Raw genomic sequence first — 144,179 nt, 5'->3', positions numbered from 1 at the left:
TTCAGCTACAGCCTCAGCTACACCCATTGCTGACCCACTGCCCTCTGGAATGATGGCGCTCCATCCAATACTTTTGGAATGAGTTGGGGAGTTGAGGTAGGGTGGTGATCATCCAACACTCACTTATCTCACTAATGCTCTTGTCACTGAATGCAATCCGATTCTCACAGCAATGCTCCCAAATCTAGTAGAAAGCCTTCCCTGGACAGTAGAGACAGTCGCTCCAGCAAAAGCAAATACCCTTGATTTCTGAAAAAAACAAGAATGAGCAGGTGTCCCAATACTTTTGTCCATATAGTGAAATTTAAGCTGTTTACTTTGGCTTGTATTTATGTAAAGTACTTTGAATGGCCTTTGTGTACATGGTGACTATGTATTTGCAAGAACCAGGCAATTCGATACAGGAGTTACGATTCAATGTAGTGCAAAATGGTAAATGCGATACTGTAATCAAGGAGATATATTGATTTTTTTGTTGCAAATTCTAGAAAAACTGCCATACTGTAAAAAATCTGAAGTCACTGCACTGCCATCTAGTGGTCAGGGTTTAAACACAACACAATATGAACCACTGTCTGCCACCAATCTTACTGTGATTTTGAGAATCGATACAGTACTGCAACACATAATACTGCGATTCCTCGATACATCAATATTTTCTTACACCCCTAACAGGCTTCCGCCTGTAAATGCTATGTTATGTAACTAACTGCGTAATTAATGACGTAGTCACATCGCTATAACCACATTTTTCTCTAAAGCAGTTTCCAAATATTGCAGTTCATTGCTTCTAAAGGCAAAAAGCCCTTGTCTTTCACCATCATGGGTTGATACAGGTGTGTACATAAAGCAGTGTTCCTTCCATTCGTGTTCCTCAAGGCAGCTTTTTCCCAGAACAAAGTGCACCGTCTGAGAGTGTATTGGTGAGCGAGGCGCGCAACGTCGTTCCCCGTCCTATCGCTGTTTTTCCCTTTCTTTCCACTTATCTGAGGCAACAGTGAAGTGCTGATAAGCAACCTCCACAGCAGCTGCCAGCCTCACTCGATGCTCAGCAAGAGTGAGTGTGCATAAGGGTGGGTTCACTTAGAGCATGTTGTGGGTTCCCCTGCTTTTTGTGCAACGTCTAAAAGCAGGGAAAAGAAAACACTCTCTTTCGCTAACACACACATACACACACACACATACACACACAACCTGATATTTGGTATGTAGCTCCTGTTTGTTTTCCATCCCTAGGCAACACTGTTATTTCCTGATGAGGGTTCGCCTGATAGTCGCACTGACGCACTTCTCTCTCTCTCTCACTCACTTTCTCTCACTCTCTGGGTTCTACTCCCTCTCTTTCTGTCCCCTCTTTGCCTCTCCACCCCGTCGCTCGCTTGCTTGCTCGCTTCCTCACCCGTGCTTTCCCTCACACAGAAAGTTGAGCAAGAGATCCTGAATGAAAGCAGGAAAACATGAGCATCTTACTCCGTGGGTTAATAACCACCACTCTCTTTTTCCCTCCTCCCTCCACCTTCCCCGTTCTTCCGCTTCTGCTCTTTAAAGCTTCATTGAGAAGAGCATTTCAGACAGCCCACGAAATGGACACTTCTTTATTTTCCGGACCACTGTCTTTACTACAGCTCAACTGTAGCACCAGAAACCTGAAACACTCTTAAAAATAAAATTGTCAGGTTCTCGGGTCCGATACCATAGAAGAGCCACACTCGGTTCCTTCCAGTCCATGGTTCTTTAAAGGACTATGTTGGTGGAATATCAAATTCACAATAAATCACTTCCTCCAGGTGCAGTTGATCACTCAATCCTCCAACAGCTGATGTTTGCTGTCTGACATGTGCTTCTTTACTTTGTAATAGGAGATGCTAGGCTAATACTGCTAACAAAAACAAGACTCGGGCTGTCACCAATCTGGTCTCTGTAAATACACGCAAAAATCACGCGTTTATCACTTCAAAAAAAACGTTGTAATACAATTCCGCTTTTAAACTGGTCCTCAGTCCCCATAACTACGAATAGACAAAAGTATAGAGACACCTGCTGAAATCACAGATATTAAAAAAACAAGTTCAACATGGATTTGATTGCGTTCGGCGACAGGGGCGTTAGTGAAGTCAGGATGTTGACTGAGCATCAGCCTACCTCATCCCCAACTGCCCAACTCATCCCAAAAGTATTGGATAGAGCACCATCCATCATTCCAAAGAACACAGCTCCACTGCCCGGCATTGGGCACGGTGCCAATTCATTCATAGTTATCTGCTATATTAGCAATACTTCTTGAAAGGGACTAGGCAAGCTGTTTGTGCGTGTGTGCGTGTGCATTTGCACAGCTGTGTCGGCTGTGAGTACAACCTAAAGTAGCTGAATGTATTCATTAGAAGGAGTGTCCACAAACATTTGGACATGTAGTGTATGTGAAGAAGCCTCTCTTGTAAGCGACTTGTCTCTGTGAAGCAAATAATGTTCTGAGCAAGTTGGGGGACGTTTTTGGGGCTTGTACTTACTGTCTAAGTCCAGGGTTTGTTAGCAACATTAGCCTAGCATCTCTCATTCTAAACTGAAGAAGCATGCATTAGATATCAAACTCCGTGGCTGATCGTCTGCATGTGGGGTGAAGTAACAGATCGGGGCGTGTCTGAAGAAAGTAAAGGGCCTAAATCATGGGAAACCATCATTTCTTTAATAACAGACTTTAAAGTCGTATGCAATGTTTTTGTGTGTAAATTTCTGCATAATGATCTCCACCAGCCCATCATTTAGTCGTTATGTCAACGTTGTTTTTATCGTATATTGTATATGTCACAAAAATGGACACTTCTACAGTGCTATAAAACTTATTCAGCCTCCACCGTCCACTTTAAATAACCTGTTCCTGTTCCAGCCCGGATTGCTTTTTTTAATGAGGCCGATTAGACCAGATGCCATTTACATGTTATCAGTCTTAAGGGCACAGCAACAAAAGCAGGATGTTTAGATAGAGGCTAGACAGAGGGCTTGTATGAACTACTAAAAATGAACTACTACACAACTGTCATAAGTGGATCTCAAAGTAATAAAGAAGATACAAGACATCATAGGCCGTGGGCCCTTTAAAGAACCTCTGTGATCTAATGGTCCAGCTTTTATACCAGTTTGTGTTGCCTAGAACTGCAGAGCCAAACCTAGACTGAGTAGGGCATGTTTATTTTAAAGAGTGTACCTATGGTCTACAGAACTGTTAACTGGTGTAATAACTGTTCCTCTGGCTACCACTCTCTCTCTCTCTCTGTGTGTGTGTGTGTGTGTGTGTAAAAGCAACTGGGAAAAGGTGGCAATTACCTCATGTAATGAGTATAATAAGTCAAATGGTACTTCCCACACTCTTTGAATGAACAGTGTGCACTTTGCTGTTAATGGCTTGATATGATTATATCACACAAATGTGTGTGTGTGTGTGTGTGTGTGTGTGTGTGTGTGTGTGTGCTGGGTGAGCGGTTCTATAGCTAGCTAAGGACGCAAACCATGACCACTGACCACCACGAGACGTTTGCCTTACCTCCTTTCACCCAACAGCTGGCCTTGGATAACACATTCAAGGCCAAATACTGTCTCTCTCCCTCCCTCTCCCACTCCTTCTCTGTCTCTCTCTCTCTCCCAGCAGCACGCCCCTACCCCATGCTAGCCCTTTTTCTCCCTCTCACTGGGATACACCATATGGCTCTGTACTGCAGATACAGCACAATCTCCTTCTCCTTTCATAGGAGAAAAAAAAAAGGTAGCTGCTGGAAAGGTGACACAAAGACACTGGAATTGTCAGTCCCACGCAAAAAGGCGTGTGCGATGGACGGCCCCCTGGAACTCAAGCGACCTCTCGGTTACCTCTCCGCTTACACTACATTCAGTAACCTCATCCTTTAAGGCTGTCGGCGAGATGAAAGTTCACACACACTGTTGTTGTTTTCCGTTCTAGCTCTACTTTGAGGTGGATCCAAGTCCGCGCCGAGCCGGGTGACGGCTACCCTGCCACTTTCAGCGGGCTTAGATCTGAGCAGCAGTGTGCATTCCAGCTCGCCCTTTCTGCTTTTTCTTCTTTCTTCACCAGCGACTTCAAAGCGCTCTGACTAATTTGGCCATAGATCAGTTCAAAAAATGAAGAAGACGAGAAAAAAAAAGAAGAAGAAAAAAAGAAAAGAGCAGAAAGATCTGGTGCGGGAAACCCACCGTGGGTGTAGCTCACACAAATCGCACGGTGTTACTGAAATGGTCAAACTGGCCTCAGAGAAGAAGTGCCTTTTTTAAAATCACAACAACCATGTTACTAACATTAATAACAATAGGCATGTAATTGTCATGATATGAAAGGAACACTCAAAGGAACACTTTTTCAACCTAATTTCTATCTGCCCTTTCCATAATCTGATCATCTGTGTCCAATTACAATGAGCAATCATTTCCCTGTACTTACAAAAGAACAGAAAGCCCAATAGAAGCATCTGCCCATTGGCTTCTATGCTAGGAAGGCTTTGAGTTAATGAGGTTTTTGTTCTCTCCCCAAGTACAGAGAAACAAATCAAAATGATTGTCCGCTGTAATCGAGCGCATGCCACAGCAGCGGCAGACAGACATCGGGTTGAAATACACCAGAGTATTCCTTCAAGGTTGTGATTCATTTGGCAGCATAAGAAAGGCAGAGGTACTTTACAGGTGCAGCCATCAAACTGCTACAGCCCTATATAAGCACCCACAGCTCCCCAAAGCCCACTAAAGGGCAACTTGCAGCAATATAGAGCCCTTGCCTACAGCTTTCCTGCATTCAACACGCTTGGATTAATTTAATATACACCCCTCTCCTCCCTCCACCAAAACACACACACAAACACACACACACACACACATTCAATTCCAACATCACAGATAAAAAAAATTAATAAAAAAAAAAAACACCCCTGGATGTTGATTTAGAAAATAGCCTTTCAGCACCTGTCCACTGAGGTTAATGGTGACTAAACAACATAAGGATGGGGGCGGGGTCACGTCCTTTATGAATATGCATGAATACTAATTAAAAGCTAGGGAAGACATTGAGGCTTCACTCATGCTGCTCAGTGCAGAGGAAACAGCACAGAGAGAGGCATCTTCATTCTAGTGCATACTGGCTATCAGAAAATCAATCTGTTCCCAAATACACACAAACACACACACACACACACACACACACACACACACACATTGGACACTTTCCATCTTTCCACCCACATTCCAAGAGAGCTCTTTTATCCACACCAATGTGCACCAGTGTACCATGGTAAAACGACTGCTGTGAGTTTGGTAAACTACACAAATGTAAGACAAAGGGGTTTATTCGGTAAAGCTGGCTGCCTGCAAGCACTACACGCGGGCACGGGGGCTGCTCCACTATCCTTACTGCACTGTAAGCGAGGTGTGTTTAAGCAAAATCCTAACAAAGCGAAGGGGGCGTTCCCAGCATTATGACGCGCTGTAGTCCTCTTTAGTTAATTGGCTGAGATTATTGAGCGACGGGGTCCACGCGCACTAGTGTAGTCCTATAAACGGTCTGCTTCCACTAAATCTTCTAGAACTAATATCACATTTTTATACCCTATTATTACCACCAGTCTAATAAAGCAGTCGGACTCTTCTAGAGACTCATCTGTGGCACTTGCTTGCTCTTTGGAGGCTGAGGAGACTTCTCCCTCCACTTCCTTTAATCCCATTACGTATTCCAGTAGCTTAATCCCGCGCGTGTACATACACACACACACACACACACATACACTCACCCTCTGTCTGTCAGTACGATCACAGCCTCTATCTGCATCCCCCCTCCCCACCACCACCACCACCACCATCACCACACATTAAACTCCTGCACCGCTCCGCAGCGCCTGACCCCGCGCTGATTTCTGCAGAGCCGCGCTGCCTCTCTGCCTTCTCGCCTTTTGTCTGTAGCGCCGGAGCTCAGCCACTCTCGCTCCAGCCAGGAGAAGCACACGCTGCTGCTCAGCTCAGCGATTCCTCAGCCGTGGCAAAACAAAGAGGTTTTCCTCCCCAGCGCGTTCCGTGACAGAATGCTATTATGCATTATGACGTAGACAATTCTTTAACGCACTGTATTGGGACAGAATTCTGTAACGCGCGCTGCATTGTGTCGTCACGCTCTTTACCCTACCGTAATTCTTTAAGAGTCTCTACATCACCGAAGCGCCTTCACAAGACACGCGCCAAACGAGAATATGACGATATCATCAGCGCACGATGGACCTGAATTCGAACGTTCATCGCCAATAACGTGAGACGCGGAGCTCGTGCACTCCAACAGCGCGGGTTCACGTTTGTCGCTCCAGCCCTTCATCCAGCTCGCGAGAACGAGAGTGAGAGCGAGCCGCTTCTATGCCCTGCTCAAGTGTACAACTGACATCGTAGCAAGCTAATGCCGGCGGTTTCCTGACCAAGTTTTTTAAACACCGTCCCCGTGAGATCTCGAAGTTTAAATCCCCCCTCAGTGGGTCAGAGATAAAGTGAATCAACACAGGAGCGTGCTCAAGTTTTAATGAGTCGGTACCCATTAACCCCCTCCCCTACACACACGGGCTCTCATTCAAATGCACACAGCCGCAGACACATCCAAAACTGGCGAGAAATAGCAATAATCAAAAGCTCATCAACTCACTAATGGGTCCATGCGAGGTGAGTCTAGCCGCTGGGAGACCAGGAGCATCTTGGAGTGCTGGTACACGGCGGAGCCACGGTTAAATCCACTTTTGTTTCAGTGTGTGAACCGCCAGACTGATAAAAACGATATCAAATGAAATAAACGTAGATACAAAAAAAAAAAAAGAACCGTGGAATTAAGTTTTCAAGCAGTCCCTCGGTGGCTGGTGGTAGACCACGAAAACGACATCAAAATCAAAAGGATAAATCGATGCTAAAAAGCAACTAGCAGCTAATCTGACATTGCCGTGCAAGTGTATTCAGGCAAAGTTGGTCCGCTTGAGTCGCAGCTAGCGCCCAAAAACTCAGCTCACATCTGCGGCCACTTGCGAGAGCAGCTCTCACTGCCTTCCGGACTGGAGGGCGGAGTAAAGCCGGGGATAGGAGGAGGAGGAGGCGAAGGAGGAGGTGGAGGAGGAGGAGACGCCGTTTCCTTTCCCACCCGTTTTCTGCTACCGTGAGAAAAGCGCGAGTATCCCTTTAAGAGTTTTTCCACCTGTGTTGTAATACGTCCCTCCCACTGTGCGCTACGATTAGCTAGTGGCGTTCCGCTGCCTGCGTTGTGATTGGCTATTAGCTGACACTCAAAAGCAGTCTGCCAATGAGTGACAAGGAACTAGGAGCCAACCTCCTAGCGTAGGAGGACGAGGTTTGTCTTGGTGGGTTTCTCGACAAACGGCTGGAGGAAACTTTTAAAGGGACACACACGCAAGTTGTGTGCTAATGAGAGCAAACACAAAGACAGTATGGAGGAATAGTGGTTCATCTGTCCTTAGCATGTTGGATACTATTCCTTTGAAAGCATACTGTTTTTTTTTCAGGAAGGACAAAGCAATAATGCACCAATAAATTAATCATAGCATTATTGTTTTTAAGCATGAGGTTAAGATTTGCTTCAGACAAATAGTTAAAGGAACATTGGTAAAGATTCAAGAAACATGACCTCTAGTGGTTAGGAAGGTGAACACCACAATACTGGAATAATTCCACATTCCATTCCTGGCCATGAACACAACACACACCTCTACAATCTCTTTTTCAGAGAGAATTATGGCCAAATCATGCTTTCTACAACTCTACAAACTCTTGTTGGCGGTGTTAGGCCAGAGCATGCTCCCATGCATGAGGGGAGTGATGTGTGGAGTTGCCCACTATGACACTAAGCTTCTTGATAGTAAAATTCTTTAAACCTATGCTTTCCTGTGCTACTTACCTGTGCTACTTAGAAATCAGTTCCTAATGGTTTGCCACTATGAGAACAGTCTAGTGTATTCACTGGCTAATAGTTTTTATTGTAAATAGCTCCAATAAACTCATCAGTCACTACCTGAATTAGCAGGTAAGCATTGTTAGCTGCAGGGCAGCAGTATTGCATGTATTTCTCTGAATGAAATCTCTGAATTTACCCAGTGATTTATCTACTCCATTCGTTATGTAAAACATGTCACTCAAACAGTTCAGTGCACTACACAGATTTACAGTGTTTACATACCTGTCCAGGTGAAACAACGCTAACTCTGTGTCTAACAGCAGCTCTCATCTCCTTTGCAGGTAGGAATTCTCTCCATTTTGGAAAAGCACTTCCAATGCACTTCCATCTTCATCTCCTTTGTGTGTAATAACTCTCTCCATTTAAGAAAAGTACTTACAATGTTTAACATGTTTTTTTTGGCAGCATGGCATGTTTTATTTTTATTATTATTTGGCCACAGCGATGCGAGGGACTGGCTTCCTCCATGTTGTTTTAACCGAACAGACAGAGATGAAGGTGGAGTAGTTGGGAGCAGAAGAGTGTGTCATACACACCGCCAGAAGATCAGTGTAAAAAAGGAGAAGGATCCCGGGAGCTGTTTTTCAAACAGTCACCTAATACATGTGGCTCCACCGCTGGTCTCTAAAATGGAAGGTAATGGAACCATGGTGTCCTTTTATTTTTTACAGTCGTTGGGTGCATTAATTAAGAATCTAGAAACACAATCTCTAGTGGTTCAGCAGGTGAACACAACACTTGCCTTCGATTCCCACCCATGAACATAAAGCATGCCTGTGAAATCAAAGACGAGTATTGTCTAATCATGTTAGACACATACTATACAAATGCTTTTTGGTATTGTGGAAAAATGAAGTGTGAAAAAAAAATGAAGAGTGGGGATCACTGTGTTTGAGGGGCGTGATGGTGTTACCATGTCACCCTGATATGTGGTGCTGCCTACTATCAAATCAAGCTTCTTGATAATCAATTTGTAAATCCATAAACCACAACCAAAAGTTATTTATTCATGAGTTTATCAGTCACTACCAGTGTTAGCATTTAGCCCTGTTAGCTGCTGGTATTTCTCTGAAGAAGGTTCACCTAAAGCTTTACTGAACTCTCCAAGTGATACTCCATTCCTAATGTAAAATGTGTCACTCAAACATTTACATATTTACATATCTGCCCACGAACAATACTAATTCCATGTCCAACTTCATTCTGTTTTCCTATAATAATCTCTTCATTTTGGAAAAGCACCTCCAGTGCGAGCTTACCGGCTTTTGACACATTTGTGTGGCCAAATGTCCAGAGATTAGGAGAGGGGGGTGTTCAATAAGGATACTGAGGAACATCTCGTCTTCATCTTTGTTAGGAAATCAAGGCCAGGATCTTACTGAAGTGAATTTGACACTGGTTTTAATGAGGTCTACAGTTGAAATATATCATAATCTCTATTTTTTGTATATAGAATCTAGTTTACACTCGGTTTGAGCTTTCCTTATCACCACTCTTCTAATTCAGTGAGAGAAATTCTCTCCCTCCCTCTCCCTCACACACACACTTAGTTGGCAAAGGAGACGTGGATGAGAATGAGAGGAAGAGTGAAACCCCAGTGGATGAAGTGTGCTGCAGCTCTGGCACAAATACAAAAGGAAGAGTATGTGTGTGTGTGTGAAAGAGAGAGAGAGAGAGAGAGAGAGAGAGAGAGAAAGAGAGAGAAAGAGAGAGAGAGAGAGAGAGAGAGAGAGAGAGAGAGAGAGAGAAACTGAGAGAGAGCAAGAGAGAGAGAGAGAGAGAAAGAGCAATGATCCCCTTACTGCACCTGGAGTCAGAAGAGTTTAGGTTACAGAACACAATGCTCTGCACACACACACACACACACACATACACTCACACACACACAGTATGTATAGTGTTGCATGAATTTGTCGGCCGATGATTTTTTAAAAACCTTTTTTATAGTAATTCATTTTAATAGGGCTGTGCATGCTCTACATGAATACGTGTGTGTGCGTGTTTTTCACATGCAGATATTTATGCTGATTAGGCTAAATGGCCATATGGATGAACACATACACACACACACACACACACACCACAATCACCACAGTCTCACTGTGATAGCAATCTCAAGCATTCAGACACTCCCTGCAACTCCTCCACACGCATCAGGTTACAAATGTAAAACCATTTACAACTGAAGGCCCTTACAACTCTCTCGCGCTCTCTTGTGCACTCTCTCTCTCTCTCTCTCTCTCTCCTGACTGTACGGTTGTCTTAAAATTCACTACTAGAATGGTGCAAATAGTGAGAGGGAAAGTAAGACATAAACAAACAGGGACTAAATCAGAAAGAGAGGGAGTGAGAGAGAAAGAGAGAGAGAGAGAGAGAGAAGAACAAGAGGAGAGAGAGAGAGAGACGAGAGCGCGATTCTCCAGTGTTGTCACAGACAGATGTGGGAACTTACAGAGATGTCACTGTGGTGTGAGATTTGACAAGCAGAGAGAGAAGGAGAGAGAGTGCGAGAGGGGGAGAGAGAGAGAGCGCGAGAGAGTCTGCAGAGTAGAAACAGAGCACCTCTTGCGCCGACATAGTGTTTGTACAGTGATGTCACTCATACCAGAGGGGTTATAGCACTCAGGACAGTTATTTACTGCGGTTCTTACCTAATTGTTTTCTTCATCTTTTACTCACCATCAGCCTCTCCTGTCACTCCCTCTCAGCCTGGACTGTCTCCTGCAGTGTGTTATGCAGTGGTATAACTCACTGTGTTTATGGCCCGCGTGCTCATGCTCTATTAGTAGCAATAAGTGAGCCATAGGCAGAGCCAGTCAATATATATATATATATATATATATATATATATATATATATATTTTTTTTTTATTTTTATTTTTTTTATTTTTTATTTTTTTTTTCAGAAGGCGCTCTGTCTCAGCCAGTAGGGATTTAATGTGTACAAATATATGCATATACAACACACACACACACACACACACACACTTCAGAGCCATCATCCAGATGGCTGACAAAGTCAAATTGCTGGTTACATATTGCTTCATTCGATGCTCGATTCATTCAATTAAGCTGATGACTGTTGAGCAGGGCTTCGGAGGGGCTGAAATTACAGATTCACACACACACACACACACACGCCCCCCCCCCCCAACCACACACAGTGAGTCTAGTAAAACTATCATTGTAGGAAATTTCCATTGATTTGTTGTTATCTTGTCAAAATTGGACACTGTAAAACCCAACTGCACTACTTAATGAAATAATTGAGTTAACATACTTTAAAATACTACAGAAATCTGGGATCAGCTGATTAAGCCAAACAAACCCCAATAGGAATAGTCGAGATATACGCTCAGCTCATTTGTGTTAGATTGATGGTTTGGGATATTTTGAATTAATTTAATTGAGTTATGCTGACTAAGTGAACTGTGAGAATCTTTATGGTGTGTGTTATGTTTGGGCAGTGCAACCTTGATGAGTAAAACGTACACATGTCTATTGGCTCCTAGCACCACCTATTTGCATACTGTGTCTCCCCCTTCTTTGCTCATGATCAATATGTAGTCATTCCCCCCCGGCTACCTTTTCTTGGGTGTACATTCCTTTTTTAATAATGGTTACCTCTCTGGCCTCAATGTTGTAGGTCATGAGAGCAAGTTACCATTTTCTGAACTGCTGAGTGTGACTGTATGCTGGCACTAGTGTAGCACTCACTCAGTGCAGTGTTGCATTACCACAAGATTATACAGTCAGTGTTTTTGGTAGATTAATAATATTTATTTACAGAAACAAAAAAACTAAATGCAATGTAATTCATCTTCAGATGAGATCTGGGTTAAGTTAACTCACACAATGATTCAATTAAAGAATTAAGACTTTATGTTCTAATGCACATTAATTAGTATCTTAAGTCAACGATGCTTAAGTAACTAAGCATAACTTAATTTTTAAAGGTTTTGAAGTTAGGTTAACAGTGTAACCAAGAAATGCTGCAATATTCAGAAATATATACATAAGCTAATTTATAATGTTAGTAACAAAATAGCAGCATTATGTGAGAACTGGCATTTCTTGCTACTGGGCTAACCCTACAGTTGGGAAGTAAGATTTGGGCTTTGAGCCACCACTGTATGTCACACTTTTCACATGCTTTTCTGGACAAGCTGAGAGATTCAGAATCATTACTGGAAGTGAAAAAAGCACGTATACTGATGCAACATTTTACACAAATAAGCATAGCTGCGTCCCAAAACACACACTTATATACTTTACGCACTACATTATAAATGCACTTCTGATAGTAATGTGCTGATATTTACAGACTACACAGTATATAGATACCTGCCCAACGATGTGTGATGCTATTAGTGATAAACATACAATACATTCTTAAGCATGAATGTGATACCAAGGGTTCTTTAAGCAGTGCCATAGAAAAAATACTATTGGTTGCGTAAATCATAAGCCTCTTGTAAAAGATGTGTGAAATGTGAAGAACCTTTTGAATGTTTGAAGAATCTTCACTTGATGTAAAGGTTCTTCACACTTTCACACATCTTTTACAGACATGGTTCTTTCCCATGTCTTCTATGGCTTTGCTTAAAAATGCCAAGTGTGTGGTGTAACGGGGTGGTATATCCTCAGTGGTTAAGGTATAGCATATAATCTAAAACATAAAGTATCGAATAAACTAGTGAAACTATAGAAAGTCAAAAAGCAGAAACGCTGGGCTCTAGTGTGTGTATTAGCGCGCCCACTCAAATGCATCATCCTGACACTGTGTATGTGTTTTTGTGTGTGTATGTTTATGTGTGTCGGGGGGTAAATAATTAATGCCTTGGCCACAGTTTGGCCTTCCATTTCCCTCTGGTTATGGCAGAGAAATGGAGTGGCAAAATACCCCCACCCCCCCACAAAAAAGCAGCTCCTATAGCAACAAGAGCAGAGGAAAGAGAAAAAGAGAGAGAGACGGGACAAAGACACACAAACAGAGAGAGGGAGAAACAGAGGGAGAAACAGAGAGAAAGAGTGAGATAAGAAACAGAGGGAGACAGGAAAATAGAAGAGAGAGAGAAAGAGGGAGAGAGAGACAGAGAGAATGACATGAGGGAAAAAAATGCATCATGAGTTTCTTCCGAGTTAGTTTGGCAGGAGCTTTCTGGAACATTGTGTTAATGATTAATAAAGTCGGAGGAATTCCATGCCTGGCAGCCTCTCAGCACCACCCCCCACCCCCCACCCCCCAATCTCGTGCTAGACACACACACACACACACACACCAAATGCCTGACAAGACTCTTCCCCATCCTCCTCCCCTCCTCTTTCTCTCTCTCTCTCTCCCTCTCCCTCTCTCTCCGCTTTTCTCCCTTAGGCCAAGAGACAGCCAAAATCAGCATGGACAGTTGTCAAGGTAACCTCTATGCAATCTATTTGCCCACCTCTCCTCTCCTCCGCCTGACCAAGGTCAGCACTCTCTTTCTCTAGCTGCCGTTTTTGTTCGGCCAACAACGGGGCCAGAACGCCCCTCAAAAACCATCATTAGTACAGCGCCGAAAAGGACTGAAAAAAGAACAAGAATACAACTTTCCAAACCACCAGCCGAACACTGCATTCACACGGCTTCCACTCTGAGGCCTCCCAAAACAGGCTCCACACACACACACACACACACACACTAGAAGCCTGTCTTTTTAACCATGGAGAGATTAGTGAATATAAAGACCCCCTGCCAGGAGGCACCTCTCAAAGTGAAATAAATGCAGTGTGTGAAAAGAGAGCGAGCGCTAAATGGAACAAGAGGAGAAATGAATGGAGGAGGGGGGGGGGGGTTTGCAAACGAAGCGTACACTCTCTTTCCCTCATATCTCTTCCTTCATAAGCCACTTCATTATCCAGATTTATGATTATGTCCATGCAGTGTTTCATCTATTACTCCATCTCTGTGCCTCCACCCCCCACATTTAACACATTTTGTATGTACCAGCAGCTTTGGAGAAGTCCCGGGACTTCAAGCACTGCTTAATGTTAATGCACTCTAATGCAAGATTTCATTCCAAATACTTCTGAACCATGTCTATTGGTTCTTCCGGCATGCCACGTTCACCGAAGTACAAACTGGAGAAAATGCTTTTGACCTAATAGCAGTGTTATGGAGATTCATTAGTGTGATTCACTAGTCTAGTGTGTGATATATACATATACGCTATATGGACAAAAGTTTTTGGACACCTGCTCATTCATTGTGTCTTCTGGAATCAAGAGTATTAAAAACAAGAGTTTATCCTGCTTTTGTTGGAGTAACGGTATCTACCTCCGGGAAGGAGGCTTTCTACTGGATTTTGGAGCAATGCTGCGAGGATCCGATTGCATTCAGTAACAAGGGCATTAGTGAGGTCAGCTCATCCTTAAAGTATTGAATAGAGCTCCATCATTCCAGAGAACACAGTTTCACTGCTCCACAGCTCAATGCTGGGGAACTTTATACCCCTCTAGCTTACCTTAGGCATGATGCCAGTAGGTTCATGTTTATCTGCTCCAGAAAGTCCTATTCTATTGGCAATAGCCCAGACTAGCCCAGCTGTCTGTGTGTATGTGTGTGGGTCATAAATGTAAATATTAATAAGCATAAATGAATGTGAACATGTGTGATGTTTATTGCAGAGTGAGAAACACAGAAGACTTTACACAGGTTGCCACTGTTTCCATATGATGCAATGAGGAGCAAGGTGGGTGAACTTGGTAGAGTGTGTGTTTGGCTTAGGGTTTCATAAATTCATATACATACAATACATACAATTGTACACAGCAGGTTGTTGAAAGTAAAGTTTTTTGCATACTTCAGCACAATTGATATTTATTTGCTATATTTAACATTGAATGTAATGTATAAAATGTGCTATATGCTTTGCACATGCCACATATTCATACTTCATTTTTCAAATATGTAAAATAAAATAAAGCAAATAAACAACATTTGAAACAGTTAAAATGTGCAAATTGTAATAATACGTCATTTAAAAATTAACGGTTACAGTTAATACATAGTTTTCCAGTTTTAATACATAGAATTCCACAATGCCTTGAACATTAATGCATCCTTTAATATTCTGACAGATGTCTAAACAATGAAAATATTCGATTTTTAAGTATGAAGTGAACCTACTGGAAGAATTGTCTGGGGTCACTGATGGGTCAGGAAAACTGTTGTGCCCTGCTGGCAAAGCTGGCACTGCCACCCCGCTCTGCCCACTGCTGCTAATAAGTGAGTAATAGGGCAGCAGACAGACAGATAGAGAACAGGAAGTGAGGGGGGCGAGAAAGATAGACAGAGCGACTGGATTGAATTGTGAAGATTTGTTAGGAAATGGTTCATCATGAGTTCATCTCAGAGTTTCTTTTGATATGCTTTACTGAATGCAGGGTCTGGAAAACGTGTTTACGCACTAATGGTACCTGTACAATTACAGTACTTGACTTTCTCCAGTGCTGTGCTTTTACTGCAGTTCACAGTTTCTGTGTATTGCTGTGATCCAATTATTGGCCATTACTGTATTTTATTTATTCATAGTTAGCTGTACTGCTTTTTGACAGCACAGTATTGATCATACACAGCACTGCTGCATTGTACTACCAGTCCTTTTCATAGTAACATTACAAATATGCACAGTCTTATCAGAATAATATGACCATCTACCTAATAGTGGGAAGAACCGTCATTGCCTCGGATTACACTAGCGAGACATTGTGGCATAGACTGTATTTGTTGATGGAAGGTGTTCATTGTAGAGGTTAACTGGCCCATAGTGGTGGGTCGATTGCTCTGATGGGGCACCACTGTTGTGCCACTGGGAGGCACTCAATGTGCAAGAGGTCAATTCTCAGTACACCCTCATTACAGTGACTCTTCCTACGAAGTTGGTGGCTTTTGAGATGCTACCACACTTCGCTCACACACAGTCATATCAGAAGATTTTGACATCTCTTGTTTGGAATGTGGCAGGGTTTTCTGAATGTCTAAATAAGCGAACACACCAGCATAGTGTTGTAGCAGACAGCAAAACGATTGTCATGGGCAATACTTAGTACTTAGTACTTAGTACTTTCTACTTTTTTTAATTTATCCCCTACCCTATTTATTGTTTAGTGTAATTTTCCTTTAGTGTAAGACTGTGTTCTGTGTTTCTTTGTTACTTGTCATACGTGTTGCTCTCATCAAGACAAATTCCTTGTATGGGTAACATACTTGGTGAAATAAAGAGATTCTGATTCTGATTCTGATTCTGAAAATACGTGATTTACCTGATGCCCAAAAGGGTATGATAATAGGGTACAGGGCGAAGGGTGGTAGAATCTTGGAAACCACTAACTTTGTTGGATAATAACAGTGGTACCCCGCGGGCCGCTGATGCCAGAGGGGAACGGCGACTCCAGCAAGTGGTACAGAGCAATAGGCCCACCACTGTGGAGCAGCTGACATCTATAATGGACATCTAATACAGTCCATACCACAACGTCTCGCTAGTGCCATCTGAGCCAAGGGTGGTTAATTCCACTTTTAAGTAGGCGTTCATTACATTATGTTGTCTTCTCTAAAAACAATATCATGTTGATTCTCCACTGACGTGTAGTATAGGGGAATGGTGTCTCATTTTCATTCCCCCTGACCTCTTGTGATTCAAAATCCTGAATTATTACTCTACTACTTTACTGCCTTAGTCCACATGCTTCTTCCACTTCCATTGATGGTTCTGTATCCATATCTCATCTTGTCATCAAATGCTTGCTTATAGCTGTCCACAAGGGGGCGCTCTAAACAAGACTTGAATTTACATCAGTGACTAGGGGGAGCTAAAGAGCAAATTAAAAAAACTGCAAAGCTGTCAATAAGCAATGCCTGTTTTAGTATAACACTACAAGATGAACTCAGGAGTTCACTGATACACCGTCACAAATTACTGCAGGCCATGCATGAAGGCCATTTACTTTGGCCAAATAAATAAATACATAAATAAACTAAAAGCATTCTATATCGAAAGTCATTAAATTCCAAAAGCCAGGCTGTTGGCTTTCCACTGTCCGAGTGATGCACTGATGCGTTTCACACCTCCAACAGACAGAGAGACAGGAACATTGCTCAGAGAGATAGAGAGACAGAAAGAGAAGGGGCGGAGGGAGGGTGAAGGGAGGTGGGATGAACATCTATCTAAATATGTCTACGAACCTCACCTTGTTTGTGTTTTGCTCCACAATTCAGCCTGAGTCACCCAGCAAGGGTGTGTCCCAGAGTTACGTACCACAACAAGAACTTCGCACAAATACATTTCCTCACTGTCATAACAAAACCTCTCATTTCTCAAATGGTGACTTTACAGGAGAAGCAAAAACACAGCTCTTTACTGTACAGTACAAGTGATCTGGGAACATTCTTATTGGTTCATTTATCAAAAACTGCTCTATGAACAGCCTGTTTACACCTGGCATTTACACACGCTTTTGGTGATTGGATCACGTTCGGATTTCACTTGCCTGAAAAGCTTTCCGCCTGAAAGCCAGGTGTAAACACCCCCAAGAAGAATTGTGATCAGATTATGATCGGATTGCTCAAACCACATTCGGAGGTGGATTCAGAGATGGATCTCGTCAAGTGTATGTGATCGGATTTCATCAGACAAGTGAGAAAAATATTCTGATGAAAAAACATTAATAATTATGGTGGAGCTTGGCTTCTCTCTCGCTTGCACTGTAGGTGATTGTGTGTGCACACTCGCGCTCGCACTCACTTGTTCCCCGTCGCATTTTCTGATTGAGCCATTACGGGAATGCGAGAATCATCTATTGTGCCTTGTAGAAGAACCACCACTGTTCCTCTACACTGGTCTTATGAGCAGGGCCATTTGGATGAGAAAGCTTGATCTCGGGTCTCATCTGGTCACACTGGGGATGCAAGTGTAAACAGAATCCGGTCAAAGTAGATCCAGATACTATTCAGATACTTCATACAAAACGGCATGTTAATGCCAGGTGTAAACAGGCCCTATACGGACAAAGGTTTTGGTACACAACTCTGGATCAATTAATTCAGGTGTTTCATTCAATGTTATTGCCAAGATGTATAAAATCCATCACTGAGTGCTGAGGGGTATAGGGCAAACCTGCTATCAGAGCTGCAAAAGGGGACCAAATCCATATTAATGCCTATGGATATAGAATGGGATGTCTTAAAAAGCCCCTGTAGACTTAAAAGCCCCCTTAGACTTAGTATATGTGTCCCCATACTTTTGTCCATTTAGTGTAATTGTATATCTAGGCCTATGCTAGTCCTGTGGGGGTGCACTGTGTAGGCTATTCTCACTAACCAGACAAGAGGGAAGGAAGCAGTCACAGACTGGAGATATGAGGAGAGGGACAGTGAAGAGAGAAGGAATCATTGTGAATGTATGAAGGCAGCCAAAGAACAGAGCTCTCTCTCTCTTTTGCTCTCTCTCTCGCTCTCTCTCACCATCCTCGTGATATCAGCAGAAAAAAAATGCTAGCCGCTGTTGACACAGCCCTGACCTTCCCCTCATTCCGCTCCCCCAAGTGTGAAATTGAACGTCGGCCAGAAAGGAGAGAGAGGGAGAGAGAGAGAGAGAGAGAGGGAGAGAAAGAAAGAGAGAATGAGAGGGAGAGAGAGAGAAGGAGAGAGACCAAGGGAGAAAAGATAGAGAAAAATGAGCCATTCTCCACACAAAACTAACAGAGAAATCCAATATCACATATATCAAACGGCGTGGATTGTTGCCGTGCTATTCCATTTAAGGAGATGTGATTTGGAGCACACTGAGGACTGCAGGAGTGGTATTGATCTTCCCCCACTGTCCGCTCTCACTGGTGGCCTCCACCATCATTTCTCCAGGAGACATCGGTCAACACAGATAACCGTCAGAAGGGCTGTGTTATATTCGGTAGTGTCTGACCTCTGCCTCCTTCATCCTCTGCCTTGTACACCACAAACACTAAAGTACAAATGAGTGTTTCAGTAAAAAAAATCTAATTTACAAAGTCTCCCCCTTAACTCAGTCCATGCCTGGGGCCCAAACTGTGGCCTTCTTTGGTTTTGTCACTGGGGCTACGAGGCTAATGTAATTAACAAGTAATGGAGGCATATATGCTATCAATTAGCATTATGCCAACTCAGCATGCCTAAATTATCACACACTTCCTTCAAATTCTCACAGTCTCCCACATTCTGACACACTGTTATCTATAATATTGGGCAGAGATACACTGATCTGCCATAACATTAACAGCATCTCCTTGTGTCTACGCTCATTGTCCATTATATCAGATCCATGTATCATATAGGAGCACTGTGTGTTTCTCAGCAGACTTAATTAGCCTACTTTCATACCTGTTTCACAAAAGGTATGTTATGCAGTTAAAAACAGCAGAGTTTGTTGTACATTTGTTTAGCTAAGCAGTTTGCTTTTTGCTAATTAGCAATAGCGAACCATGACTATAAGAGCTGGGCCCTCAGTTCAGGGCATGCATGTAAAAACCCATTGGGAAAAACACCTTGTTTCTGCTTGTGCCCCTTTGGGCTTCACATTAGGCACTAGGCTAACAGCAATGAACAGTCTGCAATGTATAGAATAACACCTGGCATTAACATGTGCTTTTTGGGATCGGATCACATTCGGATTTCACTCGTCCGCCCTGAAAACCAGGCGTAAACACCCCCAAGATGCATTGGAATTGGATTACGATTGGATCACTCAACCCACATTCAGAGGTGGTTAGAGACAGATCTCGTCCAGTGTAAACTCAACACGTTTACTGTGATCGGATTCCATCAGGCAAGTGGAAAAAATAATATTCTGTCAAAAAAAATCCCATGAATACGAGTAATAATTACTGTGGAGCTTGGCTTCTCTATCCCTCTTGCTTTCACCATCTCCCTCGCGCTGTAGGTGGTTGTGTGTACACAATCGCGCTCACACTTGTTTGTTCCCTTGCGGTTTTAATAGTCCGTTGCATTTTCTAACTGAGCCGTTACGGGAATGCCACGCCTGTCCTTTTACACAAGAAAGTAAAATGAGTCCATTTTTGGTCAATCCAGAATAACCACAGTTTTTCTGAAGTTTGGAACAGACATATTAGCATATATTTTGGCCCGCATGTTGCCGTTTTGCAGCCAGTCCTGGTAGAGAGCTGCTGCTGTTTTTTCCCTCCTAACAACTGACCGAATAATAACCGGCTTTTTAGTTTTTAGTTATATAAAGGCCTGAGGTGATGTTTTTACTAGGTTTGGGCGGTATAACAGTAGCTAGCTCAGCAAGGGTCAGGTTAGCGAGGCCTACAGATCCAAAACCATGGAGAAAATCCTTGATTTCAGCTTTCTGTCTTTCCAACAGCAGCCGCTCGATCTGAGTCATTCTCGTGTAAATGTTCAGAAGGGTGCTTTCTGTCAGCCACACCTGAATTAGTTCTGTGGAAAGCACAGCTATTAGCTAACTGAGCCATTGCTAGCCAGCTTCTCTCTCCTGATTCAGAGCAGTTGAACATTTGCAGTTGGTGTAGCTGCAGAAGCCACAGAAGCCCCACTATATTAAAATACATATGTGTATTTGGTCATTTTGCTAAAGGCCTATAATGCCTTAAAGGTTTCCTTCTGGTACTTTTTGGGGGGTGGGAATGAGCTCTTTCACTTGTTAACCACATTATACTTGCAGCTGCAGTAAAAACCTAAAGAAGCAACCTCTAGACGCCGAGAACTGATTGACTGTGTTTAGGTTAAAGGGAAATTGTACACATTTTGTTCTTGGCCAAACTGTTCATTTAAAATAGATAGACACTCGGGACACAAAGCTTCTCAGAGGTTGGTATACAACCATGCATTAACCGGCCTCTAGAGCTGCTGGTTTGGTACTTTACAGCTATTATACAGTCTGTCATCATCACCTCCATCACACCGTGATGCAGCTTTGCCACCAAACACATCATTCACAGAAAAAGCCAGTAGTAAAGGCCACTGGTGATAACATGCCTGCCAGGCCTGATCTGTACACCCACTAGAACAAGGAAGCATGAAAACCATCACTGACCCATTGCCCTTTGACCATCACCTGATTCAGCTCCTTCCCTCTAATTTTGGGAGGATAGTGGCAAATCTGAGAACATAGCCTAGCTGATGGTCAGGTCATCTCTTACCGCACAGATATAAGGACAGTCTTAAGATGTTGGTGAATGAGACCCATTGCTCTTGTTACAGTGCTAAAAACAGTGGTATGCTGGGCCAGACTGGCCTAGGCTATGCTATGTAGCTCCTGTGATCCATCGCAGTGATGTAAACCAGCCAATCAGAACTCTTGATTGTTTTTTCATGAGCCCAAAAATTCTAGGGTTTTCAGTGGTGGCTGCTCACTTTGCTATACAGCTTTCCCCGCATACACTATATGGACAAAAGTATTGGGACACCCACTCATTTATTGTTTCTTCAAAATCAAGGGTATTAAAAAGAGTTTAACCAGCTTTTGTTGGAGTCTTAACTGTCTCAACTGTCCTGGGAAGGCTTTCTACTAGATTTTGGAACATTGCTATAAGGATTTGATTGCATTTAGCAACAAGAGTGTTACTGAGGTCAAGATTACCACCCCACCTCATCCTCACCCCAACTCACAGCTCATCTCAAAAATACTGGATGGGGCACCATCATTCCAGAGAGTGCAGTTCCACTGCTCCACTGCACAATGCTGGGGGGCTTTGTACCTCTCTAGCCCACACCTGGCATTAGGCATGGTGCCAATAGGTTCATGGTTATCTGCTCCAGAGAGTCCTATTCTGTTGGTAGTACTTCTCTACAGGAACTAGACAAGTTGTGTGTGTAAATTTGCACGTCTGTGTCAGCAACTGATTGACTGCGTTCATTAGAAGGGGTGTCTACAAACATTAGGACATATAGTGTACATTCACACACAGATTGTAACATAGTTTAGCACATCAGTCCCATTAAGGTGAACTGAGCTACCTGTGCAGACAACCACCAAGTCAGCATTCCTTCTCATGCCTTTGGTAAGGAACTTGGCCAAGGTTCTGCATTTCTTTGGAAAAAGTGATGGATGCCAGCACAGGAATGGTATGATGTTGGTATGTGTGCGTGTATGTTTGTGTGTGTGTGTTAAACGCGGAAAGACAGAAGAATGTAGCGGCTCTTGTGATGTAATGGAAGAGAGCCGTGCAGAGCGCTGCCTATGGCCGCCAGTCTCCTGCTGACTCCAGACATTTTTGGCATTCCTGCGAGAGCCGCTTCCATTGTGCTGCAGGGGACCCTCCATTCATTCAGCTCAGGAAAAGGGAAGGAAAGGAACGAGGGAACGGAGAGGGAAGGAGGGGGGAGAGAAGGTGTGTGTGTTGTGATAGAACATGCCAGCATCTCATAGAAGTATAGCCATACAAGATATTGCAAGTTTAGGAATGCTCTAATGAAGATGCACTAGATGGACAAAAGTATTGGGACACCTGGTCATTTATAGTGTTTTTTTTTTCTTTCTTCCCCTCCAAAATCAAGAGTAGTAAAAATCCTGATTTTGTTGGAGCAACTTTCTTTACTGTCCAGGGATGATTTTGCAGCATTGCTGTGAGGACTTGATTGCATTCTGAGACAAGAGTGTTACTGAGGTCAGGATGTTGGATGATCACCACCCCACCTCTTCCCCAACTCTCCCAAAAGTGATAGATGGAGCACCATCAGAGAACACAGTTCCACTGCTTCACAGCTCAATACTCATTGAGCCCTAGGGTCACCATGCCCAATGGTTGAGAAGCTGTAGAATTGTGTTCTCTAGAGTGATAACAATCCATCCAGTCCAGCTTTGGAATGAGTTGGAGTGGCATTTGTGATCCAAGGCTGATCATTCAACATCAGTCATTGGCCTCACAAATGCTGTAATACCTAATTCAATCAAGCAGTCCTCACAACAATGTTCCAACTAGTGTTTTATGAGGGTATAGGCTGCAAGAGGGGATAAAATCTCTATTAATACCACTTCCAAACAAACACTGATTGAGGAGTTGTCTACAAACATTTGCATGTATAGTGAAGTTGGAGGTTCCCTACTCTCTCTAATGATGCATTTGAATGGTCAATTCATAAAGTTTATACTCATAAAATGTGTCATGTCACAACAGTTTAGCATTCTGATAGTTATTAGCAACAGGCAAGCTTTTGGATCTGGCTTAGGAGGAGATACAAGTGCTGGGGAAAGAACAACTAAGCCGACAACACCCGCAGAGGGTAAAAACAACCGATGCAGGGGGTGTCAGGGAGACGTCCCTGTCACTGCTCCGCCACCAGGAGACGGATTAAAGGAGTGAAACGCCAGTGAATGGTGGTTCCTGGGCTTATGACCCTGCAGCTGGAGACCTACGTGGACACCGGAGGAGGTGCGACTGGCAGCAACGCCCAGCAGGCATTACATCTTCCTGTATAATTACTGTCACAAAAATGCAGGTATTTAATACAAATATGGATGTTTTTTGTTTTTTTTGAGTAAGTTAGAACCTTAATTTTACCACTGTTGAACCACTGGAAATGGCCAATAGGTCAATATATATATATATATGTGTGTGTGTCTGTGTGTGTGTGTGTGTGTGTGTATTTACATGTATGAAGCAAAATGGGCTCTAGAAAAACCTTAATGCAATTTCCAAAAAAAGATTTCCAGCATTGTCTGATTGGTGTAGTATAGTGGATAACAACACTGCTCTCCCTGTGTGCAGACTCTGGTTCAATTCTCTGGCCAGGTAAGCAACAATCCTACACCAATAAAAGTCCCTGGGCAAGACTTCCAATACTACATTCACCGATGTGTGTTACACGATTCAAATGTAGGCTAGTCTGTATAGGAGCATCAGCCAAATACAGTAAATGTAATTATCTTTCTGACTTATAAAGCATTCAAAAAACAAGAAAGCACTAAAGACACCCGCACTATGATGTGGTGGATTTTTTCCCCTCTTTTTATACCTCTGGCAATGTGTATACTTTCTGTTCTAGACTTCATTGCTTGTGCCTCTTCTTACTACTTGACATCAATAATACTAGTCACAAATAATAAGTATTTGTGACAGTCATTTCAGTACAGCTGTCTAGCCTACTGTTAGCCAAATGGGCAGTATACAAAACCATATATCTACAAAAAGAATAAGTTCATTTATTAGTAAATATATTCATATAATACAAAGAGCAGCTGCTGTGTTTAAATGAAACATAAATTAAATAGAAATGATAATGGATACAGCGGCAATGAATTGTATATCACAGATCACAAAGTCTTGCAAAGTTAGGGAATGCTGATCAGGTAACTTTCCTGCATTTTTCTTATGGCCACATACTGTTTTGCACTACATTTGCACTGCATCAGGTTTAGCTTGCTGTTTTTTCTTATAGTCTGATGCAGTGTTTGACTCATTTAATCACTTACCCTTTAATTGAAGTAGCAATAAAGCTGAAATCAGGGCTGGGTACTGTTTGGTTTATAACAGTTATATTTACAGTCGTTATAAATCCATTCTTTTCAATAGTCCACTTTTCTTTAATGAACATTTCTGTAATTCAACAAATAGAAAGATTTGCCAAGATGTCCATAAAGGCAACTGGGCAGGTTGTGTTTGTTCAGTACTAGTGCGCCTCATGGTGGTAATCTGTGCTCATTACTGATTTTATGACATGTTTTTATAATGATCCAGGAGTGTTGGATAGGATAACAGTCCCTCTGTGTATGCCAGCTCAGGTACTAGATTCCACAAAGGAAAAGGAATGGCACTTCCTGTTGTCACTTTCAGAAGAACAGATGTTCATCATGTTGAAAGGCTTTCTAAATATGAATAGACATTGATGCAATAGGTTTATGTTTGCTGGTGGGTTTGTATTACCATTTATGAACCATTTCATGAGCTGTATATATATATATATATAGAGAGAGAGAGAGAGCGAGAGTATTCTACTGTGATAATATACAGTGTACCAACTATGTATTGCACTTGGTTATTTACTGGTATGTGTATGTATATATGTATTTTTTGTTACTCTATTTTTGGAGGAAACAAGGAGGCATTTCACTGTGTGATATTTATTAGGTGGGATTAGTTTTACATGGGGAGGTGGAGTGATGTAATTATGCTACAGGATGTATGATTGTATGTAAAATGTATGATTGATTCGCACGGGAAAATAAATTGCATAAATGACTGAGATTGGACAGAAAATGGCTACCTAATTTATGTGCTTCTTCTATCCCACCTACAGTAATCATTAAATGTTCATTTTAAAATGAGCAGCCACATATCCATGCAGGTGGGCTTTAGGCATGACTTGTCAAAAGCTGCCTGCAGCGTTGTGCCTCTGAGGGTTCTTTGGCTCATCTTTTGGATTAGACTGAGGTTTACGGCTCATTTTACAGAAGATAAAAGGCACAGAGAAACTCTGTAATAACTACATTACCCCACCTCCCCATGTAAAACTAATCCCGTCCGTTTTACAATTATGTTTACTTCAAGAAACTCCTATTTACTTTACCTCATACAAGATAAGAACTTGATCAGTCAGGGGCTACAGTGACCTACAGTTCCCTGACTTTCAACTGTAGTCATGTGTATTTACTATTGTTTTACATGTATGAAAACTCCTGTTACTGGTTTTTAGATTATACAAAATGTAATACAAGACAAAGAAAACCTGAAGAAACACAAAATGCATTAGCAGAATTGCTTTAATTTAGCCACATTAAAGTGCTTTCAAGCATGAATGTCTCATTTGAGGTCCTGCCTGGCATCACAGCGGGATTCAAGTTAGGAGCTTAGGATACTCCAGGTCCTTCCTTGCTCTTGCAGGATATTCTGGTAGAGAGGTGAATATAATTTATAGGCAAAGCAACTCCACACCTGCTGGTCTGATGTTTTCATTGTGAAACACTATAATTTAGAGCGCTCCTGTGTTCTAAAAAGTTCCACCTTTGACTCATCAGTCCACATTTTAGGGTTATGGAGATGTTGCGGTTTGTTTTTGGCAAACGTGAGAGGTTAGCAGTGTTTAGCCATGGTGTTCACCTTGTAACTCACTTACTCACTCATGCATTACCATTATCGCCCAGTCTCTTTCTAATGGTAGAATAATGAATGCTGACCTTATCTCAGCCTTCTTAGATTTTTTTTCTTGAAAGATCCAGCACTGTTCTCCATTTGGAGACAATGGCTGTTTCACTGGAGTCACTGGACACCCTTTCCTTCGTTATATATATATATATATATATATATATATATATATATATGTTATGTTTTATATATGTATGTTATGTGTTATATATATATATATATATATATATGTTATATATATACACATCACTAACTTTCTTTCTCATTCCTTCTGAGATTTCTTTCCGTCACAATGCAGTGTCCTGCTTGGTGAGACTTTTCATCTACTTGACATTTCTAAAACGGTTTAAGTACAAAAGCACAGACAGTGAAGCTTGTAGTTTAATCAATTCCAGTAATCAACTAGATTTTGTTAATTGCCAACTTCCATAAAGTACTATGAATTCACCGGATGTGTCAGCAAGTTGTCTGCATTAAATGAATAGCTCTCCTTTTTTCAGAGTGTGGCCCTTTGTCTCCCCATCCATGTTAAATACACTGGCTGAGGGCAATGTCTGTGCGTGTTTGGACTGATCAATAACAGCAGCATGTGAGAATTCCCTAAACAGTGTGGGGGAAGTGGAAGTTTGGTTGGGGGTTTAGCTGGCCTTTATTCTTTCTGGGTTGTAATCCAAAGAACTTACTAAAGATGATAAAGAATGCAGCTATCCTTTTTCAAATATTAGTGTGGCCTCTTCAGGCTGTGTAGGCTAGTGGTTGTTGCTGCAATACATACAATTAACATACATGCTTAGTAGCAGGGCTTCATTAGTGTACTGATGTACTGATTCTTTTTTTTTTCTTTTAGATTTTTTTAATTAAAATCTGATTCATATTGATTACCTTTACACTACATGCTCACATGTTTGCAGACATCCCTTTGAATAAATGCATTTAGTTACATTAAGGTGCACCCATTGCTGAGACAGATGTGCAAACGCTCACACACAGCTTGTCTAGTTCCTGTAGAGAACTTTTGTCAATAGAATAGGACACTCTGGAGGAGATAAACACGAACCTATTGGCATTATTGGGATGGGTTGGGGATGAGGTGGGGTGGTGATTATTACACATCCTGACCTCACAACTCTAATAGAAAGCCTTCTAATATTTTTGATAACCTTGATTTTGGAAGAAACAATGAATAAGTGGATGTCCCAATACTTTTTTCTATATACTGTATTCTTATCATGGTTAAATGACACACATTTTAAATACGTTGACATCACAGAGCCAAGTGCCTGGTGAAGCACTGAATCAGTGTCAATTTGCTGTATACTGTATTTTTCTCAATGTTCCCTAGAAGGCTAATTTACCCCAGTAATGGCATTCATACCCCAATGTACTTAATAATTATGAAATTAAAGCAGCGATTTTAATTATTTGGGAATGAAAGAACCATAAAAATACATTATAGCTAAAAATGACAGCCACCCCATTCACATTTTCCTAAACCTCAGCTAAGAACCTCATTTGAGAATGTGCTTTATGAAGGCAGTGTGGAGGAATCAGTTTGTAGTCTCCAGGCCAGAGTGCCCCCTGTGTTCTCCTTGATCTAACACACCACCATTCCCTTCATAAGCATTCATCTGTTCTACAATTCATTATTCAACTGAATTATTTAATTCCCAACCCCACCCTACTAGGTTTAGTTTCAACTTGGCACTTGTGCTCCTTTCAATGTTTTTTCAAAAAGCTTTAAGCTTTTTTATTTTGGACTTTAGTTTTTGGGGCGGAAGGTTGATGTCCAGGAGATTAGGTTAGTTCAAAGTACTCCAGGCCATGTTCCATCTTCATTCTTCTGCTCTATAACAAGAATCTGTCCCATGCAGAGTCCAGCAGCCTGCAGTGTGCTTTCAGGCTCACTTAGAAGCACAAATATATTGTTTATGTATTTGCGCCACAATCTGGTCTGCTTTGCATCTGGAATGCTGAACAGACTGCGCATTTCCTTTTCAACAGAGCCCATCGTGTCTGCTTGGCTGAAGGACTTATTTATGGTATTGTCCATATTGCTGCATTCACATAAGTTTAGTTCAGTGAGGTAGACCTCCACCTTACAGTGCTTTACAAACATGCCACGTGTTACAACTTTTCGGGCAATTGGCTTCTGACCACCAGCCAGTCCATACCAGTTGATTAATTTCAACCAACCCTCAGTGGGCAGAAGGACATAGTCCAGCACATCAAGGAGATGCTCCTTGATGGAGACTGAATCTGTATCTTGTAGAAGGCCAGAGTTGTTCACTGGTCCAGGGTAAAACTCATAGTTTCCCATGTAGTACATATCCGAGTGGTCATACCCTACAAACAGCTTCCACTGTTTGAACCATTCACTGTCCACTAGGTACCAAGTATCACCTTTCACAAGGGGAGTTTGAAGCAGTTGCTGGATCTCTGCTTTTTGAGTGTCCAAATCTGGAGCAACTTAGAGAAAAAGACAAGTATGTTTAAACAGCTAAGCTTAACAGCTTAACATAATGTAGTTTGTATATTGATGAAAAATGAGCCCACCGCAGTTCTTATTTGTTCTTAAATGTAGTTAACCAATCAACGGGCATCTTGCCAATCCGGGAAATCGGTTTATCAATGGAAAAAACACTGTATAATATAGCATTAAATACTCACTCATCTCCTGGTACTTCTCCATTTCCTTGTTGACTAATTCTTGAAGCTGAATCAGAACCCTTCTCAGACTCTCTCTACTTTCATCAGCCTTAATATGGATGTTCAAAATGTTGGTGCGAGGAAGGGTGGATAAAGTGGTGGATGGATAGTTCTACATACAGTAATAAAGGAGAGAAGTGTTTGAGCACAGTGGGGTCTGTTTTTCCTCAGAATGAAAAAAAAGATGAGTGGGACACTCACTTGAATGAGGTAGAGACTGTCCTCAGTGTGTGAGAGCTTCTCCAGCTCATTCTCTCTCCTCTTTAGCTCAGCGATTTTCTGCTCCAGCAATTCAATGAACTCTTCAGCCTGCCGATCTGCTGCTTTCTGCTTCTCCTCCATCTCCTCAAGCAGCTCAGCCTGGCTTCTCTCAATGAAGCGTTTTAGAGCACTGAAGACTTCAATGCTGTCTGCTTTTTGTTTATCTGCATTTTTCTAACATGTTAAAAACAAATTAGGCATGCAAAATGTGCGTACATGTACAGTCTTTTGCAAATGACATGTTTTTGATCAGGTTAAAAAAAAGCATCAATTATAAAATATAAAAAGTATAATATATATATATATATATATATATATATATATATATATATATATATATATATATATATATATATTATACTTTTTATATTTTATAATTGATTATATATATACATATCCTTTTATAATTGATACTTTTTCACTTATTTATTCACTTATTCACTTATTTTTAACAGAAATTAACAGAGAACAGACCAACAGAGATGCTCCAAAATGACTTGGAATGAAATCTTTTTACATTGAAAGTTAAGCTGTTTTTTCCCCTTCTCCTGTGAAGTTGACAGTTTGGAGATGAAAGGTTTTTGTGTGACAAGATATATACAGCAGAACAGGGGCCTGATCATTATGTTGCTTGGCCAATAAAATCAGTTGATATTTCCCAGGTTTCAGGTTTCACAGAGTTTTCTGTAGCACTGAATTTGGTAAATATTCAGTAAGAAAACCTAGTAATGGTGTAAAAGCAGAAAAGTGTCCAATAAAAAGTATTTACAATTGTGATAATTGTTAGTAATGTCCGTCAATGATTTATGGGAAGCATTATTTCTTTATAACTTGTGATTACATTCATATTGACTTGAGAGCACAGCGGATAACTCTACCTGCCATTCAGGGCAAGTTCTTAAACATTTGCTTACTTCTGAAACATAACTAGACTTCCTGCATTCCTCAAAATGCTGTCACAAAAAGTTCTAAAGTTACACATTTTCACTTGGTATGTTTGAGGAATAAGGGATGTGTGTATACAATCATGTAGCTGCATTAGTTAATATCAAGCTTTTTTAATATCAGACCATCTGATTTTGTCAGTAACCACATCAGTAATGTTACTGCATGCATGTGCTTTATTACTCTTACCATCACTGCCATGACTATATTAACTTATACTACACCATGATTATTATATTATGATTATGAATATGTTGCACACCTGAGCAATACAACAGTATAGATGGTTTTGGTAACTTTTATCAATAATTTATAAAGAGTTCTGACCAGAGGAGGATGGGTCCCCCTTGTGAGTCTTGGTTCCTCCCAAGAGTTTTCCTTTGCCACTGTCTCTGTTGGCTTGCTCACTGGGGGTCTTAGATTTTTCATGTGTTTTTATGTGATTTATTTTTCTTTTTTTCTGTCTTTTACTAATGACTGATTATGTAAAGCTGCTATATGACAACAACAGCTGTAAAAAGGTGTTATACAAATACATTTGACTTTATCATTTCACCATAAACGATATTTAAACCTGACAAATGCAATTCTTGGGGTTTGGCATCTAATGTAATCCATTTAAAGTTTCAGCATGTAAAGCATTTTCAGCATGAATTTCTAGAATTTTGGGATTCTTAAAAACAGTGTAATTGACAGAATTTCCATGCCAGTTGGGCCCTAGGAAGCACATATGTGAAGTGTTCTGTTGCTTTAGCTAAGACTCACTTTTTTGAGCTCCACAGAATGCTTAATATCCTCAATCATCTTCAATCTGCCCTGGATCAACTCCTGAATGTGTGCTTGTGTTTCTTTCATCACAGCCTACAGGAATATATGAAAAGAAATCGAATGTTTCAAATCAGGATACAACAAAGGCCTTCAGCAAAATATAGTAAACTTCACCAATCAGTTGTTAAACAATGTTATTTAATTTTATAACAAAAGAAAAAAAACCCCACCTTCCTCTGTCCACTCTCCTCCTCTACTGGAACAGTGTTGTGACTCTTATGGTCTGTCTCAGTGCAGAACAGACACACACGTCTGATCATCTCTACAGAACAGCTCTATAGCTCTATCGTGCTTCTGACATATATAGTCGTCCAGGTTATTCACAGGATCGATCAATTTGTGTTTCCTGAGCTTAGCTGCAGTTTTATGATGCTCCAGATGTGTTTCACAGAATGACACTCCACACTCCAGGCAGGATTTTAAGGCTTCCTCTTTGGGATCAACGCAGACATCACATGGCACATACGCATGTTTGGTAGCAGGTGTCTTTGAAGGACTGTTGGACTTGGTCTGAAGTGACTCCTTGAACTGAAGAATCAGACCAGAGATGAACGTATTAACACACAGCTCTGGCCTTCTGGGGAATTCCTCCTTACAGAGTGGACACTGGCAGGCCCTGCTGCTGTCCCAGCACTTGCTGAGACAGGCCCTGCAGAAGTTGTGTCCACATGGAGTTGAGACTGGGTCAGTGAACACATCCAGACAGATAGAGCACTGCAACTGCTCTTCACATAGCTTCACAAACCCGCTGGATGAGGCCATGGCTGACAGAAGAGAAACACTGACTTCAGCAGACATACAGCACTGGGCAGTTTAACACAGAAACCACAGACTTCATTCAGTTCAGTGCTTATTTGATTACTGAATAACTACTTTACAGTATTTTAAGACAGGTCTGCAGAGCTTTAGCTAACAAGAACCTGGCATTTAGCATAGCATCGTCATATGAATTCTCCAACAGTACCATAATAACCTAAAAACAAAAACTTGAGGGAAGAACCAATACACCATACCGACTACAGTTGATGATGTTATCCTCTAACAGTGCAGAACAGGATAAGGACAGCTCGAGTTGGAGTTCTGTTGATCTCCACTGTTTACTTCCTGTAGTTCTGGATGCTTCACGGTTTTGCTTTCATTACTCCAAAAGGACACCGTCACATAGCTGTATAGACCCTCGCATATATACGCGTCCAAATATAAAGGTAAAAAGGTAAAGGTGCACATATTTGTCACTGTACACTGTACAGCTAAATGTGTCCTCCGCATTTAACCCATCTGGTAGTGAACACACACTCACATGTGTTAGGGGCAGTGAGTACACACACACCCAGAGCGGTGGGCAGCCAACTCCAGCGCCCGGGGAGCAGAGAGGGTAAAGGGCCTTGCTCAAGGGTCCCAACAGTGGCAGCTTGCCGAGCCCGGGAATCGAACCCACAACCCTGTTATCGATATCCTATCGATATTTCTTTTCATTTATATTAACTTTTGTTTAACTTCATTTACATTGTACAAATGTAATGGTGTGAAATAAGCAAGACTATGCTGTGTTTTATTGCTGTCAGCCTGTTCAGAGAGTGCAGTGGTTGTAAACGCGACCAGCAGGGGGCAACTTACACTCACACAAACAAGCTTGTTTTCTCGAGCTGTAGAAAATACAGGAAAATGATCAGTTGAAAATCCTGTAGGATTAGCTATATTCCTGCAGAAATATCCTTTATAAGACTCATACAGGTGTTACCTTAACATCTTTAGCAGGAATCATGTGGGGCTTTATTTGTGAGGGACCCCCGGTCCAACCTTTGACATCAGCGGTCTCATAACCTGCATTCAGTTTAATCCTCAATGGACTGAAGACCCTTGCTGCATGTTCAGCCATTAATAATATTCATTTCACTTAATATTTCTCACATTGTCTCCATACTTGGCTTAAGATGTTCACCCTGTTGTGGTAAAATATCAAAGTAATTCCAATAATAATTCCATTTTTTTCCCCACAGCATTTCTGTGAGGATGAGGATATTAATACATTCAGTGACAAGAGCGTTAGTAAGGTCAGGATGTTGAAGGATGACCACCTGACCTAATCTCCAATTCCTCAACTGGAGCACTATCCATCATTCCAGAGAATACAGTTCCCCTGCTCCACAGCTCAGTGCTGGGGGAGCTTTTTATACCCCTCTAGCTCATGCCTGGTATTAGACGTTCATGTTTATCTGCTCCAGAGAGTCCTATTCTATTGGCAATACGTCTCTACAAGGACTAGACAAGCTGTGTCTCTGTGTGTGTATGCATTTGCACCTCTGTACATCTGTTTCAACAATGGGTGCAACTTTAAGTTGCTGAATGCGTTCGTTAGAAGGGGTGTCCACAAACATTTGGACATGTATTTTGTGTGGAGGAGCACTTAAAGTATGCCATTGAAATCAGTACAGCAAGTCAATCAAATAAATTCATTGCATCATTTAAGATCAGTTCACGTTTTACTGTGTTGTGTCCGCCATCTAAGATTAATGGACTTAACTGTTCAAAAGGATGTACCTGCAGGGCAGAGTTAAGCAAATCAAGGTTCACATTCTTCTGCTTTTATTGCAAATTTAGCAAAACAGGCTTGTGAAATCACCACCGTTTACTTTTGCATCAATAAAATAATATCTAACTTTATTAGCTTCTGGTACACCCTGTCATGTGCTTGTCCATCCTGTAATCTTCATGTTTTAGTCAAACCTAAACTTCCATTCGAAACTGTGGAGGAACCTCTTAAGGTGCTTTGAGGAACCTTCAAAGAACACTTTTCTTCTTCTTAGGGTTCCTCCACGGTTTCAATTGGAGAACCTCCAAAGGTTCCTTAAGGTACAGGGTGTATACTGTGTCTGTCCATAACAGGGTGGACACAACTTGTGGTCACGTCAGAAAGTTGAAAATTGACTAGCTTGACAAAGAGATGTTGTGTGTAGCCTAAAGTCTTCTGAATATGCTGCACAGTCAAAATAATTAAAAACCTTAAGTCATTTTTTGGAAAGTTATGAGGGCCCAAAAGCACAGTATACTGATAATGACCCGGTCATTGGGTATTTTATTTAATTTTATTTTAAAGGCAGTTCATTTAGTTTAATTCTAAAGGTTGTCATTTCTGAAGTGGGGTTTGTTTATAGAACAACTCATGGACTGTTGAATGAGTTATGTAGTTGAAGAAACTCTGTCTTTCTTATAATACCACAGCTGAGCCTGAAAACTGTTACATGTCTAGGATCTGCAGGCTATAGTGTTGTGACAGTAAGTGCAAATGATCATGCTCCAGCTAAACAGTCCCAGCACATGATCCTATTTTCAAATGGACACTAACAGGGGTGGGGGCTGTTATAATATGTCTCCCTCTGCTGTCTGCTTATAGAACTGACATATTTCCATATTGCCGATGTTCTTGAAACTCTTGAAAAGTGGAAGGAGTACTCCTCATACCTCAACAGTGTAAGTCATTGTGAATTACCTTCAAATTGTGCTTGAAGGCACTTGTAGAAGAACTGTTTAATAAGTGAACCTGTCATGTGGGAGGAAATCTCTAAAAATCCATTTTTATGTCCCTTCTTAGATAGACACAAACCATGAATCTCCATATCAAGGTTCTCGTTATTGCTGTGACCAGTAATACTACTGTGTGTTTTCTTTTTTGCGTAACTGTTTCCTCCCAGGCCCGCCTCCCCCTTTGTTTGTTGCATTGTCTTACACCCACTTTTACCAATTCCTTCACCTACGCAGATCTTCTGGTGCATACAATATCTTATTTGTTAGGCTTGTGTGTCACTGTGGGGACAACTGCGAGCATTCCCATCACTGCCAGAGCACTTGCATGCCTGACCCACATGGTAATGTTCCAGTAAAGGGGAAACTCCAGTAACATGACTAATGTACCATGAGTACATGGTGCATTACCCTAAGCAAGCCAAAGCAGGGTAACTTAAGTCAAGTAATTTAAAGTACTTTTAAGTCTTAAGGCACACCTTAATGCTTTCCTGGATATGTTATCCAACCTTCTGTTTAGTAAAACTATCTTTTTTTAAATGTAAATGTAATTTTATTATCATTTTTATGATTGTTATTAATTATACTGATTTACATGGTCTCTGATTTAGTGGGAGGTCATTATTCAAATAAATACCAACAAAATCTGGAAGCAAACATCACACTGTCCTAAAAACCCTGAAGATAAAAGTATGTTTCAAAACACACCTTAAAATCCGCAAGGGACAACCTTAAGAGGCGTAAGGTAAAGGTTGTGCCATAGGCCATCACAGGCCCCACTGTAAACATCATTGAAAATCTGTGAATAAACCCCATAGGAGTAAGTCAATACAAGACGGCCAAATCATTTCACAGACCTAGAAAAAATTTGCAAAGACAAACAGGTGAAAAAATCCCCAAACAAGAATTGAAAGACTCTTGGCTGGCTGTAAAAATCATAGAACTAAAAAGTAAGCTTGCTTCAAACTTCAAAAGAATTATATCTTATATTTTATGCCTTTTTGAAATCAACTCATCTTTCAGCTTAGCTGTTCACGTATTTTGACGTGGAGTACCCAAACTTTTGCACGACATTGTAGCAATGTTTTTTTTTTTCCTCTCTCTCTTTTTTTGAACAGGTGCTGAGCAAATGTGCCCTGTTGCTTTAAGGAAATAACTGTCTGTGATTGAGGGGTCAGTGTGTGTGTGTGTGTGTGCACGGCTGCATGAGTCAGGCTGTGTGAGTGTGTGTGTACTGGCAGCCAGCAGGACAGCAGCAGCAGCGGCGGTACCAACTCTAGCTGTCCCAGGCATAGTCCGCTGCAGGGCTGCTTTATTATCTGGCTCTTCTTCATTCTCTTGCTCCTCCTCTTTCCATCCGCTGTTATCTGCAGAGGGACCCAGACTGGAGATTCATTCTAAAGGGCTAGTCTGTGTCTAGACGCCTTGGATGCTTGTTTTTCCGCTGGGTTTGGCTAGATTGCTGGACAAGGCTGGAGCTACTGTCTCCTCATGCTGCGTGTGTTTATCCTCTGTGCCCAGAATGTGCTGACGCATGATGAAGACATCTCAGATGCCTACTGCTGCGTCACATATGACGGTAAGGTTTGGGATTTAAGGGTGGGACACTGATGTGATAGGTAGAGGCTATAGGTAGACAACAGTTTTAGAAATAAAAGGGCATGAAAGGGTTCTTTGGAGCGATGCCAGTAAAGAACCACACACCTCATCCGAAAGAAGACTGTTTAAAGAATATATTTTGTCGAAGAGATTTGAAGAACCAGGTATACATCATGTAAAGGTTCTATACCAGTTAAGGATTCTCTCTGGACCTGTGTGTCTGGGCCAAGAACTGTCAAGGAACCTTTATTTTTAGGAGCGCAGGTGACCTAGCAACAGTGTTCTTTTCTGCTTGCCACCATTCATTCTGCCCTGCCTTCTGCCTCTGGCTTTCTGTTCTCCACACTTCAGCAGCTGAGGTTATTATTGGAAAAGCTCAGTCAGTTTCCCACTCCCTCTCTCACTCTCCTTCTGCCTCTGTGTGGAAGGCTGGGGTATGCAGGGGAGTCCTGTTACTCTGTGCTTCTACAAGCCTGTGTGTGAGTGTGTGCACGCTCTGTGTTTGTAAGCAGTGCTATGTCATCAGAGTTTTCGGGCCTGTCTGGGGCACCGTTGCTCTCCAAGGCCTTTACGCTTGTTGGTCTTTGCCCTGGTAGAGACTGCAGTGAGGATTTACCAATGCAATATGTGCTGGACCAGAGCCAATCTGATAATCTGCTGAGACCATAATGTTTCTCTTCACTCTGCCTCTGTCAGTCTGGTTCACTGGCTGGTTCAAATGAATGAAGACGTATATATGCATATATGAATGTGTTTGAGGGCAAAAAAACAAACCAAAAAACATATATATACACCTGTCCTGGCTACAGCACTTTAGCCCCACCCATCCATATTGAAATGATCATTTTCATGATATAGTGTTTCAGTTTGGACGGGACAGTCTGTGATAAGGAGATGTTTGAAACTGTATTTGTAAAAAATAAATTAGACGTTTTGGTTCTTGTAACCAACAGTGTTCTAAGTGCACCTCAGACCCCTTTAAGAATGACACTGTGCACATCTAATTAAACAAACATGCAACAAAAAAGCACTGAAAATAGTAATACATTTTATTTTATTCAGATGTGTACATGTTATTCCACATATACTTTATTCACAAGGACATTGTGTTCACAACTGAATCTGTTCAATTCAGTTCATCACTCTTTTTTAAGTGGGTTATTTAATGCAGGCAGTAAGAAAGGATTTCACAAAGTTTGCCGTTTTGTCATGGTTGTTGATACACACCAAAAATAGAATGTAAACACAAGAAAGAGATAACCAAGGATGTCTGAGTGATGTGATTGAGTTAGAGCTGTCTAATCAGCAGAAGCACACCTAATGTCATCTTTAACTTCTTTGGCTTCTTTAATCGATTCTCAGTCTACAAACAGCTGATTAGTAGTGTTAGCTGTGCTCTCTGTTGATTGTAGAGAAGCAGATAAGGTGTGATACTAAACTTACTGGTGAAGAGAGCACGTTCTTCCAGTGCAACCTATACAAAGTCCATGGCAATCACAGGCATTTAACACATGGAGACATCAGTGTAGGACACATGAGCGTCTGAGCAAAAAGTGAAGGTCCCACTAGCCTTTTGCACTGTCATCATGTCCTAATCATGTAAAGGCGTCATAGAAAGGAAAACTGTATTTTCCTTGGCATAGTTGAAAAATGAGATTTGGATGCATGAAAGTGACAGACCATAAACCTCACCCAAAAGAAAATCCAGCATCACCAGAACAGGCCATTTCCCAAACCACAAAATTGGTAAATAACAGTCTTGGCTCATTTTTTTTAAGCCCTAACATACACTTACCTACTAGTGCAGGCCCAGCTAGCCCTATTCAAGGCTGTGCCATGGAAAAGACAACAGCCACTTTGGGAGAATATAGTGTTTTTGATACTGGCAGACACAGTTTAACAGTCTCACAGTCTTTCCCCAAAAGACACACCACTCTGCTATATGTGACCACAGCTTTTCATCTGTGCCAGTGGCCACAGAAGGACAGAAAATTCCAAGCCTGGAAGATAAAGCAAGAGAAGCTAGCAGGTTGCAGGCTAAAAGCTAACCTTAGTCTTCACACGCTATGTTCATAAAAGCAAAGCCTTGGAAAGAGCCTCTTGGTTAAAAGCTAAACCCTAATTAGGCCATTACTTCATATCTCACCACACCGAGAGGGCCGAAACACTGTCTGGTAAGACTGTCTGGTAAAAGGTAAAAATGGGCTTTTATTTAGCCATTTTTTAGTTTTCCTCTTCATTTGAACCCTGTAGCTCTGAATGCTGTGTGATTACAGTAGAAATGCTCCAAAATGACTTTTTCTCCAAAATGCTCCAAAATGACTTCCACTGAAAGTTTAGAAGGTTTTTTCCTTTTCTTGTAAAGTTGCCATTCTGGAGATACATGTTTTTTATTGGACAGTGACAATATTCATATAGCTATTGTGTGAATTCAGTGTTTATCCTACATGCAGATGAGTGATAATCATCTTACTCTAACTGCCATTTACTTTGTGGGCTAAATGCTTATTATCCTTCATTTCGGTCTAGCTGGTCAAGGCTGGTACTGTAACGTGAGCAAATACATAATATATTAATGAGAATTCTCTGTCCTCTTCCATATGCACCCTCAAGCAATAAGAAATCTGATTGCATCTGCTAATGAAAACAGTCCCTGTTCTAAAAGAGTGCTGCTCTTCCCAAGATCTATGTACACAGTGACAGAATACACAGTAACCCCTTTTGTATATTTCCTACTGCAGTTTGCAGTATACAGAGAACACTATTGTTAATGTGCTTCTAATATTTATCCCAAGGGAATCATGGCTGCCTTCTTATTGACTTATAATACACTAAGAATCAATAGATGAAGATTGAGAAAGTGCTGATTCATGCCATTAGTTTGAGAAGAGTTAACCATAAGAAGAGCAGGGGGTTGTCAGGATACTCCAATGAAGCAGATAGAGAAAAAAAAATCTATTAGTGTCTATTAGTCAAAAATCTATTAGTCTTATATCTATTAATCTATTAATCCATTAGTGCAAAAATCCACTTAACAAATGTTTAATAATGAATTGACCCATACCATTACATCATATTGTATATGCATACACTGTATGTCCAAATGTTTGTGGGCACCTATTCTAATGAATGCATTGAGCTATTAAGTTGCACCCATTTCTGGCACAGATGTGTAAATCATGCACACAGCTTGTGCCAGATGGCCTAGAGGGGTATAAAGCTTCCCATCATTGAGCTGTGGAATGGTGGTGCTTCATCCAATACTTTTGGGATTTTGAGAGTTGGGAATGAGGTGGAGTAGTGGATCATCCAACACCCTCACTAACCCTCCTGTTGCAGAATGCAATACAGTCCTCTTGGCAATGCTCTAAAGGCCTTCCCTATACAGTAGAGACATTATTTCAACAAAAGCAGGATCTACTCCTTTTTTAGTAGCCTTGATTTAGGAAAAAAAAAGAATAAGCAGGTGTCCCAATACTTTTCCATATTGTGAATCACTGGTTTTCAGATTCACGCATCCACTCAACTGTACAGTAGCCACACTGTTTGGATCTTCTCAAACACTGTAGTATCTGCTCAGAAGATTGTCAACACCTGCTCATACAATGCTCCTGTTAAAAGCAATGCACTTCAGAAGGGATCTTTTCTTTCTTTGCTGCAGTTTTAGCTTCGACTCTTCTTTGTGGGCATTCCAGATTTCAAACATTGCTGTAAGAATTTGATTGCTTTCAGCAACAAGAACATTGGTGAGGTCAGGTACATTATGATTAGTTCTGAATCACCGACATTTCCTCAGGTCATCCCAGAAGTACTGTCTGGAGCTCCATCACTTCAGAGAACTCAGTCCCAGTTTCAGCTTTTTAACACCTCTTAAGCTGACGCTTGGCACTGAGTGTTGTGACCTGAACTTTTATTTGGCTGCTTCAAAGCGTCCCATTGGCTCTTATGAGGCTGCTGTATTGGTTGGGCTTTTTCATTAGAAACAAACAAGCTGTGTATGCACAGCAGAATACTTGTATCAGCAAACAGTATCTGAATTCAGTAATTATGATGGATAAATCTGGATACTTGTGGACATGTAGTGTATAACTGGAATCTTGATATCATGTGACTTCTGAAGCAATGATTCAGTGATTTTCAGATCTCTGTCTTAAGTTGTCCATGGGTTCGGTTCCTATGTGAAGTGCTGTTCAAGCCTGGCGTGGCAATTACTAGATTAAATTTCATGTGTAGCTTAATTTAAGATAAATGTCCCTGTTAAGTAAAATATGAATAATTATAAATCAATGAATGGGACATGTCTCATTAACTCATTATAAAAAGCCCAGATATTTCCTTTGTGTCAAAATCTATAAATCTATAAAACTATTTATGTGTGCACTGAAATGATGAATGTCTAAATGAGATATTGGTAAAGGAATAGTTCACTGAAAAAGCTATTATTTGTGCTTTTTCCTATTAATCCAAACATTGATGAACAGCCAAGGCATTTTGGATGTCTGTTTTTTTATTTATTATTTTTGCTCTGATGCAACAAAGCTGAAGTATCTTGAAGGTAATTGTTCCATCGACTCTTCTTAAGATTTATTCTTAAAACTTATATTTTGACATTCACTACTTAATTGGGATTTTAGTTCAATTTAAGAAGCCAAACATTATCTGTCATTATAAGATCAGAGCCCTGAACCATTCAGCAATTTGGAAAACGTCATGGATCTGATGTAGACTTTCTGTAATGACTTTTGAATGAAAATTCTTTAGAAAATTCTTTGGTAAATTTGGCCCAAATACTTTAAATTAGTCTCACAGCTGATAGAAATCACAGTTTAAACCTAAAAAGGAAGCAAACCTTAGACACATACCATGTGTAAGACATGTGTACCCCCACTGTCAATATACCAGTCTTATCTAGACAGTGCTTTTGTTTTATAGCAGCAGGTGGTGCTCCATATCTGAATTGAGCCATTCTGCTCCAAAGAGCCAGGCAGAAGAACAACCTAAAAAGTGTCCCAGCTTACTATATTATCATTTTAATGAAACTGTATCTGTAAAGAAATCAGTGTGAGTCTTTAGAATATAACCATACTATGTCATATTACTTTAACTTAAAAAGTTGAATGTGCTGTACATTCAGAAAATGAACCAATGAGGTTGTTTAACTTTCAAAATGAAATCAGAGATCATCAATACATAACATATGAAGCCCCAGTGAGCAAGTCAAAGGTGACAGACAGGGAAGAGAAAACTCCCTCAGAGCTGAAGGAAGAATCCTTGGGAGGAACCAAGACTCACGAGAGGGACCCATCCTCCTCTGGTCTAACCTACTACTATATATATATATATATATATATATATATATATATATATATATATATATATATATGTATATATATATATATATATATAAATTATATAAAGATTAATAGTTAATTAATTTAAGTTAATTAATAGTAATGTAAACTTAACTCCTTAAAGAAGCTATGGCCTGCTGATGGTCCGAAAGTGTTATTACAAACGTCTATTACTAAAGAATAGCCCCATCAGTTTGTACAGAAGTCCCTGTAATTACTGAATAATATGCCTTAGTACTGTGTAATAAGCTTGTCTGCATAAGGGGATTAAACTTGGTCAGTAATAGAAGGTGGGCAATTAGTCCGAGGCAGGTAGCTGTAGCTGGAGGGTGGACAGCTGATCTCAGGGGGATGACAGGGGAGCCCAGCGTTCAGTCTTCCTTCAGTGGCAGGCCGGACCGGTGGGGCAGTCATTTACGTCATTCGAAAAAGGCTAAAGAGATGGATTCTAGAGAAATAACTTAGATGTTATTGTTACATTGTATGAAATATTTAACAATTTCATTCATTGTTATTACATTATATGTTGAGAAACGTCTGCACTCAACCTGTTTTGACTGAATGGTAATTCACTTTTATGTGATTTAGCAATCATGTACTGTATAGTCTTTTTATCTACCATCCAGATAATCTTGTAATTTCGCCCATACAGAGAAAAAAAGAGGGAGCGAGGGAGAGAGGACAAGGCAGCAGGAAATGTTTAGACTTCCGCTGGACTCATGGGCTGGCCCTCTGGATTTGGGGTTGGAGGAGGGGGGGGGTCCGAAGTGAGTTAGCCGTGTCTGTCTCGGCCACTTCCCACATGACTTAGTCTCTCTTTGTGGGACACTTGAAGTGGTCTGGTTCTTGGACTACCGCAGGCTGAATTTGCAGAAAATTGACATTCTGGACGTTTACACTGAGGGGGACATACAGTGCGCATATTCAGACACCCCACTTGGGGTACACGTTCTTCTTGATCTCCTCCTGTCCTCTGTTGTGATGTGTAGAGGTTCTGCGTGTCTGTTGGAGAGCTGAGTTGTACGGTCACCGTGGCAGCATGTTGAGGTGTGTGCTCCAGAGAGCCACTCACCTAAGGAACGTGGAAAAGGGAGAGCGGCACAGCGACCCACTGGCCAGCATCACCTTCAGAGGTAACACTCACCTTACCATGTAGAATGAAATCTAGGAGAACGTCTAGCTAATGTCAACACTGCTCCTGTCTCCATTGGATCTGTAGCTCCGGGCAGTTCTGAACGGAGATATCTGATCCTATTCTATATTTGCCTGGTGCAGCTTTTTAGAAAGTGTAATGGTCATTTAAAATGATGGTCATTTTGCAGCGGTCAGAAGAAGCTAAACCACAGTGCTGACAGTGCTCATCATGGAACCAGTAATTGCTTGTTTGTCAAGTTACAAGTTATACCTAACGTCAAGAATGAAGCAAGATAAGGAAACTCTGGCTACAGGTTGGCCACAGGTAATACAGCAGTATGCAAAAGTTTAGGCACAACTGGACAAATGCCATGTTTAGTTTTATTTTTTAAGAAAAATATGAACAAACGTCTACATCTACAGAGAACACACTTCATATTTAATGCATAATTCATGTTTTTTTTGCAAAATGTCACATATTGGAAAGAAGTCAAACATAAAACTCAGCATGCAGGAAGCAAATACATGGAAATTACATTCATAGAAATTATAATTTATTTAATCTCTTACTTATATTCACTTAGAAATTCCAACAAAACATTAATGGGTGTCCAAACCTTTGCATATGAAGGGACTTACCAGTGCGCATGCACATATAAACTAAACTAAAGGTGTGTTTTTTGGAATGATGCCACGGAAGAACCACTTTCGGTTCCTTTACACTGATGCAACATTTCAATGGATGGATCTTTTATAGAACCATGTCTCTGGGCAAATGGATCCTTTTTAAAGTCTGAAGAGTATCTGCATAATGCAAAGCCCCTACCTCAGATATACCAGATACTATATTTTTCTAGAACCGAGTCAAGAACCGTGGTGGAACCATGTTTATTTTTTTAAAGAACGGCACTTGGCAACACATCATAGACATGCAGCGATGAGGTGACAAAAAGCAAGACAGCTGTGGCATGAGTAATATGTAGAACTGGTCCCTTGCCTATTCGTGTAATTACTCACTTATACTGTAATGTGGAATGTGATGAGATATGATAAGACTGTGTAGATAAACAGAGGAATGTCGCTTGAATGAACGAAGTAGACAGGCACAGTTGGCCACATTCAGGTTGCACTAGGAGATGATTGGCAGTTCCTGTCATTGTCTCCTATTTCCTGTTCCTACAGAGTGACGCATAAGAACATGTGTGTTTGAGTGTAGGACAAGGAGTTTCCATAGCAACGTCCACTCTCTTTGTAATCATGGCATGCTCTGATGGATTTTGGATCACACTCGGCTCTGTAGCTTGTTTGTGATCGTATTCAGATAAAGTATAGCCTGTACGAATGGTCTTGTTGTGCAGGAATTCAGAGTAGCAGTGCATTTCCTGAGTGCGCTGCCCACGTTGTTGATCTCTACCATTGGCCCTCTTGACTCCAAATTACAAAGTTGGAATTTTCTTAACTTTAACTTTAGTTAACTTTAACGTTACGTTTAGCATACATTAACGTATGATCTGTATTTGAACATTTCCAGTATTAATATGTTTTAGTTGTGCAGAATTTCATATTAGTACATTTGCAATACTACTTCTTTAGGCCTGTCGTGATGGGATGGCATTTTCAGGAATAAATGTGATAAACTATATTATGATTGTTTTAAGACCATTTAATGTTACTGATATAATTATCATATAACAGCATAATAATGCAGTTATACTCTTATAAAGAGCAATGAACCTTTTATTTTTAAGAATATTCAGATGTTGGAGTTGAAATATCCGACAGAAATCAAATAAAAAATGCAAATCTCTGTTTAGAATGGATCACACTGTTGCTTACTGTATTTGTTTTTTGTTTTTTTTTACATTGGCATTAACCAAAAAACAATGTAAAGAAATGTAAGTAAATGTAAATGTTCTCGTTTTTAATTTTACAAAGAAAGAATATGATTTAGCCATATAGAATATTAAGCTTATTTATTAGTCTTGGTAAAAGCTTATGTATTAATGCCCGTTAACAGACTTTCCCAAAATTTCCCTCCTGCTCTCATACACATACACAGTATTACAACTTAGGCCTACATGAAGCCCAGCCACAACATCCTAACCAGGTCAGATGCCCGTCTGTCCCCAGTGTCCCCTTTTTTGAAAAACAAACAATGGTCACCCTGACTAAAATATACATACATAACATACAATGGGCAATAATGAGATCAGCAAAAACTACATCTCCTCCCCATAAACGACATCATTTTATATATAAAACATCTAAACTTTGAGAGAATTCATCATTTGTAAGTCAGTTTTCCAAATATCATCTAATTCCATTTGAACAGGAGAAGTAAATCAACCCAAACCACTCTATAAACAAAGACACAAAACAATTGAAGGAAAGACCTCTGGCCTTTCTTTGTAGCTGCAGAGATTGTGCCATGGTTTGCAGGAACTGAGATTTGAGTATATTGTAAAGAGTTATCAGGAGATATCTTTGTGTCCAGTGTCAATATACAGTGTTGTGTACACTGTAGACACTGTAGACACTGTGCACTGTAGTGTATACCTTAACCCAGAGGTTCTGCACTTCTGTAAAACTACATTTAAACATGTTTTCATTTGCAGGCTGAGTTAATCATGCCATAGTTAAGATGACAACTGCACTCCGAACAAAAGCAGTCTCCTGTTGTGACTGTGAGAGTATAAAATAGGCAAGTGTTTCCTCCTGCATGGTATTGAATACCATCTCCATTTATAGACATCAGAGACGCAAATTATCCTGCACAGAGGGAGCTATGAGTAAGTTACGAGGGGGAGAGGGTGGGGAGAGAAAGAGAGAGAGAGAAGTAGCAGGGAGGAGAAGCTTGAGGCTAAGAAGGCAGCTTGTTCCTGAACTATGCTGAAAATGATAACAGCAGAGAGTGGAGTGTGCAGTGTGTGTCTGTTCTAGTTAAAGTGGGTAAAAGCTCCATGCTTCATCCATCCTGATAGGTGAAGTAAAAACAATGGTTATCTTCATCTTCTGTGTCATTTATCAAAGGGTGGATATATTTGTCAGTAAGGAAGCAGGAAAAATGAACAAGCATAAGAATCTGAGCTATTTGTGATGGCTAGATGACTCCAAAGCATCTCCAAAGCATCAGGCCGGTATTTTGGGGTGTTCCCGTGTATGCTGTGTACACGGTTAGTACCTAACAAAAGTGGTCTAAGGAAGGACAGACAGTGACATGGCAACAGGGTCAAGAAAACTCCAAGACTCATTGATGCACATGAGGAGTAAAGGCTAGCCTGTTTGGTCTGATCTCACTAACATCATCCATCTGCAGAGCCGGAGAGCCAACTGCAGTTCCAGACCAGCAGATTCAGACCAGCAGTTCCGAGGTCTGCTGTAGTTTTAGAGAAGCGTAACATTAGCGATTAGCGAGTTGTTTTACTAAATCCTGTGAAAGCCTGCTAAGCCACCTAAACTAACTTCAATGTCTGATTTATGCAGTTACAGTTTTTATTACCTGTATGTTGGCTCACTCACATTTAGTGCATGACAAGTTAGCGAACCACAAGTTTAGCAACAAGTTTTGTATTCCAACTTGAATTATAACTTTATGCAGTTACATAAAGGATGCCTTTTTTCAAACCATTTTTCCAGATATTTCATAGAGAATCTTATTTAATGGAGTGCCAGCATTACTCCAAAGTTATTCATTTTGATCATAGAAGTTGCACTTGTAAATCATTTCAAATAAAGCAATAAGGCTTTATACTGGCGTTGATATGATTTAATATTGTCCTTTATTTTTTACTATAGTTTATAATAAAATAAGCTAATATGTATTCCTGATTATTCACAACAGGTCATATGGTTCCTTTGTATAGGTAGACAATATATTCTACCAATTACAGGCATTTATAACCTTTATAACATCAAAACAATAATCATCTGACCCCGCCTTTTTTTCTTTATAAATTGGATGGCTAATTACCCAACCCATACATATTCTCCCCCTATCACATGCAGTGCTCCAATGCCGGAGCCATCTACCTTTGCTGCAGAGAGCAAGGCCAATGGTGCTCTCTGTGGTCCGCGCTAGTAGCATGATCAGGATTTGAGCTAGCAATCCTCTGGTCACAATGACTGCATGTTATTCCGCTGAGCCACTCGGCCCTGGAAGTGAAGACTTAGATTTGATACACTTAGTTACACAATAGTTTGTGGACAATTTCAGTGAGAGATAGCAGCATCTTTACAAATCTAAACCTGTAACTGCAACTGCAGGTCTAAATCTGCAGGTCTACATCTGCAGCAGGCTGTCCAGCTGTGCAGATGGATGCATTTCGACCTCACACAAGAGCTGCTGTAGCCAAAAAAGTGAATGCTGGCTATGATAAAATGGCATCAGAACACACAGTGCACATCTCAGCTTGCCGCATATAGAACTGTATAGCCACAGACTGGTCAGAGTGCCCATGCTGACCCACTATGTGAACTGAACCATGGAGCAATGGCAGTAGTTGGCCTGGTCTTATGAATTTTTTTACTTTCCCACATGTAGACAGCTGGCTGCATGTGTGTGTTGCTTACCTGGGGAAAAGGAGATGGTACCTGCTTGCACTATGGAAAGAAGGCAAGCTGGCAGAGGCAGTGTGATGCTCTGGACAATGTTCTGCAGGGAAACCTTCTGCCATTCATGTGGGTGTTACATTGGCCTGTCTCAGGGGCTTCCTTCAGCAGGATAATGTGCCCTGCCACACTGCAAAAACTGTTCAAGAAGCAGGGTTTCCTCTAGGATTTTTTCCAGCAGCAGCGGCAGACCCACACTTCAAATCCGACCAGTGTGGGATGGGCTTGATGTTACATTGCAAATGTTATTTTAAACTGTAACTTAACGTTATTTCATTTAATCTACCTTTCTCCCTTCTCTCCTTTCCCTGTCTTTCTTATTGTTCTCTTCCTTATTGTCAGGGGTGTAGAGATGGGAAGACTGGGTTGGGCATCATCACATGTCCCAGCTTCCTGTACCCATTGTTCAAATTAAAAGACCTCTGCAGATATATTAATAATCTTATAGGCAGCTGGTTTTTATTATCTACAAATTGGTAAGGCTTTGCCTTGGGAAATATACTGATTTCTAGTATAACCCATGGTGCATTTATATCCAGTATGTGAGCTACCCAAGACAAGCATGTAAATAACACTGACCCATTTACCTGTTCAGGTTTTCCAGCAGTTTAGCCCCTCCTATTCATGTTGAATAGGTTTCAACTGATGAACAATAGAGCTCACCAGGAGCAGGAGAGGTCAAGATTACATATCAGTCTTCTATCTATCAGTCTTATAAGTGAGAAAAAAGGGTTGAGAAGCGATAATTGAAACAGTATTTCTGTTTCTTTGGTAAACCCACAAAATTGTCATACACTATATGAGGGGTACTCTGTAAATATGTATCTAACAAGCCCACATATCAAATTCCCACTGGGCCGAAGGTCCATAGCAGACAAATGAGCGAAATAAATCCCATTTATTCCACAATGTACAAAACCAGGCTGATGACCAAATATAGTCCACAAACATTCTGAACTACACTACATGGACAACAGTATTAGGACACATGCTCATTCACACTTTCTTTTGAGATCATGGGTATTAAAAAGAGTTTATCCTGCTTCTCTTGGGGTAACTGTCTCTACTGTCCAGGGTAGACTTTATACTGGATTTTGGAGCATTGCTGTGAGGATGTGATTGCATTTAGATGATGCAACACCACATCATATACCCAACTGCTCACCTTATCCCAAAAGTATTAAATATAGCACCGTCATTCCAGAGAACACAGTTCCACTGCTCCACAGCTCAAAGCTGGAAGGCTTTATACCCCTCTAGCCCAAACGTGGCATTAGGCATGGTGCTAATAGGTTCACGTTTCTCTTCTCCAGAGAGTCTTATTTTATTGGCAGTACTTCTCTACAGGGACTAGACAATGTGTGTGTGTGTGCTTTTGCATATCAGTGTCAGCAATAGCAATAGGTACAGATTATTCAGTGCATTCATTAGAGGGGGTGTCCACAAACATTTCAACATGTGCAGGTGAAGATCAAGAAATAAAATAACATACAAGAAAAATGGGGAATGTGACTCCCCCTCTTTTACCTCTTTATTTGCCACCATTTACCTCATGATTCTCTGTTGCCGTACCATTGTGTTCTATGTTCCTCTTGAGGTTTGAAGCTTGTGTTATTTCCATCAAATTTTAGTTCAGCAACATTTAATTCCATCCTTTGCTTTTTGGTGGTTATTCTGTCTAGCTTCTGGCTGTACAACAAGAGCAGAACGACAAAGACTGTGGTGCTATATTAGACACCCACTGGCTGGTGTAGTTCCTTGCTGTGGCAGTAGCTTCAAGTGTCTGCCAGATCAGTTATTTTAAACCCCCTTTGCCATTAATGGTTCAAGCAGGAAGTAAACAGCTCTTTCCTGAACCATTTGTTAGTCTTATAGGCTGTTGGAGGCATGGAAGGACATGCAAGTCAGTGTGTTCTGAAATTGATTTGTATTTACAAGGAAGTTAGTCTTGTGAGGTGCTATGGATTATGTAACTAATGTGGGCATTGTAATCAATCTGAATAAGGATCTCAGTGGGGCCCTAATCAATGTCAGAGTAAAAATAGACAGCTTCTGGGCGTACAGCACTTGTCATTTGTCCTGTAGAAATATGCCTGTTTATTTCTTATTGGACGCATGGCCTAGTCACAGTTTTGATTTAAGGTCAGCTGGTATGAAATAACCTCTTGAAGACCAACAGGTGGGCTTGTGTCATTTTCTTTTCATTTTACAGACTGCTTCGATATTCAGATGCTCATTTTGATTTCTACTCATGCCATGCTTTTCATTCTTTCAGAAGGCATTTCAGCATAGCATCAATCAGATCTGTTTATAGAGTTACCAGAAACACCACTTCCTGTGTGGACAGGAAGTCAATACACAGCCTTCCTTCTCCTCCCATTTTAAGAAATCTGTTTCCTTCTATTATATGTGGAACAATCTGACCCATCATGCCTTATCCCATGTAATAACGATGATGCCATAAACAGCTGCAGGGACTGTATTGTTGACAGTGTGACAGGATCTCACACTTATTCTTTAGGGTATGTCTTCTTAAATCTCTAGTAATGATCGTAATAAGTGGTTGGCCTGAAGGGCCTGCGAACAAGACATTTCAAGACATTTCCAGTTTCATTATTCTTGAGTGAATGATGCAATGCTTTCCTTATTTCTTTAGGGTCTAAGAAGAAGACCAAAGTCATCAAAAACAATGTCAACCCTGTCTGGAACGAGGTTGGTACATCCATATGGTATTATCAAGGGACTGGCCCAAATAAGGGGCTCAAGTATTACTTTATTACTTTAATATTATTTTTCAGTTTTTCCGTTTAAAAGCTTCATGTTTTTTTTTTTATTATAAAAACTGAATAATAAATTACAACACAATACCATGGACAAATGACAGTTTTCAAATACTGATTTGCTTGGTATGTTGTTTAATACATTATGTTAGGCTTATAATGCTTAATATTTGTGGCCGATTTCAGTTAATTCGCGCCACCACCACTATTCACTATAAATACATTGTTCCTGGATATATTTAGATCTTCTGTAAGGATCAGACTTTATGATAGATATTATCATGAAACATATTTTTGTGGTATGTATTTGGAAACACCACCAGGCATTTGGAACTTGTAAAAGCCTTTTTTGGAGCATTGCTGTGGGGATTTGATTGTTTTCAGCAACAAAAGCTTTAGTGAGGTCAAGATAGTGGATGATTTCCACCCTCATCTCTAACTCCCATATCATCACAAAAGTATTGGATGGAGAACTATAATTTCATATTTTTTCCATTATTATTACATTTAAAAGGTTGTTCTTCAACACTTCAGCAGACAAATGAATTATATAGCATTGAACTATTTAAAATGCCTGATTATAACAAATAACTTTGGTTATGATTTGGTGGGGGAAAACTGCACCATAGGTGTACCAGTGATTTATTTCTGGCATCAGTTCACATTCATCTCCCTCTGACACTTTCTTTCCTGACAATTGCTTTTTTTCTCAGGGCTTTGAATGGGAGCTGAAAGGAGTGCCCTTAGACTCTACAGCCGAACTGCATGTGGTCGTTAAGGACCATGAAAAAATGGGAAGGAACAGGTATGTGTGAGTGTGTCCAAATGTGTATCTGTTTGCATAAGCGAGACTAATTTGGACAAGCAGACCATTTGACGCAGTATGGTATGAGCTTTAAACAAGCATGCAATTTTTTTTTTTTTCAAATTGCATGTCAGCTGGAGCTTAATTTGCAGTGTAAGCAGCTGTTATTGAGATCAGTCAGCTCTGCTACCAGTAGTGACCTTCAGAATTCATCACACTGTACTGCAAGGCCAACAGTTGCTAATGTCTGTAGGGTCGTCTGATGTAAAGATGGCCATTTTCATGGTTGACCTGCTGACCTTTGGAATATTCCTCTTGTTCTCTCTGCTCTGTTTGGCTGCTCATGGAAAAACACAATCACTTTAGAACATTGCAAAACTGTGTTTGGAGTGATGTGGAATGTGTGGAACGAGCAGTAGCATTTGTGGGGGTTGTGGCAGATGGTGAGAAACAACATCTAAATTAGCTAAACTTTCAGTTTCCTGATTATTCCCACAGGCAATACTGAGCTGGCTTGTGACTTTCCTGACTTGTGCTTGGAATCAGCTAGTTATGGTAGCCTCAAATGTGACACATTCCAAAGGTGAAAACCTTGGGATGACTGACGTAACTCTCCACAGATTCCTTAGTTGTGCTTCCTTGATGTGCTTGATTTCAAAAAGAGAAGGCCCATTAAAGGCATGGTATTAACTAATAGTAATGATTTGTTCCATTAGGCATGTTCACCAGTTCTTGGGAACCCATGCTATGCATGTGTTATTTGTTGATGACCAAGCACACTTGTACTCCTCCCGTACTGCGGCAGGTGTGTTACAGCAGGGAACTAAAATGGGCTTTTAGACTTTTAAAACCTCAGTTTTTAACAGTGGTAAAATCACCACAACTGGCACAATTGGCCCTGAGCTGCTTCATTTGGTCTCTTCTGCAGAGGCACTTCTACTCAAAGAAGGTCACTTTGTGGAATGTTTAAGGTCACTCAGGACGTCTTGGATCCATTGGTGTGTTTTGAGACTGGAAGGAGACAAGAGGAAGGAAGAGTGGCATAAATGGAAAGGGAATGCTCACAGGACATGACTCACTGGTCTCAAGCTGCTATGTCTCATGTCTTTAGTCTCACCTTATCATCGGCCAGTAGCAAGAACAGAGTTAGAACCTACTTGCATTTCTGGAACTTACTGTAACACATATCACATGAGAAGACGAACCTTATAAGAAGTGCTAGTGTACCTTAGAAGAAAGCAAACAGACAGATAAAAGAAGGGAAGAGGCAAAGGAGGGGAAGTGACTGGCCAGGCTGGCCGACATAACCATAAATAATTAAGCAGTGTTTGTCAGAGTGGCCGTTATTTACACAGATTTGTAGAAGCATTGGAAGTGTTTCAGTGGGGAGGAGGACAAGAGCAAGAGGAATGTTGAGACAGGGAGACTAGACAGTGAAGTATGTGGCCCAGTCTGACACACTTGGACCTGTAGTATGTGTTCTGTATATGCATGTGTGTTTAAAGCTTGTGAAATACATCCCATGTTTGGTTGTATTTTGTACTTGTAAGCATTTACTTGTAGCATGTATTTCACCTTGTATGTGGCAGTCTAGCAGTAAAGATTCCTGAAACAGGGCTCCCTTTGCTCTTTTCCAAAAACTGACGGAAACCTGGTTAGTCTGTGGCTTGTATTCATAGTCAGTAGTGTATCCAGGACTTGAGTGATGAGGTTTTCCAGATGAAACTGTTTCTATATATTGTTTATCAGAATGTGATTGGTTGATTTCTGCCTCAGTTCCTAACTGTGTTGATGGTTCCCAACCCAACCAACTGGAGGGCTTGTATCTGCTAAAATGATGAAACAGGCCTAGTGCTGTAATCTTGCAGTATTCAGTACAGTTCCCTTGTACCTGTGCTGAGTTGAGTTTGAAGTAAGGTGTAAGAAGAGGGGGGCATTGTGAAAAATAATGATTCAGTCATTATGATATAAATAGTGATATAACAGTAAAAAATGCAACTGTTTTCATGCGACAAATTCAAACTGCAGACAGCTTGTTCTTCTTGTGGACTGCAACCGTTTTATGATGTCTTGTCTTGGGTGGCTGTTTGTGTTTAAATGAAGTGTAAAATGTTGAAAATGTTCAACTCCAAGTGTTCAAGCAGCCCATTTGGGGAAGGATTGGCAGGAAATTTAGGGCAATAATGCAGTACAATCAATAAAATGCAGATATTGTAATGCAGTAGCCCAGCCCTGCTCCTCCAGAGTACAACAAGGACACAGTGAAGTAAGAAATATTGAATTCAATTGAAACATCTGTCCAATGCTGGTCAGTTTTGTTTTGCTGGTCTAATAGCCATCACATATATTCTGTAATGTACCTTTATGTCTTTACAATGTTAATGTGTGTTAGTGTGTGTGTGTGTGTGTGTGTGTGTGTGTGTGTGTGTGTGTTAATTCTGCAGATTTTTGGGAGAATGTCGTGTTTCTTTAAGAGATGTGCTGAACTGCCCAAACCTCGCAGCTACCTTCACTGTGTCCTTAGTTGACACCAAGAAGAACAACACTGGGGTGAGTATCACCTCTCTTGCTCTCTCCCACTCTTTCTCACTCTCGCTCTCTCGCTTTATTTGTGATTGTATGTTAATTATTTCTCACTCCAACCTCATCTAAATAAGTGATTAAACTCTGTTCTCTTTATATCACATTTGTATTCATAAGCAGAAAAGGAGTGGGATCAGACTTATTACTATTTTGCGGGAGAAACTAATCTTTCCTGATTTTGGAACAAATGAGTAAAATAATGGAAGTTCAAGCTCTAACCTGTTGATATAGAAAGTACATTTAATGAAATTGAATATTATTAGTACAACTAACTATGTGTTAAAATGCATAACTACATTTGAAAAGTGTAACGAAGTGAAAGTAACTCTTAAAGATCCTCTTCATTCTCATAATGTGTGCTCGTCTCTCTGTGATAAATCACTCTTAATTTCCTCAGAGTGATGCAAAAATAGCAGCACATGTTTTTTCCCCCTTTAACACTGCTTATGTAAGAGACGAGAAACACCCAGTCCCGGATACAAGTGCCAGCTCTTATATCGCCCTGTATTTTTTACCCCTTTTCCTTAGCCCACCCTTCAGGTCTAACTGTAAGTGGCAATAAGGACTCGTTTGCCTTTTACTGAAGCTCATCATCATGAAATTAATTACTTTGTTATATGTTGTCAATATATTCCAAAACATATGATTATAGTATGAATAGTTTGTTAGGAATTTGAACACAGTATACTCCTCACATGTAAACTAAATTAAATATGGATGAAATCATTTAAACATAGCCTCATTTAGTAGTGTTTTAACAGAAGTATGAGACAAAGATCCTTCCTGAAAAAAAACTGTGCACATGATTTCCAAATGAACATATCAATTATTACATTCACATAATTAATTGCTCAACGTAACCAAAATAAAAGCTGAAATACTGTTGACATAATATGTTTTATTTTTGTGTTTTATTCATTTGCAATTCATAATTCCCCCTTTCTCTGAGCTAATTAAAAACATGAATGAACAACTGTCATCATTTTTCCATCATTTTCTTGGTAATGGAATCCCTCCAGCCTCTTGTTAGACCTCAACCCCCAACCCTTAACCTGCTGACAAAACACTCACATTCTGTCTCTCTCCACAACCCCTTTTCACTTGGCTGTGTTGCCATCATCTAAGTGCTGCTTCCTGTCATTGTGTGTGTGCGTGTTTGTGCGTCTTGCCACTTCATGCTGAAGGATGGAAAAGGAGAAGGTGGAGTTGTCCCTCTTAGCTGTTTTGTATCCGTGTTCTCTGGAATAGCCTGACCATAGGAAATAACTGCAGGAAAGTGGGAGGGTGTGTGGCCAGGTACTACACTTATATCGGGACACAGTGTGCAAAAACAACCTCAGCGACGCCCTTCTCACTCCCACCCATTCTACAGTTGTGGCACAAATCTTATATAATGCCACAGTGTGGTTATTCTCCTCACTTGTGAAAGGAGGTGGGCATTATTATAACTAAGATGGTAATGGCAGCTACTGAGATGGGTCAAAACACATGCTCAAGTGTAGGTGACCCTAGTGTTTAGCTGGTGGCTAGCAAGGAAGATCATTCCACCAGCTGGTTAGAAAATAACTGGCATCATACAGTGCCTATAAAAAGTTACCCTCATTGGAGGGTACCCCCCTTTTTTGCTTTTCTAAATGGAATCATGGTCAAAATAATTTGCCTTTTTTTGACAAGAATTTACAAAAAACCTAAAGGTCAACAAGGTCAATGTTCTAGGGCAGCCAAATCAAAGCCCAGAACCTCAGACCAGCCCAGTTCATTAGAGAATTTGTGGCTGGACTTGAAAAGGGCTGGTTCTAAACCCCTGCAACCCGACAGAGCTTGAGCAGTTTTGAAAAGAGGAATAGAGTAAAATTGCAGTGTCCAGAAGTACAAGCTTGAATCAGGCTTATCCACACAGATTTAGTGCTGTGATTGCAGCCAAAGGTGCATCTAATCACTCATTTTACAATAGATTTTTTATTTAATTGCTTTGTAGAAATCAGATTTCACTTGAACATAAAAGTTTTGGTAAATTCATTCTTGTAAAAAAAGCCAAATTATATTGACCATGATTCCATTTAAAGTAAGTAAAGGTGCACGTATTTGTCACTGTACAGTGTGCACTGTACAGCGAAATGTGTCCTCCGCATTTAACCCATCTGGTAGTGAACACACACTCACACACACACACACACACACACACACACACACATGTGTTAGGGGCAGTGAGTACACACACACACCCAGAGAGGTGGGCAGCCAACTCCAGCGCCCGGGGAGCAGAGAGGGTAAAGGGCCTTGCTCAAGGACCCAACAGTGGCAGCTTGCCGAGCCCGGGAATCGAACCCACAACCCTGTTATCGATATCCCGGCGCTCTAACCGCTGAGCCACCACTGCCCACTATAAAAGCAATAAAAGGAATAAAAACATCCAAGGGGTGTTTAGGCACTGTATACTCAAGAAACACTTGCAAGTTACCTAACCTAGTAGTTTTTAAGTGTTGTGATCCCTTAAATGCTCATTTAAGCCAAGAAACTTTCAAGAAATCAAGAAATAATCAGCCCTAGTGTACTATGAAAATGACTTACTGTGCTATTTATTTATTTTTTAATAGCCATTGTCTCTACCTCCTTTTATGTTTATTATCTGTCCTGCTGTTGGAGGACACTTGCAGGCTACCGGAGGAAAAGCTCATCAATTATACACAACTTAATCTAATAACTTCATCTAATAGTAGCCTGTGTTATTGTCTGTGTTCCTGCAGGCCACAGTGACTCTGCAGGTTTCCTACATCCCTCCCCCAGGCATGGCCCCAATCTTTCAGCCTCCTCCACAGCCTGAGCCCCAGCACAGCAGCACTCCTGTAGAACTGGACACTGTCACAGGTAATGACTCAGCAAGGCACACACTCACATACACACACATACACTTTAACATCCAGGCTGTATAGATAGAGGCCCTAAAATCTGATTACAGGTGGGTGTGTAGAGGCATACAGACCGAGCATTCTGTCTTTGTGAGGATTTGGTGGTATTAGGGAAGGCTAATGTTAAATCAATAAAGGAAAGATTTCCCGGATAAGACGGAGATACATCTGAGGATGAAGCGTGTCATTTAGCTAGACAGAGGCTACTAGGAGGACTAGGCTTCTTTTTCTGAAGCTGCTTATAAACTAAATTGCACTAAAACTATATTTGTAGATAATCAAGGCTTTGCAGAATCAAGATAATGCCTTTTATAACACGGAGCCTTGCGTATCCCATGTGTACAGTCTTCTCGTTGGACACTATGGGCGAGGAGGACACAGAGAGCATGATGATGCTGGAGGTTGCAGAGGAACCTGAGCCTGTTCCTGGACCTCAGGGTCCAGAGACTGGGGTCCCAACAGCTCCACCTAAAAAAGCCCCTCCAACCTTTAACCAGGGCCTAAAGAAGAAGAAACAGCACCACAACAAAGCCCCACTCCCCAACAAACCCCAGGACCTCCAGGTTTGTGTGTTTATGTGCAATGCTGTGTCACACAGATTTAGCTCTTTCACTCCTTCTTCATGCATATAGGCTCTTTTGGGTGCAGCATATTTACCCACCTTAGACCACAGTAGCTCCCATGCATGCATCAGGCTCATAAGTCTTGTGCAGTTATTTGACTTTCAGGACTCAGAAATGATGCCCCCTTGTGGCAGCAGCCAGTGTCAGTTCTGGATGGAAAGACATCACAACATTAAATCGCACCTGCATCCCACTTGATATTTGTAGTCAGATTCACAAGTAAATACTTCTACGACTTTAGAGTTTAATCATTTCATCAATCATTTAATTATTAAAGAAGATTATTTTACAGAAAATAATAAAACAAGAATAAAAAACATGAATAAAAAGTTTTACATTAACACATTAAATGAACTGAAGGACAGTATTTTATTTATCTGCCACAGACAGACATTTGAATCCGGTAATTTGAGCAGACCATTGTTTCAGTAGAAGACTAATTGTCAGTTGTAGCAGAAATGGCTTTTTATTAATGTGCAATGTTTGCACTAGTAGAATTAGTTAAACCCACTAAATAATGTCATGCATTTGCTTTAATCTAAGCTGCTTTTAACAAAAAAAAAATGCTGTGTGCAATGTTTAGGTACGGGTGCGAATCATCGAGGGAAGACAGCTTCCTGGAATCAACATAAAACCTGTCGTCAAGGTGACTGTAGGGGGCCAGACAAAGAGGACACGCATCAAGAAAGGCAATAATCCATTCTTTGATGAGGTAAAGAACTGCTTTTTGCTTATTAGCTTACATTCAGGAGAAGACGTCTACACAGTCATATCTGAATATTATCAGAACTCTGCCTATTATTGTAACTCCACTGACTGTGTAGTTCTATAATTACAGACTGCAGTCCATCTGTTTCTCTGCATACTTTGTTAGCCTCCTTTCACCCTGTTCCTCAATGGTCAGGACCCCACAGGACCTCCACAGGGCAGCTATTATGGGACACTGACATGGTGGTAGTATGAGTGGATCAGCAGTGCTGCTGGAGTTTTTAAACACTGTGTCCACTCACTGTCCACTTCATTAGACACTCCTACCTACTTGGTCTGCCTTGTAGTCCTGTGGTTCCTGTCGTGACCATTGAAGAACAAGGTGAAAGTAGGGAGGCTAACAGAGTATGCACAGAAACAGATTGACCACAGTCTGCAATTACAGAACTCCTTGACTGCTTAAAGAAGGCTCGATTTGTTACAGAATCGGATTGGATTCATTGTTTTATTCCCAACAATATCTGATCTAGCTTTGTCTACTGCAGTTGTCTTCAAACCTCTTCCTGGAGAGCTACCTTCCTCCAGGTTTCAACTCCAACCCAAATCTAACACCCCATTCAGCCAATCAAGAACTTCTGAAGACAGTAATTGTAGCTGCATTTGTGCAAGTGTAGTGGAATATGGTTGGGAGGGAGGCGGTTCTCCAGGAGCAGGGATGAAGACCACTGGTCTACTGATATCAGCCCAGTTTGCTGATATGAAATGTTGTGACAATGCAGTAAAACAGTATTATATCTCAATGCAAAAATATGATCTGCTCTCTTTGCACCAGACTTTCTTCCTAAACTTCTATGAGACCCCCTCAGATCTCTTTGATGAGCCTATATTTATAACAGTAAGTAGACTAGTCATCTTTGAATCTTTTGAGTCTTCTAGCTAAGCACACATAAAAGCCAGAATAGGATTTATCCCTATGTCCTCTTTAAGGTATTTGACTCCAAGTCTCTACGCACAGACTCTGTCATTGGGGAATTCAAGGTAGTGTGTGCTTGTTTTCTTACTTTCTTAATTAATCTACTGTTCACTGCTTTGAAATGGCACTGCTGTGGTTTCTCTGCTCTCTGCGTCTTTGACTCTGTTGCTGTTGTTGGTTTGTAGGAGACATGTGCGTGTTGTTTCATGTAGAGCTGATAATAGTACTGACTGTGTTTTTATTTCTTGTCTTCTCTCAGCTGGATGTTGGCATGGTGTATAATGAACACAGTGAGTACTGCAGGGTCCTGCTGTGACTGTGGACTGCTTTCTACCTCAGGCTTTTGAAGTATTGAATTAACATGCACCAGAAACTCTCACTTTGTGGCTTACCACTGAAGACCTACATTAGTATGATAGATACAGTAGATGCAACTGAATTGCAAGGTTCTTTATGTGGGCCAGCATTTCAGTTTCTTACAAACGTTCAAGTACATCACTTTTGTTTTCCTTCGGACACTCTTAGCAAAATGGTTATGCAATGTTCCCCAAAAAGGTTCTTTGACAATTGTGTGATGTTTGTTTCCCACTTGTTCCCAACTGGTTGTCCATCTTGTTCATCATTTTGCAATGCAAAGAACAATTTCAGGCTTGAATGATCTTTGTGTTGCCATACCTTTAAATGACAGTTGCCTTTAACAAAACACTTTTGAATGAGTAACATTTTAAATGTCTAGTTACTGGATAGTTAATAATAAATGTTACATAATGGGTCTTAATATGAATGACTGAGTAAGTAGTTTCTAACTAATAAGTAGCAGCTCGAGTTTAATAGTCTAATAGATTTTAACCAAATAACCTAGAACTGATTCATATGGCATTCTTGTGGCAGGACATGCTATTCTCAGGAAGTGGTTATTGCTGGCAGACCCTGATGACCTCTCTGCTGGGGCTCGAGGTTATCTGAAGGTCAGCATGTTCGTGTTGGCTGCAGGTGATGAGCCACCAGTGAGTAACAATATTTGTTTATCAAGTGGAATTGGGTTTGACTTCAGTCTTTTTCTTTGTAAAACTCTCCAAAGTACACGTTCTGATGATTTTCTAAAAGAATTTAACACAATCCTCTACAGAAATGGAGTGCAGCATTTGTTTCTGCTGCCTTATTGGGTTCTTCAGAGGTGTTAGCTAGCAATTTTGGGTATCTGAGTGAAGCACAATCAAAGTTAAATCAAACACTGGCACTGGTTTTGAAAATGTTTGGCATTTGTGATTATATTATAGCCCTGATAGAGACTATACATAGATTTACTATATTTTTAGTCTGTGGCCCAGGATTGGTCAGTCATTTATCAGTTAGTCAACCACTGTTCCATTAGAACGCTTTAGCCAAAATTTGCTGATGGTATGTCATTCGCTATTAATAAGCCAAGAATTTCATACTGTAAGCATGTCTCTCTGAAAAAAGTGTTTTAGGGTTTCATGCCCCCGATGTTCCTGAACACAGTGTTTTTTTTCTACACATTTTAGAGCACACTCTATTTATATACTAAATGTAACATATAGGGGGGAAATGTTAAACATGCAATAATCTTTGTACATGCCCCTTTTTGTGTCCACAATATGTTGAACTAAGCAAATACACAGTAATTGTAAATTTCTGAAAATGTACTTCTGTTCACTACAGATCATGTCATTTGACCAGGCGTGCCCTAACATATGCATGCCTGTAATTAGAGTACTTTTGAATTCTGTGAGTATCTGTGTGTACTGTGTATGTCTTAGATGGATAAGAAAGAAGGTGTTCAGGAGAAGGAGGACATTGAGGCGAATCTGCTGAGGCCAGCCGGGCTCACTCTTCGAGGAGCCACCTTCACTCTCAAAGTCTACAGAGCAGAGGACCTACCTCAGAGTGAGTGTCATCACCTGTGACACATCTGTGTGTGAATGTGTGAGCATTAGTGTCTGCATCTTTTGATTTTTTCCTTCTTCTTTCCTCCACTAGTGGACGATGCCTTTATGGATGGCATGAAGCAGTTTCTGGGATTTGACTCCAACAGAAAAAACCTGGTGGATCCATTAGTGGAAGTTAACTTTGCTGGCAAAACGGTACAATAGTAGCCTTACACAAGATGCCAAGTTATCCTACATGTCCTTTGATTTTGTTCGGATAGCGTACAGTTTACCAAGACTTACTGTTTTATTTTCCTAGAAGTAAATTTTGCGTCAGCTTTAATTGCAGCTTTAAATGAAACCTCCTTAAACCCTCAGAAGGCGCTTCAACCAAATTTCAGCTGGATTTGAGCATGTCCTAATGAAAATGCTGCAAATCATGTAAAAATGCACATGGTTTTAAGGCCTATTTGTTGGCAATTCAATATGAACCACATTAAGAAAAATAAGGTATAAGATATAATATATTGTGGGTAATGTGATCAATTATGTCACAGCATATCTGAGCATATCATGGATATTATTATAATTTAAATGCTGAACAGCCACATTACAGACAGCATAATTAGGCCTGTTTTACTGGATTTAGTCTAGCACCATGTGGATGCTTTTAATCTTGAAAGTTCTTTACTGACAGATATGATTTTCAATTCTCTGTTGTCAGGCATTAAATAAACCTCAGAAACTCAGTATACAGAATACAGTAGCACAGCTGGTAGGCATAATCATAATTATGATATATCATTCCCACACTTCCTTATTTCTGTATTCAGCCGTGTGGGTAGTTTTGCTGGGAGATTTCTCTTATTGTCACTACCTTATACAGCAGTTGGGTTAATAGGGTGAAATGAGCATGTTACTAGTTATCCCATGAGGTGCTAGCTAGCTACATAAGATAAAGCTTAGTAAAATGTCTAACGGCAGCTACAGACTAAGAGGACATTTGGAAATGCCACAAATTTGAGGTAACATCTTCTCATTAATTTAAATGAGTAATGTAAATGTAATGAGTAATTATGAGTAACTAATGGAAAAAATATGAAAATAAATGTATGAAAAAAACAAATTAACAGTAGTTACCTCAGGGACATGCTCCACATTCTGGCTTTCACTATTGTTTATGTAAATGTTTTGAAGGAAAGGCTGCAGATAAAAGCATATTACTTGCCAGCATCTGTTGTAGTTTTCTCATTCCATCTTAAGTGGCGGTTGGATGATGAATGTGAGTAAGGAAGGGGTGTCTGTTGTCTCTGTGGCTGATTGACGGGTTACGACAGGTTAAACAAAACTAAAGCTAAGTCAGTTTTATTAATGTTATGATTTCTATGATGATGATGATTATTGTTTATTATTATTATCATTATTACTATTAAACGTGTCATTGTGAAAAAAGACCTCAGAGCATTGTAACAACCCAATTACTGAACTCAACCAGCTGAGTTACAAGAACCCAGCATGTTTTCTGTGCTATATTTAAACAACGCTGAACATATTAAAATGCAGCTGTTTTTAGAGTGTAGAAAATATTAGCCTATGCACCTTTTCTAATAGTAAGTATGACCTGAACACTGCAGTCTTTTTGCTGACCTATGTCATTAATGATGAGGCTGATTCTGGATTAGCTCTTTTTTCCTGAGTAGTTTGATAACGTGGGACAATATGTACCTCTCCACAGATGTGTAGTAAAATACTGGAGAAGAATGCCAATCCACAGTGGAACCAAAGTCTGACGCTTCCTATCAGGGTAGGACCAGCTACACATCTGCTGCTCGTCTTAGCTTACTGGTCATATTCACCAGTGCTTCTAGCCAATCTTCTTGTTTCTCCCTGCAGTTTCCATCAATGTGTGAGAAGATGAGGATACGCATTTTAGATTGGTCAGTGTGTTTCTAAACTTCATGTTAGATGTTATTTTGGACGTTGTTCAATTTTCTCAATCATTTTAGAGTTTTCTACCGCTCCTGTTTCAGGAACCTTTTCTAACATTGCAATGTTATCCTAATCTCCGGCAGGGATCGAGCCAGCCACAATGACATCATTGGCACCACACACCTGTGCATGTCAAAGATCTGTGCTCCTGGAGGGGAAATAGAAGGTAAGTGATTAGTGAAGTATGCATTTCATAGCAGTTCTGCTAGTTATAGTCTTTTTTGAAGGTAATTTGTCCACATGTTGGAAACAATTTGTGGAATTTCTCATTGTCAGTTTGGGTTAACCAGTGTTGAGAATGTATACAGCTTTATTCCATTAAGTTTTATTGTCATGTTGTGAGAAATGTGCATGTACATGCTACAGTTTCTTTTTTGGACATTCTGGACAGTCTGCAGAAGCAGTACTGTGACTGTCATGATGAGGGAATGAGACAAGGACCACTAGTCTACCTGACTAGACCTTTTCACATAGACTGGAATGAGAAATGCTCCTATCGCAAATGGTTATTGCTGCAAACATCGATTGATTGTTTTTGTGCACTAACTGCAAGTTAACTACTACAAAAGAGAAGATGTACCACAAGGGGTTGGTTCTACAGCAGCAGAGGCCTCAGATCAGCAGCAATAGTGACATGCACCAATCAGCCATAACCATTAAATATAACCACTGACAGGTGAAGCGAATAACATGTATAGTCTCGTTACAGTCGCACCCATCAAGGGTTGGATTACTGTATATTAGGCAAGTCAACAGTCAGTTTTTGTGTTGATGTGTTTGTAGCAGGTGAATGGAGAAGTGTATGGATCTAAGGGACAAACTGTAGGCCTCTCTCGATCAGAGAATTAGAAGTAGTTAATACCTTGTTCAAGAACGGTTGTGGGTGGCCAAGGTTCATTATGCATGGAGGCCTGGCTGGATCTGCTGCTCATGCTAGTGTGCCAGAGACCACAGGGCACCTATAGAGGTCTTGTGTTTGTGCCTCAATAGGTCATTGTTTTTTGGCAGCACGAGGGGGACCTAACCAATATTAGGAAATGTTACCTTGTTAACGTCTAGCCAAACTCTGTTACTTTACTTTGTATGCATAATAACATGCTACTTGGTTTGGGTTTGTAAAATGAGCTTTAACATAAAGTGTGGTGTTCTGTTGAAGCTTTGTAAGTGCTTTGTTTAGTGACAAGCCGTTTCTCAGGCTTTCCCAAAGAAGTTGGCTGGGGTGACAGCAGTCTCTTTTACCTCACTGTGTGATTTTGAGTCATGTTATACAACTAACACTCAAACCTCTTCTCTCCTGTGTGGCCACTTTGTTCATGTTTTCCTATGCTACTCACAGTCCAGTAATAGTGTAGAGTTAGAGATTTTTGTTTACATTAGCTCTTACGAACACCTTCATGCCACTGCAATTTCATTGCACTCACCCTTGCTGTGTTGCATCGACTAACAAACTGTTTGGAGTTCTAACTCAGGAACAAGCGAGAGCATGCAGTCATCCTCTTTAGCAGTTGTTAAAACTAAAAGCTATCCTTTATTTCTCTACGCATTCAGACGAGTTGCCCCCCAGGACCATCCAAAGCACCAGTATGTTTCTCTTTCATACTGTATCTGTGTGACACTTTTCACTTTACATAAACATAAAGCTCATACCGCATCATCCTTTGACATCCAAAGGACAGCTGGGTGCAGTAGTGTAGACATAGCTTTTCTAAAAGCTCCAAAGCTGAGCTTAATTTATTGCTTCAAATGTCTGTGCTAACGTAAGGCAAAATGTAAATGTTGCACACGGATCTTAATTTCTTCTCACAATTTCTATCTTAGTTGATGACAGCCTGGGCTTCCTGCCGACGTTTGGCCCATGTTATGTTAACATGTATGGAAGTCTTAGAGAGTTCACTGCCTTCTCAGACCCCCATGAGGCCCTCAATCTCGGCAAGGTAAGGGGATTTCTTGGAAGAAGTTGTTAAGCATGGCTTTGGTTTTTATTTATTTTTATTTGAAAACAACTTTATTTGTTGCTTGTTATTAACAACTGCATTTTATTCTCAAAGCCAGAACGGTGATAGTTGATCATCCATCATGCTATGCTTTGCTTCTTTAGCATTTTTGCTGGAACTACAAGGCTAAGCACTAGGTCTGTGACCAAGTGGTTGAGGCACGCTGCATGTGCAAAAGTATTTTATTAGGGCTTAGGGAAAACTCATGGTTAGGACATGCAGGGGTCAAAACACAGGCAGGCAGGTACATCAAAGCCAAATCCATACTCCAGTAGCAAAAACAAGCAGAGCAGAGCAGCCAAGTAAACCCAACTAGCAACACAAGCACACCAAGATTAGATAAAGTCACAGAGACTCCACACCAGCACACAAAACAGGAGGGGAGCTTAAGTGGAGTCCTAATCAGTCCAGAAATTAACTGCACCTGTGTGCCTGGAGCAGAGCCTCAGGTGAGAGGCGGGGCCCATCCCTTGTGCACGGGCTCCCCACTGAGGCCAGCAGAGGGAGGCATTACAAGGTCAAAAGTCATTTTAAATTATTTCAGTAAATACATGCATACACACTTCTTAAGACCAGCTCAAAACACATCCAGGTCTTTGTTAAGGTCTCACAGGCAGCTCAAGGACACAGTGCAGCTTAATATGAAACATTAACAGAACTTCACAATGCAATTAAATGCCGGGGCAGCCATTTAAACAATGTAACTTTTCCAGTCTTTACAGTACAGGTTTAGAGGTCCATGAAACTCACAGACCAACTGCATGCATTGTGAAAAAAAATCACATGTGGCGCTACTCAGATGGTCAGAGCACTGTGACTTAAGTGAGTGACACACATACAGTGAAAAGGCAAGAAACAGTGGTTGGAAAAGAAAGTAAGTTAGAGGACAGGTTATTCACATGGTGTTCTTGGGAGAAGAAGAGTGGAGCCCCAAAGCCAAGCTTTAATCAGGAACGGATAGACTCCTTCATGTTAATTCCACCCATGGGCAGTTCTAAACCAGACTGTGGCGATTACAAAAAAGCAGTAATGTCAAGCACACATAATGTCCAAATCTAATGTGAAAAGTGACAAAAGAGATGCTGATGTACTTCAATGTACAGAATGTGGCACTGAATCATAATGCATATGAATTATACTGTGGACCTTTAGCCTGATATTAAGGACATTTGTATTGTGAAAAGTGGATATGCTTCAGAGGCCGAGTGTGAATTGTGTTGGTCTAGGGAGAGGGAGTAGCATATCGAGGGCGTGTGCTGTTGGAGCTGTCCACTAAACTGTGTGACCGGGTGGAGCAGAAGGTGGAAGACATTCAGCCTGATGATCTGTTGGTGGTAGAGGTAAGCAGTCACCCTGCCAGCTTGCTTGCCTACAGATGTTTCTTAGAGACTTTATGAAGAGATTCATACTGGATATGCATTAAAATGCTCCATTCACTTCTGTTTCTGCAGAAATTCATGAGGAAGAGGAAGTACTCTCTGTTTGCTGCTTTCTACTCTGCTACTCTTCTTCAGGATGTGGATGATGCCATTCAGTTTGAGGTCACCATCGGTAACTACGGCAACAAGTTTGATTGCACTTGCCTCCCCCTGGCCTCCACCACTCAGTACAGCAGAGCTGTGTTTGACGGTGAGAAACAGCACCACCCTGTGGCTTTTGTTACAGTTGCAGATTTTAATAAAGGAAGATTGCAGGAGAAAGAGGCACTTGTTTTTTAGATTGCCTATATTCAGTAGACTTAGTAGACGTAGCACATTGCCACTGAAATTAAATAGAATTATTTTTTAGTCAGTCACAGTAAATAATAAAATAATAAATTAGAAAGATTCTTTTTATATTAAATTCCTGAGATTATACCACAGAAAGAGTAGCAGCAAGTCTTACTAGAACCGCCCTGTCTGTGTATAGCGTCTCTTGCTTTTAAGATGCTGTCAGTATTGTAATAGCTTTTATAAACTAGTAGATGCACCAATCCTTTTCCATTCTGATAGGATACATAAAATTTGCATATCTGCGATACCGATCTGATAATTTTTTCAGACTAATTTGGTAGTGCCAATTAACCCTCTTAGAGGAGAGACTGAACAGGTCCCATTGCTGACCATTGTCTTGTCAAGCTAAGGTAATGGTCCACTGTGCAACTGTAGGTTGTCACTACTACTACCTGCCCTGGGGGAATGTGAAGCCTGTAGTGGTCCTGTCTTCAGAGTGGGAGGATATCAGTCCCCGTATAGAAGCCCTGAACATGCTACTCAGCATTGTGGATCACCTGGTGAGCATGGCAGCATCCAGCATAACAATTTTGCTTTTAAGAACGTATGGATTTCTAGAGACTTTATTGACATTATTGCAACTCGGATACTTGTTTCTAAATGGAGCCTTGTCTGTGATAGGAGTCTAACTTGAAGCTGGTGCAGTTGGAGCTCCAATCAGGAGGTGACCAAGATGACCTGGAGCAGACAGTGGTACAACTGCTTGATGATGTCATCGCTGACTGCAGGTAAAGATATTCCCAGTTGTTTTTTTCTGCTGCATCAAAATAGCTACACTGTGAATTGCACTGAGTTTGTGCTTGTCTGTGTGTTTCAGTGAGGAGCTGCCTGAGCTGGGTGACTGGCCGTGTGTGACTCCTCTGGATAGGTCCCTGCGACGTCTGCGGAAGATGAATTTGAAGCAGATTGAGCAGGCGGCTCTGGCACTAAAGCACGGTCCAGAGACGGAGTTGAGCTCAGTGCTGGAGCAGGCTGACGACTGGGCCCAGAGACTGCGCTCACTCGCAGAAGAGGTCAGTAGATGTGCTAGATTAGATTGTCTTCAGTAAAGCCAGTGGTTTTATTCAGAATGATGATTGTATTGATAGAATACTTTTAGGTTATAAATAGAAAATGTTTTTATGGAACACCAAAAGGGTTCCACTAGCATTACAAGTTAAAGAACCATTTTCAGTACTATATATTACCCTTTTTGCTTAAAGTGTACCAATAATCTCATTACATTTAATTTATGGCATTTAGCAGATGATCTTATCCAGAGCGACTTACAAAAGCGCTTCACTATTTACTCAGAAAATAGCTGGTTTGAATAGACTAGAATAAATGATACCTCTCAGCTTAGACACTACTTAACACAAGTCAATATGAAGAACATAATACTCGACACAACATTTCGCCCAAGTACTCTTGGAAGAGGTGGGTCTTCAGTTGGCGTTTGATGATGAGCGACTTTGCCATTTGGACACCCAGGGGAAGTTAGTTCCAGCACTCTTAAAGGATGGCGGGTCAAGCCGAGCCATACTTGAAGCTCGAAGGGCTGTTGGTACTGATCGGCTTTTGACCATGGCCATCAAGTACGGAGGGGCTGGTCCATTCTTGGCTTCATAGGGCAACATCAGGGTTTTGAAACTATTACATGGCTGAAATTAGAAACATTGAAGACGACCTGAGCCGCTGCATTCTGAATAAGCTACAGGGGCCTGATGGTTTGCAAAGGGAGACCAGCCAGAAGGGAGTTGCAGTAATCAAGTCCTGAAGTGACAAGAGCCTGAACAAGCACCTGGATGGCCTCTTTAGAGAGGAAGGATCGAATTCTCTGGATGTTGTACAGGAGAAATCTGCATGACCGAGTCTCCCATATGCCTCCTCCCAGTCTTTAGATTTCATATTAAGCGAAAGTTCTGAAACCCTACTGAACTTACCTACTGCTACTATTGCGTTACAGCATTGTGTTTTGGCAGATATTGGAAATGTTAACACAGTGAGAGTAACAGTACTTCACATCGGGCTGTAGTGATAACCAAGGGGGTGTTATGGTAGAGTGGTGCTTTACGTCAGTGACACTGTGGGTCCTTGTTAAGCTTAGTGTTTTTACATCCTTTCTCTCTTTCTGTGTGTTTCTGTCTTTGTTCTGTTATGTGTTCTTCTTGGTTATTTGATTCTCTCTCTCAGCCCCAGAACAGTCTACCGGACATAGTGATCTGGATGCTTCAGGGAGACAGAAGAGTGGCCTACTACAGAATACCAGCTCATGAGGTGCTCTTCTCTCAGGGTTACTGTGGCAAACACTGTGGTCAACTCCAGACTGTCTTCATGAAGGTTGGTATACTTGGGCTGGGCATATCAGTACTAAAACATTAATGGATGAATTTGTTTTTTTTATCAATAATTGATTTCAGTAATTTCTATTGGACATACTTGTTTAACCTGTTAGTGACTGTTTGTTCAGTATCCTCAGGGAGGCAGCGATGATGCTAAGATCCCAGCACAACTTCGGGTAAAAGTGTGGTTTGGCCTTGCTGCTGATGTCAAGCACTTTAATCAGTTCTCAGAGGGCAAGCTGTCTGTGTTCGCTGAGACGGTGAGCAATTGCTGAATAAAATTGTATTTAATGCCTTTTATTGTATTTAGAGCCTAATGCTCTCTGGGTCTGTCTGTGTGTGCTTAACTTCACTCCTCTTTCTAATAGCTATTAGTTTCACTGTAGTGACCGAATCCATTTTTGTAATAACGCTATAGTAAATCTTACGATTAATATGAAGATAATTGCTAGCACTGTTTAGTTAATAGTATGTAATGCACAGATTACATCATGATATCATGCAGGCGTGTGTTATGTGATGAATGATCTTGTTCTGCTGTTCTGTCACTGCCTCCACTGTGATCTGCCAGTTTTCTTCCTGCTGTGTCTCCTGCAGTATGAGAACCAGACCAAGCTGGCTTTGGTGGGGAACTGGGGCACGACAGGCCTGACCTACCCCAAGTTCAGTGATGTGACTGGGAGGGTAAAGCTGCCTAAGGAATGTTTCAAACCTTCTCCAGGCTGGAGCTGGGCTGGCGATTGGTACATCAGCCCAGAGAAAACGTGAGAATGACCCAGAGTCGACACTAGTTTGCTGCTAATCTGATCTTTGGCTTGTAATAAGCTGAGATGGAACATTTAGGTCTAGAAAGTAAAAATCCTGTTTCATCTGCCTGTGCATCTCTAGTTAGCTCAAACCAGCTGCAGAGTTGGGGAGGATTTTTATTTTCTGGACCCAAATATTCCACCTCTGCTAATAGGATGTAGGCTAAAATTATTCCATTGCTTTTGAACCCAGCAGACCAGATTCTCAGTAAGCTTAATATGTCTCTGAACTGGCTACTCCTGTGAATCGTAAATAGACTTTATTCACTAGATCCTGGTCTTTCCCATTTTGTTTTCTTTCCCAGTTTGCTGTATGACGTGGATGCAGGTCATATGAGTTTTATGGAGGAAGTGTTTGAGAATCAGATGAGGCTTCCTGGAGGACAATGGATCGGAATGCCAGAAGGCTATACAGATGTGGTGTGTATATTAGAGTTTGTTTTCATATGCTTATGGTTAATGCTGTCTGTGAGATGCTGTCTGTTTCAAAACTGAAATGAAAGAGCCAGTCTTTCCCTAAAGGACCACCTAAGATCATAAATATTGTAAAGTCCTGCTGTGCTCTGTTTGCCCACTGGGGAGCAGAATGGAGAGAAAGCAGTCGCCAAAGACGATATCGAGTGCCCTCCAGGATGGGTGTGGGAAGATCCGGAATGGAGTGAAGATCTAAAACGGGCTGTAGACGATCAGGGTATGGTGACTTCTCAGAAGCTGTGTTATGCAAACTTGTACATGCATATTATTCTTAGTTTTCCTGAAAAGATTGAGATTGAGGACAATATAGTGGCTCAGGGATATTGCAATATTGAGAAAACAGCTCACAGACTTTCTTCACTCTTTTCCCCCATAATTCTCAGGGTGGGAGTATGGCATTACCATTCCTCCTGACCGTCGCCCAAAGTCATGGGTCCCAGCTGAGAAAATGTACCACACCAGTCGGAGACGCCGCTGGATCCGCCTACGCCGCAGAGACCTGCAGAAAATGGAAGCGCTCAGAAAGGTACCACACTGCTACCACTCTCTTATTAGCCAAATCCAGGTCATATGGTTTCCATCAGTGCAATAAAATTCAACATTCGCCTCACTCTTGTATTGGGAACCACATTAGAATAATATATAAAAAAACTACTTTTTTTTGCTGCTCCTTGATGCTGTCTGAGTAGAGGGGGATACTGGGAAATGTCAGTGTGGTGGGACAGCGAGAGGAGCTCTGCAGAGTATCTGGCAGATGTGAAGGAGAGTTCTGGTGGGGGGGGGGTAGATGGAGGCAGAGAGGACACCTAATCAATCACACCATCTGACACTAATCTGAAATCAATCCCATGTTTCTAATCCATGAGCCTTATTCTGCCTTGGCAAGAGGTCCACAGCTCATCCACATTTAGGGTCCCACCGCAAATATGGCTAATGTTCATCATCTGTGTGTGTGTGTGTGTGTTGTGCGTGTGAGGGAGAGAAAAGGCGATTCTGTTCTTGAAAGTGTGTGTGTGTGTGTGTGTGTGTGCTTCGAAATCCATGAACGTAATGGCTAAAGCACACTTGTATTAATATTGATGTATTGTTGAGATTAACTCACTGTTTGCGATGATAGATGAGGCAGTAAGGCTGAGGAATAAAGAGGTACAGTCTAGATATATTCTAGATGAGTCAGAGAGAGAGAGAGAGAGGGAGAGAGAGAGAGAGAGAAAGAGAGAGAGAAAGTAAGACACAGAGACAGAGTTGAGGGAGAGAGAGGAAAAGAATAGGAGAGTTGAAGTGAGAGTAAGAGGGTCAGTGAGAAAGAGTGAAAGAAAGAGGGACAGAGAGAAAGAAAGAGGAGAGAGAAAAAGAGATGAGGAGGGAGGGAGGAAAGATGGAGGGGGATGAGAGATAAAGAGGACTTGCTCTTCGGCCCTACAGTAACATTACTTACCCTCTCCTCATGGTGGTGCTGTAAGAACACAGAATTGAAGAATTTCTTTAACCACAGGCCGCTGTTGGTTTAATGCTTTTCACTGTGTGTGTGTGTCCTCCAACAGCAGCGTCCAGATGAGTCGGAGCGTGAAGGCTGGGAGTATGCCTCTCTGTTTGGCTGGAAGTTCCACCTTAAGCAGAGGAAAACGGACTCGTTCCGCCGCCGTCGCTGGCGCTGCCGCATGGAGCCTCTGGAGAAGACCGGACCGGCGGCCATCTTTGCCCTGGAGTGCTCGCTGGTAATGAGGGTTAACAGTATGCAATTTACAAGGCTGGAAGTGGGACGAATCAAGTTTGGCAGACTGCAATTAGAAGACTAAAAAAGGAAGAATGGAGACTTTTATTGGCGAGACAGTGAGAATGGATACTGTCTCTTTGGTATAGTTTTGTGTTTGGATGAGGTCAAACACCACGCTCTTCAGAGATGGCATGTTCCTAAATAGTTCTTGGAGCTACAGTTCTTGGAAAACCTTTTACCGTTACAGATGATTTACATGTGACGGTTCTTTATGCTTTACAAAGGTTCTTCACACAAGTAATTTCCTAAAAAAAATCCATTATGAACTAAGGGAGAGGTTCTTTAGGGAACCATAAGGGTTTTTGTAAGAGTGTAGCAGAAACCAAAAGCAATCTGGCCGTGTTTCAGAGAGAGAAAGAACAATGACATGGGACCATTGCGCAGTGATGGGAACAATGGTGGACGAACTCACTCAGAACCACTGGAAGCAGGAAAGTTAAGGGCGAGGTTCAGTTTGGAGAGAGAAAAGGTGAAAATGGGCATGAAGGGCCTTGGGCTTGGATGGGCCTGAGGCGCTGAGAGTGACTGGGCAACCAAAGCGGAATCAGCCTGGTGAAATAAGGGCATCTTGGGAGACCAGTTACCACAAAAATACAGACAGATCTGTGTGTTACTGAAAATGTGTGCACAGTACAAGTACAGTGCATTCACTCATGCCCGGGTCTACTGGGTCCATTGTCTCACATCCATTTCAGGCTGCAGGCGTGGGCTGTGATGTGGGCTTGGCTGGACCAGGGCTTGAGGAGGTTCTGGATAAGCTCTGGTCTGCTGACTGAAAGGCCCTGTTAGTGCTACCAGCTCTGGGCTGGGGGATCCCCATGGTTTGTTTTTGAGTTCCTGCCTATACAAACCCCAGCAGAAGGCTATTCTAACTACTTAGTAGAGTGCTGTTCCAAAACCATATTCATACCAACCCTGTCTATGGCGATATTCATTTAAGGACAACTGATTAAAAGCTATCACTGTTGTTTTCTTCACACACCCAGCCAATTCCTCCACCCATTAGGGGTTTTGAGATCTTGCTCTGTTGGGCTTTTGCATGATTTTAGGATGGATTTTCTTGATTATGATTAACTTGGCTGGGCTCTTAAGCTTCAGTAGGCTGCTGGCTCCTGAGGTCTATACTCTTCCCAACCCACAGGCACACTCTGCTTGGTTGGCACCAGATGATGTAGGGCACAGGGTAGTGGTTAAGCAGCAGTCTAGATCTGGGTGAGCTGATTCCTCACTGTGGTACTAATTTGTTTCCTTTATTATGTGTTTGCATTTCACTCAGTTTAGTCATCTCTCCCTGTAGCCCTGTAACGCTACAGGCTCTATGGCTCTACCTATACCCAATACGAGGCTTAATTGTCATCAACCGCTCAGCCTGCCTATTACTGATGTCCACTTTCTAGCACTGATAATGGACTTTCTGACCACTGTATGTTAATAAAGACTTAGTTGATTGCCAACGGTATGGGCTGTGAAGCAGATTTGAAACAGAGGGGACAGAGATCAGCTGATATACTCTTGAGGTTATGTAAAATATAATATGATGGGATCTGTGGCTAATGTCTTAGTACCAGCTTCTACAGGACACCTATTTTGGTGTTGTGAGGGGCACCTGATCGTATGGCTGATCAGTGCATATACAGTCTAATGCAAAGTTTAGACCCCTCGGTCACATGTTTTTGATTTTTGAAGTAGAAACAAGTTCTAATTCTGTGCAAAAAACACACACTTCTACACATTTCATAGCATAAACACATCATTTAAAGAACCCAATTTGTGTAGTTTGACCAGGGACCAACAAAATGTGTAATCCAACCATGCATGTATATACATACATACACAAAAGTGATCAAATCAAGCACTTAGCCATGCAGTTGAATCAGTGAAAGAATGGGTGGTTCTAACGAGTTCACTGAATTTCAGCATGGTACTGTAATAGGATGCTACTGCTGCAACAAGTCAGTTTGTAAATGTTTTTCCTCCTGGATGTTCCAGGATATATGAGTGGTAATATTGAAAAGTGGAAGCATTTAGGAACCACAGCAACCCGACCACAAAGTGTAAGAAGGTTACAGAGCGGGGTCGGCAAGTGCTGAGGCGCATTGTAGAGATGCACCGAATATTCAGTAAATGTAATTATTTGGCCAAAAATGGCAAGAAAAGCACTTCCGGTGTTTCAGAATAATTTATACCAAACCAGACAATCAGCAATCAGCAGGAAGTGAGGCACTCTTTGTAAATGCAGCCAACATGTTGGCTGTGTGGAAGCAAGTTTCAGAGAATGACCCAATTTAATGTATGCAGTGGTGACATGTATAAACATCTGCAAGTAAATGTGTCCTGAATTCAATATTCTTCTTTTGGTCAAGTGTTTAATTTTGTTTGGTTTCGGCCAAAAATGTTTATTTCGGTGCATGCATAGTGCATACCTTGTACCAAGTACAAGTCACCAGTGCTCTGCTGACTCAGTAACTGCAGAGTTCCAAACCTGCTGTCAAAGCTGCAATTAGGAATCTGCTCCATATTGATGCTTTTTAATAGCTATTAATGGATTTAGTATGGGATGTCATAAAAGCTCCTGTAGGTGTAATGCGTAAATGTCCCAATACATTTGACCACATAGTGTATCTTTAGTCTAGGAGATATAGGTCATTTTACTGATCTTGACACATGTTTAAGAGTGGCGTAATATGATTCAACTCAAGTCATTTTAAGTGGTGAAACAGTAATTCTCTAGATATAGTTAGATATAGATAGAGTTCTAACAATGATCATTTTCATTTTCATTTATGATTAAAATTTTAGGATGTGTTAGCTGATGAGATCCATGCTCAGTTAAAACTAAACCATTAGAGAGAAGTAGAAGTAATGTTTATTATATGTTATTTACAGGTTTACTAGTAACGGCCTTTCAGTTTTGTGAGGCATCTCTCTAGGCTTTCTCTTTGGTTTTTTGGTTGATGAGAATGGGTAGACAAGGTGATAAATAGATGTATGTGTGGTTAGATCTTGCACATAAATCTCACAAATCATACGCACATTTTTTCCCCAAACAAGGCAAGGGGTAGTGTGAGTCAGTAGAGACACAGATGACACAGCAGTTTTCCTGTGAATAAGAAGTGCAATTTGATGTTTCATATTTTATACTCCGAATATTTGGACATATGAAGTGAAACTCCAGCATCCTAAGGTGGTGATGCTCCGTTGTTCAGTGCCAGTGGTTTGCGGTGCAGTGGAGTTGCCCGTGGTACTCAGATCATTAACGCATTCTCCGTTTACAGTCTTGGTTGGAATTTTCAGATATCTGATCCAGCATCATAACTCGTTGTCTTGCTCAGTGGCCAAAATACGCAAGTCTTGTTTACTTTCAGGGAACATGGTAACAGCTTAATTGGCTCAGTGTTTCAGTGTGATGTTTCTTCTGTCTATCAACAGAGCAGTGTGACTGAGGACAAAAACGATGACAAGTCGGTTACAACGACATTTGGCGTCAACCGGCCCACCATCTCCTGCTTCTTTGACAGTAAGCTGGTCTTTTTTTTGTAACTTTCCCTCAAGCTTTCAGTTACAGCACATAGTATAAAGCATTGACTGTTGCTTTGCCTTTGTTTGAGGTGGTGTACGCCATCATTTATGCTGCTACCTGTATCAAGCCAGAAATCTTCTGGCCATGGATAAAGATAGTTTCTCAGGTAGGTCAGAATCCTGTTATGTTGGGTGGGGGAGGGGGTCTAGGGCCAGGGTTTGTGATTATTCTGCTCAAACACACAAACTAAACCAGTTCAACTGCTGAGATAAATCTCATACATTACTAAACGCATATCCAGACACCACTGTATCAACCTATATTCAAGGTTCCAATATCGATATCAGAAAGAAAGTGATATAGTAAGTAATATTATCTCTAATAACAAAATTGATAATACAATAAATAGTAATTCCAATAAACGGTTATTCCACCAAACAGTGCAGTTGGTCTGCAGTATGTTTTGATGGTACTAAAATGGTAAAAGATTATTCCATGAACAGCAGAATGGTTTTTAATTATTAACTTGGTGCATCAATGCATGATTCAATTGATGTGGGTGGTCATATGTATTTATATCAAGTATATTATAGTGTCTTTGAACGTGGCTCGCTTTTAGAACTTGAGCAGTTCCTTTTATAACAGACTTGGAAAGCTTAGAGTTCTCAAATACAGTGATCCGTGACTGTATGAAAGTGCTCTTAGTTTCGAAGCAGATGTGGTTTGTATCGGTCATGTCCTCCACCACCAAGCTGTTCCTGCTCGAGTCTGTCGTTCATTATAAGCAGCTGTCTTCGTTTGTCCAACACCACGTGTGTAAGCTGTGCCACTCCTTGGCCTCGACCTTTCAACCCTGGAGCCCTCAGTTATTTCTGTGGTCTCCAGGGTGGCCTAATGCTACTTTCTTAACATTAGCCACATTAGTGTGATTCCAAAGCACGCTCCAGACATCCAGACATCAGCAAAATCTGACCTTAGATTTTGCCGCTGTACCACACCACATGAAGAGCCTCATGCTAGATTCTGCAGTTTTGCAGCACTACTGCACGCTAAGGTCCAGATTTCTTTGCCGTACACTCACATGCGGGCATTGTAGATCTAGGGTCTATGGGTAAACCTAATATGATGCACATTGAGAGTGGTACATAATAGACCAAGAAGAACATTTTTATGAATCTGCTGTGTAAAACAGAAAGGCAGCTTTGCTCAGTGTACCAGAAGGGTTTCTTTTTTATAAATAACAATCATAAAAGTGTTTTTTTGAGAGTCTTTTGAGACTTAATAGTAGCATTACCATGCCTGAGCTTACGTCAGAGATGGTGAAATATGGGTCTTGGCAAAGAGTGGGATAAAGCAGTATTGGTTGAGCTTAGCCCAGAGTGTAGAGAAGCTCTGTAGATTTACAACTGTGGGCACAAGGCAAGATGTGGTAGAGGGGTCGAATGTTACACTAGCATAGTTAAATTTAGTGTCTAGATGCATTTGAATTGGATACTTTAAAGGGAATTGTCCATCTTTGTCCAGTGGATTCTCTATATTAGTCTCATTAATGATGTAAAATGAGTTAAAGGTAATATTCAACCCCTAGAATTCAGGGTTACTGTAAGTAGAAGAGCAATTATTCCATGATTTTGAATTGGTGGAAAATGTTGCATGTATAGTAAGTATGTTCAGTATTACAGTTCAGACTCTCTAATCAGCAGCAGCAATGGAGAGGACAGTGAGGGAATCTAGTTCTCTTCTGCCAGTTACAAATGACAGAAAATGTCATTCTTTTTTTTATAGAATTACAGAATGAACACCAAGGCATTTCCTAAGGGTTTTTGCATACTCATGCCTTTTATTCTTTTATAATCAGTAATTTTTAGCAGCATCTATCATCATACCTTTTTTAAACACTTTCATGTTGGCATTGTGTAACTTGTGACTCTAAAATGAGGCAATTACTGAAAAGAATGACTTTTTTTGTCATATTTGGTTGACATTAAACATGATATTAATCTACCTTTACAGAGCTGTTGACCATTCACACTAGATATACTTATAGTACTGTGGAAGGTTAGACTTTAGTTAAACACATATCTCTTAATGTACATAGTGTAGCTCTAGTCTTACTTCACATTTCTCAATTGCTAACCCGAAAATAATCCAATCAGGATTTTGCCTAGATAGCACTTCTCAGTGCTATCTACTGAGGTGTTCTGCTGTTTGGGTCTTCATGAGCATGAGGTTAAGGCCTAACATGCTAGATTAAAATTCAGCATAATTAGGAACCAATCATAGTCTAATTTCCAGTGGGTGGTACTAATTTTATCTGAAAAAACATCACTCTAGGACATCTGTAAGTTCAACATACATTACTGAGTATGAATATAAATGATAGTCTAATAAGGATTTAGGCAGCAGCACTCGTTACTGGAAGACTTTTAAACTGTTACATATGTAAGGTAAAATATATGTTAATGTCTGTAATTCATTGTAATGTATACTTAGACTAAATCAGACCAGCCCTAGTGTCCAGTCTTGTTTTCCATTTACCATTTAAGATGACAAATAAACACGGAATGTAACATATGCAGAAAGGCAAAATAAATCAAATGTAAATGGTGTAATTACTTAAATAATAATAACTAATCAAAGTTTCATGGCAGGTTAAACATTTCTACTGATTAGATGCAAGCCTCTGTACAGAGGTCGTATTAATACGGTTTAGTGAAGATAGCTAGTGGCAGGGTTGCTATGCAAATGTTTCATTGGAGTAGTATTGCGGTCTGGCCTGTCGACCTTGTAGCCGTGGAAACAAAAACCCAAACAAGTGCAGCTAAAGTGTGTCCTAACTTGTGTGCCTGTGTGTGTGTGTGTGTGTGTGTGTGTGTGTACGCAGACACCAGGATTACCCACATACTGTGACATATATTTCTGCCTTGGTGAAAAGGGATTTGGCACTGGGCAGTGTGGTTAGCTCGCTAGATACAGGCGTTGATATAAACACTCTAACTGCGCTTATCAGGTGGAAAGTTCTACTCTGCTGTGCACGAATGAGTCTCCAGATGTTGTGGGTAAGCGCGGGGGCTACTGTTTCACTGTAATCATTTAGTCTGTCTGCTGAATGATGACTTTTTAGCATCTAAGCGCACTTTTTTTTTTTTTTAAGCACATATTTTGTTTTTGCGGCTTCGAAGAGAAGAGAGGTTGCTGAAGGCACTAAGGAAAGCCATATTTCTCCTGATTTGCTATTACTGATGTCTTGGATGGCTGACCAGCTGATTACCGCAGCTCATGAAAGATCTACATAGCACAGTGAATGTACAGTACATCACTTCTAATAAAATTGTACCCAAGTATAGTGCGCTCATCGGGTTCCAAAAGTTTTAACATCAAAAGACCAGAATTATTTTTGCAGATTGCTGCAAAAAAATGTAATAAAATAATTCAGTTTTGTGTATTTTTGTTAGATAATATAAATTAATGGGGCGCTCCTTTAAGAACTTGAGATGTCAAATAAAAATCTAAATAAATGTCAAATGAAAGGCTACAGCAGACAGCATAAAATGCTTCGTAAACATCCTTTAGCACTAGGTTAATGTTTGCATTTTAATAAACTGACAATGGAAGCGATAACATGTTGCCATAGGGCAGGAGAGACCGTAAGGTAGAATTTTTATTCATTTTATTTAACAGTTTTGTTGTATTGAAAATTGAGTGTTTAATCATTACCCCAGAGTACTACGTGTAAATAGTATACACTCAAATGAAAGAAACCGAGTGTATTCACTTAAAAACTAAGCATATGTTGACAGTACAAAACTGAATTGTAACGTGTTTAAGCAACGAGTAAAATAGTCATGTCTAGATGGAGTAGATAGGATGTAGTAGCAGACCATGTTTATTTGAAACTACAGCACACTTCCAGATGTCGTAAAATGTCAGGGAGCCAGGCTACCAGGTATATGAGAAACCGTTCTAAACTAAGGCCGAAACAACATTAATCAGGGGTCAAACCCAGAAATAAACAGAGAAACACAGAAATAGCTTAGAATGATAGTAGCAACGAGGCTTCACATATGTCTGCACTCCGTCAGGCTGATGCTGATGAGTTTTGTGTGTAGAGTGGGGCTGGGCCAGTGAGCCATACCTTGGTGACACTGAGTACTGCAGAGTGGGAAGAGGCGAGACCATTTATATTGGGGCAATTTATATTATCCCAACAGAAAGGGAATTCCAGTGAATGCCAAATAAATTGCACTGTAATGTTTCAGTTTTCTTCCGGAAGTAACAAAGTCTCTACATGTTGACTCTACTCATTTAGATTTAATAGAAATGTGACGCATATTATATTATATAGATTATATTATGAAATGATTTAGTTTTGTGATTGTTGCAAACCACCAATAACAGCTTTAGATGTAAAAGGGTTAAAGTGCTTAAGAGACAGAAATGCATCACCCAAAGGTCCATATGGCACTGAATCCTCTTCCTAATTAAAACACATGGTCAGTGGTTATGACTCATTACAGATGTCCAGCATAAATCCCATGCCTGGAAAAACCACGGTGGCTAAAATAGTTAGAAAACTGGGTGAAAATGAGTTTGTGTGTGGAGGAGTATATTGTTTTTGCTTCATTTTTGACGAAATAATGGAAACAGATTTCAACGGGTCATGTGTTTGAGGCTTAATTTCGAGCCCACAGACCCAGATGAAAAAACATGCCAGATCCTTTTAAAAATTTGAGGCCAATATAAATCAACAGGTCCCACTCTCTGATTACAAATCTTTGAACGGCTTTGGGGTCACGTTCCCGGTTTGTAGGAATATGGGGAAAAGACATAAATCAGGGACAGGCTTGTCCTGAGCAGCTGAGATGGAGCTGGATAAAGGAAGATGATGAATAGAGCACAACTTCTCTTTACAAGCCAGAATTCAAACTTCCATCCACAACTCCACCATTGGAGATGGATTACGGCAACTGGCCAGATCAGACCAGAGGTTGTGTCCTAGGCAACAAAGCACTGGAAATTCAGCTGTCACCATGTAGTATTGAATTCTATTGACAGCACTTTTGTACACGTCAGATGTTGTTGCAAGATGGATCAAAGTTCCAGGAAGAATAATCAGAGCTTAACAACTCAATTCACTGACAGTTGCAGTGGTTTTTGTTCTAGACACTGCACACAGTGCCAGAGAGTTTCAGGGCTGCTATCTACTCATTACTGACACTGAGCATGTAGGACTCAACACACTGTGCATTACATACTGTAATATCTATGGTTCTACAGCAAACAACAGTATGGAAAGCAATATGGCAGGAACACTAATCCATAAATATGATTTATATAGGTATTTAAATAAGAACTTAATTGGCTATTCATACCCAAGATACCTCAAATCCAAGAAATCAGAAGCTTTTAATATGTGCAAGATTATTGCTCAATTCAGCACTCTTCCTGAAATAGATGGGACTTCAGTCTATAGTCTAGATCCTTGTCTTCAGTGCTCTTTAAATGGTGGAAGGTCAGGTTAGGCCATACTTGAAACACAAATGGCTCTAGGTACAGATAAGCTTTTGACTATGGCCATTAGGTAGGGAGAGGATGGTCTTTTTTGTACTTTGTAGGCCAGCGTCCAGGTTTTAAATCTGACTTGGGCATCTTCTGGAAACCAGTTAAGAGAACACAGTAAAGACTGGCATGGCTGAACTTGTTGAATTGAATTTGTGCCGTTGCATTCTGGATTGGTTGCAAGGCCCTGATGGCATGCATAGGAAGACCAGCCAGGAGAAAGTTGCAGTAGTCAGCCTTATTCAAAAAATGACAAGGCTTTGAACAAGACCATGGGAAGCCTCCCCAAAGCGAAAGGGCTGAATTATCCAGATGTTGTTGAGGAGAAACTTGCATGACCAAGTCAGATTTGCAGCATGAGCGTAGAATCATCCACAGTTGTGCCAAGGTGTTGTGCCCCTGCATCTGGAGTGATCATGGAGTTTTCAAAGGGGGTGACAAGATTGTGTTGAGTACCAGTAGTTCCAGAGGTGTAAAGCAGATCGGTCTTGCTGGGGTTCAGCTTCAGGTGATGAGCAGCCATACATAACATGTCAGCGAGGCATTTATATGAGTAGAAATATGAATCAAAATACGAGTAGTGTCAGATCCAGATGTCAGATGTTATCCGGGAATAAGCGACCCTGTAGGTAGGATGCTAACAATTGCTCTGCAGAGCCAGTAGTTCCAATTAGGGCAGTTTCCGTAGAGTGCTCTGGTTCAAGGCCAGACTGGTTGGGGTCCTGGGAGTTTGCTGATTGTACACAGGATATTCAAGAATGGTTTATGACATCTATGATTTAGCTTAGAACTTAGAGTTCTTTTTTGGATCCTAGCTGATACAAACTAGCTCACTAAGGGGTTTCTTTTAGAGGAAAAGACATGCTGGAAAAGAGAGTCTGATAAATGCCTTAAATGTAAATGTAAAGGAACTAATTAGATTACAAATTGAGAACACATTATTATTATTATTATTTATTTTTTTATTATTAGCTTCTTACTGGAATTTTCTGTTCCTCCTTAAATGGGGCAGAATTTACAGGAGGCAGAATGTAACTAAAGCACTGTTTTAAGGTGTAATTTCAGCTTAATGCCTTGAGATAAGCACACTTTTCTTGTTATGATCCTGTCTGCACAGTTACCTGGCATTTTAGATGTCTTTTACTGCACCAGCACTGCAACAAAAAAAAAAAAAAAAAAAAAAAAAAAAGGGGGGGGGGGGGGGGGTGCCTCTGACAATCATTTGTAATCAGTTGTAAGTGTAGATAATTTAACTAAAATGCATTAACTGCATTATTATATAACCATATTTTGCTTGTTGTATGCTTATTCTGTGGCATATCTTTAGTATTAAAATACATATTTATATATTTAAAACCAGTAGACAGGGGCTTAAAGATTAACCTCAAATTAGAGCTCCTAAAACAGTTTGGTAGGGAGTCCTGGAAGCTGGCCTTCTGACAAGAGATGGGCTCTGTCTTTCTGATGGGTTCCGTCTGCATGGTCCAGAACTGCCTACTCTGCAGCCATTTGACAAATATACAAAACAAACAGCCACAAACCATTGTTGTTGCTTACAAAGTGTTTAGCTTGACAAGCAAAGTCTGTTTCCTGACAGACTGATCAAAAAATGTTTCGCAGAACAGCGTGGTTTCAGAAGAGAGGATAGTGCAAATCAAAAACTAATTATTAACTCCAAAATGTGTTTATTTAGGAGCTGCATAGGCGATCCCACATTTTTGAGAATCTAAAAATTATACAGAGTGCTTAGTCAACTAAACACTACACTGTTGACAGATGGTATACAAGACGCATTAGCGGCGCCTCCTTTCTCTTCTCTCTTGTCTGAGTGGACAGCAGCAGTCTCCAGAGACTTGCGTGTTTAAGTTTTACACGTGGGCGGCCGTCGCCGCAGCATTGTCCAGTCCCACAATCCCCCTGGGCAGACTGTTTATTTACTCGGGGCAACCCGATTAGCCCCTGCTTGTATTTATTTCCCATTGACTCCTGGGTAACGGCGCACACTGCACTTGGCTTATTTATCCGTCTGTTTATTTGAGCCAGTGCTTTTTGTGGGAAGGGGTATAAGACTGTGTGTGTGTGTTAATCAGAGCTGGGAAAAAGCAGGTCCGCTCCCCTCCCTAGTGAAACTATCCCATTGCGGCTGGTTTACGTGGACTAGAATAATAAACTTTTGGGACTCCCTCAAAAGTGAAAAAAAAACCCCATCCCTCTGATTTCAAACATTCCTCTGCAGTTGATGTCATTATATTTCATTTCTGCTCCCTTTAGAATAGGTTTTACTCTTTGGCTCTGTTGCTCTCCCAAGGGGGAACAGAAACAAATACACACACTGACGTACATGCACACATGTACGTATGTGCATTTGCATGTTCAGACATCAGACCACATGACCAAACTTCAGTTTATGCTTCTTTTCACTTCTGCAGTTGGCCTTATATTCCTGATTCATCACTTTTATTGTTGAAAGTAAATAAACTCTAAGACAAAACTGTGTTTAATTTTTTTATTAATGTAAATGTAATGTAAAGGTGACGTCAGGATTTTGGATGATTACCACCCCATTTCAACCCCAAGTCCCAAATTCATATTCCTCTAGCCCACACCTGGCAATAGACATCTGTTTCAGCAACAGGTGCAACCTAAAAGCAGCTAAATGCATTAATTAGAAGGGATGTCCACAAACATTTGGACATATAGTGTCATATATCACCTGATATAATCAGTTATCTGAATTCTTAACTTCTTCAAATTAATATCACCCACAAAACAGTTTGATGGGTTGGCCACTACTCCCAATAGAGTACATAACAAAGTCACTGGTATTAAATAACCATCTACAGTTATGGTGGCCTGCAGTATACACCAGATAAAGGAGTTTTTACTGTATGTAATGATGAAAAAGTGTAAATGCTGTTGTCTACTAGAGCTGTAGACAAATTTCACTATATGCCAACATATCAGTGTCTCATACATGCACTATTCTGTCCACTAAGTGTGCTGTTCCACATGATTCTGATTTTTGGCCTGTGACCTGTCTCTGTAGACCCCTACGCCATTGTGTCTTTCTTGCACCAAAGCCAAAAGACAGTGACCATAAGGAACACTCTCAACCCTACCTGGGACCAGACTTTAATCTTCTATGAAGTGGAGATATTTGGAGACCCTAAAGTAACCGAGAAGAGTCCTCCAAACATTGTGGTGGAGCTGTACGATCAGGACACTTATGTGAGTTAACATTGTGTGTGGTCTTCATTGTAGTTCCACCAGTCTGAAGTGCTTGGTGGCAACAGGCTGGTGTTGGTTTATTTGATAGTAGTCTGCTACTATCTATGTAAATTAAAATCAGCCCTTAGAACCGCAATATGTTCTGGATCAAGGACACAGAATCAAGAAAATATATCAAAAGAGAATTGCTATTGCTGTAGTTCTGTTCCTCAGTCATTGCACTGTTAATGGCCTGTGGACGTTTATGCTGTAGGGGGCAGATGAGTTCATGGGACGCAGTGTATGTCAGCCCTCTCTGGTCTCCTCTCCTCGATTGGCCTGGTATCCTATCCTGAAAAGTGGCAAAGCTGCTGGAGAACTCCTCGCTGCCTTTGAACTGATCCGCAGGGATAAGGTGAGACCTATCATCAGTGTCATCACCATCATCGTTGTCATTATTGATTTACTGTTTTGCTTATTATTTTGCTATCCAATATCGACCAGAGGATCTCTGTAAAGCTGCTTTGTAACAACATTAGTTTTGAAAAGCGCTGAATTGAATTAAATTTATTCAAATTGAATTGAATTACTATGTAAATATTGTGGTTAATACCAGGGACAAGCATATCATTTAGAAAATGATAAAATATGATGATAAACGTTCAGTTTTCATTATGTGATGAAAACCTGTTTACATTCAAAATTTTTATTTATTTATGTATTTATTTTAAATGTACAGCTCCCAGCAATGGGTTACACTGATTTGGAGGAGAAATTAGATGTGTTGATTAGTGCTGATAATTGCTAGATTACTATATTTACTGGAATAGACTTGTCAGAGGTTACAATGGACTGGTTAGACTCGCCAGAAGGCTCTACACATGTGTGATCCAGTTGTGCACTAAAGCCTGTCTATTGTCAAAGGTGTTTTCAGTTATGCATTTAAACAGCTGACCCAGGCTAAGACTCAGATTCAGGGGCATTTGCATATTATCATATTAGATCATTCAACACTTCAGCACAATTCTGCTTAACTACTTGCACAGTGCAGGAATGTGTGTCATTACTGTTTGTGGAGGATTATTTCTTTAATGCTTTGAGAAGAGGTCTCGTTTTGTAGGCTGTGGCTTTGCATCGAATAGACTGTATTGTCTGAATTCACTTTGTTAGGGAGTTGTATGTGTGTGTGTATGTGTGTGAATTTTGTGCGTCTGTGTGTCTGTACTGAGGGCGTCTGTGTCTCAGGAGATCACTGTGTGCTTTTTGATGAGAGCTTGTTCACATGTGAACAGGCTGCATTCCCAGCAGCTACAGGCTAATTTAATAACGTCCCATGAAGTCACCGCCTTCAGTTGAGACTTATTAACTTTGTGGTCTCCTTTTTTCCTTCTTCTTTTTTGTCTGTCTGTCTGTTTGTCTGTATATCTGTCTTCCTGTCTGTCTTTCTATCCATCTGTCGATCTGTGCGAGTTTCTGTCCCTGCCTTTCTGTTTGTTTGTCTTTCTCTCTATCTGCCTATATGTTTGTGTGTCTGTCATTGTCTCCATCTGTCTGTCTATATCTATATGCTCTTGCAGCTTGCGATTCATCACATCCCTGGTCAAGAGGTTAGTAATGATTCTGCTCTTTGCTTAAACACACACACACACACACACACACACACACACACACACAAAGACGCACCCGATTCTTTTCTTCTCCACTCTCGAACACAGGCCCTCACTGTTCTCTAAGTGAAGCATGACAGAGTAATTGGATAGAGCTGCTGTAAGTGGTGAAAGCGTCACTGTACCTGGATCAGTCTGACTGGCTCTGCATCAGTCCTGGATCAGAGTCACTGGCCCTGTATCAGTGCTGGACAAGTTTAACAGTCTGTCTGAGGCTGGAATTGTCTCCCTGCAGCGAGTGTGTAATGCAGGCCGCCGGCAGGCTGATTGGAAATGCCAGTGTCTTGTTAGTGGGCCAGAAGCCCCACCCAGCCCAGACTGCCCACCTGGCACCACTTACAGCAGCATAATCAGAGGGAAATTAAATCAGACTGCACGCTTAGAGCAAGGGCCAGCCCACCCACACCAACACACACACACACACACACATACAGCACTTTTGTATTACTTTTGTACTTTGTGTACTTATATTTTATATATAGGTTATTGACAATTAAGGGATTACAAACCATTCTACTGTCCAAAAAATGGCATATGGTGCAACCATATTAAAAGTTTTAAACTGAAAATGTGTATAAGGTAATCCTGGGAACCTATATAGACAGTTGTCCTGGAAGGTTATAATATTATTTAAACCTTTTTTTTAAATTCAGTCCTCCTGACACTGTAAACGTGAATTACTCACTTAATCACAACTCAATTTTTTTTCCCAAAAATTGTGGAAGGGATACAGGTGACTGTATTTCACCATGAAGGCCACTTTTTGATGCAATAACCCGTCATCAGAATAAAAGTCCTCTTTTGTCAGTTGTGCCGCATGACATTTGAGGAAACATTTATAGACCAGGGTTTTGCAATTAGTTGAATACTTCTAAAGCTCCTATATTTTTTAAACATGCTGTATTTTTTAAAGGTGCAAAACATAAAATCATACCAAATCAATTTTCTATTGTATACAACTAAATGACCTTTTTTAATAGATTTCTAAATCTGTATATTGCTGCTGTCCGTTTTAGATTCCCCCCGGTTTTCAACCTTGTAGCTGCTCTATACACTCTATAAATAATTCTGTATAAATAGGCCAGTAGAAATGCTCTAAAATGACTTGGAATAAACTCTTATTTTACATTAAATGAACTTCCATTCAAAGTTCCAAACATTTTTGGCTACTCTTGTAAAGTCACCATTTTATAGATACACAATTTTATAGATATATGTTTATGTCTGAACTAGCAAACCACTTGACATTGTTAGGCTTTGGAAGGCATACATGCCTAGATTTTATTTTATTTAAAAAAATGTAAAGGGGTAAAATAAGATAATGTAACATATGTCATGTATGTAATTATGTTTAAGGAAAATAATGGATACAAAACATTCACGTCATTTACTTTTTACATTTCCAGGGAGACATTATGTTACATTCCCACATCATGGACGAGGTAAGTAACAGATATTGCAGATTAAATAATTTCCTTGATTATTAAAAAACATAACTTGCTTGAATATCTCATCTCATTGTTGTTGTTGTTTTTCATTTTCTCTCCCTTCTCTTTTTTGTTTTTATCTTCAAGCTCGTATTTCCAGGGGTCCTCACTGACAGTTTACAGCAATGGGTACAACTCACACACACATACACGACACACAGCAATGCTGAAAAAAACATGCTGGCTAAATAAGGCTTATTATTCAGTTTACAAATAAGCTTGCAAAAAGGCTTTAGCCCCTAACAGTGATACAGTTAATAGTCTCGGTAGAGACTCTTCCAGGTTGTGGTCTGGTCTGATAGGGTCTGATGTCTCTCAGAGTACAGCCAGCAAGAGAGCAGAACTTTTGTTGTATTGACTGCTGAACCTCAGCCCTACTATGTCAGACGCTTAATTACGCTCAGCTGTAGTCTAGGAAAAATGAATTGATCTGTGAATCTGAGAATCTGTACAAATTTGTGATCTTTTGGCCAAATCGCTGACTACCACCACATATGTTTATTCACGGTTGTTGTGTTTGCATTGGGTACATAGTTCTTTGTAGTGGTGAGCCACTGATTACAAGGTTGCCATTCTGCAGTGAAACTGATCTGGTCTTGGAAGACAAGAATGTGAAATGAAGCTAATCTGCCACCAACAACACTTGTTTATACCAGTGTGTATCTTGCGTGCAGGCAAAGCCCACATGTGTCTGGGCTTATGACAGCATAAATGGGCTTTTCAGGCTTTTTTTGTTCTGTTTTACAGTCAAGAGATGGCTTCTGCCAGGAAAATGCCAAAATACTCATACTAGCTTGCAGTTTTATTAAATTCATAATGCGGTTGGTATAGCGTAGTGAGTAAGACTTCTGTCCTCCGTGAGGCGCACTGGGGTTTGATTCACCCATCTGGACAAGCATCCTGTATCTATAATAATAAGAGGGCTTGCCTGCCCGAGGGACTTCTAATGCTACATTCTCCTACATCTGTAACATGATTAGATTGGGAGTTGATTAGAATAGGAATGTCTGACAAATGCCTTAAATGTAATTTTAAAATGTAAATCTCCAAATTTAATTATCTGTATTGTCACATTGATGAACATATAAATCTGTAAAATTTAGGTCAAATTTCTTTTTTAAGACGCAATGACGACATTTCTTTAACAAGGCTGTCATGCTCAGCTGGGAGTTGACGGTCAATTCAGAAACGTGTCTGTTTTATGAAACACAGTTAACTATTTAAGTGGTTCACAGTAGGCTGTGGACTAGGCCAGTCGGCTAAACAGCACAATTTGGCTAAATTTGGTCTTGAGTGGGTTGAGTCCCCTTGGGTTATAGAGCTCTACTATTAGTTGAAGCACAATGTAAGGAAAATATTTAGGCCGTGCCAAAGATGGAGTCATATGGGAGATTTCCTCTGAAAATCTGGATTTTTTTCTGACCTTCATAGACCTTCATGTAAATTTACTTGAAGGTCTTAAAAACCCATTCTCAGACAGTAAGTAGTGGAAAGAAAACAAGCTGCCATTAAGCTGTGGAAAAAAGATTTGAAGATTAGATTTGAAGACATGCAGATACCATGTATCTTTTCATGATTAATGCTTTATTTGGTGTGTATGGCATATGTTAAAGAAAACAGTGTGCTTGAGTCATTGTACTACAATCAGCTATAAGGCTTCCTCTTTCCGCTTTGCCGAAACCCTAATGTTGTTTTTGTTGCTTGCTCTTTGGCTTTGCCTCAAAACAAGCCTGCCATATTGTTGGCTATTAGAAGCAATTGCAAGATATTACCAATGATGAGATGCATTTCCACAGTTTTATGGAGTCTTAAGATCTGATTAATCATCTCTTGCACCGCTATGCGGTTACGTCATGTTTGTTGCTTAAACTTACACGGTGTACATGCTGAGTTTGTGGAGGCGTCGTGTAACAAGACTGCTGGAAAATGTCTTCTTTAATAAATGATTTGGGGAATGTTTCTTAACCATGTGCTTGTTTTAAAGACACTCCTCTAAATCTGTGACTCAGTTTAATGAAAGTCAGACATTACATAGTGTACCGTTAAAGGTCTGAGGCATATCGCAAACCGTGCTTTCACACAGTGTGCCATTGTATTTAACAGTGACGCCTATTCACCAAAGGGAACAGTGCAGTCTTGCTAATAATGGCTGTGTTTTTTGTGAAATCTCTGCTAAGTACAAAAGATATTTGCAATAACACCGTTTGACTGATTGTCCTGTCTATTTGGAACCATTTTCACGTGTTCGGATCATGTGATTGCAGGCATTGCATCATACAACTGCATTTGTGTTCTGTTAAGATCTACTAAAAAAAAAAAATAGAAAGGAAATGTGTGTTTAATGCCTTTTACATATGGAGATTTTTGTTAAATGAAAATGATTCTGTTTTGTGTTCTGATTGGCAGCCAGAAGACTCTGACTTGCCCTACCCTCCTCCTCAGAGAGAGCCAAACATCTACATGGTGCCACAGGGCATCAAACCTGTCCTACAGCGCACTGCTATTGAGGTTAGCCCTATACTGAGATATCAAGAGAAATAATAATTATATTGTGCTATTGCTAATAATTACAAGTATGATCATAACAACTTTATAAATATTTAAGGCCGAATGCAAATCCAAATACGAGACTTTATACAAGATTTTACAGTATTGCCTTTCCCGTCCGATTCGCAGATCTTGGCATGGGGAGTTCGCAATCTGAAGAGCTTCCAGCTGGCCAGCGTGACCTCCCCCAGTCTGCAGGTGGAGTGCGGCGGCTGCATGCTGCAATCCTGTGTGATCCGCAACACCAAGAAGAACCCCAACTTTGACGTCAACACGCTCTTCATTGATGTGGTATGTGTAAAGGTCTACTCATGTGCCCCACTTTCAGCATATCATTTAAACAGATCTAGCTGAAACTGGCTCTGCTGTCCTCCACTTGAAAGTTGCTGCTTTGGTTTCCTTGCATGAGTGACAATAAACGTGAGCAGTGTCAGCAGAATCCTCAGAGTGTTGACCCCATGGCTGTAATGCCTACCACAACCGCAGTACACAGCACCAAGGAAGTACAACCATAATTTGCTAACTCTAAATGGATCGGGTTGTTCTCAGAGTCAGATGTCCCGTTGAAGGGAATTCGAATGGACAAATGTTGGCAAGAAATGCTGACATTTAGAGTTAGCTCCAATGCCAAACATTAGCTAGAGGCTCACCATGTCATCATTTGTCTGGTCGGTTGCGTTGAGTGTTGTGGCATCGAAGACGGTCTTCTCTGTAATCACATATGAAATGGAGAAAATAACAATGTTGCGCTCAACAGACATTCGTCGAATTCCTTCTTCTCTCTGCATTCTGTGTCAAATGCTCTCTTTCTTACTCTCCTCCTACCACCCTTTACACTGGGTGCCTGTTCACCGTGGCCCTCTGCGTACCCAAGCGGCTGCCCAGGGAGGAGCTGTACATGCCTCCTTTGGTGATCAAGGTGATTGACAACAGACAATTTGGCAGGAAGCCAGTGGTGGGCCAGTGTACCATTCGCTCGCTGGAGGAGTTCCGCTGCCAGCCAGAAAGCCTGGAGGGCGAGCTCCCAAATGATGAGTTTGGTAAGAATTTTTAACAAGAGTAAGGCATTCTTAGAGATACAAAAATTACATGTAGTACATGTGATAATACCTCATTGGTTCTCCATTCACAGATGAGGTTCCTCAGACACCAAGAGATGATGTTCTCATTGACATAGACGACAAAGAGCCTCTCATTCCTGGACAGGTAGGCTATTCACCTCTATATTTTTCATCTGCGGTCTAGAACAGTCTATTCTGTGCAGATTTTTGATTTTTCCCCCGAGCACACCTGATAAGTTCAGCAAAAACACAAGTTAGGAAGATAGAGTTGTTTGAGAACATTGTGTAGACAGTTTAGTCAGCACCTGATTTCGTGTGGAAGCAAAATTTTGCTCTGGGGTGTTCTTGGTTCTTGTTTTACTGCAGTTTTCTTTCCATTTTAGTCACATTTTCCTTTTCATAGAAGCCTTTTCTCTATGAAGATACTAAATCATTGCCATAACAAATGTAGCTGGTTGTAATTGTTTGCCAAGATTTAAAACATTCACTGAATTCAACTTATCTTTATAATTTTGTTTCTGTTCTGGTCCCACTACGCACAACAAATCAAATTTCTCTGCACTCCGCCTTCATATTCTTTATGTTACATGAGCCTTTTTATGTGGTTAGTTGTCTTGGCTGCTGCTTGGTGGCTGTGGGGTCACGCAGCCCGGGTTTCTCTGGTTACCCTTTGGACACACACAGCAAGTGAGTGAGACATGCTCTTATGAGCACTTATGTACACAGTACCCTAAAACACACTCTTAACCTCTAAACACTGGGTCTTCTGGGGGAGTCCCTTTCCATCGTCATAATGGTGGAACTTATGCCTCACTGCTGTCATCATCATGGTGACCGCACCCCGTCTATAAAAAGATATGTGTTTTGATCACTGGCCAGTCCTTTGCCCTGCTATGGCTCCATGGGCGAAGGGGCACTGTATCTGAGGCAAAGAGCAAGAAGTTCAGTGCTTGTTTCGGTCAAGTAAATGTGCCATGGCACCTACTCTGTTGAGACCTGCTAGATTTACCCATCTGTGTTCCACCCACAAAAATATTTTCCAAATGTATTGTTGCTGTTGCTGTGTTGGAGAGGCATTGGAGAGTTTTGCCGAAAATGAAATCTCATTTATTTAATGTCATGAGAAATTGTTAGGCTTGAGTAAATTTAGATATTATGGTTTGAAATTGTATTTATTTTGTATGCATGTTAAAGGTCACTCTGTTAGAATAAGTAGTCATTTAAGACAAAATCTGGGATTGATTAGGCTAAGCAGAAGGTTCACTAGCTCAGCACTTGCCTATCAATCTTAAAAGCGATGTGTAGCGATTTGTAGAACTGAAAAGCATACACACGACACACTCAGTTTAAGTGTTTTTCTGAGTATGAGTGAATGGCAAGCGTTTTCACAGTTGTCTCGCATACAAAAGTCCACACCCAGGACCGATTCTGGGCTCATTTGTGGCCGGGGTCTATTGTCACTGATTTGCTTTTACACAGAATTCAATTCAAACTGTGGATCGATTTCAAGTGTCACTTTTCTGTAGGAGTTTTTGCTAAATGGTGGGACCTAGATTCATCCATTTCTTGCTTTTCATTATTTTCCTTGGAATCAAACACTCAGTTGGCCAAGAACACTGCTTTCTGGAGTCACTGTGCAGGAACACCTGCAAACAAGGAGCCGTTCAGTGGAAGGTTTTTAGCCATACAGGCAATAATTTGAAGCAGTCACATGACAAAATATACCAATCAGACAACCCAACATGCGGCGCCGGGAGCGGATACCTTCCAAGCCTGCATCAAACAGCACCAGAGTCCTTAGGATGCCCTTACCATAGTTAACCTGTGATTTTCCTTGTGCTGTGGTCTGCAACCATGAAGGTAATTCACTTTTACTCTAGTACGAACACACGCACCTCCCCCCAAATGAATCATTCATTTATTTTGATTGAATAAAACAGCAATATTTAAATTGTAAATGTCCAACTGTGGGAGCTGAATGAAGGTTGAACACACAAAGCACAGCACAGCTATCTGCACAGAAATGTAAATCAGATGAAAAAATGAATGAATTACTTTATTTTATGATATTTCAGATTAATTATTCTATTAGTAAAGATTTCTTTTCTCTGAGTCTTTAAAAAAAAGATTCCGATATATCCATAAAAATAATGTATGTTATGTCATGTTTTCTTGAGAAGGCAGATGTGCTTAATTATTTGCTCGTTATCACTACTGTTCACTGTGCTTAGGTTTATCCAAAAGAGCACATTTGGGGGTGAATGTGGAGGTCTAAAGCTTTTTCCAGTTATGTACTGTAAGGTTGGAGCCTGAAAGGTATTAAAGTAAGATATTAGTGCTTGGCAGTATGATTGATGCTGGGAATGTTGCTCTATAAAGTGAAGTAATTGTTATGGGATTATTGGGGGCACATGATGAAATGATGGATATAGACGAGGAAATGCTGCTTCGAGCCCATTTCCAGGTTGGTGACTCCAGCAAAAGACAGTGACCAATTTAGTCTGGAAAAGCGCCCAGCTTTTAATGAAGCTTCTTATAGTGTTGATCTGTTCCCTGCCATGACTACAGACTAAAAATACCCGCCTCCGAAAAATAACATCATAAAAAATTATCATGAGGGATTATAAAAATTGGAAAATTGTTTCCATATCTCAGATGTGACCTTTCAGCCTTTTATTTGTTTAGTCACTGAAATAAACAAATGAGAACAGAATAATGAATTTGGGATTGAACTTGGTTCCCTTGGCAACATATCATAGTCAGAGAGTGAGTTTATTTACATTATTGACCTTCCAGCCTGGTTGGCTGTGCCATGTATGGATGTCGTCTGTTCTGTTGTCCATGGAGAGGAAAAAGGAACACTTAACGGCTGCTCTTTCAGGCTCGTTTTAAAGCCCACGGCCAGCGCCCATTAAGGGATGTGGAGTTCTTTTGGTCTCCATGTGTCACCTCTTCCGTTGATCCAATCGAAGAATCTGAGGTCTGATTAGGTCTCATTGCACATATGAGAAAACAGCGAAATTCCAAAAGTGTTCTTGCTGCTGAATGTTGAGCCAAAGGTCTCATGTAGGACAAAGTGGCACTCTCTTTAGAAAATGAAAAGGGACAATCAAAAGCAGTCTTTGATCTAGAACCCAAAAAGCCACTCACTTTCATTACCATCTAAATTCACAGGACAATATGGTTACAATTATTTGACATATCTGATTGCTTTATGGCCTGGTAGTATTAGCACCATCATTAAACACACCAGTTGCGGTTGAACTAGGATCATCTGAATGCTAAAAAGGGTGACCGCACTTTTGCCTAAGCAAATGTTTTGCTAAATGCATAGTAAATACCCTTTCCAGACCCCCTTTTGATTTTAGCTGGCTTGTGACCACAGCACAATGGGTTTTATTTAAAACTCTGCATTTGTATGAAGGAACATGTTTTTTCTCATTTGTTTTCTGGCTTGCCAAAGGACTGCCATCAAATGGATCGTTCAGGTCTAAATAAATAAAATGGGACCACAACCACAGCCATCCATGTGAAACTCCCCTCATGGATCTCCTCTGTCCATCAGAAAAGTTCTAAGAGTAACGAGGAACTGTGGGGTTGGGGTACTGGTGGTGGGGGTGTTCTCTCCGGAATTAATATCCTACAGGTTTATTTAATCTTTTGTATGTGATCCAATTCAATTCAATTCAATTCAATTTCATTATTTACAGAACAATAAAACAAAGTTAGGCTAAGTCTCTGGTGCAGAAGAGGTAAGAACATAAAACAATCTGTGCCTGTACTACTGCAAATGTGTGCATGAAGGCTGAAGGTTGAAGGCCAAACTAGGTTCATATACTAAGGTAAGAAATAAATCTGTAGAGCAGCGATGTGTTGTGTATTGGAAGTTCAGGAGTGTATGCTGAGGTAGACCTGTCTAGCCATTTTAGCAACATCACGTATGTAAACAAGGTGTGCAGTGCAGTGTAGAGTGAAGTATAGCAGCTAGTGTTTAGGTAGGGAGAAAAGTACACTGCTTATGTACAGAGATGGAGTTCTGGTTAAAGTGCCACATGCATACAGTCCCTGAGTTGGTGGAGCTCAGCGCAGGTATGATGAGTGAACTAGAAGAATCAGAGAGATCAGTAGCACTCTGTGTGTGTATTCGGGTTATGGTTGGTGAGGCCTGTTTAACAGCATTTGGGAATAAACTGTTCTTAAGTATGGTGGTTCTGGCTCTGATGTTCCAGATGTTCCAGAAGACATGAAAACATCATTTTTTGCCTCTTCTATTTACAGTAAGATTTTAGAGCTGTTACAATTGATTATTTTAGTAATTTAGGATTTATTTAGGGCAGTGGTGGCTCAGCTGTTAGAGCATCATGCTATTGATGACAGGGTTGTGGGTTCGATGCCCGGCCTCAGCAAGCTGCCATGGTTGGGACCTTGAGCAAGGCCCTTAACCCTCTCTGCTCCCCGGGCACTGCAGCAATGGCTGCCCACAGCTCCGGGCATGTGTTTTTATAAATGGCGAATATGTGTGTCTTTGTCTCTTTGTCTTATTCTTGAAAAAGATCAAGTAATCAACATTTTATTCAGCCTTTCAACAATTGGTAATAAAAATGAACTAGGGAGCCCTGTAGAAGAATTTTAAATATGCAGTATCATTCTTCAAACTGCCAACTAATCGTTGCCTGTTCGTAAAGAAGACGAATGGAATTTTTAAAATCACGTTTAACCGAATATCTGTGGCCACCTTTATCATGATGTATCCATCATACAGTATGCTCAGATCTTTTATAAGTAATGCATATCATATGCAATATGTATTTTGTGTGTATTTTGATGAGGTGCATGATTGTCTTGTGACAGCAGTTCACATAGCTTGCCTGTTTTAGGCCAGCCACACAACAGCAAGACTTCTTCCTAACTGCAGCATTGCTTTGGTCAGGTCAGTCAGATCAATGTCTAACGTAGTTTCAGGGGTATATCCCAAGATCCCAAGAAAACCAAAGCAAATCCCTGGACTGCAGTCTCATATGACTCTTGGCGTTCAAGCGGAATCCTGGGTCCGAATGCACGCCGGTCGGGAAATAAGGCAAAGCTAAAAAAGCCAGAGAGCAAAATATTATCCCGGTCTACTAAGCTACTGTTTGGAGCCTCTTCGGCTGAGGATGGCCTGAGACTTTGGCTTGTGTTCTCTCAGCGGGGGCTTTATGCTAATGCTGCTGCCTTTAGGTGCTTAGTGCTTGGTCTTACCTGTTTCAGAGAATGGGAACTGCTCCTGTTTGACAGCTTGGTTTCTATATTTCTTTATTTTAGACTGATGCTTTTTGACTGACAGTTCAAAAGAGGACTTTATGGTCTGTCACAGTCTATAAATCAGTGAACTTTTTTGTACGGCCTGTGTAGAAGGTCATGTCCAACCCAAATTTGGATATACAAAGTTATACCAGGCAAACACCAGAACAGAGGCCCAAAAGACTCGAAAAGCACTATTTCCACATCTATGAATTCCTTGTGTTTTATACTTTGGGGGCAGAGAGCAGTACAGAGAGCTGGGCTACACTCCCCAGTGCATTAAAAGAAACTTGAGCCCCATCATCTCCCCAAAGGCACCAGCTTTGGCTCTAGTTAAGAACCTCAAACTGGGATCTCGAATTCCTGTGAAAAACACACTCTGGAAAGGAGGACCATGTTTGTCACTCAGTGTAGGTTTTGATGAGGCCAAAGACAACATCTTGAGGGAAAACTTAACACGCCTTTGGTGGCTTTATAGATTTGCAGTGGTCTTGACTGAGGTAAGGAACGCACTTCGGTAACAGGGTGCTAAAAGCTGGTGCCCATGTTGAGGGGCTTTAAGGAGCTTCCTGAGAGGGGACTTACCGAACATTTTGGTGGTGTATGGTTTAATCATATGCCTCTCGTTGGTGGATTTATCCGGAGCCCCTTGGTGGCAAGAGTGCACATGCTATCATGCATGGAGAGGTGATCCCGCTCCCTCAGCTCTTTGCTGCATTGCGAGTGTGCTGTAATTCACCCTAATGCAACTGCCCCGTGCTAGAGGACAACAGCAAACAAATGGGCCTGGTCCTAATTAACTGTTCCTCCGAGTGCCTGCGTAAAGCTGTCTCTGTTGTTGTATATATAATGCCCTGGCACTACACTGAAGAAGGCGCTGCGAGGGTTCAGGCCTCCCTCTGATGTGGTGAGTCGTTGTCGTGGGCAACTGCGTCCCCCCCAATCCTGCCTGCTCACCACAGGCGCCACAGGAACCCTCCCAACTCCCCCAACAGCCCCCCCCCAGCTTGGGGTCGACTCTAGGGGAAAAGGGAGCACTCGCTGACAGACCTCTGCAACCAGGTCCCGTTCTAAAACGCTCTGCTAAATCAGGCCTGAAGGCTTGGATTTGGACCACTGTGGCTTTCTCTACTGTCTGATTACTTTGTGACGAGTGTGAAAAGCTGGGCTGATCCAGTGTGACCAAAGAAGTCGTTTCTCATTTGAGGGGCTGATAGAAGCTCTTCTTGGGTAGTTTCTGATGTCTGATACCTACCACATAACCTCAGTTTAACATCTGTGGTACAATGCTAACTTCATTTCACATGGTTTCGGAGCGTCCTGTGTGAGTGACACAACCTTGAGCAAAGCAATGCTGTTCTAGCACTTTTCTTCCATATAGTGTCTTGTTGCCCGCACCATCTGACTATGATTGAGGAGCGATTAAGACGATAGCCTGGGATTGGTGCAGGCATACCGCACAGTCTAATTGATTTGGCGCTGGCTATATTTGGTTGGTGTGCGGTGGCAACCTGGAACATACGCATCTCTGAGGATGATTCACTGCTGTGACCTAGCCGTGTAAAATTGAATAACCTTCTTAATTCCATTCTCAATCTTTGACCCTTGAAGTAAAGAAATATTAACAATGCATCAAGCTTTCTGTTTTTTGGATAACTAGCCCTTGACTGTGTCTATGTTTCTTCGGCGATGAGCGTTTTAATGCTAATTGTGATGAAATGACTTTTGAAATTGAATTATGTAAAATCTTAAATCTTGTTGTTCGAATGCTTTATTGCAAACAGTGCACAAAGAGCCACTACTGTTGTTGTCTTTAGCATTGAAGATGTATTTTTTTTTCCTCTGGATTTCCACGACTCCCTTGAGTGAGTGGTCTTCAGGGTTTCATTATTTTCCCATTGTTTATTTCAGAAGATGGATTTCATGGCTACTAATTTATGATGGGTTTGGCACTTCTGCACGTACATACTCCCAAGGATAACAATGGTTTGATTTAATGTTAAAGGGTACTATAGTGCAATGTGTATGTGTCGTGCCTGTGTCTAATTAGCCTTAGCACTTACATTGTTGCATTAGCCATCCACACTGTTTCTTCTCCTTCTCCATCTGCTAGAGTTATTATTGAACAAGGCACATTCTTAAACCTCATCACAGAAAAGCGACTGTCACATTCTTCATCAAGAAATGACATTTCTTGGGTCCTGCATGCTTAATGATTTATACATATGTTGAAAGTACAGTCTTGTCTGAGCTCAGAAGACTGGAATCGGAATCCTTGAAGATGCCATCTGTGCCTCATTCACGCTCTCTACTGAGCCTTTGTCTGTGAACTTTCTTCAGTCCGTTCTCTTGAATGTCTGTATTCCAACTCTCCTAAGACGCTTTTCTTAAGTGTTGTAAGTTAAGCATACTGTCATATCCAAAAGTTTGGGCACCCCAGGTCAAATGTTTTGTTCTTTGTTCTGAATAAAGTTCTGAATATTTTCTGAATATTTTAGAACATCTGGCTTGTGTTTTTGTATGAGTAGCAGGATCAGCAGTGGCATAATTAGGCTGTAGGGCCCTAGCACTAAAGAAGAGGAATGCCCCCATCATGTCAAAGTTACATTTAAATACAAGGTAATTTATTTTAAACATTTTACTTGCTTAGTAAGTTATCTGGGCTGTGAGTCATGAGTGTAAACCTGCATTTACAGTGATTAAGTGGGAATAAATGTCGTGTCAGTCATGTCAGTATGTAACCTATTGCAGCAACATTTGTTTCAGTGTATAAAGAGTCCAGAAACCGCCGATAGTTATGCCACTGCAGATCTTCCTGCAAACATGAAGCAGTGGTTTCCATCTAAGACTTCGACTCATTCTGATCTGCTAAACACTATGCCTCTGGTTTTTAGCTAACAGACGGCACCAGCTCTGCTATTCTTAACCTCTCAACTTCTCACTCCAGCCTCCATGTACGTATATACCATCGGACCACACTGGTTTCTTCTACTCTTTCTGTTTCTTGAACCTACCCCACCTGCTCTTTGTCTGTGTCTCAACATCTTCCTTCGGCCCTATCAGTGCCCCAGCAATGAATGTATTTTGCTCAACTTTTTTCTGCATGCTGTCCACATAGGACATAGGATGGTAAATTATGGTAAAATGTGGTCAGCAACCCACAAATCAGTCGTTGGCAAAATCATGTGAGCCTTTATATTAGTAGAATATTAACCATTATAATGGGCCCAGCCTTTTAACTGTGGGCTCTAATATAAAGATAATTCAGAGTCACAGGAATGCAACGGGTGTCTCACCATACAAGACCACAAAAAGGTTGGTTGTGTTGTGATACATGGAAACAAATGCCAGTGCATATGTTTAATACTGTCCCCACTTCAAATATAGAATTTTTATTAATAATAATATCTGCTTAAAAACATTGATGCCATAATGTTTGGTATATGCAAAATCTGTTGTCTTCTGATTGGGCTTGAATGACAGTGAAAATGTTGAACAGCCAATTTGACCTTTTTTGTGCAGCCCTGCATGTGTGCATGTTCCCAGAGTGACGCATGACTGCATGCCTGTACTATAAAATGAAGTTGATTTGCTGTATTCCCTTTATCCAGTGACAAGTATGATTTAAATCGAGCATAATAAGTAGTCTCTAGTGCATTATTTAGACACAATCACGCAAACTAAGTAAAACTAACAATAAAAAAAATACATAAACTTTTAGTTGTTTTTAAAATGTTAACATTTATTAAAACTTACTGCTCACTATGATATTTAACTCCACCCCTTGATGTGGGACAGTTATGAAATACATCGGTTGGTGGATTATTTCATTTGTTTGGGAAACATTTTTTTATAATTTCCAGGCAGTCATTATAAACTCATTATAAATATAATGAAACTAAAGTACTTTTATAGGTTTCCAGAATACTGCGGTCTCCACCACTTTTTTTATTATAATCTCCATCAAACTAATCAGGTTAAAGAAAGTTAATACCCTAATGATAGTTAAAGTCTAAAGTTTGAATATCAATCTATGCTGAATTATGCAACTGGTGTGTTGTTTGATTCAGGTGCTTAGTTTTATTGTAATTATTACCTCTGTGTGTATTTCTGAGCAACCTTCAGTACCTGTCTGCTGAAAATGTAGGACCTTGGTGAGCTAATTGGGTCATCTGACCCTGCTCTTCATAGCATCTTTGTCTTTGCTGATAGTCCTCATAACTATATCTGCGCCAGGTCAGCGCTACAGTGTGCAAGCACTTTTGATACAAATGCATGTTTATATCACACTCCAAATGTAGCACTCTGTGTCTCCCCAAGCCAAGACTTGGAGGTTTCTCTTTTTGCAAACAAAGATATTTATTTTATTAGAAAATATTCAAACCAGATGATCAAAAACCAAAATTTTCTCTCTGACCACAGCCAAAGTAAATAGGATCGTTAAAAGATTCCCGGTGTATATCCCCTACAGCCAAATGTCAAGAACAGATGAAGGGGTGGGATCGGGGTGCAGTTTTCCACTAATGACATTTTCAAGCTGTAGACTGTACATGAGCTCTGAGATGCCGCTCTTGTCCTGACTGGTAGCCCTAAGAGAGGGGAGGTCAAATAGCAGTTTGCGGTTTGCAACAAGCCAATCAAGGCAGGGTATTACGCTTATTTTACCATGGCCCAATTTTACCTTATACCCCTTCGACATGGAATTCATGTGCACTTCAGTCCTTTTTCCCCTTTTTTGCCAGTCTCCAGATGATCAGGCCATTGCTTAGACAGCTGCCTCACTGGGCAAGTAAAACATGTCTGGATGTAACTAGCCTCTCATTCAAATACCCTTTATGCTTAAGCACAGAAAGAAGTGCTACATGCAGTAAATGCAATGTTTATATATATATATATATATATATATTTTTTTTTTAATTTTATTTTATTTTTTTATTTATTATTAGACAAAACACCTTGGTGTTTGCCATTTGGATAGCAGATATGCTAACAAGTGAATGTAGTTGACATTTTAGTAAGTTACAGATCACATGCCAGTAACTAAAAATTAAAAGCAATATTAGTTATTATTATTAGGAGTTGTTAGCTAGCTGTACTCTAAAAAGGCTTCATTAAAAAAAAAAAAAAAAAAAAAAAAAAATATATATATATATATATATATATATATATATATATATTGCAATATGTTTACTGCATGTAACACTTCAATTCCTCAGACTGAAGCCTGTCATGTAATGAATGAATGCTGAGGGCGTCAAGATGAAGGTTTTGTCAGACTGCACAGGTTTTAGATGGAATTTACTTTTGTACAATGCAAAAATTAAACAAACAAACAAACAAAAAAACTAGACTCCGTCAATCTGGACGTCAGAGTTTCTGGCTCACAGCTAACCTTCTTTAGTTTAATTAATGGTAAGTTTCTAAGTAAAATTGCATGTTTGAAACAGGATTATGATTAAATACAACAGTTTTCCAAATAACATAACAGTCGAAGGTGATACCATTAATTAATACCATTTAATGCCAATCAATAATTGGCTTTATATTATAATCAACATGATTCAGCCAATATGATTGTAGAAGCAGTGGAACTATGTGTTTCATACATATTCATTATTGTTTCATTATTCATTCAATATTATATGAATTCTTACTTATGGAAAGTCAGTGGAATAAAACATGGTGTCTATATGACCTGATGCTTTTGGTCAAGTTAACATATCCAGAAAACTGATCACTTAATGGTCTTCAAATCCAGCTAAAGTTTTAAGAATACTCAGGATCAAGATGACTGTGATGTAACTCTTTGAAATTACCTGCACTGTAGCATAGAAATTCTGAGTGCTTTTTTTAGAGACTGTGGCCTTGTGTATTCATGACTTGCAAACCAACTGCATTTTCTCTTGATGGAACCTACCAATGAAATGTGTGTCATGTGAGAACAGTATGGCACTAATATGATGAAGACAGAGAACAACTGATTAATCATTTTGATGATATTCATAAAATAGAAATTGTATCTGATGTGGTTGGTCTTACTTTATATTCCTTAAATCCGATGCCAGCGGGCGTCACAATCACTTAATACTACTTTATGATGACTGTCAAATACAGAAGCCCATCTTACCCTGATGCAGTCATTACGGTACGTAAAACACTGCTGACCCTTTACAAGCCAAGCCTCCAGACATTCCTCAGGGCAAAAAGAATTTCAATGATTTTTCCATTATTCGCCTTTCTAGTTGACATCCAAAACAACTTCAGAAGTTTAAGGGCAAGAAAAGGGCCAAAATTGTGGTTGCTCATAAAACGGAATGTTGGATCATGGCTGAATTTTCTTCCGACTGCGCAAGTATGCTAAAGGTTATTTAAAAGATCCCCTTTAGTTATAGTGAAAAATGCTTTTAGTCTTGAGGTAGTATATAACTCAGACCAGTGTGTTCATTTCATCTTCTTTAATGGTATTTTTAGCTCTTTCATATGATTACCATCCAGTTGGCCCCAATCGAACCTGGAAAATATGCTTTAAAGAAATGTTTAAATAACAGTATTATGTATGGTCTCTGACTACATACTGCAAAAGCTGCTCAAGAACCCAAGCCCAAATCCCTGTTTCCAACATGCAGAAAAAGGATAGCAGATTGAGTTAAAATGAGACCGGGAGATAATGTTTCATGTCTGGAATTCAACCTGTGCCAGGGCCCCGACCAATTTTTTTACCGACCTCTGACGCAAATTCCAGAGGCCATTTTGGAAATTGTTTGTTTATGTTCTTGAGTGACTTGTCAGTCAAAACGTCTGGAATGCCTGTACAGTATATTCAGAACATTCTTTACATTAAAGGTCTATAGATTTACCTCAAATCCATTTACTGCAGCTTTCTTGTGTTATTCTTCTTTGACCTAAACTGGCCTGAAATTTACTCAATCCGTCTGTTTGGTTAGTGTAGGATTCAGCGCCTTATTGTTCACTCTTAAAAGTAAAGGTGCCACACTGTTTCTCTATACCTCTTTACACCAACTACCACTAAATGATTCATTTGAGTGATTCTAAAGAGGCCATCTTTGGTTCCTTTCAGTGAATGTTGCAAGCTAATCTCTATCTACCATGTTTGTAGCATATGATTACCATGGAGAGTAGTTTCCTCCTTTTTTCTCCGTACTTAGAAACGGATAGAAAACCCACCAATCACCTTTTATTACCAGTGTTTGGAGTCTGTGGCATTCTTTTCCAAGTACAGGTCAGCATGTCTAAATTATTGTCCATTGAAAACCATCCATTGAAAGGTTCTACAGAGACGTAAAAGTGGTTCTTTTGTGGCATCCATTTTCTCACTTTCATCTCTAGGGCTTTTTAAACTCTGGAACAGAGAACAGTACCAACCACTTTTAACAAGTTTTGCATGAATGAATTTCTGGAGGGGCTCTGTTTTCCCTCCGACTATTCCGACCACCGTGTATCGACATTAGGCAGTGTGCCCCCTTCATGCCCACTTATGAAGCAGGCATGCCAGCATGCAGCTGCCGCACAAAAGCTGGCCCTGCCATCCTGTCTAGTACAGTATTTTTCAACTGCCCGAGAGAGCATGGGTGGCAAGCAGCCATAACTGCAGTGAAGCCCTCAATGGAAGAAGTCGTTGATAGATTTTATTGAGTGCCCACATATACACACACACACACACACTCGGCTCCTGTCCTCTCTGGTGCAATAACGTTTGCAATAACACTGCTAAGTCCCAGACACATGGCCCCTCATTATACACATCTATGAGCGTAAAATAATAAAGTACTTAATCTAAACATACACGTACACCGGCACTGATGGAAACATGGCTGCCCCTGCCTCCTTGTGCCCCACTGTCAGGTAGAGAGAGAAGACTCATGCGGTATTATGAAAAGCTCCATTCAGGCACTGGCCACAGCCTTGCCTGCTCAGTCTAACTGGCTCTGATAGGAGCTTCAGTTCCACACCATACAGCCAGGCTCATTTACCCAGCATGTCGCCACTGGGTAGACGTTCAGGCTTGCATGGGAACCCCCAAAAACATCTCTGCCCCAAAATCCCCAGCCTGTTCTCTCATCTTTTCTCTCTGTGATTGCGGTTTTGGATGTCCCCCATTGTTCTCTGAAGCATCATTTGTCTCTATCCTTCATTAGTTTATGCTTCAGTGTGTTTTTTAACATAGTTTCTTTATTTTTCTCTTTCTCCTTTTATTTGCGTGTCCTGTTCGCCTGATTACGGACGGCGGCTTTAGATTTCTGCCAGGAACTCAAAAACTGGGCACAATGTTCTAGTACCACAGAATGTGAGAAGAACTGAGATAAATGCCTTACTTTAGCAAAGATAGACACACACGCACGCAAACTGAAAGCATTCAGGCCCTGATTTGCTCAGGCAATCACAATAGCCTACATGAGGGATGTCCAGTTCCAGTCCTGGAGGGTTGGACTCCAGTACAGGCTACCTTTTTACCTCTCAGTAGTTAGTAGCCTGGCTCAGTAGGTTTACAGGTGGATTTTATTTCGGTTCCTCTCTTCTGTCTTTTTGCCTGTGACCCTAGAATTATAGGGAATTAGAAGGACAATTTGTTTAAGTGAAGAATTTAAGGAGAGAGCAAGCCTCCAGCTATATACATACATCCTATATTAGGGCATATATCCAGTCAATGTTTTTATTGAATAATCTTGTGGAAGACTCATAAAAAAGTTCTTTTAAGACTGTTTTAACATGTTTGAATTAATGCATGTCACCAATTGTATGCTGATAAGAGGATGGATTTTACAGCAGGATTCAATATACCTCAAAATCCACTATGCACTACCTGGAGTGACCCCATTTGAAGCTTATCGTCCCCTGACAACAAGCATAGCAACAGGTACTGAATAAGTGAGAAGCATCTGATTTGATTAACACTTTTGACATTGATTCCTCCATCTTCTCATAATTTCCAGCATCTCTTCTGCACATACTCAGGGAGAAGATGAACAACTAAAGATATGAGATCCACCCTGTTTCAGCAACAAGATCACTGGATCTCTAGGGCCAGAATTGGATAGTATTATCATATAGGACTACATAACATAAGAAGTATGTATAGAAGTATATCTCATTCTTCTCCTAATAATAGACTCCAGTACTGCTGTGCAACTTAGACATCAATCTGTATTTGTATGTGCAATACAAGAAAAAAACACCTAATATAGTCAAGTCTAATATTGACTAGGTCCCCCCACAACAGATCTGACAATTTGAGCCATAGACTCCACAAGACTTCTAAAAGTGTCCTGTGGTTTCTGTAAGTTGTAAGGCGAGGCCTCCATAGATCATATCAATAAGCCTTTAGTGTTTACAGGTTGAAGACCTTTTCTCACTCTTGGACCACTTTTTTGGTAGACTGACCACTGCATACCATAACAAGCCTCCCTGATGTTTTGGAGATGCTGTGACCCAGTCATCTACCCATCACAGTTTAGCCCTTGTTGACCTTATTTTTGCCCGTTTGTCCTGTTTTTAACACATCACCTTCAGAAACTGACTGTTTTCTTGTTGTCTAATATACCCTGCCCCTTGACAGATGCCACTATAGATGTCACGTCATCTGTCAGTGGTGTCAAGGTTATAGCTGATAACCTTCGTAGTATCACAACACATCGACTGTAATAATTAAGCACATTGTTTTTGACCCACTGTAATTGGTGCACACTTCCAGATATGAACTGATATCAAGCGATAAAGCTCAACCTTTGCTTCATGCACAAACTATTCGAGCACTTTATCAACAACACCTGTACGCTTGTACAAGAAGATACAAGCTAGTAGCTCATGTTAACATCTACTATAAGTACAGGTAAAAAAAAGGATGGGTTTTTTGTGTCAGAAGGGCTGGTTTGAGTATTTCTAAAATTGTTCATATCTCGAAATCTTCAGCACAGCAGTCTTTAAACATGGACTCTGAATTGTACAAACCACATTTTATACACAAGACCTGTGACACTCACACACAGCACACACACGCTATGCAACAGTTTGCCCCAAGACAGAGCATACTTAAAACTTAATATGCAGAGCCTCACTTCAAACACACTCCCTGGCACCACAGTGGCACGTTGGGCACTTAAGTGCACAGCCATCAGCCCCGTGTCTGGCCACCATAACACGTGCCACACTGCCATGCGCCTCAACCGCAGAGAAGGAAAAAGAAACGGATTCCAGCATTCCTCTCCCACTACTGTTTTTTCCTCCCTTGAAAGGAAAAAAAATAACATTGAAAAGAATGCTGGATTCAGAGTCCCCCTGCAGAACATGCCAGAGTCGTGCTTCTGGAAGCTGGAGAGAGTGTGTGTGGGGGTGGACAAAGCGTGTGTGTGTGTTTGTGTGAGAGCATGGGGTGAGATGAAATCTCACATACACTGGACCGCCCGCTCGCATGGACACACTCACACACACACATATACACACATCCTGTACCATGTTGGGTCATCCTGTCTTTTTCTCACTCTTTCACACACACATACTCAACACATTACTCACTTCAGCAGTGTCTCTGTTGAAGGTCAAAGGCAATTGGATAATGTGTCGAGTTAACTATAGCTCTGGACGATGGCTCCCCAGACTCTGTTTGAAGTTCAAATACACTTTTGTTTCTCGTTTAGTGGCAGCGTCACTGGCAGAGGGTGTTGTCTCATGCTAAAAACGCTCCTTTGTCTTTTGTTTGGTGGGAAACGTGGCGCTGGCCTGTGCGAGAAGCGTCTGCTCCTTGCCACCCTTTAAAATTTTCCCATCGAACACTTTCCACAGGCTTCACATCATGCAAATGCAGTATAATGCTGAGCAGTGTTATCAAGGGGAGTTAGCCCCCTTCACTCTTCGTAACAGCGCCCAATCAATGCCAGTAAAGATAGTCTGCATTTTAAGCTTGTTTTCCTTATTTTCCAAACATTAGTTTTCACATGAAGCTGTTTGGGTTATCATTTGCTGTCGTCCCTGTCTTCTATGTCTTCTCCATGTTTTTCCATTTTGAATGTCTGACAAAGATGGCAGATGTTCTTTACAAAATGTCAGGGTAAATGAAGCAATATGACTTGGATTAAAACCTTTTCTCATTGACAATATTCTCATTGATTATTTTCTATTAAAAATAAATATGTTTTTTTTTCCTTCTGCTATAAAGTTGTTGTTTTACTTTAACTGGTTTAATAAAGACAGGCCATTGGTGACGTTTGGATTAACAGCTAACTCCGAAATTAGTCATTATTCTTGTGTTAGAGATTTGTGTTCTGGGTTTCGAGTGGCTCAGCAGGTCTAATGCACTGCCACTATGACCCGGGGGTCACAAGGTCAAATCCCAAGCCATGCTGCTTTCACCCTCAGCGGCCAAAGTCCAAAAAGTACAATTGGGCGTGCGCCCTCCAGGTGGGTAGATGCTCAGTAGGTGCTCTCTTCCCTCATCCCTCCTCATCCCGCGATGTTGGTCTGCACAGGCAGTGTTTTGGCTGCCCTAGTGTCAGAAGCATTGCTAGTGCTAGGGGCAGTTATGAACAGGTGGATTAATTGGCAGTACCAAATTGGGGGAAAAAGAGATATGTGTTCATTATAACACAAAAAAACTTAACAATAATTACTTATGCAACAATTGTATCTATTACCTAAAATATTGGAAACCAGTACTTTCTTTCTACCGGGAAATCACACAGCCTGGGAGCTTTTTACTGCCTTTCTTCCCACAAGTTTCAGATTGCCTTGAAACATCTAGTCTCCTCACCTTCAAGGGATTTCTCATTCACTCAAACAGTCCACTGTGGAAAAAACTGCGAGACGTTTTAGAAAAGGTTTTTTTCCAATGGTCATTTCTCTGGTCCTTTGGTGTGTAGATGCTGTGTTGGTCCCTCTTGCATGTGCATGAACAGTCTGGTTCTTTGAGACCCAGCCCTTCAATCACTCTCTTTTCCATCACTGTCAGAACTTCACAATGTCTTATTGTTATCTTTACCCGCCTTGCTGGACATAGACGATCCAGTGGGTAAGTAGGGATTTGGGGGTTATTGAAAAAGCACTGAGAAAAGGTCATCTTTAGTTCTCCGTAAATGTGCAGTAGATGTGAGATGATTTTTAAAGAATTGTTCTTTGCTATTGCCTTAAGTGCACTGTGTCTTTCATTGTCCCTGTCTTCCATTAGGATGAAGAGTTCATGGACTGGTGGAGCAAGTTCTATGCCTCAACGGGGGAGAGGAAAAAATGCGGGAGCTACTTAGAAAAAGGCTTGGACACCCTACAGGTGAGCATTAGGAGCACATTTACAAAGAATCAGACGGTAACGTACATGTTACTGATATACTGCCGGTTTTCACAAGACCACATTTGTGTTTGTAGTGACCCCTATGTCAAGTCAAGTCAAGTCAAGTCGAGAGGCTTTATTGTCATTTCAACTATATACACAGTACACAATGAAACGATCACTGTTCCTTCAGGACTATGCTGCAGGACAATACAGTGCAGACAGAACACAAGTGCAACACAGAACAAGTGCATACAGACAGTGCAACACAACAGAAAGTGTAAATAACTAAAACAGACTGAGACAGTAGTGGGAAGTAGGGTTGTGCAATAAAATATGCATACTAAAAACTCTACTGTTAAAACAGTAGAGTGCAGCGCAGGTTAGTGCGGTACTCTAGCAGCTATTTTTAAAATAAATAAATAAATAAATAAATAAATAAATAAATAAATAAATGTGTTATTTCTATGAACACACTGTACACATGCACTGATGAACAGTGCACCACCACTCCAGAGTTGGATAGATCATCCTGTAGTTTGTAGTCTGTAATGTGATTGTTCTCATCATAGTAACATGCTCACACATATATGTGGGATATGCGCTGATCCAAGAGTACATACAGAAGTGGATGATCTGATTTGAAAAATCAGAAACTTCTGATCTGTACTCCATTCAGGCAGCGAATTAGATTTGTGTGACATTTTAATGAGAACCTACTCATATATAGTGGCATTTCCAGTTCAGTAAAGTAAAGGTCAGCAGGAAGACTAGCTGTAATGACACCAAAGCCCAGTAATAGGTTGCTGAAGTGAAATCAGTTCATTGTATCATTGCTGTGGATATGTCATCCCTGCCAAGCACCACCAAAGAAAACACAAGAAAGTGTGATGGGAAACGTTTTCTAATGGCACAGAAACGTCAGCTCCACAATGTGACTTCAAAGAGCCCGCTGTGCCAGTGGGGATTGCACGTGCCTTCTTTAAAGCGTACGCTCAGCCGCACTGCAGTCCACTCCACTCCACTTCCCACGAGCCTGAGCGTTTAGAGAGCAGGCCACAGCTGCCAGCTTTTCCGATGAATTCATGTCGGGGATGCCGCAGGGGTATAACCAAGAGCAGACAGGGGCTCTGCTACTGACGTCATCGTCATCATCTCATTCCCTCTGCTTTCCACACCTCCTTCACATCCCTCACTACTGCCTGTGATCTTTGCTCTTTCTCTCCCTCTGTTTTTCTCTTGCTCTCCCTTCCTCTCTCTTTCTCTCTCTAAGACCAATCTTTCCATCCTTTCCTTCCCTCTTTTCTCAAGGCTTACCTTGCCCGTGTGTGGAAAAAGCAAGGCCCAGGCCAACGTTCTGGCTGCCATCATGCGAGTTTGTGTCTCACTGGAGGAGGAGTAACATAGAGACAATCTCTCTCTTGAAACTGCTGAGATCAGCTGTTATTTTCAGCTAATAGTGCCTTGGGGAGAAAGAGAGAGAGAGAGTGAGAGAGAAAGAGAAGGGGAGAGAGATTTTGATGCACGCAGTGTCGCACGTTTAAGGTTGCAAGGCCACGGCCTAATACAGCAGAATGAGTCACTTAAAACAACACAGCACTGTTTATGGGTGTTCTCTCACACACACAGCAATGCCAACACTGACCAAGATGTCTCGTGGTCGGCCTTTTCAATGTTGTTCTGGACAGCTGAATCAAGCTGCACAAGAAATGGCATTGTGTCATGTATTAATTTTTTAATTAATCATACCTTTTAAACCACATTAGTGTTTATTTATTTATTAGATTAGACTTCAGTTTTTAAATGTCCTCGTAGTTGAGAGTTTTCAAGGCCATACATGTTTATAGGGCTTTAGAGGTAATTTCACCTAAAAGACTATTTCTCTATTAAATTCTGTGTTTTCAGTGCAGAATCACTTCGCTCATGATTATTTTTACTCACGATTATTTTCTTCTTCTCAGGTCTATAACAGGGAGCTGGAGAAAGTGGAGGGTTTTGGGCAGCTGGCTGATTTCTGTCAGACGTTCAAGCTTTACCGTGGACGAACTCAGGATGAGAGCGAAGACCCTTCTGTTGTTGGGGAGTTTAAGGTGAGCTTTTTACAGGTGGCATATTATAGCCCTTTCCCACAAGTTAGCACACAAATGTCCTTGATTAAATGTCTACGGCAAGCATTCGTCAAAATACCGCAAGAATTGTTTAATAATATACAATGTTCAGAACGAGATTTGAGTGCCTGTACCTTTAAATGATAATGAGCCACCCCATGCCTACCAACATATGCCACAACATGGAAAAGCAAATAAATCTCTCGTAAGCATGTGAAGAAACTTTTACTGTTTTTACAGTTTTGTTGTTGGGCCAGGGCTAACTTTACACGGTTGGTACAGTCAGATGTTGCTCATAAGCAACTTAATTTAAGTAAAAATGACTGTAATTGGTACTCGCACATCTGTAACCATGACCTACAGCTTTTCAGCTCAACAAGAAACTTTGCAAAAGCAAGAAACTTTATTAACTTCATGCTCTATGTAACATTCCCTCCATGTCCAAATGTTTGTGGACAACCCTCCTAATGAATGCATTCAGCTACTTCAAGTCACACCCATTGCTGACACAGATGTGCAAATGCATACACAGCTTGTGTAGTCCCTGTAGAGAAACACTGCCGATAGAATATGACTCTCTGGAGCAGATAAACATGAACCTACTGGCACCATGCTGGATGCCAGTATTGAGCTGAGGAGCAGTGGAACTGTGTTCTCTGGAATGATGGTGGAGTGGTGATCATCCAATATTCTGACCTCCCTAATGCTCTTGTCACTAAAAGCATTCAGATCCTCACAGCAATGTCCAGAATCTAGTATATAGCCTCCCCTGGACAGTAAAGAGAGTTACTGTGAATTGATCAGCATTCAGAGTGACAGAATCCAGGATTATTGCCAACTAAATATGGTGTCTCAAGATACATCAGATTTCCTGTGCTGGCCAATCTGCAAAAGACAATTTGTTGCTCTATAAACAAGAATATTCACCATAAGTATTGCAGGATGAGAAACAGGAAGGAGTGCGAATGACAGCTTTATTCTCCCACTGGCTGATAGTGATTTTGTTGATGGCGTCTATTATATCCGTCATGTGTGTGTTAAATGTCAGCTGTGTGTAAATGTTTCAGACATAAGCAGCTCACCAACAAGTAAGAGTGTTGTCCTATTTATTTACTTAGCTTTTGGGTTGGTAGACACTCCTGATACCCAAACACACGTGTACTGAAGTTCATGAAGATCATGACCCCAAAGCTCAGTCCTGCAAAGAGAAGCTGGTCATTTGATTTCAATAGTTTCAGTTACTTTTATCTTCGCTAATGTTTGAAGTAAAAAAAGAAGAATGGCTACATAAAAGAGCCAGATGAGTAAAGTGCTGCTTATTAATGGACCCATGCAGTGACTGAAGAGGAAAGTCATTAGAGTCTGGCCTTTTCTTTTCAGCCGGCCTCTCACACTCTCCTCTTGGAGTTAGAGCTCTGAATCTGGTCTTTGTCAGAGGTTGCCTTTGACCAATTATTTTATTCGGAACATGCTTTTAATGTTGAATAAAAGTAATGTGCCACTCTCTGTAAAAAGTGCTTTGTTCATTTTCACTTTGGGTGGTTGGTCCTTTCTCAAAGTTACATTCTGTTAAATTTTCCAAAACAAGTCGTAAATTCAAAAGCGTGTGTGACTGTTTGTACACTAAAGTTTCTCGGCCTGGACAGATGTTTCTAGGAAAATCTTTCCTTTATATAGAACCTTTACAAAATGTTCTTTAAACCTCCAGAGGGTTCTTCACACTCACACGCGATAAAGGTTCTTCACACTTGTGCATCTTGTTTAACACAGTGGTGTGGCGTGTAGGATATGTTCATTTAGCACTGGTCTGATGCCACTCTTCTCTTGTCACACAGGGCATGTTTAAAATCTACCCATTACCTGATGACCCCGCTACACCATGCCCCCCTCGCCAGTTCAGCCAGCTACCACCTAATGGCATAGAGGTGTGCCTGGTACGGATCTATATTATCCAGGCCTGCAACCTGCAGCCCAAAGATGCCAATGGGAAGGTAGGTGCTGCACAGCTGCCAGTGTCATAGTAAGATTTATTTCCCATCATTCTAATTCTTTCCTAAATACTCTTTTAGGCATATGAGGTTTTCTTCTGATAGCAACTGTTTTCTTGTAACACAGTCTTTAAAATGAGTTTGGCATAATACATTCTTTGCCTAAAACCATAGAGGGACATTTGTGGTTTGGGGAAATGGGGAACCTTTTTGGTTGTGGTTCTACAGCATTTCTTAAATAACCTTTTGTGGCACCTATATTTTGTGTTGTTTTTGTAATGCATTTTTTTGTCATTTCCAATTGCCACCAACTAGTTAGCATTCGCCTCTCTCATACAATGCTACCAGTGCTGAGAAGAGGGGGGCTAGCATATGCTTAACCAGCCTCATCTTTTCAAACTGCTGCTAACTCTGCGTCAACAGACAGTTTAGTGGGCTGGGGAGAATGTTACAGAACTGCAGTCTGGGCTTTTTATAGCATCACCCTTAGTAATAGGGGAAGATCCTAAGAGGACCATCCTACCCACCCAGAGAGAACAAGACCAGTTTGCTCTCTTGGACTCTCAGTCACGAATGACTGTGGCATCGCTGGGGATCAAACTCACATTTTCCCAATAATAAGGCCAACGCTTAGACAGTTGCGCCACTCGGGAGCCCTGTGGCCACCGCTGTGCGGTTAGTTTTTTTCCCTGTACAAACTGAACCACCACATCCTTATGACTTTGTAATGTTGCCATGTTATTTTCAGCAACTAATATCACCCTCCATCATGAACAGTCTACTGCATTATCAGTACTCTCCATAGTATCATAATCACCGCAGATCCAGAGAGGGTACTGAATAAAACTATGAAGCCACATTTTTTCCTAAAGGCTGAAAAGCTTCACTCACACACAGGCCTCTGCCCGCTGGCCTGACCACAGGCGGACTGTCCTGTCTGTCATTAGCTGTGAACATGCTCGGATGACGTTCTGTCATTACCTACTCAAGCCAGGAGTTATGATATGGAACATTTCACACATACACTTACAGCCTACACCGAACCATACACTGATCATAGTGAGTTTGATGCTTTTTCCACTGTGCTAATGAGAGAGGCGTTGATCTAAGTACAAAGAAAAAAAAAGGGGTGTTTGCTGCTGTATGCGGTAGACACTGATGGATATGTCAGAGCATGTGTGTGTGTTTTACTGCTTACACTACAGTGATTTTTTATTTGTTCTTCACACAGTGTGACCCCTATGTCAAGATTACACTGGGGAAGAAGTCAATAAATGACCATGACAACTACATACCCGGCACACTGGACCCTGTTTTTGGAAAGTAAGTGACTCTCTCACTGGCTCTTTTCCTTCCTTTTCTAGTTCTTCTTGTCATTTACATACATTCAGAGTACTTTATGTACAGTATTGTATATCTTGTTGAGGGGAGAACTAGTGCTATGCCAGCAGGGGCCGCTATACTCATAGCAATGACCACGGCAGTATTACTGTAACATTTGTAGCATTTGACTGAGAAAAGTTAAACCCAAAGGTGACACACAACTGATAACAGCCCCACTGGGAGATGTTAGTAGTAAGTAAAATGAAACATTATTTACATAAAAGAATGCATGGACTAATGACTCCTTTTCAAGCATGCAGTTTTATGTGAACAACTGAATCAGTAAGTGTGATGTGTGGATAAAGTGACTGAGTAGATGATCTTTTTGTCCAGAATGTTTGAGCTGACTTGTTCCCTGCCTCTGGAGAAGGACCTGAAAATCATGCTGTATGATTACGACATGCTCTCAAAAGACGAGAAGATTGGAGAGACAGTCATTGACCTGGAGAACCGCTTTCTGTCTCGTTATGGTGCCTGCTGTGGCCTGCCCCAGTCCTACTGCATGTAAGGATCACACATGTGTCTCTAAGCTACCGTTTGAAAGTGCGTGCTTGCTTTTTATATTAAACACTGATGTAATAATGAATAGTCTAAACTGAACCAATTTGTTCTATATTCAGTATTCTGAGTACTCTGGGAGCAAGAAGTTATCAAACAACAAATAATGTACGGTATCTTTTGCATTTGCATTTGCATTTATTAATCAGAATCAATATTAAATCATCAGTTTTAAAATTCTGGACATTAGATTTATCACCACAATCCTGATGCTTTTAAACTTTCAATTTAAGAACTATGTGTAACTCATAGAAGCTGATCAGAGGCAGTTGTATGCGGCCATTAAAAACCCTATTATTTTGACCTCTATGGTGACCTTGATTAAAAAAAAAAATCATGAGCTCTGCTTTTATTTCCTGTTTTGCGTCACTGCAACAGCCTCTCTCCACAGTTTATGGTTAGCTAGCTAAAGAAAATGTAGCTGGTCGGTTAGTGTGAGCTTTAACGTACTACAGAAACTCACTCACTTGCCCGGGTTTTAGCTTTATTGTTCGAGTTGCACAGCCACTGTTAGTCACGAGGCCTAAACGTTTCAAAAATAAAATCTACTGAAGTGGCCGTTGTGTTTCAAGGCGTCACAGGTTTAGGTGTGGGCTGAGTGTATATACATTTTGGGGTGTAAACAAAATGAGCCAAGACTGTTACATAACAGCAAAGGTTTTTAAAATTCCCTTTTTGTTCATGTGGTATTTTTGTTATGAAGAGAGGTTCACAGTATGTCACTTCCAATTGCCAAACTCTCATTATTCTATTATGCTAAGGTAAATGCAGGACCCCTTTATTTATTTATTTATTTATTTATTTATTTATTTCTCATCCAGTTTTGTAGTTGCTTATTTGTATCCGGTTAATTTACATAAGATTGGTATTTTTATTAAAAACATTGATTTTAAACCTTTAGAATCCTTTAGTATTTCTAAAGTTACTAGTGTATGTATTTAACTAAAGTCTTATATTCAATAAGACGTTTCCAGGCCTCAGCCTAAGCCTAAGCCTTCATTCTTTATTAAGAATAGAATAGAATAGGTTTCTAATCATTTGAATGCATTACACTGCTTTAAGGTCATTTCAAAGCGTGCTTTAAACATAACTTAAAATCACAATGTGTTCCAAAGCACCTCAACTAAAGTGACATTTTTACCCTTATACCGGCCCGTTTCTTCCTACTGACATCTACAGTCTTAAAAGAACCTTTGTTTGTAGATTTTGAGTGATTATACGTCTGCATTTGTTTAATGTAATGTCTGTTACTACCACATTTCTTAGATCTGGAGTAAACCAGTGGAGAGACCAGCTAAAACCCACCCAGCTGCTCCAGCGCATGTGCCAGAGGAGAAACTACAAACTGCCCATCTACAAGCAGGACAGAGTGTACTTCAGGGGCCATGAGTACACTGCTGCAGACCTGGGTCAGTCGTACACACACGCGTGCATTTTACATTTTACATAATTTTACATTACCACTTTGGTGTCAAATTTTCAACCTTTCGGTACAGTGTGTCTGTACTTGTGTGTGTGTGCGTGTGTGTGTGTGTGTATGTGTGCTTAAAGCAGACATTATTTCTGAGGGCATGGACAGGATGGTGAGAAATGAAGGTGGAAGTCTTTTCTTTGGAGCTGCTGAGTGCATTAGTCACGAATAAAAGCTAATCAAAGCATCAACCCGACTCCATCACATCTTCCGTCATTAAAAAAGTGAACAGAGCGCAAGATCGACTGCGGTGCTGTGAAAACACGGGCAGAAAAAGAATAACTGCGTACGTCTAGGCCCATGCCATACATCACATCGGTGTGTGTGGGATCGCAGGGGAGATAGGGAGGCTGGGCAGCTGTTCTTGCATGGGCGCTATCGGCGGAAAGAATGACTTGCTACTTGGCGTGAAGAAAAACAGTGTGCTATATAGAGGAGGCCGAAGGCCTATGTAAACGTACAACGCCTGTGGAATGACCATTTATTCACAGCAGATATATCATTCTTCGTGTGGCGTCCCCACAGCCTTCCTAAAGCATGCTTAAGAGACGCTAGCGACTAGCATTGGTTTGTGATTAGAATTACACTATTTTTAACCTCATCTCTTTTTATTATCTTATTATTATCTCATTTTTTTTCTTTTGTCCTAAAACATGCTCAAAAGAAGCTAACAAATGATTGAGATTTGCGCTCCTGTGTGCTGAACCTATGCTAATTTAGCTACCCATCTCTTCTTCTTCTTCTTCTTCTTCATATGCTTTTCAATGTTGTTCCCCAAATGGAAGACAAATCTCCCTTTTTCTTTCTCCCTTTTTTCACTTTCTTTTTCTTTTTTTTTGCTTGCGAGGTAAAGCTTACAGTGCCTGAGGGAGGCTAAGTGCTCCGGCAGCCATCTTTCCAAGGTCAGCTCCAGATTTACAGTGCGCTAGTGTGTTAGCCTGACCCAGCCAAGGTCAACACAGTGCTGGGCTTCTCCGCCTTCCATCTCCCGCGTCTCACCGCGGAGGAAAACTACCTCTCTTTGTTTCCCCCCACGTATCCGCGGCAACCCACGCGTCACAGCGATTGTCAGGTGGCCATTTTGGGATTCCAACTTCTCAGTGGGAGTCTTCTTCCACTCCTCTCATCTTCCTATCCTCCTCATACTCTCACCATGTTTCCCTCGGGAATGTGATGCAGGGTTTAAAACCATAAACTGAATTTAACAGAGGAAGGTTTTTTATATTATATTATATTTCTTCTGTCTGTTTCTGTCTTGAAAGAGGAAAAATCTACTTTGAGATCAAAATGAATAAAATCTGTAGATCGTCCAGAAAACTGAGAAGAATAAACACTTTAGGCCATCAACATGGAATTCAGCCATAGTGATGATGGATCTCTCTGTCACTCCATTGCTTCCTTAGATGAGGCAAAGCTGCCCAGCCCTCACCTTGGACCACTGGAGGAACGGCTGGCTCTGCTGGTGCTGAGGAGGCAAGGCTTGGTGCCTGAGCATGTGGAAACCAGACCTCTGTATAGCCCCCTGCAGCCTGAGATAGAACAGGTACCAATTTACTGGTACAATTTACTGAAGATACTGCAGTATAGTCTATGGCAGCAATGTAGAAGTAATGTAACTAATATGGTTCAATTGTTCTTTGTTGTGTGAAGTGTACCTTTCCTCTATGTCGATGTCGTTGACATTTTGGATTCATTTTTGCAGTTCTGGTACAGAGGAACCAATCTAAGCGTTAACGTGATGCAGTACTGTACACATTACTGTACCGAAACTGTGCCAGCAAGATTTAGTATATGATGTCTCATATTGCTCTCTGATTGCATTGTGCTCTTTTGTTCAGGGGCGGTTACAGCTGTGGGTGGACATTTTCCCTAAGTCTTTGGGCCCCCCGGGACCACCTTTCAACATCACTCCACGCAAAGCGAAGCAGTAAGCTGAAACTTACTTAAGGCACATTTCACCTTTAAAAAAAGGATCCTTCGCTTGTGCACAGGAGTCAGCCCTCTGCCCTTTCCTCTCGCATAGGTTCTTTCTACGCTGCATCATATGGAACACCAGTGACGTGATACTGGATGATGTCAGTGTTACTGGGGAGAGGATGAGTGACATTTATGTGAAAGGGTACGTCCGCGTGTCATATTGAGGCCGTTAATCTCCCGCAGTTTGACTCTGCTTGGCTGAAGCTGGTCTTGTTTCTCATGTCACAGGTTTGTTGCTTGTCTGTTGCCAGTGTGACTAATAGTAACAGAAAGATGCTAAAGAGATCGAACAGTGGCAACAAACACGGTTGCAGGGCAACTGGAGCCATCCTTTAAACCAAGTGACATTGTCTTAGTGGAAATTATGAGTTGTCTAATTATGTATTGCAATGTTTATTTCTTGCTCGCAGCTGGATGCATGGTCATGAGGGGAACAAGCAGAAGACAGACGTGCACTATCGCTCGCTTGGCGGCGAAGGCAACTTCAACTGGAGGTTCTTGTTCCCTTTCCATTACTTACCTGCTGAGCAGCTGTGTACCATTGATAAAAAGGTAATATTTCACAAAGCACCACAGCACACCACAGTGCAAAGGTCTGAAAGTGAAGGTGTCCATGTACAAATAAATGTTTGTATTGCTCTCAGACAAGGCCAGATCAAGTTATTAGATTAGTGTTATTTGTAGCCACACCTTTTGATATTGTGATACATGTGGTCATCATTCAATTAGCATGCATGATATGGAGAAAATGCCATATTGTGAGTGTATATCTACATGCAACCGAATTAGAACATAATATAGCTGTTGGTTAATCAGGTGCTTAGGGCCAAACTATATATTACGTCCCTTGACTTTCCAAAAGCAGAAAATATATTTTCACTCCACATTTCATCTGATACTTGTCTACAAATAGGATAAAAACATTGCCAATCTATAGTGTCTAATCAGAAAGGGGACAGTGTGTACTATTAGGTAGCCTAAAACACAGTAATACCAATCAGAAACAGAGTTCAAAACTCAGGTTACAACACAGAGATGTCGCAAAAACACATACTGCAACCCTAGAGATATATACCTTATCCTAATGACTCTCAGATTTGCAGGTGGTGTGACAGGAGGAATCCAGCCATCTGACAGAGTGTAAAGCACATGGCCATAGGCCCTGTACAGTACCCGGTAGGCCCAGTAGGGGCAGCCATCATGACACATTCGTTGTTTGACATTACAGAGATGTGTATCGTTGAAAGCTAATAGCTAAGCACTGATGAAGTCAGAGTCGACAACCCACACTTTTTTTAGGCCAGGCTCTCTGGGCAAATCTATAACCCCCTCACTGATGCTTGATGGAAAACCTTGAACCTGACAGGTGCAGGACAAAAAATTGCCTGAGACTTCAGGCATTGGCCGCCTACACCCCTTCTATCAAAACCAGGTATAACAGAGGTCTTGTCAAAGCATGACTGCCCTCTCTCCAGCCGAGCTTGGCTCAGAGAAAGCAGTGGTGATGGACATGGGCACTTTGAGAGAGGTTCTGCAGACAAAATCATTTTTGGTCACATTTAACATAGCAGTTCCACACATTACTCCCAAAAACGCAGTTATGGTAACTGTCAGAAGACATGCTTCAAATGCATTGCAAAAATCATTTGCAGGGCTGTAACAATTACTTGTTAGTAGTGCATTAGACATACAAACAAAATAATTCTAGAGGATATAGACCACTTAGATTTGAGGAGCAATGTGTCTCATGCAGGATGGGGTGGTTTAATGTGTATGATTGAAAAGTAGTGAAAGAACACTGAATTGAACACTCATGAACTGCTTCATGAGTTTGAAAGCTGGACAATAAAATGTGTAAAAACATTTTACAGTCTTTAAATGTATAATAATAATAGTTAATAATTATTATTAATGCATGAGAGCAGCAACAAATAAAACAAACAAATTGATTTCTACCAAAGCAAGCCTGACCTCTAACATGAAGGAAACATGACCAAAATGAATTGAGCTTTAAACATACTATGAAAAGGAATCATTTATTGGAAGCTGAATTGAAAGTGAACAAAAAAAGAACAGATGACAACAACAAAATCAAGGGATGCAATCAAGCCATTGAGAAGAAATCAAGCCATTGAGAAGAAATTAAGCCATTGAGAAGCCTAAAGACCCAAACTGAAGATAGGATATTCTGGTAAAATATTGCATTAGCTTTGTATTAATGGTAATAGTAATTGTGTTCTGGCTCACTCAGAAAATACTGTAATGCATCCAACAATAAAGGCAGCATTATGCATTTTTTAAGCAGTGAGAGAAAACACGGTAATGCACAGTAAGCTCCAATTCCACATGATAAAGGCGACTTTATCATGTAACTCGCAAAATTATGAACTTGCAAAATTAGTATAGCACAAAATAAGGAGAGGCTGAAAATATGCTCTTTATTGTATACCGATATTTCCATTTTTAGTTTAGTAAAATGTTTTATATTTTAAATAATATAAACATTTTTAAAATGTCAGAATGCTTTATAATGCCCCACTATAGCAATCTCACCACAAACTAATACGCCTCAAACCATTACTTGCCCTAAGCTACTATTCTAGTCATGTTACAATGATACAGTGCAAATGAATGTACAATAAAATTTTTGTATTGTTGTATGTTGTATTGTTAAATGCCTAAAAGAAAATCAGTACCAAATGTAAGTCAGACTGTAACTATCATAGGTTAATTGATAATATTTGTTATATTAAAATTCATATTTGATAAATAATAATCTGCAGCTGCAGCCCTGACCATTTTCTTGCAAAAAAAAAAAAAAAAGTTTGTTTTGGTTGGCTGTTGCATGGTTGTCAGGCAGGCTGAGTAGGCAGACAGGGCCTGTTTACCAGTGCAGGACAGCAGCGTGTTAATGTGAAGCGTGACTTCATTAGCCCTGCAATGCTGCTGTGCATATCAATCACTGCTACTGTACGCTGCCTATATTTTCACTGTGATGGCATCCTGTCTGGCGGCCGGGTGTGGAAGTGGGCTTAGAGTGGCACTGTCACTCTCTCTCTTTCTCTCTCTCTTGCTCACACTCTGGCTCTGTCTCTCACCCGCTCTCTAATTCCTTCGCGTTCTCTCCATCATTTTCTCACTTGGTCTTTCTCAGTCAGTCTCGAGGTCTTTCTGTTTATCTCTGCCTCTCCATCTATGCTGTCCTTCATCAGGCTCATTAATTACTGTCTCTCTGTGTCTGTCTCTTTTTTTGCAGGAGCACTTCTGGAGTTTGGATAAGGCAGAGACAAAGCTTCCTCCTAAGCTCACCATTCAGATTTGGGACAACGACAAGTTCTCCTTTGATGATTACCTTGGTAAGAAGTAGGAATGCAGTGATCCCACTTTTTATCTTCCAGTACTGATTCTAATACCTGGTCTCCATAGATGTAGAAGAGCGACCATCAGTACACTGTGGCATTACATTTTGAGTGAAAAGATGTATGTGCAGATTAATATTATTAATATTAATATTTTTTATCTTCAATAATGAATATTTTCAGCTTGTCCCAATCCCATTGCTAGAATTCTAACATACAAAATGCATTGCATTCTTAGTCCACAAGTTGTTTTTTTTTTTTTTTTTGCTGGTCAGGCTTGTGTTGTGTATGACTATGTATGTGACACATACTTGTATTTTATATTTGTATTTGATTTGATCTAATCTAATGATCTGATCTAATATGGTGTGCAAATTGAAATGTCCACTGTATGCTTCCTCAGTGTTTTTTAAGATCAGTATCTGTGATGATACTGATTCAGTAGATCGGTTCAGTTCATGACTAGTGAGAAGACAAAGACAGCGAAAATCCCAAAGCCTCAGTTAGACCTCCCCCATAGTCAGTTAAATAGTGTTAACCTTCACAAAACCACAGAACTGTTCTACTGCCCCATTTCTCAGCCTTGACATGACAGTAGAAAGAGAAGCAAAAACAGTGTGGAATAGAACCACACTGATAGAATCCTGATGTTAAAGCTTCCTGTGTGTGCATGTGTATGCTTCTTCTGTGTGTGTGTTTTGTGTGTGTTCTGATCATTAGCTTGTGTGTGTGTGTCCAGGCCTCAGTTTGAACCTATGCAATTCCTAAATTTCATTCATGAGGTTACACCACACACAGTAGTACTGTACATAGGCAAATACATCATTCTGACCAACATTCAGCTTTACTACCTCTGTTATTTTTGCACTTATTATCCTTATTTCCAGCATATCAGCACATTCAGGGGGAAAAAAAGTTATGGCCTTTGGAACATGGCTCCCTGAAGGCACTTAGATAATGCTGTACACTGAAATATGGAATATGTACGTTTAAAATAAAAGTCATCCGGCCACAGTATGTCAGAAATCCACGCCCTATGACAAACTGCTCGCTTTAGAGCAAGGAACCTACAGCTCAGCATGCTCCTGCCACTTAAGTAAATTATGAGAGAGAGAAAATGGGCATAAAAACAAATACCCCCCCTTCCCTCCTCCCCCCCCCTTTGTCTTGTTCTTGCTCAGGTTGTTTGGAAATGGATCTGAACCACATGTTGAGGCCGGCAAAGTCTCCGGAGAAATGCGGTCTGGAGCTGCTCTCTCAGCCTCAGGACAAGCTGGTGTCTCTGTTTGAGCAGAAGACAGTCAAGGGCTGGTGGCCCTGTGTGTGTGACAGACAAGGAGAGAAGATCCTAGCTGTGAGTGACATCTAACACACAAACACTTTTTGAGGCAAGACAGTCGGATGCTGTGTGTATGCTTGCTGTCAAAATGCAGTGTATTCAATATCAAATACAGAGAGACACACAGATAGCAGCACACATTGGTCTCTGTGAACTCCAACTTTAATGAAGGACTAGATAAATAAAGATTAGACAAACTAGGAATCGGATGGCAACTGTATACTATATGCGTCCCTTAATGAGACCTTAGGAAATGGTAAACACAGTATATTGTTTATTTGTGTTTATGTGCTTGCTGCCCATCACAAAACAGCTTTATGACTTAAACTTTTTACACTTATATCAAGTTATATCAAAATGTTATGACCACCCCTGGTTTGGAATGAACTCAGCCCATTATATAAACTCCACTGACCATATAGAAGAGCTGTGCAGTTGTGTAATTACAGACTGTAGTCCATCTGTTTCTCTGCATACGTTGTTAGACTCTTTTCACCCTGTTCTTCAATGGTCAGGACCTCTGACCATTTGGTTGGTGAGTCCTTCTTAACAAGGTCTCTCGAGTGTGTCTACTGGTAGAAGTGGATCAGACACAGCAGTGCTGCTGGACTTTTTAAACACTGTGTCCGCTCTATTAGACACTCCTACCTAGTTGGTCTACACTCACGAATATGCCACCACCCTGTCAGTGTCACTGCAGTGCTGAGAATGACCCACCACCCAAATAATACCTGCTCTGACCATTGAAGAACAGGGTGAAAGGAGGCTTATAGCAGAGTATGCAGAGAAACAGATTGACTGCAGTCTGTAATTACAGAACTACACAGTGCTCCTATATAAGTGAAGATATAATGGGCAGTGAGTTCATTCCAACCCGGGGATGGCCATAATATTCTGATATGACTGTGTATATAAAACTGTTGGATGTGGTATTAATGATGCATCTACTTTAACTTTGTGAGATTCAGAGATGTTCCCACTGAATTTGACAAGATCTCTCTCTCTCAGGGAAAGGTAGAAATGTCTCTGGAGATAGTGTCAGAGCAGGAACAGGACGAGAGGCCAGCAGGGCAGGGGCGAGATGAGCCCAACATGAACCCTCATCTGGAGGATCCACAGTGAGTTCATTCACATGACCACTGCTCTCTTGTCTGATTACACAAAGCTTCAGGACAATTTGCAACACACAGATTATTAATGTGTTTTCTCCTTCTCTGGTATGCTCATTGTGGCGAGCTGGCTGCTACTTCCACAGGCCAAAAAAAAAAAAAAAATGAAGACTATAATGCAGGCATATCATCATTGATTAGAGTGGGTTATATTAAGTCTGGTTCAGTTGATAAGGCTCATGCTCATACTGCACTCTACTTATACCTGTTAGAGCTAAACATGAACTTTAGCATTGACCTTTTGGATAGTACAGGGATTCAAACATCCAGCATAGAATGTTCATCAGTGTTAATTTTACTTGGTTAGTCATATGACTTCTTATGAAGGCAGATATACAGGCAGAGATCAGCAGCCAGAGTCCTAGAGAGCACAATTGGCCTTGCTCTCTCAGGGGTAGTTTTATGCCATTTCCTTCTCACATCACTACTAGTTTCATGTTATGTTGGTCAACACAGGTCTCCGTTAGCTGCTGTATCGAAGCAGGAGAGCCACGCTTTCCTCCAAGGGCACTGGCTACCTAGTGATGCTGCATCAGCAGCAGTTTGGAAAGCTGCTATGGCTGGCTTGTGTCAGAGGAGCCATGTGCTAGTCTTCACCCCCTAGTGTTGGGGGCATTGATAGTGACGAGGGAGTTCACATGTTCACATTGTCTTCGAAATTTGGATAGAATTTCATCACATATTTTCAATATAACATTTGTGCCATCTAATTTAGAAAGCAATTATTGACAACATTGTGAAGAAACATGGATATGCCCACAAGGCCTGATGTTTTATTACTTGCCAACTTATTTTTTTATGTTTTCAGTTTTCTGTTCCACTTTAAAAGAAACAGGGCTCAGACAGCATTTTTAAAGTGGACTTTCAGCTTCATGCTGCAGGATTGGTGCACAGTTATCATTTCATGCCTTTTATGTCTTTAAGGTTTTACGTTAGTCAAATCCAGTGTGTTCATAACTTTACATTCTTTTTTTTCTTGTCACTTTAAAACATGCAAAAAACAATTCTTATCACAAATGGTTGCATTTTAGAACTGCAGCCACACACATGCTGAAATAACCCTGCACTGACTCTTACAAACAGTCAGAAAGTATTTCCCAATTTGTTCATATTGTGCAGGCCTGCATCAGAAGCAAAAAAATAAATAAATCATGGCACCATTACTGCAAGCTATTAAATGTAAGTTGATGAACTGAAAGTATGTTTTCCCTTATTTTCTCTGCAGGCGTCCCGAGACCTCCTTCCTGTGGTTCTCCTCTCCGTATAAAACACTGAAGTTCATTGTGTGGAGGAGATTTAAATGGCTCATCCTGGGCCTCATCCTCCTCTTCTTCATCCTGCTCTTCCTGGGAGTCTTCCTCTACTCCTTCCCTGTAAGCTGCGTGCATGTGTGTGTGTGTTTGTGTGTGAGTGTAGTGTCTAGGTGGTAATTTTAGCGATGAAAGGATAGGCTTAGCGTGTAAATAGCTTGTATCTCTCTGATCGTATTTCAGGAATGTGGCAAGCATTACTCAAAATTGCACCTGGATCAAATATTTCTCTCTTTGTCATACACACACACACACACACACACACACACACACACACAACTACACACACACACACACACACACACACAAGAAAAGCTCAGTGATGAAGTGTGCTGTAGGTGCACATTGTTTTGGTTAGAAAACCATGCTTTCAGTCATTCTGTAGTCTGTTTGGGACAGTGATTCTAAGGCTTATGACTTAGGGTGTATTATTTTGATATCTGTCCTGTGAATAACCTGTTTTTATTATTTGTGTTGCAGAACTATGCTGCTATGAAGATGGTGGGGCCCTTCAGTGGAATGAGGAAAGAGAGCGAGTGAATAAAAGGAATAGAGGAGACTGATAGGAGGATGTGGGTCTAGCCTAGCATCTTCCATTACTACACAAAATGCATTACAGCATACATCAATTTCATTCTTTGAAAGAAGAGGCACGACTGCAATCTGAACATCATGCTTTTTTTTCTTCAGCAAACTAAATTAGGATAGTTCAGTAAAAATCTACCAAAATGAAGGTAGAAATAAATGGCACGTTCATTTACATTTAAGGCATTTAGCAGACGCTCTTATCCAGAGCGACTTACAAAAGTGCTTTGCTATTTACTTAAGAATAACCTCAGCTAGTTTGAATAGACAAAAAATTCGAAGATACCTCCAAGTTAAGACACTAGACACAAGTCAATAGGTTGAACACTCTGCTATTCGTCCAAGTATTCTCTGAAGAGGTGGGTCTTCAGTCTGAGTTTGAAGACAGCAAGCGACTCTACCGTTCAGACACCCAGGGGAAGCTCATTCCACCACTTTGGTGCCAGGACAGAAAAAAGCCTGCATGCTTGTCTTCCATGGATTTTGAGGGATGGTGGGTCGAGCCGAGCCGTATTTGAAGCTCGAAAGGTTGTTCAACATGGATAGACAACAAGCTACATTACAGCAGAAAACACCCTTGGCTAGATTCACAAAACCATCCACCAGATTTACTGTGGAGTTCAGAGTAAATAGCATGGCAGTAACACACTTGCTCATTTCTAAAGAAGGATTACCCTTTGCATGATATCTGTCAATCACTTGTTTCACAAGTCATCAATAGACACATTCAGCTGCTTAACCAATACAATACAGACAAATTTGCATCTGTTCAGAAAATGCTAGCATTATGGCATTAACATAACATTTCAGCTGCAGTGAAGAAAGAATTCAGAGCACCTTAATATAGAATTTGAGTATTTTCACAATGCCTTTAAATGAGACTCAGCCAATCAGATAACAATGAGTCCAATCGGATAACAACAGTCAGATATTGATTAAGATGAGTGATAAAATTCCGCTTCTCTGTCACGATATAAATTAAGTGGGTGCTTTTTCGTTCACTTTTGTCTTCGGCAATACAAGTTACATTTGATACCATGTTGATAATGTTTTAAATTTATTTTTTATTTGCAAAATTATATATTTTTTCTGTTGCTTATTTGTTGTCGTGACTTTTATTAGAATTCAACATTAATTTGCTTGTTTTGTTAGAATTCATGGCTTGGATTCAGAAATGTTCAGTCCATTTTGGCACATAGACACTGAGCCTTAAGTCGTTTATATATGCAGATACGTATTAACATTGATCGGTTTTGATCGGCTGTTACTTAGGTCACATGTGAACTACCATGGCGGTAAAGACGCAGCATGCTTATGAACACTATGTTGAACAGGACTCACTTACTTTTGAGATATTTTGAGTGGCATAGCTGCGTTTTATGAATCTGGCCCATCTCTTGGTGTTGTGCACAGCGTGTGTTTGATATGCTCTAGGCTACATGATTGTTTATCTAGCGAATTGAAAACTATGGCGTTAAATTCAATAGATAAATTGAATCAGGATGAAACCCCTCCACACAATACCCTCACCAGGGGCACCATATGGGGGAAAAGTTAGAACGATTCTAAGGGCCTGTGAATGACAAGATGTATTCATTAAGTATTTTGGCAGAATTGTTAGAGTTGTGGGATCCAGTGTAAAATTGGGCCCAAAATCTCTGACAGTGTCCCTGTTCCTCACTGTGCACTCTGCAGACTAATGAGCTACTGTGGGCTTTTCAAGCCATTTTGCCTCATCCATACTGTATGTAAATACAGAAATGCACTCTATTTATATCCATCTTCAGCTGTGACGGACAAGCTTTAGTGTATAAGTAGTTGTGTGAATTAGTGAGGGGAGTGTATTAGTATATGTATTGTGCATATGCACCTTTTTGATCAACAGAACTAATGTGCCTACATGTGAATCTTCATGTGTATACATGTGTGCATGTTCGCTCACAGCTCTTTAACCCTGTTTTTGACCTGCTGCTGAACTCTCTCTGTGTTCCCTTTTCCTCCTGCGTGCACTTTTATCTCCCCCTGCCTGCTTTAAACCTTTTTTCATGTCCTCTGTAAAACTCAGGCCTTTTTCTCAGCTAGCCGCAGCTTTCTTCTGCCTTCACGCAGAGAGAAAGAGTTGCCTCCTCCCTCTTTCACTTTCAACATGGCCTGCTGCTTTAGTTAAAGCCTGGATTTGTCCTGGGCGCTTGTAAGGGCTGAAGCGACCCGGCTATTAGCTGAACTCCTGCTGTCAGCAGCCGTATCTCTCTGATAACTCTCAGAGACCTGTTTTTTTGCTTTACAAAGATCCCCACCAAATTAACCTGGTGTCAGCTGTGGGCTAGCTTTGGGTGTGCTTGCGTGAGAGTTGTGTAAACTTCATTCAATTATGCCACCCATTTCCAGTCAGCATACAGACTCCTAGACATAAAATGCAATTGCATTTAATGTCCGTATATTTTTAGTTTATGAGTCAAGCAACCCCACGTGGAGCAAACTGAAGTGTGAGGCACTATATATATATATATATATATATATATATATATATGTAAAATAAAGAAAAAAAATAGAGACAGAATTTAATGGGTGTTTTGTGGGACTGTAGAAGAGCAAGGCTGGGTGACTGTGGTCTCCAGAATTGAGAAATGATGTGTGAGCATCTGGTAGAAGGTCAGAATCATCTCAAAGCGGCTATTAAAACCGTAATCAGCATGATAAAACACACTGCCTGCTCTGTTGGTATAATTATGTTACTGCACCGTTCCCTCTCCTGTTGAGTGAAACGCAAGCTGAGGGGTCAAAGCCGGGGCACTGGAAGGGTCAAATGGATCCCATGGTTCCACAGCGCCACACCTATTATGTAAAGCTGACCTTTGCGTGCTCAGAGCGCTTAGCAGCGTGTTTATCCGACAGCTAGCACCACACAGTGGCCCCTCTGAACAGGAAAGGTCAAGAGAGCCAGGCTAATCCCACCAAATCCATGCAGATTTCCTGGAGTGTGTACATTTTGGCCCAAAAAAAGAGGAGGAAAAGGTGGAAAGAAGGGCTTTGATCTTTATATAGGCTTCATAGATGTGTGTGGGGGGGTTGAGGGGGGGGTCTATGGTTGGTCATGAATTGAGAAGTGTGATAGAGAATTAAATTCAAGTACAAGAAAATAAACGAGGGTTGTTTGACTTGTCATAAAACATATTTAATTTGACAGGTTGATCATTTTTCTCCCACATAAACTGAGTTGGTCCATTGTCCTGAATTATAAATTATGGTCTGAATTTCAAAATACTTGAAATGCCTTGTTCTGCTGGACAAATCCTGGGTCTATTCAGCCAAAGTAAGAGTTCCTATCTTACCCAGAGAATGACTAGCAGTTCTGTCTGGTTTATGCCTTGTTAAAGATGACTATCTAGCCTATTCATTTTATTTTTTTTTTGGTATAACTGATACTACTGCAGAAATATCACTCCGAATTACGAATGTTATCATACTATTAATCTCTAATGTGATGCTGAATGTGTTGGATTTAAAGCCTTATTGCTTGTGCCTTTTCCTAGGGATAAATTCACTGTGTTGAAGTAAATTCACTGTGTTAAATACACATGTATGTTCATTTGTTTACAAGCAATATGTGTGGATATTGTAGCAATATTCCAATAAAATATATTCCCTCACTACACTTTCTGCTGAAGCATGATTTCCATCACTATGCAAAAGTCCTACATGTTTATTTAGTGTTTAGATTTATAAAGTGTTCTGTGATTTATAAATTGTAATAGTGAAAAATGCTACAACCCTGTCATTTCCCTCTCAGTTTTTAACACTGTAACAAAAACACTAATTATTACAGTTTAGTAGTGCTGAAGAGATTATAGCTAGGTTAGCTTTTAGTCTTGCCCCCATTCGTTCCCTAGATTTGGCCTTCTCCAGTAATCCAGTACTTTATCAGCACCTGCACATCCCAGCTTAATCTGTCACAAAGTATAAATAATGCTGAGCATCTTAATGGGAGAGAAGAGATATCCATGTAACATCACCTGCCACTATGGCCCTGGGGTCGCAAGTTCGAATCTGGACCCATAGCACTTTGCCATCAGCAGCGGGAGTTCCAGAGAGCACAACTGGCTGTGCTCTATCCAGGTTTTTCTCCAGGTTTGTCGGCTGCCTGGCAACGCCGCATTGCCTTCTCTACAGTCCGGGTTAAATACTAAATGAATGTCATATGATCAACTCAGGTGATACAGATTAGAATTCCGGAGAACGTGACTGTAGATGGGAGCTTTGAGTCACGAGCTTTGAGTCAGTGCTCAAACTTATCTACACGATACATGCTTTCATTATCGGTAGTTACATTATCATTTTATGAACATCTTACCTCTTATTAGAATAACATTACAAAATATTTAACTAAACATCTAAAAGGCTGAAATGTAAAAATCCAGGAAGAAACAGACTGACTATGCTATGTTTCGCACCACAAGATAAAGTAGGTTTAGGCTGAAACTGTCACTCAGCGGATTGGCTCAGGCCGCAGAGTGAAACCGAGTTGCTGTAGTCGTTGGCCCAGTTAGAAACTGAGCTGCAGTCATTATTAGCTAGCCCTGGAATCTCGCTGCACAGTACACTCCTGGAGTAGGCAGACGGTGTTAGCCTTATAAAAACACATTACCCAGCATGAACTTGGGGAAGGTGCGGCAGAGGAACAGAGTGTTCTGGTTGTGCCGTGTGGAAGAGACCTCCACCGGTGCTGAGGGCAGAAACACTCTGGCAGCCACCACACCCCGTCTCACTGCCATAGCTGTGCCGACGCGTCAAATGAGCTGGAATGCCTTGAAATAAAAGCAGGAATCGAGTGTGAATCATGACCCTGTAAAAGTAAGAGAGACAGAGTAAGTATGTGAGAGAGAAAAAAAAAAACTATGTGGAAGCTTAGAGAGATCAACATTTCATCTGTTTTTAGGTACGGCACAGGAGCATGGGGTATTTTGTCATTGTCACTTTATTGGATTTTTTTAAAAGAAAAAAGGTTCATTGTTCTTTACGTTGTGTCAGATTTCCATGATAAATGGACCAATAGAAATGCTCCAAAATGACATGGAATTTTTACATTGTCTTCCATTGAAAATTAAGAAGATATTTTCCTTCTCCTGTGAAGTTCCATTATGCAAACACAAGGTTTTGTGAGGCAGCAACGATATAAGTATATTTACTTATTGGGCCATTTCTATTGGTCCATTCATCATTATTGTTTTTAATTTTTTATTAATTTATACATTTTATCATGGCATAAATATTGCTGTTATGCAGAAGTTTTAACAATCAAAAGCTTTGTGAACTAGTAACCCATTCACCAAGCAAATGCACTTGCATCCCTCAAGCATCTTTAATAATGCACATATGTCATATTAGAGTATTATCAGAATGAATGACCACACTTGGTCTCGGATGACACTAGTGAGACGTCATGGTATGGACTCTATTAGGTGACAGAAGGTGTTCATTATAGAGATAGACAAGTCCACTGTGGCACATTGATTGCTCTGTACCACTCGCCTCTGGCATCAATGTGAGACACCACTGATGGCTTTAGAACATTCCACAAAGTTAACGGTTTACCAGATGCTACAATCCTGTGCATATAGAACATAGGATAGGGCACTAATATTATAATATAATTATAATATCCTGTGCACTCAAAATGTACCGTCGTTGGTAAAGAAATCAATGACACTGTTATTACATCGTAAGTAATGTGTAATAAGCTCTCTCGGTTCTACATGCTTTGATATAGGTCTTATTAAATGTGTCTTTGTTACTAGATCATAAATCACAGTTCTGAATATGACTCAATACCAGTGGGCCACTGTGCTCTCTCTCTCTCTCTCTCTTTCTGACTCACTGTAACCTGGTTACAACGCAGGGAAATATCCTTATTACAGTGCCCTGTGCACCCAGTAACAGAGTGATATAATCGGCACTTACTAGCCTTTAGTTGGATTTCACCACACCCTGACGGCCTTTTATACAGAGTTACTGCCATCCAACAGCTCAAATATAACCGCTCTAAACTGAAAAGATGTAATTGTGGCTTTACCGTCCATTGAATGAACTGAATCCGTGTTTAGATGATTTGATATGTGCAGTGAAAAGGACTATACTTGTACTGTATCATCTGTCATAAGAAAATCTCTAAAATGATAACTTCATGGAAGAAGGAAAAAAATAGACCTTTAATGTTCTGGGGTTTAATTATCGCTTTGTGTTTTTTGGGAGTAAGCAGCCTGTGGTGAAGTTAGAATAGGCCCGATGACCATCATTTTCATCTTTTGTGAATAGATCCAGGGGTGTGGCTACAAGGGCGGCATAGAAACAAGCTCTGCCATCTCTCTCTCAGAATTGATGAATGAACTAATTTATTAATCTTCATTCATCCGCTTCTTCCTGGTCAGAGTTGTGTTGTCTCTGGAATCTACTGGGATCATCCATCACAGGGTACCATACACACCCATTCACTCACATACCCACACCTATAGTCAAAGTTCACCTACAACATGTATTTTTGGGAGTTGGAAACCCACATGGACACGAGGAGAACACACCTCCTCACATGGGTGGCAAACTCCTCGCAGACACTCCTCAAAGACAACCCCAGGGTCCTGGGACTGCGTGACGCACTCACTATCTGCGGCACCATGTCACCCTGACCTAAAACTTAATAATTAAACTTAACTTAAAATGTAAAAAATAATTATGTATATTTTTGGAATTATGATATAACATTAATTAAATCATTAATTAATTGCCATTTTCTGAAAGTTAAGCCGACAAACATTTTATTTTCAGTAAGTGTCTCTGGATTAGAGGTTTGTGTCTCTGACATGGCTCGTGGACATGCAGCTGTAAAATTAAGTTTGGAGTGGACTGGCAGTATGCATATGATTATCATTTTTAAGAATGTTTCTTATGTATTTTAATACATTTTGTTATGTTATGGAGCATAATCCTGACTATGAAAGTCAGGAGCTAGCTACAGAAACATCCTCGTCTGTGTGATCACGGCAGTCATCATTCTTAGAGTGAACTGGCATCATTATTCAGTTCTGGTCTTCTGTCAAAATAAAATTGTAATGACATGGACACAATTACATTGCATAGTTAGCTAGATAATGAACATTAGCTCTGGCTAATTTTTACCTACGACATTTGATGAACACTTGCTGGTTGTCTTGTGTTGTTTCATGAGCTAAGTGTTGCGAATTAAACCGAGAGACAGTAAAGACTAAGAAGGAAAAGGTTGAGGAGGAGGCAGAGACAGAGCAGGATGGAGGCTGCACACAAAGAAGGATAAAGTGGAGGGAGAAGAGGTAAGAGGGGAAAAGAGACTGATGTGGAATGAGAAGAGGTTGTTGATGGCATAGACCCCTATGTTATGATAATCTCCTTTTTTCTACTTCCACACTGCAGACTGTAGGTCAAAACAGTTCAGACAGTTGCAGTATTAGAATAGTATATATGATCTAATGCAACAATAGCATTGTGTAGCTATTCATTTAGAAAAATAGACTGTAGAGAATTCTTATATAGAACTAGATTGCACCCCTTAGTGTGCTTTTGGCTCTTTGTGCATCACCCCCATGTCTAAAACATTGGCAGTACCCTAAATAGACACATGCTGAATACAGGATAGCAATTAGCTTATGGAACTGTGTGGGCTGGAGTGACATGAAACATAGCCTACAGGTTGCAGCAGGGAGCTGGGTGACTGATGCAATTTTTCAGAAGGAGCAGGGTGAAATCTTACATGAAGATACAAAAATAGGTCCCATACAGACCTCTAGTTGCCTTAGAACTAGTCTGGAGAGATTTTACAAATTGAGTTTTTATATTACTTTTAATATATAATAATATAGTCTTTTTGGTCACAGTGACAATGACAGTCTTTTCCCTAACTCCAGGTCCCACAGCAATCCCTTCAGCTCCAGGGGACTCCGGGAGACTCAATATTTATGCATGCATGCATGCAAGAACTCAGAATACAAATTCTCAACGTCTCAGAGTCCATCCTATATAAGAATATTAGTATAATATAGTATAAGCACTCAGAAATCTCCAATCAGACCCTTCCATAACTATGTCCCTGTTGTGGGCTATATATGTGCTGTAGTTCATGTTGAATGTGAAGTATACGAGTGTCTAACTGCACATTAGGTGAGACAATAAGAATGAACACTACAAACACAAGCAGTCGTTATTTGCGTGATGCCTTTCTGAATTATGTTCTGAAGATGTTGTTTATCGTGAGAGTGGATGTGTGTGACATAAATACGGTACCGTTCTGGTCTCTTAGAACTTTCTGTACTACATGCCACTGTGTGTTTGCACATCATGTCCAGAATGAGGTATAAACAAGAGTCTTCTCGAAATCAGTTCCAAATTGACTTACTGGAACAAAATCAGTTTTGCGTATCCAGTGCTTTAGAAGAAATGCTGCTTTGAAATTCTTCTCATCATTTCATCAAGTTTATAAATCATTTTCTGCAACCATTTTGTTTTCTTGAAACCATTTTGTTTTCCTGATTTCTTACGGAACTTCCTTTTTTCCCTATAAGGATTTGTTTCAGTAGTGAGTAGATATTTTAAGCACTCTTTAAATTGCTTAATTTTTTATTGAAACATCATTATTGATTTTTCTAAGAAACTACAGTTATTCTATTTCTATTCAGTTATCTGATCCTTTACTCTAAAACAAAGGATCCTTAAAGCCTTTTTTTTATTTTTTTTTTAAACATAAGAGCATTTAGTAAGTTTGGTTGGCCAAGGAACCTAAGTTGGGTTCGTTTGGGAATCTAGCACTAGGATCAATAAGAATGAAGCTAGCTTGTGTAGCTTAAACCAAACAGTGGTGTTATTTATGATATTTTGCAGATACACCCACCAGCAACCCTATAGTAAAACAGTTAGCTAAAGTTAGTAAGCTAAGGCTAAACCTGTCACAAACAACATAAAAATATGCTTAATGGGCTCTGAGTGGCTCAACAATCTAATGCACTACCCCTATGGCCCAAAGGTCACAAGTTTGAATCCTGAGCCACACCATCCCATGTCAACAGCGGCCGGTGTGGTCGAGCTGGGGTGACCAGCACTTTCCTCAGAGTGTGTTGGCTGCCTGGCAATGCTGCACTGAAAGATGCGGTGGCTGGCTTTGCATGTACCAGAAGTAATCCTTACCTGTGCATTCCTAGTGCTAGGTGTGGTGGTGTAGGTAAGTTACAAATAGGTGGATTAATTGGCAGTACAAAAAGGGAATATTACAGATTTCACTTTCCATAAAGCACATCTTCCTTCTACAAATATATAATTTTTTACTCTTACTCTTACTGTCAGTTCCTTGATACTGGATCATTTTAAGTAGGAAATTTATACAAACATTAACCCAGCCTGAACGGCTATTAAGAGTCTACAAAAAGTTAATAGTTCTGAGAAACAGTGTGTTTTATTGTTACTTCATAGCTTTCATAACCCTTTAAGGCTATGAAAAATCATGGAGAAGAATAATTAAACCAGACAAAAGAACCATTTAGGCACCCTAATGGTTCACTGAGTCGCCTTGGTTCTATAGTGAACCACTGCTAAAGAACCTGTGAGAAGCCTCCACTGTTGGGTGTATATGGCGCTTCACTGTGGTCTGTTTTACTGTGGGACTGTGGAAAGTATGTGGATTCTTTTTTCTGTAGGACATACTTTTCCTTCAGTAAACATTCAGACCTTACCTGCAGGTTGTACAGTTGCTATAATTCGTCATCAGTGTTCAACTCACCAAGTCTGCAGGAAGGGACGAATTTGAAGTGAACTATTTATACAGAAAGAGCAGAAGAGAAACGTGGCGGCATTGCATGCGCTGACCTGTGTCCGAACCTGCCTAGTCAGCACATATCTACATGTAACTGCATTTCGACAGCCTTCAAGTTTTCCTTAATTGCTACCTTCTCTTTTACTCTGTCTCTCTCGCTCTCTCTGTCTCTCTCTTTCTCCATTCCTCACTTTGTGTAGGTAACGTGTGTTTGTGTTCATGTGTAAGGGTTTGGGTTGTGTTATTTCAGACTTGGTGAACTTCCTGTGCTCTCTGACCGTTGTCCACTGAGTGTGTGTGTGGGAGGCAAGAGTCAAACCCAACCTTTCACATTTCTGCCAGCTTGGGGAAAAAGGATCAGATGTGTACCAGCTAGCAGACAGAATTAATTGGAGTCGACATGTAGCACAAGATGTCAACCTACAACCTCTGCCTCTAAACCTTAGAAATAATTCAATATGAATTACTTCTCACTCGTAGCTGGTGGAGACGAGAGGAAGGGCTGTAAATGTGGACTGTAAAGCTTCAATTGATACCTCAGTCATGGTTGGAGGCAAAAAAGGAGATATTGGATCAGTTGAATTTGATGGCATGTTGATGTTGTGTGTAAATTTGATAGAAAGAAAAAGCAGTCTTTGTTCGGCCATGTGTGGACATTAAAACTAACGGGGAAAAGCCAGAAGTACAAAAGCAAACCTGTCAAAAGAGAAAATCAAATAGATTTAAATGTAATTTAGAGGATTATTACAATATTCCAATATTTATATATTTTTTACCTAAGGTTTCTTACTGGGGCGTTTCTAGACCTGTTGTACTGGGGTACACACAGGGGGCACACACAAAATTTAGAAAGGTGCAGCTGCAGCCTTCTGCTTGCCTAATGATTATAGTAGTTAATAATAATACCATTATCATCAATAATTATTCATATTTTAGTAGTAGTAGAAGAAGTAATATTACTGCTATAATAGTAGTGTAGTAGTTTACTGTTATATCGGACAACACTTATTTGGCAAGCTTGTGTTATCAATGACTCTTTAATCCAGCTAGGCTAGGTGGGTTCCAGATGGGCATGTGCTCTGAGTGGGTTTGTACATACATTTTTACTGGAACCAGTTGGGCTTTCCAAATGGGCCCCATCATAATAGCCCACCTTAATCTCACATTGGCACATCTAGGCCCCATATGCCATGTACATCCCAGCTGAGCTGCCCATACAGGCCCCACATGAACATGATATTCTTCTTCTTCGTCTTCAACATCACATGTTCTATGTAAGTATATAATCGTTTTAAGCACGTTTCCTGTATTTTATAAAATATAGGTTTCAAATTAGAACTCTTCGTTAACGCATCACTCATCTTTCGGTACATGGTTACTAAGGTGAGGTATGCATGTTCACCTAGGGAAGGATCATTGGAATCAACAGTGTGAAATCTAATTTGGTTTTATTGTCTCTAGAATGAGATCATGGAAAAATCCAGACAAGTCAACATCAAAAAGCTTCACCTATTAAACAACATCTGCATTGACTGCTAACTTGACCCTGCCAACCCCTTTTAGAATGCTACCCCCAGACGCTCTGGACCAATGAACCATTATCACGCAAATCCAATTAATAGATTAAAAGCTCTCAAACAATAGAGACGTCATGGGTGCTTTGATAAGTGGGTGATTTGGGACGCAGGGACTATCTAATTAGCCATCTCTGCTTTAGCCTTCGCTGTGTTTTGGTACCTTTATGCCAGCTGACTGCTTAATAGCTTCAATAAGTGGCCTCTTAAAGCAAATTTAGCCAGCATATACATATGTATTAACTCATTTTACACATAATTATCAACAGAAAAACAAGGAGGAATTTTGCACTGTGAAATGGAAAAAGCTATATAATTTTATGAGCCACGCAATCAAGAAGATTTTTGATATGTTGAGTCACCTTTGTTTTCTCACTCGTGTTTTTGACAATGTTCTCATTTGATTTGCTCTGTCTGCAGATATTGCTTACCTATACGCCACTCCTGCATTTGTATTGACCTTTAACAAAAGCCTAGTTGATCATTCATAAAAATGCCTTTAGGCATTGAGGGATGAAACCATGAAACCACATCCCAGTACAAAAAGCCATTTCTTGGAGAAAGTTCAGTATCGTTTAGCCCCCAGCAGGCCAGGTGGCCTTGCCTTGCCCTCTAAGCCCTATTATGCACTCCAGAGAATGCTACCCAAGGAGGAGGTGGTTTTATGGTGCTATCAATGTAATTGTTTGCCTGGTTTATGCATTCTGCAAGCAGCGGGATGGCATCCACACACATAAAAGTCTTCACACAAAACTGTGCATACCTTTGAGAACCTCTTGGCTTATGGACTCTCTAAAGCCAGATCTGTGTGTTTGCCACCCTGACAGTAAGCTGCTCTTGCTATGGCCCTGCCGGGCACTTCTACCTACCACAGAGAAAGGGTTTAATAGATGTAGATGTTAGGGAATCACTGTGAGGATTTGATTGCATTCAACTGCAAACACATTCATGAGGCCAGGTACTGATACTGGGTGATTTGGTCTGGATCACAAATGCCACTGTACCTCATCCCAAAGTTGTCAGTTAAAAAGAAGGGATCCATTACTCCAAATCCATTGCTGTGTGCTTTATACCCCCTCTTTAGAGCCTAGCATTATGTACCTGTTACATAAATCACATACAGAATACATGTACAGTATTATTTGAATGTAATGCTCAGTAATAATATAAAATAAGAAACAAGGACACACAGTGTCACTGATGCAAATCACCAGAAGCTATTCAAGAACAGAATTTTTAGCCTGCTAAACATGAGTGAGTGTGTGTGTTTGACAACTCCAAAAAAACAACAAAAAGTTTTTCAAAAAAACATTTGACGGCATAATTGAAAAAAAAACTAAACGTTAAAATTGGTTCTACATCACACCAAAATGTGCTCTAGGCCTGGACTTGACACTTGATCTTCAGGTACTTGTAACAATAAAGGACTAGAGTGAGCAAACAACTGATGCGCTCCGAGACGTGACCTTATAGGACCTTCTACTATGGAACACTGTGTTTCTGGCTAAAATTCAGCACCAGGGCATTAGTCCTTATGTTGGGGCGCCTGGGAACCAAACCTAAGTCAGACACCATCGCTTTCCTCTTATGACGTAGAGCGGAAACATTAGAGGTCAGGTCGCAGGAAGCGAAAAATGCCCGCTCCTTTGATGTTGCATTGTGGGAGTCTAAACTGTGCCCTTCCTCTTCAGGCATCGCCTCCTTTGAGTCATTATTTTGTTCAGACCAAGAATCCAGTTTGAACAATGCGTCCTTTTGTTGTGGCCAGTTACATTGTCATCTCCAGTGGCATTCGGTTTTTACCACTTCATTCTGCTGGCCTCCTCTGATGTGCCCGCAACCCCTTTGGCTTTACCCAGACGTCCAAGTGAAGCGGCATGCCGAAATCCGCCTAGCATAAGCACTGGGCAATGTTCTCATTTACACAGCCAATTACAGCGGCTAAACTTTCCATTTCATGGATGAAGATTTTAATTTCAATCAGGAAAATATCCGAGCAGCAGACCAAGGCTTCATAAACATCGCAAATTGGTCGCAGCAAGCAGAGCAGCAAAAGGGAGCCGGTGTTGATTCTAATGGAACTTTCCGAGCCACGTTGTGCTGAGATATCACCTACATTTGAAGGAGTCTCAACAAGAGCATGATATTTTATGATGTTTACTGTCCCAGTGGATTACAGTCCTCTCCTGTTAACGAGGAAGACATGTGTGTATGAATTTCAGGAATGGCAGCACTGTGATGAGGCTTTGGGTTGTTACACCTGGCCTAAAGACAGCGTGGTCAACCTAATGTCACCACAGCCAGCACTGCATGTTCCAAGGGACGTTCTTGCACCGAAATCAGGAAACCAAAAGCCACATTTATACCAAGAGAACACCACATGGCACTCCAGTACTGCTTCGCCAGAGATATTTTTTCCTCAGTCATAGAGAAGACATTTCAGTCACTCCTGTTCGCTAATGTGTTGAAGCGTGAATGCCAGGCATAGAACAATAAAGGAAGAGATTTTTGTCAAACAGTAAGCTGCTAAACATCTTCCCAACCTTCCAGAAAAAAAAGTTTTAATCCCTCAGGAATCCAGTCTAGACAGACAAACTGACTTTGATGTGCCAGTTTAATAACACTTCCTCAAAAGTGGCAACAGTATTTACTTGTATCCATGGCATCAGGAGGAAGAGGAAGAGGAGGAGGAATGGGCAGCTCACATCACATCATGATATAATGTCCTGTTTCAAACTTCAATAGACCTTGTTGTTTCATATTTTCCCATTTCGTCTAACGAGGTTTAGTTTCCGTTCAAATTTCCATATCCTTTAACTCACCCCAATAAAACCAAAGGGAAACGGATATGTTGAAAATATGTCAAAAATAATATTTCAGGCAATGAATTAATGGCAACCATTATTCTGTTTCATGAAATAAATTAATTTAGCTTCTCGTGTGTTACATGCATTCACTAAGGAGCCTGATCTTACTTTTTCCCTCTTTAAATTCTTTGGGATTTTTCCATGCTTGGAATCATTGGGCTCAGGAGTAAACATTCATAGATGACTTGTGAGCTTGTAAAGCTAAAATTTTCGGACTTTTCAAAGAGCATACGCAAGGCACGGTACAGGGAATGAAAACGATTAAATTTAAGGTATTGATTCCATAATGAAAGAAAAAGCTGTCGCTCCTTCACACTATTTAACGTTTGACCTGCTAAGAATTCCTTTGAATGTCGAACAAAGGAATTTGCCCTGAGCCAGTGGTTCCATAATGAAAAAGACTAACACCTAACGTGTCAGAGGTTATTAAATCATAACCAGGAGACCTTTTTTCCCCTTTCAGCTCTAATATATGATTTATGCTGAGCTAAAAAAAAAACTTTCAGAGCTGCTATAAAACCATCTGTGCTATACAGTGCTGTACTACATGGGTTTTCATTGTAAAGGCCATCATTTTTTTCTGCACATGCCTGATCAAGGGATCAACTCAAACCTTATTAAATCCATAATGTTATTATTCTTGTTTGTGCTTTCACACCATGACATCATGGCAAAAGTTAAACAGGGCGCTTTGCTTTATGGTCCTCTACCCACCATTATTATCCTTGCCCAATGTTATCCACCCATCGCCCCTCTTAAATTCATCCTTTTCTATACTGGTAAACAAAAACAGCAGTCCAGGCAGGCCGAGAAATGGCCTCAGTTAGCAGTGAACATTATTAACAGTACTGATGTTGGAAGTCACCAATGTTACTCCAGCCGATCCTAAAGGACGAGCTCCATCACGTAAAAGAACAAAGTTCTACTGCTCCCCAATGTTTGGGGGGCTTTATTCCCTTCTGGACAAAACTTGGCATTGGGTATTGTGACCATTTATGTGGGCCTTTTCCAGAGCATCCCATTTTACATTAATGAAGATTATACAAGCTGGGTATTACGTAGTTGATCACTAGTGTGTGCACCTTAAACTAGCTGAATTTACTTAGTTGGCAATGTGTGTAATGTAAGAAAGCCAGTATTAGATGGGATTGATGAAACAACAGGGCATTGCTGGGCTTCTTCACAATGCAGTAAGTTTTTAATTAATGCTTCCATTAATTAAATTCCATCAATGTATTGTGTTTGTATAGTGTACATATTATATTTAGAAACCTATGGTGGAGCCTCATTGGTGAAGAGTGTGAGCATCTGTTGAGAGCTGTAAGCGTTTTGGTGCTGCCTTGTTTGAGGCTGAGACCCCCTCTGGACTGTGAATGGCTGGAACAGATGGAATGTCTCTTAAACTGCACCAGAGCCTCATTGTGTTCTAATATGTTTTTACTGCACCTTAGTCCAGACAAAACTGTCAAACATTAATTGGGTTTTTATAGTGAGTGTTTCCAACTTATAATCATTGTATGGAACTACAAGGTTACTGTATGTTGAGCCACATACACGTAGGGCTTCATAAAGCACCCTGTAATTGCCCTTGTCAATTGCCCCTATAAAAATAGCTTAATAACAATAGTTACAGTGCCAACTGTACCATACCAATCAGAGCTTTTCATACCAGAAGCCATTACATTAATGCCCACCATGTGCATGCATTACATGCTCGTCTAAAAGACCCACATAAAATGTGAAAAATCCCTTCGCCAATCACAGGACACAAATGGCTCACATGAATAGAAGCATGTGAGAGTCATTCTGTAAGTCATAAGTTAAATATGGTCATACAGCATATGAGTCAAAATCTAACCTTGGAAACTCAATTAGCAGCAGCTAATTAGTGCGTTGGTTTGAATGAGAGGGTTCAGTTACTAAAGCAGAAGGAGCCGTACGACTCAGCACTGACTGGAAAGGAGGGTTTCACACATAAGGTTCACCAGGCAGCTGGTTTACAGTCATGGTGTATTGGTAACATGTGTGTTTACTCAAATAGACAAGCTATGGACAGAAGAACAGATACTTGAAGCTATGCCAACAACTAGTTCTGCCCAACAATGGGCAAAATGTACCTGCCTCAACTCTTAGAGGTCTAGAGATTTTATTTATTTATTACATAATAAAGCTCTATTCAGATAGGACTAAATTTAGATGGGTTTCTGGGGTAATTCTCAGGTGGCCTCATACTCAGTACGAATTACAGGTCAAAATAGCTACTGGTTTTCACTGAACTCAGCGGCGTACTGATTGGTCTTTCCTAGCATAGCGTTGCTGGCAAAAGAAAAAAAAATCCTAAACAAGACTTTTTGAATCGTGATTGCAAAAGTGTGATTAAATGTTAGAAACAAAGACTTTACAAATTACAAAAGTGTAAATACTTTCTAAATCAACAAAAGAAAATATTCATGAACAAAGATGTTCCAAATGATTAAACAAAAGTGAAATTAAGTTGTTGTTGGAACTTTTCTTCACCCAAAACTGAATAGGAGCCAGCAAATTTGTACTCCAGCCTCCACAGATTAGCAGGTTTCATGAACATTAAATAGTTATAGCACTAAATAACATCAAATCACACCATGCCTTTTATTGTCAGTGACAACTGTGTCTTTTAGAGTTAAAAACCCGCAAACCTAAATCTACTTATACAGACTTGAGTGCTGCATTGTGTTCCCACACTTCAGAATTAAATAGCATGGGAAATTGGGATATTGACCGGAATCCACTGGCAAAAAGTTCCACAGACCAATCGAGCGCACACGCTAGAAAATCCTTTGTTCATTAGAAGTCTACTCAGCTGTAGAAATCCTGGCTTACTTAAAATGCTAGCTACTCTCCCAGGTCTGATGTCGCATACACAAACCACCACTCAGCGCTGTTCTGTCTTTTCCAATCGAAAAACCCAGTCCATCATCCTCCAGCTCCACTGACCCCACAAAATCCAACAGCGTACTAGCATTCCCGTTCACTTTTCAAGTATCTGTGTGGTTACGATGACGCCATGGGCTTTCTGAAATGGAGAAATCCACAAGAATCCTTCATGACAAAACCCCCCTCTTGTACTGCAATTTAAAACATGAGGGCTGGAAAATAGGGGGGTGAGATTGGCCAGCGAGCAAATGATAGACAGAATGTTGTACAAAGAAATGAAGTTCAGCAAGAGAGGCAGAGAATTAAGGTTGGTTCTCTGTCGGGGTGGAAAAATGCCTCCCAATAACACCAGTAAAATCATTTTGCTGCCTTGCCTGATTTTCTTTGCTTGACGCGTCCTTTGTAAGGCTTCAGTGTTGGCACCACCCGGTTGCAAAAGCAGGCCCTAATGACCATTCAGCCCCTCTACTTTTCCATAAGTCATCCCCAAAAGGTCACTAAGCATTTCCCTGCAGACGGATGAAAACAGAGGGCTTTAATAGTGGAGAAGGTTCTCCTCCAGAGACTGGCAGAGGTCCAAGCATCGACCCAGGGAAGCAGTGGAAGTTGGTGCCAGGGTCAGGGTTCACCACTGTGTTCATTGCCCCGGCGCTTGCCTTCTCACTGGGTGGTACTGCTGCATTTCTTTAATGATTCACAACTAGCGACTTCTTAATTCATCCACCATCTGCAGGAGCTCAGAGCACTGCCAAGGTCCCAGTTAAATTTTCTTACAGTACTATTAGTGCTATCATCACGGTGGGGGTGGATTTTACAGCCCCGTCGTAATATTCACATTATAAGCTAGACCTATAAACATTTCTGTTTCATTACACTGGAAGAAATGAGAAATATTTCTTGGTCGTAGTGAACACTGAAGTTGGTCACTGTTGTGTAATGTGAACACACTCATGATCAGTCAGATAAACAAATAACCATAATCATACATCCAGCACATTTGCCCAGATTAGGCCTCTGTTAGAGTCTGCAGCAAGCTATAGTGTTGCTAGCATTGCTGGTTCTTGAGCTCAGTGCAATATAGAGGCAAGTCAGTATTGTTCTGTTTAATCCTATTAGTCAGTCAGTGTTCATTTACCTCTTCACCCTCAGGCCTACTCTAGTAATCTCGTCAAAACATGATGTGTCATTTGGATTAGTCAGTGTTTTTACTGCCTCAGTTTTCTTTAAATGTAACTGTTATTTAATTTCTACTAAAGTAGTATAGTATGGGTATAATTGAATTTATGCTAAATCAGATCCAGTTACATTAATTATATTTAAACAGAGTTCATATTTGAATGGATAAGGATCTTACAATGTTTTGGCCTTTTATTTTTGGACACAAGTGAACACAGTGCGTTGCTATTGTGTCTTGAAAGGCATTTGTAGAATATAATATGTATGATAAATTATGTATTTTATATATATATATATATATATATAGGACCTAAGTCTATGGTTGAAGGCACTAAATTTACAACACCCCTAACGTCCATACTTCTGCTCTTACCATTTTCTGGTGGAGAAAGCAACAACAACACCTTCATAACCAAGAGAAGAAATGGCTCAGTTATAAAGCTCTGGGGTCAGGTGCTTGTGAGGATCTTACCTATCAGCCCCCCTAGCACCCTATGCACC

General features: G+C 40.7%; 2 protein-coding genes across 7 annotated transcripts in view; one reads left to right on the top strand and one right to left on the bottom strand.

The window, feature by feature from the left end:
* Positions 1-7,027, bottom strand: part of LOC140561602 (uncharacterized) — a 94,960-nt gene extending 87,933 nt beyond the window's left edge. Inside the window, exon 1 of the mRNA XM_072686828.1 lies at positions 6,674-7,027. Coding sequence (XP_072542929.1) covers positions 6,674-6,721 — 48 coding nt within the window. The 5' untranslated portion in view covers positions 6,722-7,027. The remainder of the gene's footprint in view (positions 1-6,673) is intronic.
* A 28,588-nt stretch (positions 7,028-35,615) lies between these two features.
* Positions 35,616-128,972, top strand: dysf (dysferlin, limb girdle muscular dystrophy 2B (autosomal recessive)). Of its 6 annotated transcripts, none has more exons than XM_072687699.1 (57): positions 35,616-35,957; positions 49,727-49,782; positions 50,564-50,655; positions 53,100-53,205; positions 55,986-56,106; positions 56,493-56,710; positions 57,354-57,482; positions 58,311-58,373; positions 58,466-58,516; positions 58,711-58,741; positions 59,343-59,458; positions 60,233-60,359; positions 60,453-60,556; positions 62,076-62,144; positions 62,234-62,277; positions 62,413-62,495; positions 63,878-63,910; positions 64,148-64,263; positions 65,550-65,663; positions 65,775-65,952; positions 66,471-66,595; positions 66,717-66,823; positions 66,913-67,108; positions 68,268-68,414; positions 68,545-68,676; positions 69,014-69,180; positions 69,528-69,642; positions 69,808-69,913; positions 70,080-70,222; positions 71,241-71,414; positions 74,903-74,990; positions 75,082-75,159; positions 83,599-83,780; positions 84,034-84,174; positions 85,337-85,366; positions 86,833-86,868; positions 87,001-87,042; positions 89,320-89,421; positions 89,590-89,751; positions 90,335-90,500; positions 90,593-90,666; positions 98,696-98,755; positions 107,977-108,075; positions 110,037-110,165; positions 112,019-112,174; positions 113,403-113,494; positions 113,888-114,058; positions 115,379-115,521; positions 116,987-117,126; positions 117,422-117,510; positions 117,607-117,702; positions 117,971-118,112; positions 120,817-120,916; positions 122,101-122,273; positions 123,267-123,376; positions 124,653-124,800; positions 125,218-128,972. In XM_072687699.1, exons 1-57 carry the CDS (start codon positions 35,870-35,872, stop codon positions 125,275-125,277), a joined length of 6,360 nt encoding a protein of 2,119 aa, XP_072543800.1. In that variant the 5' UTR covers positions 35,616-35,869; the 3' UTR covers positions 125,278-128,972. The 6 variants fall into 6 exon arrangements, with proteins under 6 accessions (XP_072543800.1, XP_072543803.1, XP_072543799.1 ...); XM_072687698.1 differs by lacking the exon at positions 35,616-35,957 and adding an exon at positions 42,140-42,461; XM_072687702.1 differs by lacking the exon at positions 98,696-98,755.
* The last annotated feature ends 15,207 nt before the right edge of the window (positions 128,973-144,179 follow it).

This window comes from Salminus brasiliensis, chromosome 9 (genome assembly GCF_030463535.1).
Source record: "Salminus brasiliensis chromosome 9, fSalBra1.hap2, whole genome shotgun sequence".
Classification (NCBI taxonomy): domain Eukaryota; kingdom Metazoa; phylum Chordata; class Actinopteri; order Characiformes; family Bryconidae; genus Salminus; species Salminus brasiliensis.
This window is presented reverse-complemented; position numbering and strand designations above follow the sequence as displayed.

Coding starts and splice junctions, on each gene's coding strand:
- dysf (XM_072687698.1), top strand. CDS start 42,368: ATGTTGAGGTGTGTGCTCCAGAGAGCCACTCACCTAAGGAACGTGGAA. Junction 69,914..70,079: donor ACGGGCTGTAGACGATCAGG/GTATGGTGACTT, acceptor CATAATTCTCAG/GGTGGGAGTATGGCATTACC. Junction 117,703..117,970: donor AGTGACATTTATGTGAAAGG/GTACGTCCGCGT, acceptor TCTTGCTCGCAG/CTGGATGCATGGTCATGAGG.